The sequence below is a fragment of the Furipterus horrens genome, unplaced genomic scaffold (genome assembly GCF_987537825.1).
Source record: "Furipterus horrens unplaced genomic scaffold, mFurHor1.1.pri manual_scaffold_5, whole genome shotgun sequence".
NCBI lineage: Eukaryota > Metazoa > Chordata > Mammalia > Chiroptera > Furipteridae > Furipterus > Furipterus horrens.
This window is the reverse complement of record NW_028327175.1, coordinates 127,561,220-127,705,398: the sequence shown is the minus strand read 5'-3', so window position 1 is coordinate 127,705,398 and position 144,179 is coordinate 127,561,220. Positions and strand designations below refer to the sequence as shown.

At 41.5% G+C, this 144,179-nt stretch overlaps 1 protein-coding gene across 1 annotated transcript; it reads right to left on the bottom strand.

Moving 5' to 3' along the window:
• Positions 1-31,157: 31,157 nt before the first annotated feature.
• Positions 31,158-117,489, bottom strand: USP31 (ubiquitin specific peptidase 31). Its single transcript, XM_090277765.1, has 16 exons — positions 116,762-117,489; positions 76,626-76,763; positions 75,333-75,418; positions 75,150-75,242; positions 73,601-73,736; positions 66,425-66,569; positions 59,042-59,219; positions 52,829-52,940; positions 52,139-52,233; positions 50,679-50,756; positions 49,997-50,126; positions 43,745-43,864; positions 41,293-41,518; positions 38,495-38,653; positions 34,920-35,072; positions 31,158-32,865 (listed from the first exon to the last, which is right to left on the bottom strand). The coding sequence occupies exons 1-16, from the start codon at positions 117,365-117,367 to the stop codon at positions 31,304-31,306; spliced, it is 4,017 nt and encodes a 1,338-aa protein (XP_090133891.1). The 5' UTR covers positions 117,368-117,489; the 3' UTR covers positions 31,158-31,303.
• Positions 117,490-144,179: the final 26,690 nt, after the last annotated feature.

Below are 144,179 nucleotides of genomic sequence, written 5' to 3'. Positions count from 1 at the left end.
GTAAATATATACTTATATAGTTATTATACCCTCTTTATGTATCAATCCTTTTATCATTATAAAATGCTCCTCTGTTTTTTATTTGAAACTTTATTTTGTCTGTTATTAGAGTCGCCACTCCAGTTTTCATATGGTTACTGTTTACATGCTATTTCTTTTACATCCTTTTACTTCCAACATACTTCTATCTTTGAGTCTAGGATAAATAGCATATAGGGAGGCCAACTTTTTAAATCCAGTCTTACACTCTCTGCTTTTTGATTGGATTGTTTAATCCATTCACATTGAATGCTATGGATATATTTGGAACCACTGTTTCATGAATATCATGTTTGTTCAGTTCCTTATTTTAAATTTCTTCATTTTGCTGGAGAACTGCTTCAAGTATATTTCTTATAACTATACGTGGATGGTATCATTTGAGTTCTTGAATGTCTAAAAATACTTGTCTTTTATCTGTATGCAAAAACAATAGCTTGGGAGGGTATTAAATTCTAGGCCACAATCATTTTTCCTCAGAACTCTGTAAACTTCTAACCATTGCCTTATATTTATTGTTGCAGGGGAGCAATTTACTGCATGTATTTTTTTCCTTTTTAGTAATCACATTTTTACCTAAATAATTTTAATATTTTCTTTTTATACTCGAAATTTATAAAAATCCACAAAGTATATCCAAATACAGATCTTTTTTCAATTAATCCTGAGTTGTTTTGACATAAAGATTTAAGTATTCAGGTCAAGTAAACTTTCTTCTACTTCACTTACTTCATTATGTGTTTCTGAACTCACTTTACATAAATATTGAATTATTTGATTTCATTTCATATCTTTGGTCTTTTATGATTTTTACTTGTCTTCCTTAACCAAGTTCTAGGGAGTTTCTTTCTTTTTTCTTTCTTTTTAGATTAAAAAGTATTCATTTAAAATGAGAAAATAAAGCACAAATCACACATTTTGAAAAATTTGGGAAGATCCAAGATGACAGAGGAGTAAGTGGAAGCTACACTAACCTCCTCCCAGAACCAATCTGGAAATGCAACTTAATTGTGGAGAAATCATTTGGAATAATCAACTGAACACTAACTGGTGAGAAGCCTCATAACCATGGACAGACAGAAGAAACTGCTTCATCACATGACTGGTACGGAGTGTGGAGGAGACGTGAGAGGTCTGGCTGGGCTCACATGTCTGGCAACTGAAGGTATGGAGAAATATTTCAGTGCCCTGAGGGTTCCCCCTGAGAAGTGTGGAATCTAAACCCCAAGCTGGGCTCCCCAGCCTACAGCATCAGAGCAGACAATAAACCAGATAGCAGCCAGCTGTAAAAAGCAGCTTTTTTTTTTTGCCAGCCTGAGAGAGATGGCTGGAGACACAGTCTTAAAGAGAAAATGCACAAAATTTTATTAGTACTCACTTACCCTGGGCTCCAGAAAAGGTGGGAAGAGTGGACAATAGATGCTTGAGGCGAGTTTGAGGCAGTGGTATTGGGGAGAGAACTGAGGGAGCAGCCAACAGGACCCCAGTGCTGACTCATCCCCTATACTGCAGGAGCCATCTTACTCAGGCAGACCATCACCCTCCAAGAGGCATCAGCCTGAGGAGTAGCTATAGCTCTGCCTGCAGGAATTACTCTGCCCCAATGACTGGTGCTTAAGCCTGTCTACTGATTACAGATTGACTATATTAACTGAAGGAGACAGACACAGACTATGGATCCCTGGTAGTCTCCAACAGGCTGCCTAGGCCCAAACTGGCACACAATCTGATGTCACCAGGGGCAGATCCAGAAAGAAGATTAAGTGGTAAAAAACAGATATCACTATTACTAATTCCACCACAGTCTTCTTTATGAGTTATTTTATCTCCTGCATAGCTTTTTAGCATCCATTTTTTGTCCTCCCAGTTTGTGCATTTTAAGTCACTAGTTTTTATATTATACTTTATTTCAAATTTCATATTTCGCTCCTCCCTTATCTTGCTCCATTTTACCATCTCATTTCCTCTTATTTTTGTTTTAAAAATCTATCTTCTCTCTTGGTACGACATGTTTCCATTCTGCACTCTTATTATTTCTCCCCTCTCCAGCCTCTCAAAACTATTTTTCTTAGTTATCTCAGTTCTTTGTCCTGTTCATAAAATACACTTATTCTCTCGCCACCTTGATCAAGCTTTGCTCATTTGTTGTGGATATAGTGGTTGTTGTGGCATTTCTGCAATTTTCATTCATATCTTCGCTATTCTGGTATTTCAAATCTCAAATCTTATCGTCCCCCTCTCCTAATCCATTTTTACTTTCCTCCAGTCCTTTATTTTATTTTAAATTTGAATTTTCCCCTGCCTTATCCTGGTTTTCATTCCTCAATCTTAGTATTCCCTCTCCCTCTATCATCCAAAATCACTTCCCTTTCCTCTAGACATCTCTTAATCTTTTATTTATTTCTTTTTTCCCTCTTTTTCCCATCCCACCTACATTAATCTTAGCTCATTGTCTGTAGTGCTGTGGTGAAACTTTTTCTCTGATGTGGTTCTTAATTCTCTTTCTCCTTCTTCTCCTTTTCCTTCATCTTCTTCCTCTTCTTCTTCTTCTGTTTGTTCTTCTCTCCCATACTTATTTATATATATTTTATAACTTCTATTTAAACCTATTACTATATGATTCCCCTCTCTTACTTCATTCTGCCTTCTTCTCTCCATTTTTTATATACAATGTAAATTTTACTTTCATCCTCTCATTGCCTTGTCCCTACTCACTGCTTTTATTGATCTTCCCTCTCCCCTCTCAAAAGGATTTTTCTTTCATTTAGTAATCTCTTATCTGTGTTTCCTTTCTTATAATAGTCTTAATCTCTTTACATCTTTATTAATACTGGCTCATTTGCTGTTGATAGTGTGATTGTGGGTGAGGGTTATTTTTGGGTCAGAGTTCCTTGCCTGGGTTGTTTGGTTTTGTTTTGACAGCACTTCTACAACCCTATACAAGATGGGGTGGAAAGAGTGATTCTCAGTCAGCCAGAGGGAAGGAACCACCAAAGAACAATACAACAACAAAAACCCAAGTACAACCAGAGAGCCCAAATAAACAGCATAAAGGGCATCCCAAGAGCATCAAGTTCAGGAAATCAAGGAGTTGGCACCACTGAATCCCACAGTCTCCTACCACAGGTCACACCACAAAGACAGGAAGTCAAAACAGATCAATATAAGGAGCAGAAACAAACAATAACGGGCACCTAAAATGGGGAGACAAAGAAACAACACCCAAGCAAAAGGAAATGAGAAGTCCCCAGAAAGAGTGCTAAATGAAATAGAGGCAAGTAAACTATCAGACATGGAATTCAAAATGTGGATTATAGGGAAGCTCAATGAGCTCAGTAAGCTCAGAAAAAAACTAAAAAGAACTCCAAGGAAAATATAAAGAACTGCAGGGAAGCTATACGGAACTTAAGGAGAATTATACCAGCATTAAAAAGTACATAGAAACTATCAATAAGAGCCAGGATGAAATGAAGAATACAACTTATGACTTGAATAACATGGTAGAAGGAATTAAAAGCAGGCTAGATGAAGCACAGGATTGGATCAGTGAGCTAGACGATAAAGTAGAAAAAATTCCAACACTGCAACAAAATGAAAAAAGACTGAAAAAGATGAAGAGGATTTAAGAGAGCTGCAGGACAACACAAAACATAATAATATCCATATCATAGGGATACCAGAAGGAGAAGAAGAGCAAGGGATGGAACCTGTTTGAAAAAGTAATGACAGAAAACTTCCCTAACTTGAGGAATGAAAAAGTCATGTAAGTCCAGGAAGCATAATGAAGATGAACCCAAAGAGGCCTACTCCAAGACACTTCATAATTAAAATGGAAACATTCAAAGATAAAGAGAGAATACTAAAGGCAGCAAGAGAGAAACAGCTAATAACATACAAGTGAGCTCTGATAAGGATATAAACTGACTTCTCAATAGAAACACTACAAGCCAGAAAGGAATGGCAAAAATATTCCAAGTAATGAAAAACAAAGGCCTACAACCAAGACTACTATACCCGGCAAGGCTCTCATTCATTAGAAATTGAATAAGGAGTTTCCCAGACAAAGGCAAGCTAAAAGAATACATCTCCACCAAACCAACATTGCAAGAGATGCTACAGGGACTTCTTTAAGAAGATGAAGAAAATAGACAGAAAGGAACACAAGTACAAAGGGGAAAAAGGACAATGAATAAGTACCTATCAATAATCTTAAATGTAAATGGATTAAATGCTCCAGTCAAAAGACAAACGGAAGCAAAACAGATAAGAAAACAAGACTCATTATATGGTTTCTACAAGAGACCCACCTCAGAACAAAAGATCTACACAGACTGAAAGTGAAGGAATGAAAAAATAATACTCCAGGCAAATGGACATGAAAAAAAACGCTAGAGTAGCAATACTTCCATCATACAAAACAGATTTCACAACAAAGGCCATAAAAAGAGATAAGGAACATTTCATAATACTTAAGGGAACAATCTACCAAGAAGATATAACCCTTGTAAATATATATGCACCCAACATAGGAGGACCCAAATATATATGGAAGATCTTGAAGGACTTGAAGAAGGATATCAACAGCAACACACTCATAATAGAGGACTTTAACACACCATTGTCAACAATGGACACATCTTCCAAACAAAGAAACACCAGGATATTGTGGCATTGAACAACACTCTAGATCAAATGGAATTGATATATACTGAACTTTTCACCCCAAAGCAGCAAAATATACATTATTTTCAAGTGCACAGGGAACATTTTGAAAGATAGACCACATGGTGGGACATAAAACAAGCCTCAACAAATTCAAGAAAATTGAAATTATATCAAGCATCTTCTCAGATCACAGTGGCTTGAAACTAGAAACAAACCTCAAGGAAAAACTTAAAAAGTTTCATATTCATGGACTGAATAACATGTTATCAAATAATTAATGGATTAACAATGACATCAGGAAAGAAACCAAAAGGTTTCTGGAAATAAATGAAAATGAACACACAACAGACCAAACCCTAAAAGACACAGCGAAGGTAGTCCTGAGAGGGAAGTTCATAGTAATACAGGCCCACCTAAAAAAGATAGAAGAACCTCAAATAAACAATCTAACTCTACATCTACAAGAACTGAGGAACAAAAACAAAGCCCAGAGCAAGTACAAGGAAGGAAATAATCAAGATCAGAGCATAATTAAGTGACATAGAGACTAAAAGAACAATTCAAAGGATCAATAAAATCAGCAGGTGGTTCTTTGAAAAGATAAACAAAATTGACAAGTCGTTAACCAAATTCATCAAGAAAAAAAAAAGAGGACCCAAATAAATAAAATCAGAAACAAAAGAGAAGAAATTATAACCAATACCACAGAAATACAAAAGATTGTGAGAAAGTACTAGGAACAACTATATGACAAGAAATTTGACAACCTGGGTGAAATCGACAAATTTCTGGAAATATAGTCTTCCAAAACTTAATCAAGAAGAAGCAGGTAGCCTGAATAAACTAATAACAACTAGTAAAATTGAAGCAGTAATCAAAAACTTCCCAACACACAGAAGCCCTGGACTGAATGGCTTCACAGGTGAATTTTACCAAACGTTTAGGGAAGAACTAACTCCTATCCTTCTCAAACTATTCCAAAAAATCCAAGAAGAGGGAAGACTCCCAAACTCTTTCTATGAGCCCAGTATTATCCTATTTCCAAAACCAAGTCAAGATACAACAAAGAAAGAAAACTACAGGCCAATTTTACTGATGAACATAGATGCTAAAATCCTCAACAAAATATTGGCAAACCGGATCCAGCAATACATTTAAAAGATCATACACCACAATCAAGTGGGATTCATCCTGGGGATACAAGAATGGTATAAAATTTGCAAATCAATAAATGTAATACACCACATAAACAAAATGAAAGGCAAAAATCACATGATCATATCAATAGATTCTGAAAAAGCATTTGATAAAGTTCAGCACCCGTTTATGATAAAAATGCTCAGCAAAGTGGGATTAGTGGGAGCATACCTCAACATAATAAAGGCCATATATGAGAAACCTGCCACCGACATCATACTCAATGGGCAAACACTGAAAGCTTTCCCCCTAAGATCAGGAATAAGAGAAAGATGTCCACTCTCTCCGCTTCTATTCCACATAGTTTTGGAGGTTATTGCCACAATGATCAGACAAAAATAAAAAAAGAAGGAGAAATAAAGGGCATGCAAATTGGAAAGGAAGAAGTAAAACTGTCATTATTTGCAGATGAAATGATAGTGTACATAGAAACTCTAGAGAGTCCACCAAAAAACTACTTGACCTAATAAGTGAATGTGACAAAATAGCAGGGTACAAAATCAATATTCAGAAATCAAAGCCACTTCTGTACACCAAAAGTGAAATATCAGAACGAGAAACTAGAAAAAATCCCACTTACTAAAGCAACAGGAAAAATAAAGTACTTAGGAATAAACTTAACCAAGGACGTAAAAGACCTGTACTCAAAAAACTACAGAACACTGAAGAAAGAAATTAAGGAAGATACAAACAAATGGAAGCATATACTGTGTTCATGGATGGGAAGAATTAACATCATTAAAATGTCCATACTACTCAAAGCAATTTATAGATTCAATGCAATCCCTATCAAAACACCAACGACATATTTCACAGACCTAGAACAAATACTTCAAAAATTTATATGGAACCAAAAGACCCCGAATAGCCTCAGCAATCTTGAGAAAGAAGAACAAAGTAGGAGGAATCACAATGCCTGATATCAAACTATACTACAAGCCATTGTAATCAAAAGAGTCTGCTACTAGAACAATGAAAAGTTGAATAGAGAGCCCAGAAATAAACCCAGGTCTCTATGGTCAATTAATATTTGACAAAGGGGAAAGGAGCATAAAATGGAGTGAAAATAGCCTCTTCAGCAAATGGTGTTGGGAGAACTGGACACAGACGTGCAAAAAAAATGAAACTAGACCACCAACTTACACCATACATCAGAATAAACTCAAAATGGATAAGACTTAAATGTAAGCCATGACACCATAACAGGCATGGAGTAAAACATAGGCATTAAAAACTCAGATATCCCACACAGCAATATTTTTGTTGCTGTATTTCCTAAGGCAAGGGTAATAAAGGAAAGAATAAATGAATGGAACTACATCAAACTAAAATGTTTTTGCTCAGCTAAAGAAAACATCAGCAAAATGAAAAGGGAACCAACCGTATGGGAAAATGTATTTGCCAACGATATCTCAGACAGGGGTTTGATCTCTAAAATATATAAAGAACTCATAGGACTCAATATCAGGAAGACAAACAATCCCATTAAAAAATGGGCAAAGGACCTGAACAAACACTTCTCCAAGAAGGACATACAGAGGACCCATTGGCATATGAAAGATGCAAATTAAAACCACCATGGAATACCACTTCACACCTGTCAGAATGGCCATCATTAACAAATCAACAAACAACAAGTGCTGGTGAGGATGTGGAGAAAAGGGAAACCTATTGCACTGTTGGTGGGAATGCAGACTGGTGCAGCCACTGTGGAAAACAGTATGGAATTTCCTCAAAAAAATAAAAATGGTACTGCCTTTTGATCCAGTGATTCTACTGCTGGGATTATACTTGAAAAATCCTGAAACACCAATTCAAAAGAACCTATGCATCCCTGTGTTTATAGTAGCGCTATTTACAATAGCCAAGCACTAGAAGGTGGGCAGCCGCTCCTCGTGGTTTAGGGAAATGTAGCCCCAGCCTGAGCATGACTGTCTCTGGCATTCTGGCTCTGTGTGTCTTTAAGTCTCAACATAAGGCTTGTGTGTGGAACATAACCGAAGACCACTCAGAGGGCTGCTGTGGGAACTGGATTAAAGAATGCTTATTGTGTTCATTATGCTTTAGAACTTGCTCTGCTTTATCATTAATGTAACATAAACAATCTCTAGCAAGGAGTGTATGAAACCTTGTACCTGGTGCTGGTGCGGTGTCAAAATGCTTTTTAGATCTTGGCACAGACTGGTCATTGTGCTCCCTGTACTGATACATGTAATCTGTTACTGTCAAATGCCTAAAAGCTGTTGATGTTTTATGAATTCTGACCTTGTATCTCTCATGTGCATCCTCCTCAATAAAAGGCATGAGGGACGAAGGCTTGGCTGCTGATCTCCACTAGAGAGAGCAGTCACCTTCCTTCCCCCAGACATAATAAACTGCCCTGGGTAAGAGTTTGTTCCGCGTGGTCACGAAGTCTCTGCTGGACAGAACAACTTCCAACCAAGCCTAGGGTGTCTGAGGAACCTCCGCCTCACTAGAACCAGCCTAAATGCCCATCAGTGGGTGAGTGGACGAAAAATTTGCAGTACATTTACATAATGGAATACTACACAGCAGAAAAAAAGGAACTCCTACCTTTTGCGACAGCATGAATGGAACTGGAGAGTATTATGCTTAGTGAAATAAGCCAGGTGGCAAAAGACAAATACCATATGATCTAACCTAATACAGGAATCTAATGAACAAAACAAACAAATGAGCTAAATGGAACCAGAGGCATGGAAACAAGGAACAGACTGACAGTGACCAGAGGGGTGTGGAGAGAGGGAGAAAGGTGGAGAGAAGGAGAAGGGTCTCTTCAAGGAACAAATATAAATGACCCACAGACATGGACAACAGGGTGGGTATCAACTGTGGGAGAGGGGCGGTGGTGTGTGGGAGGGGAGAGCAGTGGTGGAAGAATAGGACAATTGTAATAGGACAATAATAAAAAAATAAATTAAAATAAAGTGCTAGTAAAACAAAAAAAAAACTAAAATAAATAAAAGAAAAAATGGTAGTTACCAAAAATATCCCAAATCCAGAAAAATAAGGTATTTTAATGAATTAACTGCCTGAGACACCTGTATAATATGTTTTCTACATTTTTTTGGCTGCAAATATTTTAGTAGTCTCTTTAACTGACAATGATTTTATAATATCATTCTCTATAGAGAGAATTCATAGGTTCAGCCATTCCTTTAGCATGGTAACTTTTGACTCTGTACTTCAAACCTGTTTTTCCCACAACCCTCATACTTCTGGCGCCAGGCACCATGGGCCATGTTCATAGTATGCTACTACCACTGGTCTGGGCCTTCATGTTGAGTGAGTTAGCACATGGTTAGGAAGGTCATTCCAGGCAACAACCTAAATTAAATGTCCATCAACTGATGAATGGAGAACAAAATGGAATATTTCAGCCATAAGAAGAAATCAAACACCAATTCATACAACATGAATGAACTCTGAAAACATTTTAAGTGAAAACAGCCAATACAAAAGGCACACATACTATATGATTCCATTTATATAAAATATCCAGAATAAACAAATTCATAGAGACAGAAAACTGATTAAGAAAGGATTACAGGATTAGGAGTTGGCTGTTGTGGTGATTGGGGAGGTGGGCGGAGGGTAGTGGAATTTCTTGATACAGCCTTTTAATTCACTCATTGGATTATGTGATCCAGTATTTTTTCAATTGTTTTACATCCCCCAAAATTCCTTCAGCTTCTCTGATAATATCTTCGCACAGCACCCCGCTTTTGCTCCTATCACTGCCTTATCCCTTTAAATCTCAATGTAGTGTTCTGGCTTCACACGTGTCACCTATTCTAAGCCCTCAGGGTAGTCCCCACTTTCACTCTGATGAATTTCCTCATGCGTCTAAAGACTCCTCTCAAAAATAGGTGAAGATATTTCAATGCCGGTAACTAAGAGTGGGTTTCATTAACAATACACCATATGGATAGATTGTGAGAAAAAGGAGAAGGAAATACTATGTTGTTTGATCATTAGATTATTTGTTCGTCTTACTGACCTCAGTTGCAGAGAATTGAGGTAAACACTGCACTCACTTTCTGGAGTATTATCATCTTCCGTCTGTAAAAGCCCTTCTTCTCCCATTTCACTTATGCATATATGTAGTTATTTCCTTCCCCCTTAATTTATAACCCCCTCTCCAATCAGCTGCCTAGCAGGTACTGATCAGAGCAGAATTCCCACTCGCTCCCGCTGTGTAGGTTGTGAATGCAGGCTTCAGGCAGCACTGTAGAGTCCCCACTCCCTAGAACCTCCATGCATGGTTGGAAGCTCAGGACTTGTCCCTTGGATTGTTCTGCACTCACTGGCCTTGTCTCAATCCTCTCACTGACTGCACAGATGTGATGGGGTCAGGGAGTTTGGAGGTGGGGGAGTCCTTGTACCACTTTTTGGCAAGTATCTTCTCAAGGCCATGGTCTCAGTGGGCTACTCCTACCCTCGACACTGAACTCTCCTTTTGAGGCTTCAGGTATGGAGGGACTCTACTTTTACTCCTCGTTGTGGCTTAGGGCTTTCCCTTTTGTTTCAGCTAGGACAGACACTGCAATGGAACATTGGAAGCAAAAGACCCACAGCTTTAAATTATCACCTGTCTATAAAAATCCTTTTCTCCAGCTTATTTATTTGCAGTCCTATCAGAGAGAAAACTCTAATTCATAGGAATCAAAATAGCACTTGAATTTTTCTGTTTCCAAGAGAAAAACTACTGATGGCTAATACTTCTCTTATTTTTCTGATAGACCTGACCAAAGTAGGCAAGTATAAATGTTTCTCTGCAAATAATGTGGGTCAATGAGGTAACTGAGTTAATATCTTTCTTCCCACTGTAAGCTACATAAAATCAAAGAGTGTGTCAGTCTTGATCAACACTCTATCTGCAGTGTCTAGCATACTGTAGCTGACACACAATAGGCATTCAATCTATATTTGCCCATTAAAGGAGCAAATATTCAACAAAACACTGGGCAGCCAAGTGATATCTACAGGGAAAATGTTTTCAGTCTGGCCACAGAATAATGGTAGTGGGACAAGGTGGTCAAGAAATAACAGCCCCTGCCCTTGCAGGCTTTGGACAACAAACCTAGAACCTGCGCCAGTTGAGAGCAAACCTAAAGGTGAGACAGGAACTAAAAGTGTGAAACTGCAATCATGATAAATGCTGTAAATCAGGGTTCATGGAACCAAGGAGGCTTTGATGGTGCTGTTGGAGGGGGATGGACCTGGTCACAGAGTCAGAGAACACTTTGAGAAGAGACGAATACAGACGAATGAGGTACCAGATGGAAGGAAGACTCCTGTTCTTTCCTTCTTCCCTTATTTTTGTTCCCCTGCTGTGCTACTTTCTCTGTCCTCTTCCCAGAATTCCGGAGTGTGCCAAAACGAGCGCCTGATGAATCACGTAGTAGTTAAAGTACAGGCTATGCTGCTGAAACAAAGACCTAACAATGCGATAAATAAAATAATAGGCTTTTATTTTCTCTCACACAATAGCCCAAGGCTGCAGGACTGCCTTGTCCTCCCCAACACTTGGCTTCTGTTTTTGGATCCAAGGCAGCTGCTGCGTTACTATTTCCCAGCAGCAAGAAGGGGCAAAGAGAGGAAATGGGGGGCAGCTTGCTTCCTTTTAAAAGATGTGGCCTAGAAGTTACACATACCACTTCCTCTTACACTATCCTGGCCAGAATTGACTCACATGACAATATACCTACCTGGAGGGAGGCTGGGAAATGCAGCCTCTGGCAGAACAGAGAGTGGATAATGGAGGCCAATTGCCAGTTTCCACTGCAGAGGACAGGATCATGAACCCAGAGAAGTAAGTTCATGTCTCAGTGCCTCTGAACACTTGCCCAACGTTGACAGAAGTTCCTACTTCATGAGCTAGATAGAGCAGGATACTTGATGGCCCTCTTAGCCCAATGCCACAGTGAATGATCTACCCCTGAGTTTTTCGGACTCCAGCTGTTTTAGAACCATCTTGACAATTGTTGTCTATTACCACGCATGTCCCCTGCAAAATCACACCACAGCCCTTAACCAGAGGTGCACACTCCCTTCCTGATCTTCATCAGCCTGCACTGCCCGCAGATTCTCAACTCAGGTCATCACCATCTCCCTTGTTTAACAGGGAAATGTGTTCCAGAAAATTTTTTACATTTTAAAGATGCTATTTTATTTTTCTTTTTATTATTTATTGTATTTTTTCCATTGCCATTAGTCCTTTTATGCTCCCTTCCCCCTTGCAATCACCACACTTTGTCCATGTCCATGAGTCTAGAATTAATACATAGGAAATCATAAAAATGCAGTTATCCAGTCCTCACCTTAGAGCAACTAGATCAGAATCTCTAAGCAAGGGTTCAAGACTTCAGTAATTTAAAGAAAAGAAAAAACTACCCAGGGGATTCTAATGTGCCATGAGGGATGCAAGCCAGTGCTTTAACATTCAGAAATACTACTTTATTTCCACAGATGGCATAATAGCTTTGCTACTTTCTATTTGCCCTGGCTTGGGTGGGGGTGGTTTATATCATAAACATTACGTTTATGTTCATTCTTGATAGGGAAGGAGGCAAGAGGGATTTCTTTTTTTCAGTAATCAACCAGACATTTGGCAAGTCTACCAGCTGCTAACTCCTGCTCCAAGGCTGCAGCCATATGATTTTTGTGATATGGCACAAAACTAGGTCCTGCTCCAAGGCTGCAGCCATATGGTTTTTGTGATATGGCGCTAAGTTAGGTCACTGCGTTCCTTGGGCTTTCCTCATCTACTCACCTGGGGTGAAGATCAGGAAAAGCCAATTGCTAATCCAGTTAACACCAAGCACCATATATTTTTCTAAGTACGTTATATATATGAAACTAGGGCACAAAAATGTTAACCAATTTGCCCAAGTTGACAAAGTGAGGAAGCGGTAAAGCTAGGGTTTGAACCCAGGCAGTCTAGCTTCTGAATCAATGATTTCAAAACCTCTACACTAGACCAGGAAAGAGGTTGCCATTCCCACCACTTTGGCCACAGGTCAGAAAGAAGCCAGCATGAAAGTCAGGTTGAACAAACATTTGATGAGCAATGACATTTGTGGAGAAACTTTCATTCTACCTCTCATGAAGTTTCTGAAGTAGCAGACCTCAAACCCACCACTCTTCACCTCCCTGTTCTCTAGCCTACCTGTTCCCCAGATAGCCCCAAACTGGGCCTCTCTTGAACACCTCTACCTGCTCCCTAAGAACCCTCTGGAGGGATGCCTTCCTCCTCCTTCTCTAAGCCCAGGATAGCTCAGCAATCACTGGTCAAACTGGTCATCCAGCTCTCTCCACAGCCACTTCTGCTCTCACTGGGGTGGGGAGGGGGCACAGCACTGTCCGGACACATGGCCCAAGCTGTCGCAGAGACAGTCTCTGCCCTCAATCCACAGAGAGATTGGCTGCTGCAGCCCCATTAGCCCTAACACTGGCTCAGGAGAAGACAGTCAGGGAACACGAAAGTGACTGTCAAGTAGAAAGTACCACACATGTTGCCCCTCTGTTGTTCCCTTCCTGCACTGTTACTCTGACAAGCTTTGTCTGACACAGAGGCATTCATTTTCCATGCTACCCTACCACAGACACAGAGATTTGTTTGGATCGGTGATAAATGAAATGCAAATATAGCTGGAGGCCCAGTGCTGAGACTCTGAGACTATAGGTCACACCATGCTCCTGCCTCAGCCTCCTGTTCCTGTGACACCTTCAGCCCTCCTTTACATCTGCGGCGTCCTCTGGCTCTGCTGAGCGCAAGGTGACTGGCAAGGTGAGCTGACACAATATTCTCAGTGCATAGTAGAAAGCTGATGGAGAAAAATTCACTCCCTCAATGAGCCTTCCGATCTCATGGGTTTTAATTGCAAGCCACTTCCATTCTTTTTCTGGAAGCAGGCAGGGCATACATTATAAAATAAATTAATGATTAATAAACATCTAATTATTGTTATTGGTTTCTTACTAGAAGGCCCGTCCTACCTTCTTCTTATCAAAGTCATTCATCAAGGCGCTGTGTGCCCTTTCCGCAGGCACTGTGCCCAGGACCAGCACAGGACTGGCTGTCTCACATAGCACGTGGTGCTTAGTAAACATGGGAGGGCTGATGGCTGGGAATCCCTCCTTCAGCCTTAACCCCGGCATGATGGATAGGTGCTTCCTGTGTGTGACAATGAGTGTCAGGCTGAGCACCCACCTGACCACAAACACAGATGTCAGCCTAAGCAGACCTCAGCCTCCAACTGTCCCTCCAGAGCACATGCAGAAAGAAATGCTCTCATTTCCCATTCAGGGACTGCATCAATTTTTCATGTGCTGCAGTCCTCTGGCTTATTAAATATTTATAACAATGTCATTATTTACCAAACAAGCTTCCAGGCTATGTCCGAAGCCTCAGAACAGGGACCTCCCTTCCTCTGGGAAACCTGTTCAGTAGAGGTGGTGACTGGAGCAGTCAGGTTTCTGCCTTCCTTCGCAACCACCTCTGTAGGTTCTCTCCAGGCTTTAGTGGAGGAAACTGTGGGGCCAGAGGAGACCAAAGCATGATGAAGATAAGCATCCTTGACTTGGGGCTTCTCCTATCAGGACCCACCCCAGCCTGCTGTGACCTTGCCATGCTGACCCCATGTTCCCCAATCCACCCTCCATATCACTCTCTTCTGATTCCACAGGTTACATCTCCAGGCACAAGACAAAAAACTCATTCATTCCATGAAGACTTACTGAACAGCTGCGCGGTGGGGGGGCGGAGGCGGCACTGCTTTGGGGGTTTGTACAACACAGTGTGGCAGACGTGGGGTTGCCTCCCCAGCACTCACTCCCTACATTTCTTCTCTACCAGAGCCCACCCCAAGCACTGGCCAGAAATGCCACACCTCACTTTCTTCACTTTCCTTGCCACTTGGTCACAGGTAGGTAACCACCATCCTTGCCAATGGAATGAATCTGAGGAAATGTTTTCAGAGAACAGGGGTGGGTCTGAGAAATATTTTCCTCCCTGATCCAGACACCCAGGCACAGAGAGGGCCTGCCTTTGAGATGGATGTTGTCACTAACAGCCAAATCTGAGGACAAAGGTTAACATGCTGAGAATGGTGGAGAGAAGAGCCTGGTCCTTCATGATACTGTGAAGCGCTGAGCCAACCCCTGTGCCTGTCCTGTGGCAAGACTTCTTGTTAAGTGAGATTTTCAAGACATCCTTCTTTCACCATGAGAATCCTGGAAGGATAAAATTGTTGCAGGCAAGATCCACTGGGGGATGCTACAGTCAGTGCCAAAATTTGAGGACAAACAGGATGTTTGCATGGTCTAACACAATCTCCCCAAGACAGTTATTAAGTACAAAGGGAAATACAGTACCTTTGCAGTGGGAAAACTCAGAAGACACCACCTTAACCACATGACCAAAGTTGTAGCCTGCTGGAAACAAGACATATCAATGTCATGTTCTCCCTATGATATACTGAGAGGACCACGTGGCTTTGGTAATATTTTTGTCCCCAAAATGGAAAACCTCCATATAATCATGTCAATGCTTGAGACGACCCAAACTATAGCACATTCTATTTATAACTGGCCAAAAGTCTTCAAAATCATCGAGGCCATGAAAGGAGAGTTGTCACAGGTTGGAGGGACCAACGACACATAACAATTAAATGTAATGTGGGAATCTGGGACTGGATTCTGAAACAGAAAAAAAGCTATTAGTGGGGGGAAAAAACTATGGTTTTTATCTGGATTTCACCAGTTTTTCCCTCTTCTAGTAATTGCATTATGTTGACCATTAAATCCCCTTATTTAAGATGGTGTAGGGTATTGGAGTCACACTGTGAACAAACACAAGCTTTGAAGTAATTGGCTTAGATTCATATCCAAGACCAAGACCTACTACTTATTACCTGTGTGATTTTTAGGTAGTTTATTTATTCTTTCTGAGCCTCAGTACACATTTGTACAAAGCTGAAATAATGGAGCAGACTTTGATTGGACATTCTGTTGCTCAAACAAATGAGATCATCCAAAATGATGGAGGAACAGAGCAAAGACAAAGACTCTGGGAACCACAGACTGGTGGGAAAGACAGGATAATCTAGTGAAGAAATAAATAAGAATTTCGGAGATGGAGTTCTGTGAAAATACAATGGGTAATGAGATGAAGGTGACTGCAGAGTGGGCAAGGAGGACTTTCCCACGGAGATAGAAAGGACTTGCCATGTGAACACCTGGGGGAAGGGCTTCCCAGCAGAGGGAACAACAAGTGCCAAGGCCTTGTGGTCAACACTCTACAAGGTGCCTGGAATGGAGGAAGAATGATATCAGATGGAGTTGGAGAAGTGGGCAGATTTAAGAGGCTCAGGCAGAAGCACCATCAAGACTATGGTGACTTGGACTGAGATGGAATCCATGGAAAAAGAAGTGGACAGATTTAGGACATGACTGGATCAAATGTAAGGAAGGGGTGAGCAATGGACCCCTGATCTGGACTGAGCAGCTGAAGTGGATGGATGGTGGTGCCATTTACTAAGTCCTAGAAGAGGATGGAAGAACAAATCAGAAGCAATTTATTTTTATTAATAAATTTATTATTTTTTTTATCCTCACCTAAGGACATTTTTCATTGCTTTTAGAGAGAGAAAGGGAGAGAGAGAAATATTGACCAGCTCTCTCCCACAAGTGCTCTGACCAGGGAAACTGACAACCTATGTTTGTGCCCTGACCAGGAATAGAACCCTCCACCTTTCGGTTATGGGACAATGCCCCATAACCAACTGAGCCACGTTGGCCAGGGCCAGGAGCAATATTTAAAGAGATAATGACTGAAATCCAAACATTTCATGAAAATGAAGGATAAAAACAAACAAAATATCCCACACCTAGGCCCAGCATAACAAAACTGAGAAAAAACCAAGAGTGACATCTTCAAAGCATTTAGAAAAAAAGACATCTTTAAAGGAACAGCTAGAAGACTAATAATGTTACTGAGCCAAAGTGGGAATTCGGCTGCCTACTGCGACCAATAGGCAAATTCTGGAGGCAGAGGTTTGTGAGAAAGAAAAGAGGTCTTTATTCAAATGCTGCACAATCTGGGAAAATGGTAAGACTCTTGTCTCAAAGCCCATCCCCTCTGGGAAACCCAGAGGAAAGCACAGCCACTCTCAGCCAGACCAAAAGCAAAGGGAATGTCCAGAGTTCTTTCTCCCATTTCAAGTACTGTCCCTTGGGAACCACAGGCAGCTGTCAAGTGGTCATCCAGACAGACTTCAGGCTCTCTCCTCAGCACCCACATGTGTGGCCAGTGCAGCCACTGACCACATGGCTTCTGGCCAGTACATTTGTGAGGTGTGTAAGGGACCCATCCCTTCCTTCCCATGGGTTTATTTTTGTTTTCCTGTGTGGGACAGATCAGGTGCTTTCTCAGCCTAAACCTGCAGGTGCTCTGGGAGGGTCCGTCACCCAATCCCTCTTGTCCTCAAGCTAGACTGACAGGTTTCTTTAGTACAGCACTTCCTCCTGCCACCAGTCTGACCTCTAAGGCACATGTGCCTGCCTTCCCCTGGTCCCACCCACAATCAGGTACTGGAGGGGGGTAGGTGGGCTTTCCCCCGATCCAACTGTCTTGCTAGCCTTGTGTGTGCTCAGTGCAGTACTTCCTCCTGTTGCCATCTTGCCCAGGGGTAGGGGATGTGCCACCAGCCCAACTTTCTTATCTATAGAAATAATAAAAGGCAGAAGACATAGAATGAAAAGGCAAGAAAATAACTTCCAACATGGAATTCTATTCCCAGTGAAAATATCCTAAAGTAAAGGCAAAATAAAGACATTTTCAATCAAATGAAAGAGAAGAGAAGGCATCATTACAACAGGCTTCAAAAAGAAACACTGAAGGGAATTCTTTAGGCAGAAGAAACACTGAAACGCAGGAAGGAGTGAGGGCAATGGGAAGTGAATATTGGTAAATCTCAGTAAATACTGACTTCCAGCACTAATAATAACGTTAGTTATAGGGCTTATGTATCTACAAATGTTAAACATGCATAGAGTTGAAAGCACAACAGCAAACAGTAAATAGTGGACTAAAGTGTCCCGAAGCCCTGAAGGTGTGAAATCGCTCATTTCTCTTAGACTCATAAATCAAGAATGTGTGTTAAAATCACAAGGGTAACCACTAGAAAAGAGGTAAAAGAATGAATAACTAACAGAGGAGAGAAACTGGAATTTCTTAAATGTTTGATTGATCTAAAAGAGAGGCTAGAAGAGAAAATGGAACATAAAACAGGTTGGACACATAATCAAAAGAGCAAGATAATGGATAAAACCAAATACATTAGTAATTATGTTAAATGTAAACAAACCACCACCCCAATTAAGCTTCCCAGTGACCAAATGGATACTATTAGTCACATTTTACAGGTGAAATATTTGAGGCACAGAGAAGTCAAATAACCTGCCCAAGGTTGTCTACCCAGGAAGTCATTGCTACCAGAATGTGAACTGAGCAGCCTGCCTCCGGGGCCTGAACATGTCACCCCTCCAGTTTTCCTCCTTTCTGTCTACCCAACACTGCTTTAGGACAGTCCTTCTGCAGACTGCACCCAGGCTCCCACAACAAGCTCCTAAGGGGACTTATTGGCACCACATTGTTGCCATGGTGACTGTGCTAAGGCACAAACTGGATCTTTGCTCTCCCTGAAATTAAAATGTCTTCCTGGATTCTCATTTGCTTCAAAACAAATGTACTCAGTCATAAAAGGTCCTTCTAGATGAGGGCTCTGCCAACCCACTACCCCCTGCACTCCATGTCCTGTGTTAACACTTCATGCCATCATTCCCACCTCAGCCTCACAACCTTGCAACGCAAGTGCTGTCATTCTTCATCTCCTAGATAGGAAGGCACACTCGGAATGTCTGATGACCCAAGCAAATACAGTAATCAAGATGGTAGATAATTATTAAGTAACTACCATGAGCCTGGCCCTCACTCAGGTGCTGGGAAAAAACCAGGGAATGGGTGAACATCCACAACCTCCTGTGGGCATACAGTCAGCCCGCTGGCCCTTGGCATCCACAGGTTCCACATATGTGGGTTCAGCCAACCACAAATCAAAAATATTTTTTGAAAGTTACTTTGTTGCTGACATGTATACAGTTAGACCTATGAAGAGGATTATGGTGCATCTATACTGAATAGGCACTTTTTTCTTGTCACTGTTCGCTAAGTAATTCAGCATAACAACCATTTACACAGCATTTACTTTGCATTAGGTGTAAGTTACCCAGAGATGATTTAAAGTATATAGGAGGATGTCTACCAGTTATATACAAATACTATGTCACTTTATACAAAGGACTTGAGCATTTGCAATTTTGGTATCTGTGAGGAGTCCTGGCCTCAATACCCTGTGGACACCGAGGGATGATTGTATTATATACATATACTGCATGTTGCATATATATTGTATAGATACTGTGGTAGCTGGTGAGAAGTGATATGAAGTACGGAGGAGGGAAAGTGAAGTGGATTGCAATGTTTAAAAGCGTGGCAGGGAAGGCCCATGAGACACTGGCATTTAAGTAAAGACATAGGAGAGAAGGGAATGAGCTACACAGGTGTCTCAGAGACAGACCCTCTGGGTGACACCAGGAAGTGAGCTGGAAATGGTGATGCCTTGAGGGCAAAGCAATGAGTAAGTGGCAGGGCAGTAGCTCTAAAACGTTAGTTACCTATTAACTAACCTGACCCCTGAATGGGCAGCAAGGTCCTCAGGGTGTGGTCATATCCCCAGCATTTGGGGACACAGAGGGCATTGCTAAATGAAGGAAGTTGGACTTCCAATTTTGAGTGGGACAGCCCCACTACCACCCATCCTCCCCCTTGCCATCCCCCTCTGACGTATGAGGGGTGTGACACCTGTCCGAGTCCCAGGAACTGAATGTGTATACCTTTGCCTCTACAAGTTCTTCCCACACAAAGAAAAGGCACAGGAGAGCCAGGTGTGGGGCAGGGAGACTGATTCTGACTACAACACTGGCTTCACTCACACCATCTCCCTACTTTCTTTAGGAAAAACCAAGCTATTAGTCAAATTGGTGTCATATCCCTGGGCGCTCTTAAAGAATGGCTTCCAGGCCACTGGGTTACATGGCATAATGCAACACCCTCACTCTGGGAGAGGCTAGCCCTTGCCCTCTGTGTGTAGAATATGTCAGGGGGTGAGAAACATGCCCAAGGCCAGACCAAGTCAAGACTGAATTCTAGAAGGTTCTATACATAAGGCAGACCCAATGCACCCAGAGATAGGAAACATACAATGACCCACACTGAGACACCTGAGACACGGCACAGCGCTGCGAAAAGGAAAACCAAACATCCAGCTGGGAGAACTCAGGTGCCAGCCTGGGAAAGACATTGGGGTGGGATTATAGTGGCCCAGAATCACTTAGGCAGAGGGCCTTTCTCACACCTTTGCTTTCTCCAGGAAACTGAGAGGAGGGTAAAGTGTTCAGGGAGGTATTTTCAGATATTTTAAAATAACCCTTCAAGGGCTAGACTGGTACATGATCTGACGCCACCAAGGGCAGATCCAGGAAGTGCAGATCATTCTAAGAAGCAGCAACAAAAATAGGAGTCACAAAAATGGGGAGACGGAAAAACAACTGCCCATCGAAAGGAAAGGCAGAATCCCCAGAAAAAGTGCTAAATAAAATAGAGGAGAGCAAACTATCAGATATGGAATTCAAAACATGGATTATGGAGAAGCTCAATGAACTCAGTGGAAACTACAAAGAACTCCAGGGAAACTACAAGGAACTCCAGAAAAACTACAAGGAACTCACTGAGAATTACACTAGCATGAAAAAGGACATAGAAGCTATCAATAAGAGCCAGGAAGAAATGAAGAATACGATCTCTGAATTGAAGAACACAGTAGAAGGAATTAAAAGCAGGCTCGAGGAAGCAGAAGATCGGATCAGCGAGCTGGAGGACAATGTAGACAGAAACTCCCAGACAGCGCAACAAAATGAAAAAAGACTGAACAAGACTGAAGAGGTTCTAAGACAGCTGCAGGACAACATGAAACGTAATAATATCCTTATCATAGGAATTCCAGAAGAAGAAGAAGAGCAAGGGATAGAAAATCTCTTTGAAAAACTAATGACAGAAAACTTCCCTAAGATGAGGAGAGAAAGAGTCAAGCAAGTCCAGGAAGCACAGGGGGTCCCAAAGAAGATGAACCCCAACAGGCTCACTTCAAGACACATCATAATTAAAATGGCAACATTCAAAGACAAAGAGAGAATCCTAAAAGCAACAAGAGAGAAACCACTAATAACATGCCAGTGAGCTCCAATAAGGCTATCCTCAGATTTCTCAGCAGAAACACTACAAGCCAGAAGGGAATGGCAGAAAATATTCCAAGCAATGAAAAACAAAGGCCTACAACCTAGAATACTCTACCCAGCAAGGCTCTCATTCAAAATGGAAGGCGAAATAAGGAGTTTCCAAGACAAAAGAAGGCTAAAAGAATACATCTCCACCAAACCAGCAATGCAAGAAATGCTAAAGGGTCTACTTTAAGAACATGAAGAAACAGAGAGAGACAGAGAGGAACACGAGTACAAAGGGGAAAAAGGACAATAAATAAGTACTTATCGGTAATAACCTTAAATGTAAATGGATTAAGTGCTCCAATCAAAAGACATAGGGTAGCTGAATGGATTAAAAAGCATGACCCACATATATGCTGTCTACAAGAGACCCACCTTAAAACAAAAGATCTACACAGACTGAGAGTGAAGGGATGGAAAAAAGTATTTCAAGCAAATGGACATGAAAAAGAAAGCTGGGGTAGCAATACTTATATCAAACAAAACAGATTTCACAGAAAAGGCCATAAAAAGAGACAAATAAAGACATTTCATAATACTTAAGGGAAAAATCCATCAAGAAGATATAACCCTTATAAATATATATGCACCCAACTTAGGAGCACCCAAATATGTAAGGAAAATTTTGAAAGACTCCAAGAAAAATATAGACAGCAACACAGTCACAGTAGGGGGCTTTAACACCCCATTGTCAACAATGGACAGATCTTCGAAGCAAAGAAACACCAAAGATATTGAGGCACTGAACAACACTCTAGATCAAATGGACTGTCGATTTATATAGAACTTTTCACCCCAAAGAACCAAAATATACATTCTTCTCAAGTGCACATGGAACATTTTCAAAGATAGACCACATGGTAGGACACAAAACAAGCCTTAACAAATTCAAGAAAACGGAAATTATATCAAGCATCTTCTCAGATCACAATGGCTTAAAACTGGAAATCAACTTCAAGGAAAAAACTCAAAAACATTCAAACTCATGGAGAATGAATAACATGCTATTAAATAATGAATGGGTTAACAATGACATCAAGGAAGAAATCAAAAAGTTTCTGGAAACTAATGATAATGAACACACAACCCAAAACCTATGGGATATATAGCAAAAGCAGTCCTGAGAGGAAAGTTCATAGCAATACAGGCCTACCTAAAAAAGCTAAAAGAATCTCTAATAAAAAATTTAACCCTACAGCTACGAGAACTAGAGGAAGAACAACGAGCAAAGCCCAGATCAAGTAGAAGGAAGGAAATCATCAAGATCAGAGCAGATTAAATGACATACAGACTAAATAAACAATTCAAAAAATCAATAAAACTAGGAGCTGATTCTTTGAAAAGATAAACTAAATTGACAAGCCTTTAACCAGGCTGACCAAAAAAAAAAAAAAAAGAGGACCCAAATAAATAAAAACAGAAACAAAAGAGGAGAAATCACAACTGATACCACAGGAATACAAAGGATTTTAAGAAATTATTATGAACAAGTGTATGGCAAGAAATTTGACAACCTAGAGGAAATGGACAAATTCCTGGAAACATATAGTCTTCCCAAACCAAATCAAGAAGAAGTAGAAAGCCTGAATAGACCAATAACAACTAGTGAAATTGAAGCAGTAGTCAAAAAACTCCCGGCACACAAAAGCCTTGGACTGGATGGCTTCACGGGTGAATTCTACAAAACATTTAGGAAAGAACTAACTCCTATCCTCCTCAGACTATTCCAAAAGATCCAAGAAGAGGGAAAAATCCTAAACTCGTTTTATGAAGCCAGTATTACCCTAATTCCAAAACCAGATCAAGACACAACAAAGAAAGAAAACTACAGGCCAATATCACTGATGAACATAGATGCTAAAATCCTCAACAAAATATTGGCAAACCAGATCCAGCAACACATTAGAAAGATCATACACCACGATCAAGTGGAATTCATCCCAGGGATGCAAGAATGGTTTAATATTTGCAAATCAATAAATGTAATACACCACATAAACAAAATGAAAGACAAAAACCACATGATCATATCAATAGATGCAGAAAAAGCATTTGATAAAGTACAACACCCGTTTAAAAATAGAAAATAACCCTTCAAATTCTAAGAAAACAGAATGTTCATTCCTCAACTATCTTAGCTATTAAATGGGTATCTGACACACAAACTTTCATGCATAATGAAGCCTCTTGTGTACTACGTGATTAAATTCTTTAATGTTACCCAAAGCAAAATTCTCCCATTTAAAATCTGAGGTTTATAAATGCTGAATGTTGGGTTTTCCAGCATGTGCTCCACACTCGTCCTTGGTTCGGAGGTCTCCCTGACCCAACCCTAAGCCATAATGCTGTTGTGACCTGCATTTCCCGTTTCTAGGAAAAATTATGGCTGTGACACTCATCTAAAGTGACACCCTACTGACAAACTGAATAAGCATTTCAACAGAGCCCAAGGATTCACATGCTGAACTGCCAAGGTATGTTTGATAATGACCTTTAGGGTCCCCATGTGGTCTTATGAGGTATGACATTCTCAACAGGTAGTCCTGTCCTGTATTGTCACCAAAGCTGCAAATTTCATCAGAACAGGACAGTTGAAAACAAAGCTGAGGGACAAAAGGGGACCCATTAAAGAATGCTACCTTTTGGATTGCTATCTCCTCTCATCATAGAAGAATGGGAGAAGGAAATAATATAAGCTGTTGAAAGTCCGTTGGAACTGAATTAAAATGTGAATTGTTATCCAGCTCTGGGACAAACTGCCTCGTGGAGAAAATGGGAATATTAATTCTTGATTGTGAAAATAAAATAAGCATGGATGTGACTTTTCGTTTTAAAATTTTACAGAGACTATATGTATCCTTCTGTAACTTGCTTTTTTCATTTAACGGTACAATTTTAAGACATGTGGTAATATACACTGGTGTAGTACCAATATCTGCTAAATTTTTCCATTGTTAATCAACACTGTAAATATAGTTTGGTAAAAGGGAGAAAGAGGAGTATGGATTGAAGGGAATCATGTAATAAATTTATTGTATTTTGTTACACATTCCACTTTTCTCTTAGTTCCAACTGTATGCTATATAATCAACTGCTGTTTCAGAAGTAAAATGTTTTAAACATAAAAATATAAATTCTGTATCTTAAAAGTGCATACACTTTGAATAACAAGACATACAAATAAATAACAGAAGTCAGTGAGTGACACAGCTCATGCACTTGTTCTAAAATAATTTAAAATGTATGATACACTCTTCTCCCAGCCTTGAGGGAAGACACCTGCCTTCCACATTACTACACAACTAAGGAAAATTACACAGACCCCTATGAACGGTGCATGGACAACAGCAAAGCCATTTTGTGTAGTGCTATAACATGCAGCTTTTAAGACAACTCTAGAAATTGCAGTGTGAAGACTGAAGCATTCCGTTGAGAAACCATTTCTGTGAAGGGACCGAGTTCAGTGTTAGCCAGTGGTTAGAGGCAGAGGGAAACTCACTGCCGATGGAAAGGTCAAAGAGCCTCAGCCTGTGGAAAAGTACCTTCCCCTCTGGTGTCATGACCTCTCACCAGTTGAGTAGCACCTAATATGCAATGTAATTTCATATTACCTTTTCTCCATATTTCATATTACCTGGTCTCATTGCCCTGGGGGCCTTTCTAAAGGAGCACTTCCAACCTGCACATGTCCTTGTATCTTTATGTCTTGAAATCTTAAACAACACGTAAATTGTGTCTCTTTTTTTGTAAGTAGCATAATGATCAGTGGGGTGAACCTGAGAAGCCCAGCAGATTGTTTTGAAGATGTAGTGCATTCAGCTCACCACAAATTAACCCTTTGAATGCCAATGTCGCTGTGAGCGACGCTGACAAATTTTCCCAAAAGTGCCAGCGTTGCTCCCAGTGACTCTTTTTTCGATGGCTATAAATGTAAATAACAATGGAATAATTCGAATTTTATGTTTTGTTCTCTTTTTTTGTACCTCAGGTTATATATTATCTTTTTCTCATGTTGATCCAAATTTTGAATTATGCTTGGCACTCAAAGGGTTAAAGCTAAATTTTGTTCTTCCATCGGTAGTTAACGTATATGGCCATATTTTTGGATGAATATTATGATTTTTTAAAAAAATTACATGAAAATACCAACAAGAGTTACAAAAAAAAGATAAAATTTAAATATACTTCCTGAAACTACATTCTGAATAAGTAGAGAAGGAGCTAAACAGGAAATTCTGAGGCAGCCTAGGGTTTGCTATTATAATTACTACAAAAAAAAAACAAAACATCATTCTATCAAGAGCACGGACAGGTTTTCCTAGGCCACAGAAGGCTTCACTTTAGCTTTTTCTAGCTCAGAGAGACTTCCCTACCCCAACCCCACCTTCAGGCCTGGCTCTGCTGTGACCCCCAGGGGTACTTTGCCTATCCCATAGACTAGAGCACCAATTTCCACCAGATTGGCAAGTGCTGGGACATTCACCAAATGCTCCAAGTTCACAAATTGGGCCTCAAATCAGAAAAGCCCCTGACTTCAAAGAGGAGGTTGATATCAATTTTCAGTGTTTTTTCTTCCCTCCCCAGGACAAAGAGCAGAGGAACCTGTCACTCCCAAGTGATTCTCGCCCTAGTTCTCAGCACAGTGATCCTCAATTCTGACTGCACATCAGAATCACATAGGAGCTTGAATATGTGTGGTTATTCCTGGGACCCAGCCCTACACTAATTATATGAAAAGCTTGCACGTGTGAGGGACCTAGGTATTTTTAAAAGTTCCCTAGACAAGTCTCTTAAATGCTGGGTATCAGAATCTCAGACAAGTCATTCAGAAGAAGCTTAACAGATCCTTGGAGACCGACTGTGTGAGATTTGAAAATGCCTCCCAAGTCCATTATGGATCTCACTTCTTCCCAAAATTGGGAACACTGGATTAAAATGAATGTGAGATAGATCTACAAACTAATCCACCCTGTGATGCCACCATAAATCCCACAAATTTAGTCTTCATGTGACCAGTCACTGGGAGCTCCAAAGCATTTCAAAATAGCTCTAAGTCTCTACAAAAGCATTTAAAAATTATTAGTACTACTAGAAGCCACATTCTCACCTTGTGACCATGACAGACCCTAGAAATTATAAAATATTAAAATCTATAGAAAATGGCAGGGTTTTTTTTTTTTTTTACATTTCTATACAATATGTAAACCAGTGTGTTCAACATACCCAGTTCCATTCCTGCTTGCAAATACTTATTTTACACACAGTCTTGCCAATGATTTAAAAAAAAAAAAAAAAAAAATCAACCAAGAGAAACATGTGCAAAGCAAAACAAGAAACCACATTCATGCTCCTCTATAGTAAGGATTAAACCACATTTAATAAATTACAAACTCAAACATGAAGTTCCATAATCTAAGAGATGCCTTTAAAAAACATATTTAGTGTAGTGGATATTGTTTATTAGCTTCTTTGCACAGGTAGTAAGAGCATGCTTTCTGGGTTAGATGGAGGCCATGCAAAATTGTCTTCATTACTTGGGTAAAAAATGATTCGTCATACTCAAAAGGCAGCTACAAAACACACACTCGGGAAGTTAACCAAACTGACTACTCACTAGGATTTTCCCCAAAATACTCAGCAGGTTTAGCAATAATGCACCCTTTAGAAATTAAAGACAGCCTGCACAGTCACAGCTAACTTTTGTGTTTATGTTAGGACATAAGGACTGGTTGGTAATCAAATTTCACTCTCTTCAATTCCAAATACTACAAAGTTCAACCCACCTCACAGAGTATGTGTTTTATTGAAACTATACTTATGATTTGCCAGCTATCTAAAAATTCCAACCAGAAACTCTAATTATCTTCGCATCCAATAATCATAATGCTCTCCATAGACAACAGTAACTTCTAAGCTGTTCAGTAATTTTGTCAGAATGGAATGTGACATCAGATGTCAATATATTTTAAAAACATGTTTATTTGAAATAAATGAGCTTTGTTCATGGCTCTTCTTTGTTCCATTTTCCTAAAGGCTGCCACTACTGTCCTTTACATGTTTCTATGATTTTCATGATAGTTATTTTAGAGGGCTGGCAGTTTTTCTCTCAACCCCACCCCACCCCTTCAAAATCCCCCACATCAATCTCATATCAATGGAGATGAGCAAATTCTAATGAGAAGTGACTTCATCAGGGATTTCCAACCTCAAATAGCTCAGTCTGAAACCGAATGTGGAGGAAAACATCTCCAGAAATAAAGGGCACTTTTGGTTTCTAGAACACACTTGCTCAGGAGAGCTGGCAGCCTTGGCCAATTCACCAGAATCTGCCTGCTGTTTTGTTCAAGAGGACTTTCACTCCATACAGGACATCACTGGCACCCAACTGTCCACCAACTGTGCAGTTTGCCTTCACAAGCACAGCAGGTCCTTCAGGAATGTTTGCAGAATGAACGAATGAATAATGAAAGAATGATTACACAGATAGTTACAATATTTGACCCCAACCATACTGCTGGTTCAGTGCAGCACTGCTTACTCTCAGTTAGGCTGCTTGAAGAGAGAGAAAATACAAAAGGAGTGGGAGATGGTCTTGACATAACATGAGCTTAACAGTTTCCTTGTGCTCACACATTATATAAAGGATTACAAAGGCAAAGCACAGGGCTGTCTTAAGGAATGATAGTCTCAGTGCACTGGATGTATACCAGAAAAGAAATCAAGAATGAAACTTTTTTAAAAAACCAGGCAAACTTTACAGATGCAGCTCTATGGTTGGTAATTATTTTTATGCCGACCAGAGAATGAATGCTCGATCAGGCCCACCTGGCTATCAACCAGAAACCCAGGCCCACCATTCTCCGCAGGTGATTTTTAACACCAAACACCTGTGTGCTCACTGCACCAAACATCACTGGGAAAACAAAACAAACACCAAGTCCCTAACCTAACAAAGGACTGAACTGAACCAAGTAACAATTTCCTATATTTTATTTTATTTTTTATTTTTTATTAATTACTTACTTATTTATTTTTTTAGAGAGAGGGGAAAGGAGAAAGAGAGGGAGAGAAACATCACTGTGTTGTTGCCTCTCACTCATGCTCCCAACTGGGGACCTGACTGGGAATCGAACCAGCGACACTTGGCTCGCAGGCCGACGCTCAATCCACTGAGCCACAGCAGCCAGGGCTACAATTTACTATATTTAATACCTCAAAGAGCACCTCCAAACTTTTGAGCAAAATATCCTTCTCAGTGGCTTAAAGGTTGGACCTGGTAGTTAGGGATAAAGATTTTCACTGCTTAAGTATAGAAATGCAATAGCACAAACATGCTTAGAAAATGCCATAATACTTCCTGATTTTTTCCATTAAATCTGAAACAAGGACTCAACTCCACAGACATACAATTTATAGATATTAATATTTTATTTCTAGATCTCATGAAAAATTAAAGGAGTTTGTAGTGGTTTTAAGACACTAAACCAAATGGAAAATCCATTCCTGGAGCATTCAAGAATAAAAATATATACCGCTGTGAAAATTAAACTGTAATACTTTCTATTAATGCTTAACTGATTATAGCCCCCCAAAAGTTAATAAAACCATTTATGTAGCCAAATTATTATTATAAGACTTTGCAGAGCTGCAAATAGATTTCAAATGTGATTTGACTGTGACAGAAGGATGAGAGGTTCAAGTTAGACAAATATTGAATTCCTAATACTGATAACCCCATATCTGGTGCATCTTTTCCAAGAAATAAGTGATACAGCCCTGGCCAGGTGGCACAGTTGGTTGAAGCGTCATCCTGTGCACTGTAAGGCTGCAGGTCTGAGCCCTGGTCAGGGCGCATACTGGAGGCAGCAATCAATGTCTCTGTCTCTTTCTCAAATCAATAAACATATCCTCAGGGGAGGATTTAAAAAAAATTTTTTTTATTTAAAAATGTGATAACAGGGAAACCAGCAGTAGCTACACAATGACTGCTGCCAATGTGCCGTCAGAAGGGACAATAACACTGCAGGCAGCCAGACATCATAAGTCACACTACTACAAAGGACAATAGTGCTGCTCTGGGGAGCCGCAGATACCTGGACACTAAGACAGTGACAGGACTGGTTGCAAGGGGCAGACTCATGTTCAGTGAGTTTCATGGAGCACTACAGTAACTCTCACAAAGCTGGAAAGGTGAGTCTTAGATATCACGAGCGTCTAAAATTCTACCTACCCTCAATAAAAATGGCCTCCAGACTTGCAAGTTATCTAATGCTCAAATTAGCAGCAAAATAAAGTTAAGTGACCTACTGGAAACATTCCCAAGAGGTATTCTTGAAAAAATAAAAGGCAGTGAAGCTTTTACAGCTGTGCATATATATTTGTTTAGTTACTTCATGCACAGCAATACTGAAAAGGGGGATTTACAAATGGATCTGTGCACCAGGAGTTGAGGAAGAACTTGAAGAGTCTATGATTTTTTTTTTTTAAGTTAATATTTAAGAGCATACATACAAAGCCTGCTGTACTTCGTGGTAAAGTGATAAATGTTCAAACAAAATCAGAACCATGACTCTCCTGAAATGTACAAAAAGGAGGGAAAAAAAACCCTAAAAATTGCCAAAATGCCTTCAGAAAGCTCAGGAATCCATGTGTTGCTTATCAATGAGATTTTTGTGAGGTTCTTTTTATCTAACCAAGAAATGCAATTTGCATGGCAGTGCCAGATAGAACATGCTCCAATCCAGCTGAGTTCAGGGTAAAAGATTAAATATTAAACACAGAAAAGAAATAAATGAATTACTGAAAAGCAGTCATACTGAGCTCTACAGGCAGGATCAGAAGTGTGTATATAATACTTTGTTACACATCACTTCAACCATTACTGACCTTTGGCCTTTTGCAACCTCTTTCCTCTCTGTAACTTATAACACTTTGTGGAAACATGGACATGCGTGTGGGGGCAGGGGGGTTGGGGGGGATGGAGCTTCCAACTTCTCACAGAAAAAAACACCACCAGAGAAGGAAAATGGTACAGACTCATGCATCCAGCTGAGAATCCATTCCCCTGGTCTCAACAAGGAACCTTTCTACTCTACTACATTTCAAAATCCCAATGGCTTTCACTGGAAAATTTAGAAGGAAAAAAATTTTACTACTAGTGACTGGCTGTCTGGATATCCAACTTGACATCTTCTTGGGACATATCCCAAGAGTCAAGATAGGCTATGGTACACACATCTTTGCAGATATGAAAGTAGTGAAAGACCACTTCTACCTCTGAAAACTTCCATGTGTGACAGTAGGGAAAATGAGTCACTGACAGGCCACCTTCCTCTTTTAATACTTTTACTAATACACATCCACCCTAGACTAGTTGAGTATATACCTGAGAAACATTAGTGTTAAAATATTGCCCTTTACAAAGACTGGTAAATGGGGCCAAAGTGCAGAAAGCAACAGTTTTCTCTTGGTTTGTTTCATTGTTAATGTCACAGTTTTTAGAACTCCTGGTGCCACATGACAATCCACAATAAGAACAAATCCTGCTCAGTTGAAACTCAAGTCAAATAATTCATCCTTTGACAGAGTACAGTAACATATAGTTTTAACTAGTTCACAGGTTCCAAAACCCTAGTGTCCAGCAAGTCATCAGAGTTCTCTAGAAAGAAATATATACAATTGGTAAAGGGACTGTCCCGGGTATCATCTATATTTCCAGTTAGCTCGGTATCAATGCTTTGCCTATGGCTGTTATTTGGTTCAATGGCAGAATAAGGCGACGCTTTTAACAATTTGCAATTGAATTCTGTGCGCACACACGCACACACACACTCACACATGCACACACACACACACACACACGTCAGGCACGTGACCCAAAAAATACAAAACGAAAGCACAGAAGGCTTTGGTGGGAAGGAAGGGGTTCTAAATAAATAAACATCTTCACAAGGAAAACACGGGGAGTGCAGCAGTGTCACTGAGGTTTCTGAGAAGGCCGTGCAGAGGCTGGCATGCGTGAAGGTAACTTTTGGGAGGATTTCTCAGTGGGCTGCCTGCCCCCAGGAGATGAGGGTGCTCCACAGTCTAGTTGGGAAGACTTGGATTTGCGACTGGGTAGCAGGGAATGTCTAGCAGAAGCAGGGTCCTTGGAGACGAGCTGCTCTTTTCCAATTGAACCGGCATGTGGCTGCTGGGAACCTGGAGGCTGGTGCCCCTTCTCTGCCTTGTCATCCCCAGCACTCTTACAGACTGACTTGACAGAGCTCCCACCTGCCTTCTTAGAGTGCAAGGTTGTCTTGCCAAGGTCAGTGGACCGTCGGGTTTCCTTCTGTCTCAAGGCCGACTTGAAGAAGGACAGCCCCTTTTCATCCGACTTGCTATCCCTCTTCAGAGCAGCTTTTGTGGTTGTGCTGGGAGAGCGCAAGCTGGCCATAGAGGAGCTCCTGACATGTTTCCCATCCACCCCGCCCTCCCCCGCCCTAGCCTGGCTCACCCTAGGGGAGCCGGGTTTGGAGCTACAGGTGACACTGGCTCGGTCAGAAACCAGGCTTTGTCTGGAGCCCTCCCTACTTAAGCTCTTATCTGAAGTCCTGCCCTTCCCAGGAGGGAAGGGGCTTCTTGTGGCAGGGCCTGAGGCTTTTTTGGCAGGTATGGAAGAAGTGATGTAAGTAAGGGAAGAAGATGACTTTGGCTTCTGGGTCGAATGAGTGAACACTGAGTCCTGGGCTTTGGGGGAGGACTCTTTTCTGGGATGGCCAGGGGCCAGGGAGGAATGCCGTCCACTGGCTCTGGAAGAATCTGCTTTGCTTCGGGAGCGGGAGGGTTTTACAGAATCTTTTACAGGAAAAGAAGAAGTGGATGTACTTGACAGAGATGATTCCTGATTTGCCAAGACTGATCTCCCCTTCCGCAAGCTTTTATCTGGCTCAGAAGCACCTTTGGAGCTGGGGGAGCTCTTGGTTGTGCTCTCTGGTTTCTTTGTAAGGGAGCCTGGGTGGCTTGGGGGTTTCATCTCTTTGACAGGAGAGCTGTCTACAGAATCGCTCTGATCCACATAAGCTATCTGGTTATTGTTATCAAATGGATCAGAGCTGGGGGGCAAGCAAGCCCCTTGTGCTGAGTTTTTGCTCTGTGCATCTACACCAGAGTTCAATTTGCGAGCATCTGACTCATCTTTGAACACACCTTCCATGACAGCAAGGGGGGCCCGGCCCACAGCTTTGTGCTCCCATTGACTGGAACAATTGCTTGGTTCCTGGTAACTGGTGGAAAGATTCCTCAAGCTACCAAAACAAGAGATGGAGACCTTGTCATCCACTGCCTCCCCAATCTTCTCCAAGGTGGAGGCAGAAGTGTGAATCGGAGAGTCCCCTGAGAACCGGGAAGGAGAGTTGGAGCGCATCTGCAGCTTAGCTGACAGGGACCAAGAAGGTCTAATGCAATTTTCATTGACGGCCAAGGGGCTGGTGACAGAAGACCTGGATGACAAGCTCTGACGCTGGACACTTCTTACGAATGGTCGAGTTGAGAAACCTCCTGAATGCAGCAAAGAGAGTATCGTTAAGCTAAGCGGAAGTAAGTCCCAGTAGCATCTAAAGTTGAAAGGAAGGCAAGTTTCATGGAATGACAGAAACATGACCCTCAAAGCCAGAATGTCTGGGGTCAAGGAGTAGCTGCATGACTTCAACTTTTCCAAGCCCAGTTATTCTACCTATAAAATAGGGACATTCTAACTTGCAAATCAGCAAACTATCTCTTTGCCTTCTTGCTCTGTATCAGACGTCAGCATACGTTTCCTGTACAGGCCCAGACAGTAAATATTTTAGAATTTGTCAGTCACCATCACATGAAAGCAGCCGTGGGTGACACATAAACAAATAGGCATGGTTCTGTTCCAACAAAACCTTATTTAAAATAAAGGCAGGGACTGCATTTGGCCTGTGGGCTGTAGTTTGCTGATCTCTGTTGAAACTCACAGGGCTACAATGAGAATTAAATAAAATCTTAAAAAGTCTGGTGCCCAGCTAGGCACCTGACAGGACCACAGATGCTCAATAAATGTGAACTACTGATCAAGCTTCTTCAACTTACTAAAGACATCTGGGGCTCACAGAAGGGAAGTTTTTGCCCAAGATAACACAAACATTTAGAGGCAGAGCTAAAACCATAACCACAGCCCCTAGCCCCACACTCAGTGCCACATGCAGGTTGACCTGTAATTATGGATTATAAAAGCAGATCCCTACAAAGAACTAAAGAGACAATATATCCCTATATTGAGAGACTTAAAACTTATTGAAAACATTTGTAATTAGAACAACACCTATGTTGAGTGACTTAAAACTTCCTAAGAAAACATTCTAAATAAATTCCATATACACTTGCTACTGTAGCTGCAGAACCTGTGAAAGTCTGTCTGGGGCAGATCCTAGGAGACGCGCCCTGCCCTGCGGGCACCATCAGCACCACCGGAAGATAATGCCACCTAAGAGGGTACCGATTCTCCAATCACACTGGTTAAAAATAGATCAGTGCAAACCACATCTCTATGCTTACTGTTAAAATGACAACGAATTCTAAGTTTAAAGGCTGCACTGGAAATAATCTCTACTTAAACAAGTGAAGATTCAATGGTCAGTCTTTTATATAATGTTAGGAGCTGGAAACGAGCTTAGCTTAACAGCCCAATACTCTTTTTTTACAAATAGAGAAGCAACAAGCCAGAGCTGGTAGAGCTGATGCTGTGAGGCAGATCTCCTAGTCTGTCATGCTTCTCCCAGCCTCAAGTTTTTTTCCTCCATTTTATGTCCTCAGACTTATCCATCATCACTAGAAGTAGAGTATAACTATCGAAACACTGGCCATAGAATGAGGCTTGTTGGAAGGTGAGTCACCGTTCTCACTGCAGAAGCTGAACTCACTCGCCTTTTCCATCTCTCAGAGTGCTGGCAGCCTGACCGCTCCAATACCACCTGGGGCCCTGTTGGAACTAAGGGCCATGTTGCCACTACTCAAGCAGCAGGGGAAGGTAAAATAAAACACAGTTCAATTTTTATCAGATTTCCAAAGTTTTTATATTGTGCCTATCTTCAGAATTCCCCAAAACTATCTATGGAGAGGCAACAGTTTTTATTCTAGATGCTTCTGTACTAAAAAAGAACATGCCACAGATTCCTCTCAGGGAAACAGCATGGTGGGAAGGTGAGAGGCTGAGCAGGTCAGGGAGCTCCCTGACAGGCCCTGCGTGGCGACTCATCACGAGGTGACCCTGGTCAAATCACAACTGCACTGAGTCCCCTTTCAGCTATTTTGAAGATTTTAAAAAGCACTTTGAAAAAAATGAATTCATTATCGTACAAAGTTAAGGCTCCAGCCTCCACTCCTTCCAAGTGGAAAATGATGAAAGAGAAGAAAAAAGTCCTAGGTCAGAGAGGAAAAGCTAATGCCCTGTTTATATCAAATGTTACTGATGATCTAACACTATGTAGCCCCACCCCACAACCTTCTTGACACTTGGTTCCTAAACATGAGGGACCCTCTGTGTCTGTGAGTTGCCATCTTGGAAGCCTGTCATCAAAACCTACACTCACCATCATCTTCACTCCTTTCTCCAGTCACCTCCACAGACTCCGACAGTGAGGCCAGGGAGGTGCGTCTGGAGGAAGCTGCCGAGGTCGCGCTGGCTGGTTTGCTCCCCGGGAGCCGGCTCACCCAGTGCTCACACAGGGAAGAACTTGTGGAGCCTGCAGAGAAGGAAAAGGGTACCCAGGTCAGGCCAGGACCTCAGGCTGGTGCCTGAGCTGGAGGCAGCTGATGTCCTCACTGCCAGGTCAGCACTAGCTCCCAGACCCCTGCTAAGATGGAAAGGAAAGAGGGCAAACTCCCACACACATCTGTGGTAATAAAATGCAAGTATAGGGATAGACACTTTAGAATGCAAATTCCAGTGTTAGGGCTGACAATAGAACAGAATATATAGACAATCGCTCATATCCATCCCTTCTACAAATATTAAGCACTACATACCAGGCAATGTTCTAAGTACTTGCCATAATATTTTTGAAACACAGAAAGAAAGAGAGAAGTGTGCTGTAATTTTCTTAAGATTGTTTGTTGAATTTAAAAATCATTTTCAAAATATTAATATATAAACACACAAATAGGACTTTATGTTAATCTGTCCTGTCTGTCCCAGGGATGTCCTTAAATACATGTTAAGAGCAACAGCAACTGCTCTTGAAATTGAGAAGATGAAGTAGCATGACAGTTTCAAGTAGCCCTCAAGAGATGTTATCTCTGAGCACATCCCAAACTCTGGAAAACCCTGAGGACAGGCCTTAGAGCACTGGGGTTCCCGATTTCTGTTAATGAAGTAAGCAGCAGACAGATCGGTGCACTAGGGTGTGTGACTCCAGTAAGGGACACTCTACTCCAGAGAGGCCTCCTTTTAGCAGCTTCTTAGCGCTCGCAAGCCTCAAGGGGAGCAAGGTCAAAATTCCCCAACCTGACCACATTCCCACATCCCAGTCCAATCATACTCTTTTAAATTCAAACCTTGCACTAAAAAGCACACATCCCTTGTTTAGGTTATGTGTGGCTGCACCCATATAAAGTATAGCCATTGAATCCTGCATTTATTAAAACAACAGACTAGGAGACTTCCAGCCAAGATGGGAGGCGTAGACACACACGCTGCATCTCCCTCCACAACTAAGAAGAAATACAACTACCTCAAAACTAGAAACAACCAGAAGTTCCAGAAAATCAAACTGCATAGAAGTCCAGCAAACAAAGATATAAAGAACTACTCATCCAGACAGGTAGGAGGGGCGGAGCAGGGGCGGAGAGGACACAATGTGGTGGTGGCAGCAGCGGCAGCAGTCACATGTTTTAAAAAGTCAGGAGGGACACTTGGGGAGTGTTCCCAACTCCTCACTGGACCTTGCAGCTCACAGTCCCAGCACCGCGGAAAATAAAGCCTCTTGCTTCTGACTGTGCAGACCAGTGGGGGTTGGGGTGGAGGAAGAAACTGCTGGTCTCTCAGCAGAGTCTGCTTGTTTAAAGGGCCCCCATGGTCCTAGAACATCCGCAGACACACCCAATCTGAAAACGATGGCCAGGGCAGCAGCCAGAGGGGCGCCAGTCCAGTGCAGAAATGCAAGAGGTGCCTGGAAAAGGGGCAAGTGCTGGGCAGGTGGCATTGTTTCCTCTCAGACCCCTCCTCCACATACAGCTCCACAACGTGGTGAAACAGGTCACCCTGTACTGACAAATTCCTAAGGCTCCACCCCTTACAACATGAAAGGAGCAACAGCTCTATCTGGGACACAGAGACAAACAAACACAGGAGCCTGTCAGAATGAGGAGACAAGAGAGGTATGGCCAAAAACGGGGAACGGATCAAGGTTCCAGTGGGAGAACTAAGTGACAAGGAGACAGCAAACCTAACAGACGCAGAATTCAAAACACTGGTGATAAAGATGCTCACAGGATTGACAAATATGCTTGAGTACAGCAAACGCAGAAGAGAAGAAATGAAGGCTATGCTAAGTGAAACTTAGGAAAATCCATACAAAACCAATGGTGAAGGGAAGGAAACTCGGGTTCAAATCAATGATTTGGAACATAAGAAAGGAAAAAACAGTCAACCAGTACAGGATGAGGAAGCAAGAATTGAAAAAAGTAAGGAAAACTTCCCAAATTTTGTGAAGGAGATGGACATACAGGTCCAGGAAGGACGGAGGGTCCCGGACGAGCTAGACGCAGAGGGGACCACACCAGGATGTATCATGATTGAGATGCCAAAGGTGAAAGGTAAAGACAGAGTCCTGGGGGCAGCAAGAGAGAGGCAAAGAGTTGCCTACAGGGGGGTGCCTATAGAACTATCAGCTGATTTCTCAGAGGACACTTTGCAGGCAGGAAGGGACTGGCAAGCAGTATTCAATGTGATGAAAGACAACCTGCAACCAGAATTACTCTATCCAACAAAGCTATCATTTGGAATGGAAGGGCAGGTGAAGTGCTTCCCAGATAAGGTGAAGCTAAAGGAGTTCATCATCACCAAGCCATTATTATATGAAATGTTAAAGGGACTTACTTAAGAAAAAGGAGATCAAAACTATGAACACTAAAATGACAACAAACTCACAACTATCAACAACTGAATCTAAAAGGTAAAAACAAAATCCAATTAAGCAAACCAGAATAGGAACAGAATCATAGGTATAGGGATCATTTGGAGGGTTATCAGCTGAGGGGGGGAGGGGGAGAAATGGGGAAATGGTTCAGAGACTAAGAAGCATAATCGGTTGGTAAAAAATAGACATGGGGAAGTTAAGAATAATATAGGAAAGGGTGAAGCCAAAGAACTTATATGCATGACCCATGGACATGAACTAAGGGGGGTGGGATTGCTGGAGGGAAGGGGGGTACTGGGTGGAGGGAAGCAAAGGGGGAAAAAATTTGAAACTACTGTAACAACATAATCAATAAAATATATTTTAAAAAAAGAAAGGGTTAAACAATAAACATTCTATATTTAAATACAAGAAGAAAAAAAAAAACAGACTAGACTCCATCAAGCTAAACCCAAGTCACATAACAATATTGTAGTCTTCAACTCTTCCCCTAACAGAATAGGCCAATCTTATGAGGGAGAGAGGAAATCTATTTCTAATCGTCCTTCACCTTTGACAAAAGGCTTTAAGACACATTTGCCTAACCTTATGCATACAATGACCCCATGGAGCAGGCAGTGTTATTATACTACAAATACACATGATAAATATGTGCCTTTAACAGAACGTGCTCCAGGTAACTCAACCAAAATGTGGCAAAGCCAAGTCTCTGTTCTATTTGCATACCCCTCATTCCCTCTACTTTCAGAAGTCCCATGGAAGTCCCCTGGCCATGCTGCTTTTTAGCTCATTTACCCCAAGAGTGAACCACCCAGGCACTACTCCACCTCCCTGTGAACTCTGCTGGTTCGCAGCTGCTTGTACACACCATCCTGATTTTCTTTACTGCAATCATTTTGGTTTCCAGATTAAATGCAAATGTGAGGATTAATCTGATCAAACTGACAGAGGCATGAGACCTTCTGGAGAATTTCCCTGGACCATTAACGACAACATTCTATTCTGGAAAAAAACTGGGTCAGCCTTACCTGCCACTGAGCTGTTGGCCGACCACGACGGTATCGCCGTCCGCCTCTGATAGAAAAGGATGTAGGCCGTCTGTGTGCAGACCTCATCTTCAGACAGCTGCTGCACATCACTGTCATCAAAGCAATACCAGAGACCGTCCACGGAGTTCTTACAGTAGGCTGCCAAAAAGAGTCACCATCAGCATGTGGGACAGCTGCACCAGCTGGTCCACTCTACACACAGAGACTGTTTCTTTGGATCATATAATTAATTCAAGACCTTTTTAAGGCTGCATGTAGTAACACAGAAAGAGGTGAAAAATCCAAATTCCATATCACACTCAGGCAAAATGTTTCAAGAAATTCCAAATGGAAAAAATTCTTTTAATCTTAAGAAATACAATGTATTCATTTATTTAAACCACTGGGTCTCAACCAGGGAAAATTCTACCTCCAGGGGACATCTGAAAAAGTCTGGAGACATTCTGATTGTCACAACCTGGGAGTAAGGGTGCTACTGGCATCTAGTGGGCAGAGGCCAGCAGTGCTGCTAAACATCCTACAATACCCAGGACAGGCTTTCACAGCACAGAATTATCCTGCCAAATTGTCAATACTACTAGGGTTGAGAAACCCTGATTTAAGTATGTTGTAAACATTTAGTGTTTATCAGAGATAGAATATCGTAGAACTAGAAATAATGATATCAATAATAGCAGCAGCTAACATTTGTTTAGCACTTACTATGTGCCAAACAGGGCACTTAATCCTGAGATCTGTTCTACGATGATCCCATTTTACAGAGGCTCAAAAAGATTAACCAGCTTGCCCAAGATCATGCTGCTGGTGAAGGGCAGGGCCCAGCTCATTTCAGACTTATCTAGTCCCCTGCCTGAATCTGCTTCCTTCAGGGGTATCACAAACAATGGCCCATGGAAGTCCCCAGGCAAATGGAGAACATGTGAGCTCATGAATGCATGTGGCCTTCTATCTAGTTCTAATTCCAAGTCTAAGAAAATAAAGAGCATTCAAGCACCAGCAAGAATGCACAACTTAGTGTTCATGAAGCCATGTCATCCTGTAGGGATATATCAAGGGGTCTGATAAGTTTGATACAGAAAAGTACATTCTTATCACACTCTCTAAAAATGCCCATTTATTGGGGTGGGAATAAAGAAAAGTAGTGCTAGAATATTTAGATGACTGCTGGAAAAGACTGAGCATGGCCCCCAGGGCAGGGCACACAAGGTCCTAAGAGGAGGCACCAGAAGTGACTTCCTCAATAGGCCATAACAACTTTCACAAGCACGGACCCCTAAAGGATGAAGGGGGTCAATGCAAGGAAGAGCTGTACCAGACAGGTCAGGAAAAGAAGAGCAGAGTAAGAATCTGTGAAAGTGGGGAAGGAAGTCATGTGCAGCTTAGACTCACTGAAACCAGAGGAGAAAGAAATGGAGCTATAAGCAGCAAATGGGGCCAGTGAGATGGCAGTGGTTTGGTCAGTGGCTGCTATTCTGGAGTGGAAGTGGGACTGTAAGGGGATACACCCAAGAGAAGGTGCTAGAGAAACCTTGCACTAGCTTCCATCTGTTTCCCTTCAGATGGTTTGCTCCCAGTCACAGCGTGGCAACTAAGGAGCATGGTAACTCATTAATGTGTAAACAATGCATTTACAAAATAATTCTATTTGCTTTTCTTTCTGGCACTATTACTGAAGTGTTTTCTATACCAGTGCTACTCAGACTGTGGTCTGCAGACTGGTGCCAGTCTACAAGATAAACACCAAAATTAAGAAAAACATTTGAAAACTTTTATAGCAATCTGATACTGCCATGATCATTCTCATTGTATTTTTGCAAAGGTATTGGTTTGTGAAGGATTGGAAATTTTTTAAAAGACAGGGTCTTCAGCACAGATAATTTGAGAAGCACTGTTTTAGAATCCTTTCACAAGTTAGTGATACACGTAACATGTTAAGTACAGCAAAATAAAGACAGCACAATAAACATTTCAAATGAAAACTTACAAGGTGTCTGTAATTCAACAATGTTGAGATATTTAAAGTTTTCTCTAATCTAAGACTTTAATCGTTTTATATACCAAGGTATGGCCTCAGCATAGGAAAGGCAAAAGGATATGGAAAATATCCGAGCTCCTCCTAAGATTAAAAAGCTCTGGAATGGACAATGATGATGATTGCATTAAGATGTGACTGTACTTAATGACATTAAACCATCCATCCACTAAGAAGGGTTAAAATGGTACATTTCGTTATGTGCACTTTATCACAATTTTAAACTGTAACTAGTGGTTATTTCTGAGTGCTAAGCCTATGAATGATGGCACTGTTCTCCCTCCTTCTAGTTTCTAAGATAAAAAAAAAGTAAATGTAACTTTAATACAAAAACAAACAAAAAAAGATCCTTCCAAGTCACTTTAAAGACACTATAAAAATGCTTCACAGTCACTCCAAAACAGGGAGAAGCTAGAAGCTCAAGGAAGTAGAGCGAAACCATAAATGGGGAGTGCAAGCGAGGTGAACAGAGTGAGTCCTCAGGGAAGCAGACAGTGCTGTCTATCTGCGTACACCACTCCCTCAGTCAGCCAGATCACCACTGATGGTCCAGCTCAGAAAAAGAAGGAAGAATTTTCACTTGTTTGCTCTTGGACAACGATCCAAAGGATGAAAACTGCCCTCACAGTTGGCACACTGCCTACTATATAAAGGGCAGTGAGGCTCTAAGCCAAAGTGACCCTGTCATAAGCAAACACGCCTGAAGGAATCGTCCACACAGACACCCGCCTCTCGCACTGCAGACCTGTGTAGTGCCCCCCTTGCATGGTGCCATGATGATTGCACACAGCATACAGGTCATAGATGTAGTCCTCAGGGTCCCTCCCGAGTCCATAGGGTCGTCGCCATGGAGACCAATGGGATGGCAAACTCCAGCTGCTCTGGCTTCTCTTAACCACATGAGGCGTCATGTCCAGGCCAGTCAAAGGGAACTTGACCATGTTCTGAAGTTTCATACGCCTGTCTCCTTCCTGTCGCAAGAAGAAAAACAAGTTCTGGTGATATTTTCATGCAAACAGATGGTGACTAGGTTCAGCATGGAATGTAGGCTCCAGCAGCTGAAGTGGCTTGAGTTACCTGTCTGATGTTTCCCAAGACACATACAGAACAGGGAAACAAACTAATTGAACTATCTGGAGGAACAGGTTTTAAGATCACTAAAAGTACAATGCACAATGACCTACATATAAGGGGTAATGAGCCTCCCTGAGTCTCCATTTCTTTATCTGATAAAGGGTTTTAAAGTTTTTGACTTACAAACTGACAATTTCTGGTCGTTCGTCTTGATACCTCTGTCAGAGGCATGAAAGGTAATGGAGTAGTAACACACAAGAAAGATAAAGCACTGTGCCTGGTACAGAACAGCCACTCAGTGAGCAGTGCTCCTTTCTTACCCACCCCCTCCAGCAATGATATGAAAAGTTAACACTGATTTAGCTTAATATATTCATTTAGCTGACAGTCTTGGATAATCTATATTTTCCTAAGTCCATAGGAAAATCCTATGAAATCAAACCGTCAGTTGAGTATTTGCTGAATATTTCCCGTCTGTGGGAGCTTTAAAAAATTAATTGGGAATGCATAATGGCTGCCCCAAGGAGATATGGATCCATTAGGGAAGAAATTTTTTCATAAGAGAAAGGTAGGATGGGTCCTAGGTGGTCAGGGAGGTCAGGCCAAAGAATCTGGACTTTGTTCTCAGTCAAGGGGAGAGAAGACAGGCTTTAAGGAGGTGATGTCATCAGAGTTGTGGGTAAAGAACTGTGTAGGTAGTGCATAAAACGTGGTAGAAAAAGTCGTCCAGGCTAAAAAATCAGTTAAAAGACACAGCAATTACAACCAGCTGAGAAGCCTCAAGAGTCTGAACTGACAGGGTGACAGCAAGAATGGGGAGAAGGGGACACATAGAGTAGGCAGTGGAGAGACATAACCAAGTGGAAGCGGTGACTGCCTAGATAAGAGGGACAAGAAAGAAGAGTCAAAAATGACTGTGCAGTTTTTAGTCCAAAATACTGGAAGGGTGATGATATGCCTTCGAGAGAAACGAAAAGCAAAGGAAATTAGTCTGTGGGTGTGGAAGGAGAAGAAAAGGCTGGGGTCCCAGCCCTCAACTAGCTACCCACCTGTAGACCCCAACTGGAGTATGCAGCTGGGACACACAGCTGGACCCCAAACCTCCGTGTGAAAGTCCCAGCCCTGGATTCTGACACCTCTACTTCATCAACAAGTCCTAAGCAACTCTTAAATGTATTCAGGTCTCTCCATCTCCTCTGCCACAACTGTAGTCCAAGCCATTATCACCCCTCCCCGACCCTGGATGACAGCAACGGCTGCCTTCAGATTTCCTGTCTTCATTCTTGTGGCTTCTAATTCTCCACACTGCAGCAGGAATAGTCTCTTCAAAACATAAATTTAGTGATATTGCTTCTCAGCTTAAAACTATCATCAGATTCCCACCCTGCCTGCAAGGTCTGCCTGCGCTAATGACCAGTCATTGGCCACCTCAGCTCACACTTTTCTCCCCACCCTCTGGCACTCCAGCCACACTGGCTGCTGCCAGCCTCTTGCAGAAGCCATACTCCCTTGGGCAGCAGGGCTTTGCACACCTGTTCTCACTAAATGCCTACCCAAATCTCAGATATGAAACTTCGCAAAGCCAGGTCTCAGAGATCCCCCCTACCATTTACCTCCCAGTTAGCCCTCTTACAATGGGGAGTCCCAGACCATCCTAACCTCAGGGAACAGACAGTTGTTTTGAAAAAACTAACTCACAGAGCAATATAACTCAAAGCAGATTTTCTTTGTACATATTTCTGACTCATTTCCCCACTATACAACTAGTCTTTAAGAGCAGGACGACACCTATTATTATTTTAGGTACAAATAATTCTATCTGCCCAGAAAGAAGCTCAGCTCTTTTTTTTTCCACTCCACAAAGTACACTCACCAAAATTTAAGCACAATATTTACAAATTTAAAGCAAATGCTCAAGGACAAAGTAAAATACCCACAGTAAGAACTAAAATGTGTAGGATTTAAAGGGTCATAAGATGCTCCAATTCTGCTTATAAAGAACAAAGGGTGATCCCCACAAAGGGGCAGATGTGTGTCTGTAACACATATAGGAGCAAAGGATCAAACAGGGACATCAGAGAACCCCACACAGCCCACCACGTGGTTAGGATCTCTGTCCTTACCTGTCGAAACCTCTTCAGGTGTACGATAAGCACATCAGGTAGGGTCCAGAGGCTCAGCGTGATGCTCCCCTGCTGCAGCTGCTTACAATGCGGGCAGCGCCAGGCATCATCGGGGGCCAGCTGAAAACAAGGGGCACAACTGCATTAAGTTCCTTAGGTAAGCAAGGCTTTCCAACAGATAGTAGCTGGACTCCCTTCTTGGCCAGGGCCTGGTTGCTACAACTCAGAATCTCTCTGGAAACTACATATGATGATATTCAATGGGAAAACCACCATTGAAAGTGGAACACAGGGACTTCCAGCCAAGATGGAGGTGTAGACAGACATGCTGCATCTCCCTCCACAATTAAGAAGAAAAACAACTACCTCAAAACTAGAGACAACCAGAAGTTCCAGAAAATCGAGCTGCATGGAAGTCCAACAAACAAACATATAAAGAAGAAATACTCATCCAGCAGGTAGGAGGGGCAGAGTCAGGGCGGGGAGGACACGGTGTGGTCGTGGCAGCAGCAGGCTGGCAGAAAGCGAAGTCACATGTTTTAAAAATCGGGAGGTACACCTGGGGAGCATTCCCAGCACCTGACCAGTGCTGGAAAAAATCAAGCCTCATTGCTTCTGACTGTGCAGGCCAGTGGGGGTTGGGGCGGAGGAAGAAACTGTTGGTCTCTCAGCAGAGTCTGCTTGTTTAAAGGGCTCCCACAGTCCTAAAACGTCCGCAGACCCGCTTACCCTGGGAACAACAGCCAGGGCAATAGCTAGAGAGGCGCCAGTCCCATACGAAAGTGGAAGAAGTGCCTGGAAAAGGGGCAAGTGCTGGGCAGGCAGCACTGTTTCCCCCCAGCCCCTCCCCCACACACAGTGCCACAATGTGGTGAAACAGGTTGCCCTGTACTGACGAATACCTAAGGCTCCGCCCCTTACAACATAACAGGTGCGACAGCTCTACCTAAGACACAGAGGCAAACAAACACAGAAGCCTGTCAAGTTGAGAAGACAGAATAGTATGGCCCAAAAGGGGAAACGGATCAAGGTTCCAGTGGGAGAACTAAGCGACAAGGAGGTAGCCAACCTAACAGACACAGAGTTCAAAAACACTGGTGATAAAGAACGTCACAGGCTTGACAGATCTCCTTAAGTATGGCAAACACATAAGAGAAGAAGTGAAAGCTATGCTAAATGAAACGAAGGAAAATCCACACAAAACCAGTGGTGAAGGGAAGGAAACTGGGGTTCAAATCAATGATTTGGAACATAAGGAAGAAAAAAACAGTCAATCAGTACAGAATGAGGAAACAAGAATTGAAAAATAGGAGGAGAGGCTTAGGAACCTCTGGGACAACTTTAATTGTGCCAACATCCAAACCATAGGGGTGCCAGAAGGAGAAGAGGAAGAGCAAGAAACTGAAAACTTACGTGAAAAAATAATGAAGGAAAACTCCCCAAATTTGGTGAAGGAAATAGACATACAGGTTCAGAAAGCACAGAGAATCCCAAACAAGCTAGATCCAAAAAGGACCACACCAAGACACACAATTAAAATGTCAAAGCTTAAAGATAAAGAGAGAATCTTAAGAGCAGCAAGAGAAAAGCAGAGCGCTATCAACAAAGAGGTGCTTATAAGACTTTCAGCTGTTTTCTCAAAAGAAACTTATAGGCAAGAAGGGACTGGCAAGAAGTATTGAATGTGATGAAAAGCAAGGACTTACAACCAAGATTAATCTATCCAGCAAAGCTTTCATTTGGAATGGAAGGGCAGATAAAGTGCTTCCCAGACAAGGGACTTACTTAAGAAAAAGAAGATCAAAACTATGATCATTAAAATGACAACAAACTTGCCACTATCAATAACTAAATCTAAAAATAAAAGTAAAATCCAACTAAGCAAACCAGAATAGGAAAAGAATCATAGGTATGGGAATCATCTAGAGAGTTATCAGCTGGGAGGGGGGAGGGCGAGAAATAGGGAAATGGTGCAGGACTAAGAAGCATAATTGGTTGATACAAAATAGACATAGGGAAGTTAAGAATAATATAGGAAAGGGTGAAGCCAAAGAACTTATATGCACGACCCATGGACATGAACTAAGGGGGACGGGATTGCTGGAGGAAAGGGCAGAGGGGAGCAAAGGGGAAAAAATTGCGATACTGTAACAACATAATCAATAAAATATACTTTAAAAGGTATTGCAATTTTTTCCTCTGCATTTTAATTATTTCCTTAGATTATATTCCCAGAAGAGGGATTATTGGATCAGTTTTTGATATTTAAATACATACTTCCAAATTGTTTTCCTGAATATTTGTATTAGTTTATATTCCCTCCAATGAGCAGGGAGTAACTCCAACTTTTTTTAGTCACTACTTTGATCAAATTAAGTGCTCTGTTTTAATTTAAAAACCAGCATTTTGGCACATTGCATTTGGATGTCTGTTTGTTGCCTGATAGCTTTAGAAGAAGATGACCAAATTTGGAGTGTTAACTAAAAAAAAAAAACTTGATATCTAGAGAGTTCCTGAAGCTCTGCTGATGGAGGGAGGTGGTCCAACTTGAATACAAATGATAGTCACACTCTTTTAATGTGCCAATCTTTTGTAATTTGAGTGTATTGCAATGAAAACTGACATGTGGGTAAAGGTTTTGTATATGACCACACTGAGTGAGCACGACAGTGACAGAATTTATCCCAGAGCACTGGTGGCTGGGGAAGTTAACCACTATGTTTATTACTAGATAAAGATCCCCCCTTTCCCATCTAGGTGGTAAATGGCTTGGGAGTGAGAAACGGGAGTGGGCGAGGGGGACGTATCCAAGATTGTGCCATTGCTTTTATTAATTAAAATTTTAAAACAAAAAGAAAGTGGCACCCAAATATTCACTAGATTATCTCTCAAAAAGGAATGATGAAATTGGTAAACACTGTCTAGAGGATATGGCCCTGAAGCACCTCAAACTCAGCATGCTCCCAAACTCATCACCTTGCCATCAGTATAGTCCCCATGCTCCTCCTGTTCTGTCTCAGCAAATACCCCAACCATCCACCAAAGGCAGATCATGGAGGTCAGCCCAAGCCTGCAAAACTTTCCCTCTTCCTCCCAATCCACGTCCACCCAAAGTTATTCTCTCTCTGCCATCTCTCATCCCTGTCTCCTCCTCTCTAACCTGACTAATACCACCACTTATTCTCTTACCTGGACTTCTCTAACTTCCTGACCATTTTCTCTCCAAATAATCCTGTCCTTCTGCTATCAACATGATCTTTGTAAATGTCACTCTAGGCCTCACATCTATGTATGTCATCTCTGCAGGCCAGGAATTCAGGATGAGGACATGTTAGGTGACAGGTGCCAATAGGTGAGAGATTTTTAAACCTGCTCTAGAAATCAGAAGCTGCATCAGATCTGGGACCACGTCACAGTGAAGTAAGGGAGGCCATGGGAATGGAAGGCAGTCAGAAAAACAGAGAAATTGGAAAGAACAATAAGGACAGGGCTATCAGTACCAACCCTGCAGAGAGGACAAGTGTAAACTGAGAATTTCAAAGAGCAGAGTGAGAAATGTGTCAGACAGATGATGAGAGAAAAGCAAGGAAATAACAATGGTGAAGTCAGGCAGAAGACAGGAGGAAGACTGGCATGCAATTTGAAAGGGAGCAGAACTAAGGGCATTTTTTTCATGACAGGAGACCCAGTCATGTTTGCAGGAGGGACAAAAGTTTGGGTGGGTGAAAGTGAATTTCTAAGAAAGTTAGACTGGAAGGGACCTAAACTATCATCTGGTAAGTCCACATTTGTGTTACATTAACAGTCTACATGCATGGCCATCCAGCCCAGTGCTCACAGTGAAAAACAGGTTGTTATTTGATTTTTTAATATCTGATACATTACAAATGATACTTCTGTAAGATACATTAAGAATGTTGTGATGTCTAGTAACCATGACAGTCTCTAAAACACCTGTCATAAACTGCTAGAGAGCTTCCCTGACCTGCAGACTGGACTGAGCATCACTGGTCTAGCTAACTGCCTAGCACATGAAGCTCAGCAAGAAGCAGTTCCATTTTCAGACAATATGTTACAAAGTTCTTCCAAATGTTAAGACAGAATCATTTTCCCTGTAATTTCCGATATTTAAATTCTGCTTTTTAGATAAATTAAGTCCAACCCCTCCCCAACAGGATGGACCTTGAAGTGCCTGAGTCCTTCAGACTCCTTCATCAAAATTGGATCAACCATGTCATGATTTCCAGATGCGCCATTCCTCTACTCTTTCTGGTTGTGCCCAGTTTGCCGGTGTCTTAACAGGGAACATTTAAGGTATGAAAAGAGCAGTGCCATCACCATCTGAGTTCTGGACAATTTCTAAAGCATCCTTAAGGCCGCTGACAGTGACTGATACGCACGTGACGCTGCCATTCAATACTGAGCTTGCAGACAACCAACCCCAACGTTACTGTCAGAGCCTGCTCCAGCCAAGTTGCACATTCTCCTCTCCTTACTTGTACTGTTGTTTTTGGACCCAACGACTGAACTCCCCAAGCAACACTCATTTATTCATTCATTCCAGTACATACTTACCAAATGCTTTCTATGTGTCAGGCACCATGGTAGATACTTAAGATTATTCAAAGACCAAGACAGAGTCTTTTATCTCTCCCCTTTACCCACTGTGCTCCAGTCACACTAGCTTCATTTCTGTTTCTCAACACATGCCACATTCCTTCCTACCACATGATCTCTGCTTCCTTTATTTCATTGTGCATACCCACTAGACTGTAAACAGGCTGAGGGTAGAAACATTGTCTGTCTCGGTCCCTGCCAAATCCCCAGGACCTAGTGCAGTACCTAGTACACAGTATATACTCAGTAAACAGTTACTAAATAAATGAATCCCTATTAAAGTGTATCTTGCTAGCCTGAACTCATCCCCCTGAATCAGTGAGATGTTCTGTAGAATACCAGTGTTACCTTCAAGTAGGTCTGCTCCCCTCTAAGCTTTGTGTCATTCTCAAACATCTCCCAAATCAATTCAAAACAAAAAACAAAGCTTAATAGGATAAGGTGTTACACAGAGCTTGCAATCAACAGGTTTCAAAGCCAACTATTTTATATAAGCCCCAGACTGAAAAAATATGTCCTATGAAACCTATTATTAAAGGAACCAGCTATGAGCAGCTTGGGGAAGAAAAGAGTCAGCAAAAAGATGAAAAACATTTCAAATATTTAAAGGATAGACAAATATTTGTCCTCAACTGTTATTAACAAACTCAGGAGAGAGAACACCTGTGGGTTATAGTAACTTGGGGATGTATGTCAGGTTGACTTCAGCCACCATCAGAGATATCCAAAGAGAAAATGTTGAGTCTCCTAACTAAGCAAATGCCTCATAACTAAAGATATACAAACAGTGGATGAACAATCACCTATTTGAAATTAGGTAGAACCCAACCATTAGAAAAAAGAAGCTTTAAACTCCTCTCTGACCCTGAAATTGCATAATTCCCTATATACTTAGAGTGAGCAGTAACAATCAGTAGTCAAAATTATGATTCTAAACATCAACTCCAAGCATTCTAGTCAAGATGTCTCAAGGTGCATCAACCTGGAGAACTTTAAAAAACACACAGGCCTGAGCCCCATCCACAGAGATTTGTTTATCCGTCTATCTGCCCATTCTTACATATAACTATTTACCAAGTCCCTACTATCTGCAAAGCACTGTGCTAAGTGGTCCAAAGTGCACTGCCCAACAGAACTTTCTGTCTATGTCTATAATGCCCAATACGAGAGCCACATGTGCCTACTGAGCACTTGAAATATGGCTAATGCAACTAAGAAACTGAACTTTTAAATTTTATTTCATTATAATTAATTTAAATTTAAATAGGTCCTGGCACCTATGTTCTTAATACCAAAGAGTTGAGAATTACTTTTTTAGTTACCAAGGAAAATGATTTAAAATTTGTAAATTAAAACAAAATATAAGTTTATCATTAACCATGAAAAGGAAAAAAAAAATAACTACAAAGGTTCATTTCTAGAGCATTTCAATTAAGTTTTTCTAAAACTTTAAACAATTTTTTGTGAAAGCCCTAGGGAAAAAAAGAAAATACTAAGATACCCAATTACATGTACAGAACCTATATAAATACAAAACTCCTGGGAGTTTTCTGGGACATAATTTGTTTCTCCACTGTCACCTTGCCATGACCCCCGCCCCTACCATCACACTACACAAGAATTGCTCTCTCTTACCCGCTCCTCTTTGGTGTAGAGTTGGAAACACTGGGATAAAGTGCAAGTTTGAGGATGATGATGATGCTCCCTTTGCAGACGTACACTTTCTGCATCAGGGATATATTCATCTTCAATATTTACAAACAAGCTGCCATTGGGGAGGGAAAGTATTTATCAGAGAATGTCTTATAAAACTGAAACAAAATACAATTGCAGCTTCACAGTGTGGATATAAATACATAACCAAGAAGATCAATATGTAAGAAGGCAATTTTCCATGTTCCAAACTTAAGTGTTCTTGAAAAATTCTCTACCTATCAAGTTATTTTCAAAAAATAATTCCAGTGATATATCTGGGACTGGCCACATGCTAATTCATATATTCTTGTCCTTTGTAACTAAGGACATGCATTTTGCATAAGTAACTAGAGTTAATGTGCCTGTAATACAAATCAAAGTAATTTAGACCTATAATGAATATACACATGAATATATATGAATACATATATAGCTTCTATCTCAGCAACAGGCAACAGAATGTATAGGAGAGAAATAATAAACTACTTAAATATAGGATTAGCAACACACTGGGACATGAAACAGCTGAAGAGAAGAGAGATTTGGGTTTCAGCTAATTTGAAATATCAAAGGTATGCTTTTAAAACAATGACTCTATAAACACTAAGTAAAAAATACTCACAAATCTTTTGTCTCCTTGTCCCATTCTACCACTAATTTCACATGAGCAGTGCCACCTGGTCCACAAGACTTTAAAGCCCTATAGGACAGGGAAGGTAGAAGGGGAGGGGAACCACATATTATTTTCTAAATAAATGATTTTACTTAATATGATCATCCAATCTGAAATCATGTGATTTCTGAAAATCTTCATCATTGTTCCCCAGTAGAAAGTTTCTAGTGAGACCATTATAATAACCTCATATTAAATAAGTAGGTTACAACTGGATTTTTTTTTAAAACCTTAGACTAAAATGTCCAGTACAGAAATAAAGAGTGGAAGAAATTTAGAATCCTGTTATAACACTGTCCACAATCACTCTTAGATTCTTTATGATCTTTCCAGCTTTTTGTCCAGTTTCTCACCAACCCAAATAAGAGGTTGGACAACAGTCTCTCTGGGGAGAAAGTCTGCACCTGCACCCCTCCCGCCCCTCATAAACAATGCCTGGTCCTAAGACTCTGTCCGCGCCAATCTAAACTTCTGCAAGGTACTAGTTGAGTTCTATCTACTTCTTTCATAAAGCCCCAGGTTCCTTAGCTCGTCCCACCTCATGAGAAACTTAGTATTAATAGTCAGTATCACTCATCTAATGTTTCTTATGTCTTACAATGTTTCAAAGCATTATCTAATCTATTAACTCTCATCTCTAAAACCAAACAGTAACCTGCTTTCGAACAGAACCATGTTAAAGACATTTTTGGAATCCCGAAATTCAGGGACTATGACATTTGTTGAAAAAATCATTATCATAAAAACAGTCACGTGAGTTTTTCTATTTATGTATCATATGTGTAGTACACATATGTGCATCTCCCTTATTTTAATACAGTGGACTATTGTCATATAAGTATGTAGAAGGACAGTGAAGTGAATACTTTGACCATGGGGGAAGGATGGACAGTATGAAGAAAGGCTCAGAGGAAAGATACTGTCAACAAATGCAAAGTGCGTCCAAATACTCCTCAGTACATTGACACTGCTGAAGGCTGAGAGTGGTGGGGAAAAGAGTGAGGCCTGACAGAGTGAAGTAATCAGGGTCCAAACTGCAACACGTCATGCACTGTGGAACCTGGACTTTGTCTCTTACAAAACAGATTACCATGCAAGGATTTCAAGGAGGAAAGTGGTATGCTTAGAATTCTACTTTGGAAAACATCCATCTTGGTGAATAAGCAAATGTCATTCATTGTAGTCCTAGGACACACAGTATTTGCTTCATAACATAAGTACTCCAGGCTTTTCTAATTTCAAAAAGGATCCAAAACATATCATACTCTAACATGAATCAAAAGTAAAATAAATACTTAATTTCTAAATGAGTCTAAAGAACCCAACACATTTGTGTGGAAATTTTACCAGACATCATAGAAATTACACATCAGCACATGAGAAGTTCTAGAAGGTGAATTTTTTTTTACCTTTCTACTGTTGGGTGACACAGTGGCTGCTCCTCCTGGGGTAGCAAGTATGTGATTCCCACCACACTGACCACACGCAAACTGAACGGACACACCTGCATCAAACAGTGAAGGAGAATTAGGCTGAATTTCTCTTCAAGGGCATCTGTTAGTCAGTGATGTTTCCAAAACAGACTAAAGACAAAGCAAACTGTTCTACAAAATGCTCTTCCATAATGTTCTGTTAGGTTACTGAGTCATTCTCATACATTTTAAATATGATTTACCCAAATGCAATTTACACATAAAATATTTTATGCAAGACAGGTAATATGTGGTTTTAGTGGAGCATTAACCTAATGTAAGTTTCCCTTAGATACCTTAACATTGTAACCCTAATCTTGAAAATATACAGAGAGGTGTTCCACAAAGTCAGTCCAAGTTGATCATGTGGTAAACATTATTAGACAAATAATGGAAAGGGAAACCTTGCAGTATCCAGCTTGCTTCAAACATTGAGGGTTAAATCCTCAGTCAAAAATCTGAACACAGCTGATTCTACTGAACAGCTTTGCCCCAAGGCTTCCAAACACTCCAGCTCGGTGTCCATCTTCCCTAATGCAGAGGTCTGACTTCAAACTTGCCTGCAAGGGCTATTTCTTCACTGCATACACATGCATGCTGGGCTGGAGCATCAGAGCATATACATACCTGAATGCACACTGTGGGCTTCAGGAAATACTTCATCTTCTCCAAGATCTCCTTCTGCAGCAGGTCCCAGGCTACTGTCTTCTCCAAGTGCAGCACAAATGGCAACCCAAACCTAACACACACACACATCTCAATCACCTCAAATTACAGCAATTCCTTTAACACTGGAATTCCTTATTCCTGACATTCTTACAGGGAATCACTATATAATTGATTTTAGGACTGTTCTCAAAATAAAACAAACAGGAAATTTAATAGTAACTTACAAGTGGATGAGAAAGTCAGAAGAGAAGCCAAAATTTCTAAGTGAAATTTAATAGCTCATACACCAAAATGGCTTCTGGGGGAACATGATTCTAGGATATTAAGCAGCAAGAGGACAAGAACAATGCAGAAGGTGAGGAAAGAAGTGAGGATCAAACAGCACAGGTCAAACATATGAGGGGTTAATGCCAGAGCAGTAGACAGGACTGGAAGGTCCAGCAGGCAGGCAGCCACATCCTGATAATCTGACAACAAGGAAGGCACTGGCAAGCAAGTGAAGCTGAAAGTCAACTTCTAACCTCAGGGAGAAGCCACATGGCCCTCTCCAGCGCTGGGCTGTCAGATGTTGGAGAACTGAAGACAGTGCCGTGGTTCTCAGTGTGGCTGCAGGCTGACATCACCAAGGGAGCTTTAAACAAGGATGCCCAGGTGCAACCCTTGAGATCCAGCTGCAGTCATTCTGGTGGGTGGCTCAAATATTGAATTTTTTAGAAGCTCCCCAGATGGTTCTAAAATGCAGCCAAGGAGGAGGACCACTGGCCTGGCCTCATTCTCCCCAGTCCCCAGCCATTTAGACCTACTTGATATATGCCCTGTATTTGTCCTACTTGTGAGTAGATCTTTTTCAACCAATTCCTTCAGCCTGGAACAGGCTTCCCAGCATTATTCTAGGTTAGGTCCTACTCACCCCATCGAGACCCAGTGGAACTATCCTTCTGTAGGAAGCACCCTGTTGGTTTGTTCCCTGTGCTTTCTGTACCATAGCACTAACACTGCCTGATTACTTTTCTGCCTCCATCAATGCACTGTGAGTTACTGAGAGCAAGAACTGTGATTTACACATCTTAGTAGCCCAAAGAGCAATGCCCAGAAAATGGTAGGTGCTCAGTGAGTGAATGAGTGAATCACTGAATGAAGAATCAGATAAACCCTGACTCAAGCTGAAGCAGAGATGCTAAAATCACCAAGAAACCCAACTCCTATTAAAAAACACTTTACTCACAGTAGCACTCAACAGCGATATAAAGTAGGTTAAAGCATGTGTAAACTATGTCTTCACTTCAAAGAGACTAAACATCCCTTCCCATCTGTCCCTTAAACATGCCAAGCTTCTTCTAGGTTCAGTGTCTTTCTACTCGATGTCCCCTTTTTATGGGATTCTGTTCCCCAAAGGCTCACACATCTCACCCCCTAACCTCACTGGGGCTCAGCTGCTGCCTCCTCAAAAGCCCTCCCTCACCTCCCTCTCTGACACAGCTTCACAATGTCCCCCAGCCCCAGCACACCCAATCATCCCAGTCAGTTTTAAAATCTTCAAAATGGAAGTGACTGAAGTTAAATGTGTTCTTTATAGTGATTCTGTCCTAATTAGGATGTAAGTTCCATGAGTGCAGATCCTGTCTGTGTGTTGCTATGACCCCAGTGTTTACAGCAGTGCCCAACACACTGTAAACACTCCAGTATTTGTTAATAAACATCATAAACACACAAATAAACACACTTTGCATTGTTATTTATCATCTTTTAAAAAGGAACTTATGTCAAAGCAACATTTTAAAAGGCTAATATAAATACTACCCTGACAAATATTAAGAACACAAAATCCTTCTTCCCTAAAACAGGTCCACATGTTAAGTGTTATTACTCAGGTTACAGTACTATTATGATAAGGCTAATTTAAAAGACAGTCTAAACTCCCACAGATTCTTACAGGGGGAAACAGATTTGAGAGCTCTTCAGGCCCCAACTTCCTGGCTCATGCCACTGAATGAAGAATGGTACCATTGCCGAGACAGGAAGCACAGGAAAGCCAGGTATACAGGGAAAAAGAATGAGCTCAGTTTGGAACAGAAGACTGAAGTGTACTAGACATCTAAGTAGATTTGTTAAGATTTTTTTTTTTAAGCTGTTAAGAAAGTAGCTGGATTGATGTGTAAGTCTGGAGCCCTAAAAGGCCCCAAGAGGAGCCTGAGCTGAAAATATAAGATATGAAAGGAGTCTTTAAAAAACTACATGGGCTCGATATCCAGTCAAGATGGAGGCATAGGTAAACATGCTTTGCCACCCTCTACAACAATAAGAAGAAATACAACTACATGAAAACTAAAAAAAACCAGAATTAGCAGAAAACTAAATAGCATGAAAGTCTGAAAAACAAAGATATAAAGAAGCAATACTCATACAAACAGGTAGGAGGTGTGGAGAAGACGCAGTGTGGTGGTGGCGCTGGCAGCAGCAGCAAAGCAGTGGCTACAGCTGGCCAGCAGAGAGAGCAGTCTCACATTATAAAAGTTGTGAGAGACACCTGGTGCACAATCCCAGCCCCAGACCAGGCCATAAAGCTCATGACTACAGTGCCAGGGAAAATAAAGCTTCTGACTGTGAAAATCAGTGGGAGCTGGGGCGGAAGAAGAAATTGCTAGTCTCTCAGCAGAGCCCATTTCTTTAGAGAGCTCCCCCACAGTCCTAAATCATCCGCAAACCCATCCACACTGGGAACAACAAAGAGGGCAACCGCTAGAGGAGTGCCAGTTCCATATAGGAAGTGGGAAAAGTACCTGGAAAAGGGATGAGTGCTGAGCAAGCAGCATTGTTACCTCTCTGACCCCTCATACACACACAGTGCCACAACATGGTGAAATGGGTCGTCCGCACTGACAAATACCTAGGGCTCCGCCCCATACAATGTAACAAGTGCAACAGCTCTACCTAAGACAAAGAGGCAAACACAGGACACTGTCAACTTAAGGAGACAGAGAAGTATGGCCCAAAGAGGGAATGGATCAAGGTTCCAGTGGGAGAACTGAGCAATGAAGAGATAGCCAACCTAATAGCCACAGAGTTCAAAACACTGGTGATAACAATACTCACAGACTAGGACTTCGGGCCAAAATGGAGGCACAAACATGCTGCGTCTCCCTCCACAACTAAGAAGGAATACAACTACCTAAAATCTAGAAAACAACCAGAAGTTCCAGAAATCAAACTGCACGGAAGTCTAACAAACAAAGATATAAACAAGAAATACTCATCTAGACAAGTAGGAGGGATGGAGCCAGGGCGGAGAGGACGCAGTGTGGTGGTGGCAGCAGCAGGCTGGTGGAAAGCACAGTTACACGTTTCAAAAAGTCAGGATGGAGGGACACCTGAGGAGCGTTCCAGCTCCTCATGAGACTGCTCAGCTCACGGTCCAAGCACCGAGGAAAATCAAGCGTCATTGCTTCTGACTGTGCAAACCAGGGGGTGTTGGGGCGGAGGCAGAATCTGCCGGTCTCTCAGCAGAGTCCGCTTGTTTAAAGGGCCCCACAGCCCTAGAACATCCACAGACCCATCACTCTGGGAACGACAGCCAGGGCAACAGCTAGAAAGGCACCAGTCCCATACGGAAGTGGGAAAAGTGCCTAGAAAAAGGGGAGAGTGCTGGGCAAACAGCATTGTTCCCTCAGACCCCTCCCCCACTTACAGTGCCACAACATGGGGAAATAGGTTGTCCTCTACTGGCAAATCCCTAAGGCTCTGCCCCTTATAACCTAACAGGAGCAACAGCTCTACCTAAGACACAGGCAAACAAACACAGGAGCTTGTCAAGATGAGGAGACAGAGAAGTATGGCCCAAAAGGGGGAATGGATCAAGGTTCCAGTGGGAGAACTAACCTAACAAATGCAGAATTCTAAACACTGGTGATAAAGATGCTCACAGGCTTTACAGGTATGCTTGAGAACAGCAAATGCATAAGAGAAGAAGTGAAGGCTATGCTAAGTAAAATGAAGGAAAATCCACACGAAACCAATGGTGAAGGGAAGAAAACTGGGGTTCAAATCAATGATTTGAAACATAAGGAAGAAAAAAACAGTCAACCGGTACAGAATGAGGAAACAAGAACTGAACAAAATGAGGAGAGGCTTCGGAACTTCTGGGACAACTTTAAACATACCAACATCCAATCATGGGAGTGCCAGAAGGAGAAGAGGAAGAGCAAGAAACTGAAAACTTATGTGAAAATATAATGGAGGAAAACTCCCCAAATTTTGTAAAGGAAATAGACAAAGACATACAAGTCCAGGAAGCACAGAGTCCCGGGTGAGCTGGACCCAGAGGGGACCACACCAAGACACATCGTGATTAAAATGCCAAAGGTGAAAGATAAAGAGAGAATCCTAAAAGCAGCAAGAGAGAAGCGGAGAGTTGCCTACAAAGGGGTGCCTATAAGACTATCAGCTTGTTTCACAAAAGACACTTTGCAGGCAAGAAGGGACTGGCAAGAAGTATTCAATGTGATGAAAAGCAAGGACCCATAATCAAAATTACTCTATCCAGCAAAGCTATCACTTAGAATAGAAGGGCAAATGAAGTGCTTCCCAGACAAGGTAAAGCTAAAAGAGTTCATCATCACCAACCCATTATTATATGAAATGTCAAAGGGACTTACTTAAGAAAAAGGAGATCAAAACTATGAACACTAAAATGACAACAAACTCACAAATACCGACAACTGACTCTAAAAATTAAAAACAAAATCCAACTAAGCAAACTAGAATAGAAACAGAATCATAGGTATGGGGAACATTTGGAGGATTATGAGCTGGTATGGGTAATAGGGAGAAATGGAGAAATTGTGCAAGGATTAAGAAGCATAATCGATTGGTACAAAATAGACAGGGGGAAGTTAAGACTAACATAGGAAAGGGTGAAGCCAAAGAACTTATATGCACGACCCATGGACATGAACTAAGCGGGGTGGGATTGCGAGAGGGAAGGGGGTACTGGGCAGAGGGAAGCAAAGGGGAAAAAACTGGAACTACTGTAACAACATAATCAATAACTACACTTTAAAAAAATGACAATAAACTCACAACTATCAACAACAGAATCTAAAAAAATAACAAAAACAAACTAAGCAAACAACCAGAATAGGAACAGAATCATAGGTATGGGGATTATTTGGAGTGTTATCAGCTGGGAGGGGAAGGGGGAGAAAGGGGGAGATGTTGCAGGGATTAAGAAGCATACTTGGTTGGTACAAAATAGACAGGGGGATGTTAAGAATTGTATAGGAAAGGGTGGAGCCAAAAAACATACAGGCACGACCAATGGACATGAACTAAGAGGGGTGGGACTGCTGGAGGGAGGGGGGTACTGGGTGGAGGGGAGCAAAGGGAAAAAAACTGGGACAACTGTAACAGCATAATCGATAAAATATACTTAAAAAGAATAATTAAAAAAAACTACATGGGCTCAATATCTGGAAACAGCTCAAGTGCCCTTCAGTAGATGAGTGAATAAAAAAGCTGTGGTATTGTACATTTACACAATGGAATACTATGCATCCTTAAAAAAGAAGAAAATCTTACCTTCTGCATCAGCATGGATGGACCTGAAGATTATAATGCTAAGCAAAATAAGCCAATCAGAGAAAGACAAATACTATATGATCTCACTTACATGTAGAATCTAATGACAAAATAAATGTCCGAATAAAATAGAAACAGAGGCATGGAAACATGGAACAGACTGACAGCTGCCAGAGGGAATGGGGTGGTGAACTAGATGGGAAACAGTGAATAAATTAGCCAAAGAACATACATATATAACCCACAGACACAGACAGCAGTGAGGTGATGGCCAGAGGGAAGGGGCTGTGGAGGAATGGTGGAGGTAGACAAAAGGGGGGAAATGGGGACATCTGTAATAGTTTCAACAATAAAAATAAAGTCTTAAAAAAATGAAAACTACATGGCGTTGAAGAGCCTTTCTCACTCAGATTCATCCTAATTTTATATTCTCCCCCTCCCAACCCCTCAAATCAGGTCAACTTATACATATATTCTTTCTAAATATCAGAATCAAAATTAACTATATACTAAAAGTAAGAATGTCTTTATTCTTCCTTTTGAAAATATTAGACTTTTAAAAACCTCAGTAGTTATTGGAAAATAAGTTAGTTTCACCTTTTCCCTTGCTGCCCTGTGCAGGCTCGGTTACACACTAACAGAACAATCTTGTCGCTCCCTGCTCTTGTCATGGGTAAGTCCACTTTCCCTTGCTTTGCTGCTGCTTGTGTAGAAGATAATCTTTGATGATCCAAGCCAAATTTTACATGGTTTAGATTGTTGTTTAAGTGGATTCCTGAAATAGATTTAAAAACAACTTACTTTATCTCTTCAAAAATCTTTTCATTCATTCATCACAAATTTACCCAACAGAATTAAGAAGTTGCCATCATATAATTTAAACTGCAATTGAAAAGGGAACAAATGATCTATTTTGAGATGACTCATCTAGACATTACTTAAACTAGCCTTACCTTTCTTAAAAACTTAAAATTAAAACTCTTCAGTGAATATTAGATACAGCATTAAAAGAGCAAGTCTGCAGAAATGATTCACCACAACAAATTTAAATGTGGTCATATAACCAGAAACCAAGTAAATTTCTTTTTTAATTAAAAATAAAGGCTAGTACAAATGGAATGATCTTCACTATTCCAATACCATTTCTTCTTCCTGATTTAAGAGCCAGACTTATAAGAAACTACACTTAACTAGATTCACAGCCATTACAGAACTTGAATATAATCACCTAAACTACATCAACCCATATTAAACAAAAATATGTATCCGACAGGCACTGTACTGACTGCTGAAAGCAAGGTCTTCAGAACTACCCCCAATGAGAGGAACTCAGAAATTCAGCATGGAGCAACAGGCCCTATACTCAGCAGGAACTCAATAAATGCTTCACTAAATGATTGTTAATTTCTTTAGTCCTTTGAAAGTACAACCTAAGGAAATGACACTCTAACTGGAGAATAGAAAAATGAAGCCCTCCATCACCCACCACCATCACCACCCAAAATATAATAATAATAACACCAGGAAGAGAATGAAGTGTCTATTCAAAAGTATTCATAGCATAAATCTGGCAATAACCTAAATATCCTGCAATACGAGACTTGCTAAACCTGTTAAAGCACAACAGCATTACAGAAATTTAAAATGATGAATACATAGCTAATACCAAAATAAAGTCCAGATAAGTTAGCATTTTGATAAAAGAACACAGAAACTAAAAATAAGAAAACAGTTTTCATCAAGCTATTAGAAGGAAGAAAACTTTTTTTAAAAAATATTTTTATGTATGTATTTATTTATTTATAGAGAGACGGGGAAAGGGAGGAGAAAGAGGGGGAGAGAAACATCAATGTGTGGTTGCCTCTTACATGCCCTCAATTGGGGACCTGGCCTGCAACCCAGGCATGTGCCCTGACTGGGAATCAAACCAGTGACCCTTTGGTTCGCAGGCCAGCTCTCAGTCCACTGAGCCACCCAGTCAGGGCAGAGGAAAGAAAACTTTTTAAGCTTGAACACCATGAAAAAAATCAGAGAAGAGTAGCAGATTTCAGTTCCTAACCATTTTAAACTTTGGTATGAGAAAATAAAAATAACTTAAGTCTGAATCTGAGACAGTGAATGACCTCATTACCCAGGTTCTCAGCAGGTAAAGCTGGGAAGACCTGTTCTGCTAAAAGTGATTAGGATTCCTAATAAGATAAGAGGAGACCCAGCACCTGCAGAGAGGTCAGCCTCTCATTCAAAGTGCAGGCCCAGTAACCACCAGCTTGTGTGGCCCCTTAAACCTAAGTCTGCTCCCTCATTTGCAAACTGGGGAAAGTAGGAGCCTCATACGAACTGAACCAATTATAAGACCTTCACAACAAACATTAATTGAGCTCTTGTTATGTATTAGGAACTAATGGGTACAGAAAGATGAAGCAAAATGTAGTCCCAACTGTAGAGAATTCAGTGTGGTGGGACAGATGAAGGAGAAAAAAGATCATCTACACACAGCATTCTAGTCCAGAGATTAGCAGAAGCTACAGCTGAAGCGCTGAAGGGCAGGAGTCAGTCAGCTAGCGAGGGAGTGGGGGAAATGAAGAAAGGCTTCTGGACAAGGTGATGATTGGGTATTTTTACTGTGATGCAGTTAAAATTGGAAAGCAATTTAAATAAACAAAAGCACACACATGAAAAACAAACAATAGAGCTCCTGGGTCAAAGAACATTAAAAACTGAAATAACAGACTGTCTACAAAATGATGTTAATGGGAGAAGACCAGAGAAAACTGAATCCTAAACTGAGAGCAGAGAAAGCTGCCCAACCCAATATACACAATTACCAAAGGTTAAAGGCACCAGTGACCTCTGGAAGTAGGAGATAAAAAAAAAGAGGTACTACTAAAATAAGGACTTTTGACAAGGGCACCCAGACTATCCAAGGAGGAAAGAACAGTGCTGGGATAACTACACGCAAAAGAATGAAACTAGACCCCTACCTCATGCCACGCATAAAAATTAACTCAAAATAGATCAGACATAAATATTAGCTAAAATTACAAAAATTCTAGAAGAAAACACAGAGGTAAATCCTCATGGACTTGAATATGGCAATGGATTCTTACATATGACACCAAAAGTATAAACAACTACAATAACAAGATAAATCATACTTCATCAAGAACCTTTATGTATAAAAAGACACTCTTCATTCAGAATGCCTGAAATCAAGCTGAATAGAAGTCCTACAACTAAGGAAAACACATGGAGACTGGTAGAGACTGATAGGAAGGGCACCAGCAGGAGAAATATTTTGGCTGTGGATCCCTAAGGAGGGAGGGCTCCCACCCAGCCCCATATCAGAACCCACAGCCCAGGGTTCCAGTGCCAGGAAGAGAAGTCCCATAACTTCTGGCTGTAAAAACCAGACTGTGGCTGAGTGAAATGGAGGGCTCCCGGAGTCCTGGGCATGCCTCTTAAAGGGCCCCTGCACAGACTTAAGACTCATTTGTTCTGAGCTTGAGCTGCGGCAGCAGCTTGAAAAACGCCAGGGACACAAGGGGAGGAATAGAAGTTTCTGGCTTCAGGGCGAGGGCTAGCAGGGCAGCTTTCAGAAACCACTGTTCTTTTTCTGAGCCTTCCCCCAGAGAGTGCTATATTTGAGTCTCCATCAACCTGGCTCACAGTGTTTGCCCTACCCTTGTGATTCCCTGTGACCCTGCCCCGCCCAACTTGGCAGCCCACCCAAGCCGCTCCCACTGGCTTTTCCATACAAACAACCTCTCTTGGTTCATACTTCAGACTTTCCTAAAATCTCTCAATAAGCAGCATGCGTACCACGCCATACCTCTTGTCAAGTGACCCCAGGCCTAGCACTAGTGGCAGCTGGCCTTGGTTGGTAGCTTGGCCTTTTCTGGGCACTTCGAAGCCCAGCACAAGGAGCAGCTATCTGCAGATCACTCTGTAATGCGAGCCGGGTGGCCCGAAGCAGTGCACAGGCAGTGGCTAACTTTGCACCTCCCAGGAGGCCCCAGAGACAGTGCACTCTGTGGTCAGCTTCATACTACTCTGGATTACAACCCAGCCATCTCCATGAACAACACACTCAAGGGAGGAACTCAGTGAGCACTAAATCCCCATTGAAGCAGTACTACTCCATGAGGTCAGCCCCTGCACAGCAGCTACTCCACTGTAGTCACAGCCAGTCCTCACACCTGATTAACCTGGGGTCAATCTTTTCCAGTGACATGCCAACAGTAATCAAGGCTCAACAGTAATCAAGGCTCAACTGCTATAGGAGGGTGCCCACAGCCCACCCAGGGGGGACAACTGGAGTGCCCAATTATGGCTGCACCACTAGGCCCTATAGGAACATCGACTACATAAGGCCACTCTACCAAGATGAGGAAATGTAGCAGCTTTATCTAATTCATAGAAACAAACACAGAGAAGCAGCCAAAATGAGGAGATAAAGAAACATCGCCCAAATGAAAGAGCAGGAGAAATCTCCAGAAAAAACTAAATGAAATGGAGTCAAGCAAACTACCAAATAGAGTTCAAAACAATGGCTATAGGGAAGTTCAAGGAATTCAGTAAGAATTTCAACAGCATAAAAAAGGACATGGAAACTTTAAAAAAGAACACATCAAAAATAGAGGATACAATAACTGAAATGAAGAATAAGTTACAGGGAATCAACAGTATAGTAGATGAAGCAGAGAATCATTTCAGCAATTTGGAATATAAGGAAACAAAAAACATCCAATCAGAAGAGCAAAAAAAGAAAAAAGAATCCCCAGCAAATGAGGATAATGTTAAGGAGCCTCTGGGACAGCTTCAAGTGTACCAATAGCTGCATCATGAAGGTGCTAGAGTGGGGAGAGAGAGCAAAAAACTGAAAACCCTGAAAACCTATTTGAAAAAATAATGAAAGAGAACGTCCCTAATTTGGCTAAGGAACTACACATACTAGTCCAGGAAGCACAGAATATTCCAGACAAGATGAACCCGAAGAGGATCACACCAAAACACATCATAATGAAAATGCAAAAGGTTAAAGGGAAAGAAAGGATCTTAAAAAGCAGTTACTTACTTACACAAGAGCTCCCATTAGACTATCAGCTGATTTTGCAAAAGAAACTTTACAGACAAGAAGGGACTGGCAAGAAGTATTCAAAGTGGTGAAAAGCGAGGACCTACAACCAAGATTACTCTATCCAGCAAAGCTATCGTTTAGAATGAAAGGGCATATAAAGTGCTTCCCAGACAAGAAAAAAATAAAGAAACTCAACACTACCAAACCAGTATTAAAATAAATGTTAAAGGGTCTTAAAAGAAGAAAAAAAATCAAATATACGAATAATAAAATGGCAATAAAGACATATCAACAATTATGTTAAATGTGGCTCACTTAATTTAGTGTCAGCCTTCAAACTGAAAGGTCACTGGTTTGATTCCCAGTCAGGGCACATGCCTGGGTTGTGGGCCAGGTCCCTGCCAGTTGGGGGCATGCAAGAGGCAGCCCATCAATGTTTCTCTCACACATTGATGTTTCTCCCTCTCCTCCCTCATTCCCCTCTCTGTAAAAATAAATAAATAAAATCTTAAAAAAAAACAATTACTTTAAATGCAAATGGATTAAATGCTTCAATCAAAAGACATACGTTGACTGAAGGGATAACAAAGCAAGACACATCGGCTGTCTACAAGAGACTCACTTCAGATTGAAAGATACACACAAAATAAAGGGATGAAAAGAGGTAGTTCATAAAAATGGAAATGAAACAGAACAAAAAAGCTGAGCTAACAATATTTATATCAGACAAAATAAGACTTTAAAACAAAGGCTATAACAAGAGACAAAGAAGGATCCAGCAACTCCACTTCTGGGTATCTATCCAAAGGAACCCAAAACAAGGCCAAAAAACATATACATCCATAAGTTTACTGCAGCATTATTTACAATAGCCAAGATATGGAAGCAGCTTAAGTGTCCATAAATAGATGAATGGATAATGGGTAGTAGATATATACAATGGAATATGACTCAGCCATAAAAAAGAATGAAATCTTCTCATTTCAACAACACAAATGGACACAGAGGGAATTGTGCTGAGTGAAATAAGTCAAACAGAGAAAGACAAATGCCAGATGATTTCACTTATATGTTAAACTTAAAAAACAAAATAAACGAGCAGAACAGGAAAAGACTCATAGATGCAGAGAACATTGTGACGACTGCCAGATGAGAAAGGGGTTGGGAGGCGGGGCGATGCATGAAAAAAGTGAAAAGACCAGTAGGTACAGAATAGTGATGGGGATGTAAATCATAGCATAGAATATAGTCAATAATACTGTAATAACTATGTATGGTGTCAGATGGGGACTAGATTTATCAAGGTGATCACTTTGTAAGTTATATAAATGTCTAATCATGGTGTTGTATGCCTGAAACTAATATAATATTGTACATCAATTGTAACTTAAAAATAAAAAGGAAAAAGATAATCCACCAAATGGAAGAAAATGTTTATAATTGTTTATCTGTAAGGGTCTAGCCAGCATATGTAAAGAACTCTTACAACTCAACAACAAAAAGACAAACAATCCAATTTAAAAATAGAGAAAGGACTTGAATAGTCATTCCTCTGAGGAGGATATATAAATGGCCAACAACCACATGAAAAAATGATCAGCATCATGTATCATTAGATAAATTTAAATAAAAACCACAATGAGATACCACTTCACACCCATTACATGGCCATGATAAAAACATTAAAAATAAAAAATGTTGGCAAGAATGGGGCGAAATTGTAGCTCTCATATATTGTTAGTAGAAATGAAAATAAATGCAGCTATTGTAGAAAACAGTTTGGCAGTTCCTCAGAAAGTTAAACAGAAAATAACCCAGCATTTCCACTCCTAGGTATATACCCCCCAAAAAATGAAAACAAGTTATTCGAACAAATATTTACACATGAATGGTCACAGGAGCACTACTTCATAGTGACCCAAAGGTGAAAAAAACCCAAATGTCTATCAATGGATAAATGGATACACAAAATGTGGTATATACATATAATAAAATAATTTTTAGCCATTAAAAAAAAAAAAAGATTGTGGGAGAAGGGGTGGGCTGGGTAGGGGGGAGCAATGGGGGAAAAAGTGGAACAACTGTGATAGAAAAATAAAAATAAATTTTAAAAAATAAATAATCAGAAAAAGTATGTTTGAATGAAAAAAATACTGAATAAAAAATAAAAAATAATAAAAAAAAAATGAAGAACTGATACACACTCCAACATGGATAACCTTGAAACATTACACTAAGGGAAAGAAGCCCACACAAAAGGCCACATGCTATATGACTCCATTCATATCTAGATAAGGGAAATCTACAGAGAAAGAAAGTGATTGCTTAAGACTGGGCTGGGGGTACAGCAGGGCATGTGAGGGGAAAGGGTCAGGGGTGGGGGGAGGTTCTTGGGGAGACAAAAGGGGAGCTAAAGAGACAGGGATGGGGAAATACATTCTCAGCAAACAATAGGGAAAGTTAAAAGCATGCAACATGTTTGTGGTAGATTTCTTAAAAGCAAGTATCAAGAAAACATTTCTACACTAAAGATTTTAAAGTTTAGAAATTGAGCATCAGAGCTGGTAAGCAAAATACCAAAAGAAAAATGTTTATAACATTAAATAAGCACATGAATAAATAAATAAATAAATTGATCAAGTGTTGTCAGAAGGGAGGACATAGTCAGTCCTGGAAATGTTAGAAATTAACGAAATATCTTTGCCTTAGAGTAGTAAGAACTGCCTTCTCACAGGAAAATATGTTACCATAAAACTTATACCATTATAAAAAAATGTGTTATGTGTATTTTTACCATAATTTTAAAAAGCATACCATCATATATATTAGACATCTACAAGGGCAGACAGTTGTTGACCCACAAACCTAATTATGTGGCATTAAGGAAACAGATGCTCATTTACCTCTCTGACTGAGAATTCCTTCAGGCCTGAATATTTCTGGAGTCTCAAAGGCAAAAATGCAATCACTTTCGTGGACTGTTTCCAGGTCGTCTGTGTCACAAAAGGAACGATGGAATCCATCATAGTACATTTCTGTTAATACAATCTAAAAATGGTAAAAATGTAAATAGTAGGATAAGCAGGAAGTCAATATAAATGGATCTCCTAATTCTCCATGAACTTCCCCAGAACATCAGGACCTGACCTGTGAGGACTCTAACACATGTCACGGGGCCCGCATTATTTGCCTTTCACACAGAAACTTGGAAGCACAACATACTTTGTAATTGTAGAATACACTCTGTTCTCAGAATGTTATGGCACTAAATCCAGAGTTCCTCTAAATTCTGGTGACGAGACCCAGGAGATCATAGTCTATACCTCTGTTTCACAGAGGAAAAAACTAAAGAGAAGGTCAAGTGACCTGCCTGAGGAGATACAACTATTCAGTTTCATGGTGAGGAAAGAGTTTACATCTGACTCTGAGACTTTCTCCTACATCATTAAACTTTCTTCTTTCCAGCTTAAAAAATGTCAAATAACCATCAACAGTTCCATTAGGAAAAAATGAAATCAAGTCAAATGTCCAGTAACAGTCCAACAATAGAAACTAATTAAATTATTATAACGCTAATGGAATTATGAAGCTATTACAAAGAATGAACTACTAATAGTTGCAATAACATGGAAAAACCCCCTAAATAAAAAGAAGGCAAGAAACAATGTGAGGTAAGTTTTATAAAATAATAAATGAAATATATGCACCAAAAAAAAATAGGAATGAATTTACAGCATAGTATTAAAGTTAGTCACCCCTAGTTCCAAGATACTTAATATGAGATACTTGCTAAGTTTTGTTTCTGAAATGGTACAGTATTTCACAGTAAAACATAAAAGCAAAAGATGGGTTAAAAACAATGGAGACACTTAGAAACTTCATTACATGCTCAGCAGCACCGTCTAGCAGAAAAGCACCGGACTGGGCATGAGGAGGCCCCAGCCCCGGCCTGCCACAAAACCTGCCCCGTGACCTGGGACAAGTCACTTGGTTTCTCTAGGCCTCCTTCAAATGAGAGTTTTGGACTGTCCCCTAAGTTCCCTTTACTAACACAAACATACTATGAGTCTATAAGGTGAAAGAGGCTGGTGGCCTAGACCACAAATAGCCCAAGGAAAATACTCCTGGTACACTTTCTATCTAATGATTTTAGTGCCCACATTGTTTTTCTGCAGGTGAACATGCAAATATACAGTGATCCCTCACTTATCGTGGGTATTACGTTCTAGACCCCCCCACAATAGGTCAAAATCCGCGAAATAGGAACCTTACATTTATTTTAGTATTTATATATTTTAAATATATATGCTGCGGCTGACTCCGCTCTCGCTTCTGTGGCCGCGACCTCCGGCGGCGGGGGTCCCGGGGAAGAACCTAGGTGTCAGAAAGGCTGCCTCTGGCGTCACTTCCCCGGGCAGCGCCTCGCCCAGAGCCCTGAATATCTTCGACCGGGATTTGAAGAGGAAACAGAAGAACTGGGCGGCCCGGCAGCCCGATCCTATGAAGTTTGACTACCTGAAGGAGGAGTTCCCCATCCTTCGCCACCCTCCCAGCTCCTACCCTCTCCCAGCCTCATCCTGGAACTAAGTCTTTGCAAAAGTACAGGATAAATGTCACGGCGGAAAGTGCCTGGCTTGATCTTTTGCGATTTTCCCTAATTGCAAAATTGCTACACATGGTGTCTCCCAGAAGGGGAGAGGGCCTGGAGGTTGAATCAGTCATCAGTGGCCAATGATTTAATCAATCCTGCCTTTGTAATAAAGCCTCCATCAAACCCAAATGGACTGGATTCCAAGAGCTCTCAGGTTTATTTACTGACTACTCTACTCCTGGGACCTGTGTTCCACAGCCAGCCCTGTTCTAGACCTACAGCCTCTCTAGACTCTAGACCAGCGATTTTCCATCAGTGTGCTACTCTACTCCTGTAAAGAAGGAAAGAGGAAGGACATCTCTAAAATCAGAGAAGGAAAACTCTGACTCCAAAAAACCTCCGCTGCCTTGCGGCATACCTCTTCAGGGGAAAGGCTAAGGGAGTAAACCCCGACAGAAAATCCGGAGCCGGAGTCCCTAAGGCGGTTTGACGTTGTAGTCAACACCGGCAACTCCTGCGGCGCACCTGAAGCCAAGCTGTATTGACTCCGTCTTTCCCTTGGACCCTTCAGCTGCGAAGAGAGGGGGGGTCTGCTGCATGGGCAACAGCAGACCCTCCATATCACCCTGCCCAGGCTCTGTAGCTTCAGCTTCACTGGAGAGGACACTCCAGCGTCATCGCAAGATGTCGACTCAACACGGGAGGAGACAGATACCGGTTATAAGCTCATCCGATTGGCGAAGGAAACGAGCGCCAGGGGTCTCCTCTGACGGTGGGAGAGGTCATCGCACCTCACTGGACAGCTACCGTCTCGCCATGGCTCGCCTGCCCCACTGGGTGCGTGGGGATCAGAGAGGCGCCTCTCGAAAAGTGGGCCACAAAACACCCGCACCAGTTAATTCCAAGCAAACAACAAGAAAGAAGCCTCCGGCTCTTCGCCTCGCTAGCTGGAACATCAGGACCATGTGCCCTGGACTTACTGCAGACCTTCCGTGGATCAATGGTGCCAGGAAAACCGCAGTCATCGATAGGGAACTGGCACGACTAAACATCGACATTGCGGCTCTACAGGAGACCCGGTTGGCCGACAACGGAACTATCAGAGAAACCAACTACACCTTCTACTGGCAAGGGAAGTCTCCGGACCAACCAAGACAGCACGGTGTTGGGTTCGCTGTGAAGAACACGCTTGTTAACTCCATAGAGCCACCCACAGGAGGCACAGAGAGATTACTTACCCTCCGATTGTCAACAACTTTCGGCCCAGTCAGCATTCTTAGCGCGTACGCCCCAACCCTCTGCGCCACCACCAAAGAGAAAGAACAGTTCTACCATGCACTGGACGAAGCGTTATCCAAGATCCCCAGAAGTAACGCTCTTTATCTCCTTGGAGACTTCAACGCAAGAGTAGGAGCCGACCACATGGCCTGGCCCACCTGCCTCGGAAACTTTGGGAGAGGAAAGATCAATGAGAATGGTCAGCGACTGCTTGAGCTTTCGTGTCACCACGGCCTGTGCGTGACAAACACATTCTTCAAGTGCAAAGAGATCCACCAGGTGTCATGGAGGCATCCCCGCTCCCGCCACTGGCACCAGCTTGACCTCGTCATCACCAGAAGAACGGATATTGGCAGCACCCTCCTCACCCGCAGCTACCACAGTGCAGACTGCGACACGGACCATGCCCTCGTGGTAAGCAAGGTGCGCATAATGCCGAAGAGGTTGCACCACTCCAAGATGAAGGGTCACCCACGCATCAACACCAGTTGTGCCAGCAACCCAGTTAAGACCCAGCAATTCATCAACAAGATGGAAGATGCACTCGGCGAGGGAATGGCGGCAGACGACATTATCGAATCCAATTGGTCACGTCTCCGCGACGCCATATACAACTCCGCCATTATTGCTTACGGGAAGAAAGAGCGGAAGAACGCTGACTGGTACGAGGCTCACTGGGAAGAAATGGAACCCGTGATCGAGGCTAAGAGGAAGGCCCTACTGGCTTACAAGGCCACGCCCACTCCCAGTACACTTCAAGCTCTACGGGCTGCCAGGAACAAAGTCCAGAAGACCGCCCGCCACTGTGCCAATACCTATTGGCTAAACCTGTGCAGAAGCATTCAGGAAGCCGCCGATACAGGCAACGCACGAGGAATGTATGAGGGTATCAAGAAGGCAACAGGCCCAATCCCCTCCAAGATCGCCCCCCTTAAGTCCAAGACAGGTGAGGTCATCACTGACCAGGAACAGCAAATGCGGCGGTGGACCGAGCACTACCTCGAGCTGTACGCAACGAAGAACACCGTAACAGACACTGCTCTTAACGCCATCCCAGACCTACCAGTCATGGAGGAGCTAGACACCCCACCTACTGCGGCAGAGCTCGGCAAAGCCATCGACCGCCTCGCTTGCGGGAAAGCACCAGGAAGCGACGGAATCCCTCCAGAAATCCTAAAGAGCGGGAAACCAGTCCTGCTACAGCCGCTCCACCATCTACTCTGTCTCTGCTGGAAGGAGGGTTACATCCCCCAGAATATGAGAGACGCCAACATTATCACCATGTACAAGAACAAAGGAGACCGCAGCGACTGCAACAACTACCGGGGCATCTCTCTCCTCAGCGTCGTCGGCAAAGTATTCGCCCGGGTCGCTCTTGCCCGCCTGCAGACCCTTGCTTCCCGCGTCTACCCAGAGTCCCAGTGTGGCTTCAGAGCTGGCCGATCAACAGTGGACATGATCTTCTCCCTACGCCAGCTGCAGGAGAAGTGTCACGAGCAGCATAAACCACTCTACCTCGCCTTTATCGACCTCACGAAGGCGTTTGATCTGGTCAGTCGAAGCGGACTCTTCAGCTTGCTACGGAAGATTGGCTGTCCACCACATCTGCTTGCTGTGGTCATGTCCTTTCACGACAACATGCACAGCACGGTGTCCTACAACGGCGCAACCTCTGAGGCCTTCCCAGTCAGCAGCGGAGTAAAGCAGGGCTGCGTCCTCGCGCCTACGCTGTTCGGAATCTTCTTCTCCATGCTCCTCCAATACGCCTTTAAGGACTGCAGCGAGGGTGTCTTCATTCACACCAGATCCGATGGCAAGCTCTACAACCTGGCCCGTCTACGAGCCAAGACCAAAGTCAAAGAGGTGCTCATCCGTGAGATGCTCTTCGCCGACGACGCAGCTTTGACATCACACTCCGAAGAGGGACTCCAGCAGCTAGTCACTTGCCTTTCCCACGCATGCAAGGAGTTCGGACTAGCCATCAGCCTGACGAAGACGAATGTTATGGCTCAAGGCACGGGGACTCCCCCATGCATCACCATCGACGGGTACACCCTGGAGGTTGTCAACGACTTCACTTACCTCAGGTCCACCATCTTGAGCTCTCTGTCAGTCGACTTGGAGGTCAACCGGAGAATCGCCAGGGCAGCCACAGTTATGGCCAGACTGAACCGGCGAGCGTGGAACAATTCCAGCCTCACTGAGAAAACCAGACTGCGCATCTACCAAGCCTGCGTACTCAGCACTCTCCTCTATGGCAGCGAGACGTGGACCACCTACGCAAGGCACGAAAGGAAACTCAACAGCTTCCACATGAGGTGCCTGCGACGCGTCCTGCATGTCACCTGGCAGGATAAGGTTCCCAACACCGAGGTGCTGAAGCGAGCCAATATGAGCAGTTTGCATGCAGTTCTTAGTGAGAGACGCCTCAGGTGGCTCGGCCATGTCAAAAGAATGGATGCAGGCCGTATCCCCAAAGACCTCCTCTACGGCGAGCTAGCAGAAGGCAAGAGGATGACAGGGCGCCCAAAACTGCGGTTCAAAGACATCTGCAAAAAGGACATGACACAATGCTCCATCAATCTCAACACATGGGAAGTTCAAGCAGATGACCGCCTAGCCTGGAGGCTCGCGGTCAGGCAAGGTACGTCACGCGCTGAGGCTGCGCGCAACGAGGAGGCGGCCCAGAAAAGATCGAGGCGGAAGCAGCGTCAACAGCAGCAACAACAGCCATCTGCCTTCACCTGTAACAAGTGCGGCAGGGATTGTCACTCCCGAGTCGGACTGCACAGCCATTCTCGGCGGTGCAGATAGACTCTCAGGAAGCTACGCCATCGTCTCTCGAGACGGACGGCTGCCGACGACGACGACGGTATATTTTTTAAGGCTTTATAAACCCTTCCCACACACGTATAAACCGTTCCCAGTCCCTTATTAACCTTTCCCACTCCCTTATTAACCTTTTCCACACTTTTATAAATGCTACTTATGTTCTTAAACATATTCTACACTCCTAAACCTACATAACTTTAACGTATGTATACAGTACCGCAAAATCCCGCGATATAGTGAAAAATCCACGATAAATAATTAAATATAATATTTTTTAAAATCCCACAATACAGTGAGGCTGCAATAAGTGAACCGCAATATAGAGAGGGACTACTGTAATTCACTTTCTCCAACAAGTTGAGGTCAAAACGAACTTATAATTATATCACTTGGTTAAACTGCGTGCAAAAAGAGGAGACAGTACTAAAAGCTTTAAAGAGACAACCAGATTTTCCTTGGACACACACCTAAGCCTCCCTTCCTCCCTCTCTGTCTTTCCCCCATCCTGAAGGAAAAAAATGAATCAATAAGCTCTTAAGAGTAAGGAAGAATGTGAACATTTTATGAATGTGCCAGTATTGGGCCTATGAAAATGTACATTTGCTTCTGAGCACAACACTGCTGGTGGTATTTGTTTTACTGTGGTAACTTCCTAAATGAGGGCAGCCTCCAGAAGCTATCCAGGGAGAAGATACTCAGCCACTAAATCATCCTTTCTCAGTAAATCCTAAGTAGGGAATTTTTTCCAAATAAAATCATAACAGTGAATTGAGTAAAAAAAAAGTATGCAAAAAAATGTCAAGTCACCAATGCCAAAGGATTTGGGGCCAATTTAAATACCAAAAATTTACCCACAAGAAAAGGGGGATGGTGGTGCACAACTTCCTTTCTCTTATCTAAACAAGGTAAGAGACTGGTCTAGTTTTCACCAGAAAACAAACAGAACTGAGTATCTATGTGCAAGAACTAGCCAGATGCCTATTCTTATCACCATGATGGGAAGGTTTTTCAAGAGCCACTGCTCAGGTTCTATAAGCTTCTGTGACTTTCAAATACCACAGGAATGCTCTTCCCACATAAGCCTCCATAAGTATAACTTAAAGGGGCTAAGTAATCATACTTTACAAACAAAGCTAAACGAAGACCTTGGGTTAAAGTCACAGCTTTCCTTTTAAAAATGTACACACAATTAAATGAAACACAAAAAGGTTTTGTGGACATTTTTCTCTGGGTCTTAACTTCCCTTTTCTTCAACACAGAAGCAACTCATTCGACATTTCTATCTAACCATATTTGGCAGAGAACTGTTAAAAAATTCCACAGAACAGAAAGCCACTTTTGTGGTTCCTAGCATAATCAGCATTAGCAGGTTTATTACCTGATCGGTGGGGATCTTTGTTTCCATAGACACTGCTTCCCGAAGTCTGGCGACAGTCCCAGACAGAGGCACGGCCACACCAATCCTCATGCAGTGAGAACACTTCCCTTGATACACTACGGTAACATAGAGAGGCCTGTACAGATCAAAGTCAGATCTTTTCATTAGTTGTTTATTTCAACTAAACTATAGAAGCAAGACACACCTGATTGGAAATCAATGTAAAACTGAAGCTAACCCACAACCTTAGTTGGAAGACAAATAGAAAAACTCATTTTGTTACAGAAACAGGGGAGTCCAAAAACAAACCCCAGAGTTTGCGCTGGGAGATAGGCAGCAGGAAGAAGCTTTCAGGATGCCCTTGCATGCCTGGAGCTAGTGGCTGGAAACATTGTTGCAAAGATCCGCTTTACTTCCAAGACTCAGGAAGATGGGAAGGATCTTGGACTGTGGGCTGGTAGGGAAGAAGCAGACAGAGACTACGTAGGTTTCTGTGAATGGTCAGAACTGTTTGCAACACCCACTGCGTGAGAGGACACAGGGAGAGAGAGGAGGCAGGGGAGAAGAGAGAAGGAGCTGCGGACATTTTTGGGCTGGCTCTGGCTCTAGGAGGCTCTCTCTCTCAGGCTCTCTCTGGCCCTCACGCCCTCACTCTCTGGCTCTTGTGGGCTCCCTCCATCTGGCTTGGAGCAGGGGTCTCCAGGCGGCTTTAAGAAGAGGCTCTTGCCAGGCTGCTTTGAGAAGGAGAGGAGATCCATGCGGTTTGCAGGAAGAAGGCAGTTTACAAGGAGGCTGAGAATCCAGGCGGTCCTGCATTGAGAGCTGGAGGGCACCACAGCACAGAAAGGACCTCCCCAATCAGAACTGAGTGATTGGCAGCTACTGGTAAAGCTGAACTGTGCCTAGGAAGTGGGGAAACGGTGTTTCTGACCTTCCTAAGTCTGGCCAGGTCTGGGAGGGGGAGGCAGGACTTTGTGTAAATAAACAATTCTTTTCCTTTTCACCAAACTCTGGTATTCAGAGTTATGATTCTGGCAGCGGGCAATCGGACCCCTAACTAAACAGCCCGTGGGTTCTGTTTCAATCGGAGCAGCCCAGGGGTTCTGTTACAATTTGGACCTAAGTATAACTATCAAACAATAATCAACAGATGTCTGGAAAAGGTAAGATTCAAAAAACAAAAATATAACACATCTGCTTTGTATTTTCCTTAAAAGTATTATTCCTGGAAATTTTGATAAAATGTTCAAAGAACACAATTAACTAAAAGTACAATGTGAGGCCTCTAGAGAATCTAGAACGCACTCAACAATCTTTCCCCTCCCCCCATGCTTGGATGTATAACCAACTGAATATACACACCTGTGCCAAGAACCCTGCAGCTTCAGAGAAGCATTCATAAACTTCTGTAAGGTTTTAACAATGCTTGTATTCAATTTATCACTAATCTCATTACTTGTCTAAATAAGTTAAGAATGCATATTAGGTGCCTAGAGAAAAAGGAACACATAGGAATGCACCACCTCAATTTCATTAAATCTGTTCTTACCTTGTGTGGGGTAGAGGAATTGGCAAAGAAATGCAAAGGAAAGGGTCAAAAGTGTTGCTCTGCTTCTGACAGTGAGGGCATGTCAAAGAAGATCTTCAAAAACAAAAATGTAAGAAATGCATATTATGATCACTTACAGCCATATGAACAGACAACACAAGAGGAAATTTAGTTTGCTCATACCTGTATTGGGCTTGAAAAAGTTCCTGTACAAAAGTGCTACAGATAGGAAAAGATGGTCCCTCAGGGATATCGGTTTCTGACGGCGGCTTAAAAGAAGAAAGTACAATTTTACAGACCATAAGTATCAACTGTTGACTAAAGATGATCTAGAAAGTGTCACAAATGTCCTTGACTTCTTATACAAGCTATGCATCAGGTCCAGCTGTTTCAATGAAAGGTATCTGCTAAAGGAACCAGAACACAGTGGCCAGGATGTAGGTTACAGAACTGTCCTCACAGGCTCTTCTACATATCCCATCTCTACACCCTAGCCAAGCAGTTCTTCTCCAGGACACTCCAATCTCCCTCCAGCTTTCAAAGTCCTACTCTAACCTCTTTCAGGAAATAATCCCAACCACTGATTCCTACCATGCCTAAATTTTCTAGCACCTATTAGCTGCTGATTTGGTGCCTAATCACTCCATATTTCACTTAACTTTTTCATGTCCCTCCACCTAATATTTAATTACTGAGCACCTGCTACTAAATGCAGAGAGCACTGTAGAGGGCTTCAGGGTACAAAAATAAGACACAGTGCCTGACCTTGAATTCATCTCAATATGGTGGTAGAGTCAGTCACAAGCATAGTCATATGACAGTACAGAGTGTTCAGGCACAAAAGAACCTTAAATCAAAAATGTAACAACTTACCAAAACTAGAAATTTAAAATTTGAGGTACAGAGCTGAATTATCCAAAACTTTAAAAGCTACAAGAGAAAAGCAACTCTTTATCTTAATAATTTCCATTACAAAAATCATCTTACCAATCATAGTAAGGCTATATGCACAGAAGTTGAGAATAAATCACTCTTTCTCAGTAAGAATATTCTGAGGGTTCAGTTCCCACTCGAGTCGAATCCTAACAATGAGACATCCATACATTTACTTTTTGATTGTGTATTCATTCTAGTGATCTATAGGCTATGGGTCTCACTGGACTAGAAAGCAAATGTCTGCTTTAAAAACAGTTTAATGAGACAGAACCACTTAATTTTAGTCTAAAGATAGTCATACGGCAAATGTCCCTTCAAATAGACTGTAAGCTCCTAGGAGACAGCGCTTCTGGTATCTTACGCTGCCAACACAGTAGTAAACATGGAGAAATCCTCTAAGTATCCATGAACTTTGTAGTCACCTAGAGCTTATTAAATGTCACTACATTAACTAAGTGCAAACTACAACAGCTCCTCAGATTTTTGGAAAAATGAGTCCTGGGCGCCCTGCTCCTTGACTACAGAGCGGGGTGCTCTCACCTTCACAGGAGGCTGGCTGCTCTGCTTCTCAGCATGATTGAGGTCTTCATGAACTCGGTCCAAAAGCCACAACAGAAACTCTTGGGCATCATGCTGGGCATTTCCACGGTACTGCAGTGCATTCTTTGACACAATACTCTAGATAGGTAAATAAATCAGCATGAATTAGTTGTGAGCCCTGGCTTTATGATAAACTGTTCGTAATCCCAAAGAGGAATGAAAGCTCTCAAGGATGTTAAGAGGACTTCCTGGAAACAACAACGCAAAAACAGGTGCTCAGTGTAAAACCCACTCCCAGGAACATGCACCAAAGACTTAAATGTGCCTACCCAGAAATCCTACTTATAGGAATTTAACTAAAGGAAACCCTCAAAACAGCCAACACTTCTAAGAACATATTTATTTGTCAGGCTTTTTTTTTTTTAATCCTCACCGAAGAACATGCTTATTTGTTTTAGAGAGAAGGGAAGAGAAAGAGAGAGACAGGGAGAGAAACGTCGATGTGAGAGAGAAACATTGACCAGTTGCCTCTCACATGCACCCTGACCAGGGACTGAACCTGCTCCCTAGGTGTGTGTCCTGATCGGGAACCAAACCCACAACCTTTCGATGTACGGGACAAAAATCCAACCAAACCACACCGGCCATGGCTCATCAGGCTTTTATATAGCAAAACAAAAACTAAAACAAAAACAAACAGGTGATAACTTGAACATCTTAAAAATGAGAACTGTTACAAATATTACATTACTTTGTACACCTGAAACTAATACGTTACATGTCAATTATACCTCAACAGAAAGGGAAAAAAAGAATTGGTTAAATAAGTAATGTAGTACTGGATTATAAATAGAAGTATAAAATATGCAAGGCTATATTACATAAATGATTAGTAAATAAGTGGAAGGAAGAGACAAATTTTTCTTACAGAAGAAATCCAAATAATTTACAGCACTAAGGTCCCTCCAGGAACTGGACCTGAACCTCCCACCTTGAGTATAGGCTATGATACTGACTTGCTTTCAGAGATTAGGCAATGGTCCCCAACTTTTTTGGCACCAGGGACTGATTTGTGGAAGACAACTTTCCCATAGACCAAGGATGGGGGGGGGGGGGGAGTTCAGAATGATTCAAATACATTACATTGAAGCTCACTTCCTGCTATGCAGCCCAGTTCCTACAGTCCCAAAATGGTACAGATCCCCAGCCCAGAGGTTGAGGACTTCTGGACTAGAGTATGGAAGAGGGGTGGCCAGTGAAAGAATGCAGGTTAACTGAATTAGGATCATGGGATCTGGAGCATGTAGCCTCAGTTCAAATCTCTGTCCCGCCTCTTACTATGTGTGCGGTCTGGGCAAACTCTCCTCCAAAATGAAAAGGGCAATAATGATTTAGTGTGATGATTAAGTGAGAATGCATGCAAAACATTTCACAAGTAAATGAGGAATAAATAAGCACTCGAATTTTAACTATGAGTATTTGACTTGGAAACAGAGAGAAAGGAGGGAAGACACACAAAGCAAGACCAGTTTGGAGACAAATGAAATGATGAGGCAAGAGATAATGAGGGTCTAAATTTAGGCAGACAGAGCAAATCTGAGAGATTCAGGAATTGAGGCAGTAGAATAAATGGAATTTGTAGCTTATGAATCTGGGAAGTGAGGAAGAAGGCTTTAGTGTCACCCAGGTGTCTTATGTGGATGATGGGCAGCTGGTGGTATCTTCATCAAAACAAAATAAAAAAGAAGTCTGGGAAAGAGGGTAATGAGTTCCCTTTTGAATCCACTTCATTTGAAGTTCTTCAGAACCTCCAAGTAGAAGTATCTGGTAAACAGTGAAACATGGGCCTGTAAGTTGGGTAGGATGGAGATCTCCAGGACAGGACACACAGTGTTAGCCAGATTGTTGGAATCTCAGATACGGCACCTGCCTATTGGCTCTGTGGCTCTGTAGGGGGATGGTTCAGAAAAGGGTACTGGCCTCTGCCTGCCTTGTCTGGGAGAAAACTGTTCAAACACTTCAATTCCTCCCTGTATGCCACCGGTGCCTTTCAAGCTGCTACCCTGGGCTGGATCTCAGAGGGAGTGCAGACTCAGAGAGTAATGATAATTACTGGACCAAACACGGGTGGAAAGAGCTCCTACATAAAACAAGCTGCACTGATTACTATCATGGCTCAGACTGGCTCCTATGTTCCTGCAGAGGAAGCAACGATTGGAATTATGGATGGCATTTTCACAAGGATGTGTTGGTGGAAATCAAGTCTCTGGGTAGTGGCATATCTTCACGCCCCTCAGTCCAGGTGTCCTGTGACTCAGATAAGCAAGCTGGACTTGCTGACCCCAGCAGCTGCAAGCTGTTCCAGGCCACTGAGCTATGGTATCCTGAGAATAGACTTTGCTGAGTACTCCATTAATCTTGTTTGAAGCTTAGCCTTAAGGACTTAGTTTTGTTGTTGTCTCCAAGCTAGTTAATGTTTGAACCCTGGTATCCTGTTTTTGTGGTATGTATCCTGTAATTGCTACCCTCAGATTTCAATAAAAGGACGGTGCTTGCTCTGCTCAGGGCTGACTTGCCTGAGCGTACAGCAGCCCCCCCGTTCGTCCACATTCTGCCTGTTGGAATTACCTCAGTGTCCTCGGTCATCTCACATTTAATACAACAAGGATGGGTGCTGCAGATAATATATATAAAGGACAGAGTACATTTATGGAGGAACTGACGGACACAGCAGAAATAATAAGAAAAGCAACATCACAGTCCTTGGTTATCATGGATGAGTTGGGAAGAGGGACGAGCACCCATGATAGAACTGCCATTGCTTATGTTACACTTGAGCATTTTATTAGAGATATGAAATCCTTAACCCTGTTTGTCACCCATTATCTGCCAGTGTGTGAATTAGAGAAGAATTATTCACAACAGGTGGGGAATTATCACATGGGATTCTTGGTCAGTGAGGATTAAAGTAGACAAGATCCAGGCAAAGAAGCTCCTGACTTTGTCACTTTTCTTTATCAAATAACCAAAGGAATTGCAGCAAGTAGTTATGGACTAAAGGTGGCTAGACTAGCAAATGTTCCAAGAGAAATTTTAAAGAAAGCAGCTAGCAAGTCAAAAGAGCTGGAAGGATTAGTAAATATGAAAAGGAAAAAGCTGAAGTGTTTTACAAAATTATGGATGATAAATGATACAAAAGACCTGCAAAAGTGGACAGCGAGTTTGAAATGGAAGAAATTACAGACTTCTCTTCCTGATTAAAATGAAGGATATGTTTTGAACAAAAACTAGAGAATGAAAAACACCAACCATACAAAACAACTCTCCAGTAACAGCCATATCTATGTGAGCATAAAGCGTAACCATGGGATATTCCTATTAGAAACAGAGCTTTTGTGTAGAAAGTCTGTTTCATCCTGACTTAAAATATAAACACTTTTGAATATGAAGACTTGTGCTATGTAATTCGAACATTTCAGGGATGATAAGCTTCACATAAAATCCAAACCTAAATAAAGCCTAAAGTGGTAGAATATTGTCTAAGAGTTTTAATTTAAGAGTGATATATTTTAATTTATATTTGCATTTGTTTCAGTTTAAATCATTTGCACCTGGGTGAAATGTCTGGCAAGAACTTACCTTTTCATCTGAACTAAAATAATTTTATAAGGCCACCAGTTTATTCACTCCGAGCATAAAAATTTTTGATAAGAACTAGACTTATCGGGCTTTTAGAAACTAGAGCACAGAAGGAATAAGATAATATGAAATTTGAAAAGTTAAATGTCATTTTTAAGCAATTTAAGGATTGTTGGATGAAATTATTTGTCATTCATTCAAGTAATAAACATTTAATGAATAAAAAATAAAAAAGAAGTATCTGGTAAACAAGATAAAAATACAGATCTAGGCTCCACTGAAGAGTCTGTGCTAAGGACAAAGATTTGGAAATCAACAGATGGGTGGTAGTTGAAACCATGAGTATGTCTGAGATCGCCCAGACACAATCATGAGATGCAGCCAGAGGACAGAACCCAGAGCACAGCTATATTTACGGGACACCCAAAGGAGACCAAAAAATGCCATCAAAGATGGCCTTTCAGGAAAATAGAGTCCCAAGAGTCAAGTGAAAAGAGTTATGCAAAAAGTGATCAGTAGTGTTAAAAGTTGAAGAATAATAAAGGCAAAGAAATAAAAATTGTCCACTGTAATTTTCCAATTAAAATAATAATAACAGAGATGAAAAGACAGAATAGATTTGTATTTCAATTATGAAAAAGAACCATCAAAAATTGATGTTCAGTCAATCAAGATGTCAATGAAACATAAAGATGACTTACAAAGATTCAAAATTAGGGGAAAAAGTCAAAGGGACAAAAATGAGAGCGAACTGAGGTATCACTGGCAAAACTTATTAACTGAATGAAATGAGCAAGGAGGAAGAAGGACTCTGATGACAAACAAGTATGCCACCTGTATGCTATTTCAGAAACAGGTACACCAAAGGAGGGGGGTCTGTGGGAGAAAGCCTTTACCACACAATAGAACTTCCCCCAGAGGTCAGATTCCACCCAAACCCCAAATCCAATTTCTTCTTTCTCAGCCTTCACCTTCTTCAATCTCCCTGTACAGTTTATATACTTGATGTCTTCCTTAATCTTGAAATGGTTTGGTTTGTGGCCTTACATCTTCATTTAGGAGAATCAAAACCGGAGCCATTGGTATGGACCATGGGAGAATATGAGCTACAAAAGTAAGAGAATGGATCAAGGAAACTAATGAACAACACAAACAAATGAGCTAAGTTGAACCAGAGGCATGTAAACAAGGAGCAGACTAACAGTGACAGGGAAGAGAAGGTAGGGAGAGAAGGGGGTTAAGAAGGGGAAAGGTCTAGTTGAGGAACTAGTATAAATGACCCATGGACATGGACAGTGGGGTGGGGACTGACTGTGGGAGAAGGGGTGGGCGGGGAGGGGCAGCAATGGGGGAAAAGTGGGACAACTGTAATAGAAAAACAATTTTAAAAAATTTTTTTGAGGAGAAGTATTTAGAGATCAATGATGGCAGAATGAGGGGACCCTGCACTTGCTTGCTCTCAAGACCTGTCTGTAGTTTAGGCTAATCGTAGACAGAGCACCTTAGTTAACATCTGGATACTGGCAGGAGTTGAGCCTTGGCACTGCTGGCTCAGAGAAGACTGTCTGGGAGCAACCTGTCTGGTGAGGATAGCAGAGGAGAAAAGGGCAAGATGGAATTTCTGGTTGGCCTGGCTCCCCCAGCTGCGGCTGGCAGTGCGCAAAGATTTTTTAGTGACCCTAGGTTTCCCTTGAGAGGAGTCAGGGGTGGAGGGCAAGGCTCTGCCTGCTGCCAAAGCCAGGAGTGGGCCAGGTGGCACCTGGCTCTGAGAGGCAAGGAACAGAAGTGGGGGGTTGGGGGGGGTGGCGGCGTGTGTGTGTGTGTGTCTCTCTCTCTCTCTCTCTCTCTCTCTCTCTCTCTCTCTCTCTCTCTCTCTCTCTCTTTCTCCAGTGCATAATCGGTCAGCCCACCCCTGGCCTGCGTAAGGGAGCGCACTCATCCCGGGCTGAGGCCAAAGGAGGGTGAGGGTGAAGTGAAGTAGAGGCACTTTGTAAAAGTTTTGGGCCCTGGCTCTGCAGAAAGATCTGGGAGAACAGCAGACTAGATCCCAGTGCAGAATCATCCCCAGTGCTGCGGGAGAAATCTCTTAACTAGACTACTCCCCTCCATCCAAGTGGCACCAGCTGGAGGCAGCAGCTCAATAACTGTATACAAGAAGGTCACACCACAAAGGCAGGAAATAAAAGCAAGTAAATCTAAGAACAGAAACAAGAAGAGCCACCTAACATGGGAGAAGGAGACATAACACCCCAACTAAAGGAAAGGAAGAATTCCCAGAAGGAAGGATAGATGACATAGAGGCAAGCAAACTATCAGACATGGAATTCAAAAAAATGGTAATGAGAAACCTCAATGAACTCAAAAAACTCAGAAAAAACTACAATAAACTCCAGGGGAACTACAAAGAACTCCAGGGAAGCTACAAGGAACTTGCTAGAACTACACCAGCATGAAAAAGGACATAGAAGCCATCAATAAGAACCAGGAGAAAATGAAGAATACAATTTCTGAACTGAAGACATGGTAGAAGGAATCAAAAGCAGGCAAAACGAAGCAGAGGACTGCATCAGTGAGCTAGAGGACAACACAGAAAAAAATTCATGGACACTGCAACAAAATGAAAAAAGGCTGAAAAAGAATGAAGAGGATTTAAGAGAGCTTCAGAACAATTTGAAATGCAACAATATCGATATCATAGGCATACCAGAAGAAGAGGAGGAGCAAGGAATAGAACACCTGATTGAAAAAGTAATGAAAGAAAACTTCCCAAACATGAGAAGATAAAAAGTCTCACAAGTACAGGAAGCACAGAGGGTCCCAATGAAAATGAACCCAAGGAGGCCCACTCCAAGGCACATCATAATTAAAATGGCAACATTCAAAGACAAAGAGAGAATCCTAAAGGCAGCAAGAGAAAAACAGCAATAACATACGAGGGAGCTCTGATAAGGCTATCAGCTGATTTCTCAACAGAAACGCTACAAGCTAGAAGGTAATGGCAAAAAATATTTCAAGCAATGAAAAACAAAGGCCTACAACCAAGACTACTATATCCAGCAAGGCTCTCCTTCAAAATGGAAGGTGAAATAAGGAGTTTCCCAGACAACGGAAGACTAAAAGAATACATCTCCACCAAACCAGCATTACAAGAGATGCTAAAGGGAATGCTTTATGAAAAAGAAGAAAAAGAGACAGGTAGAGGAACACAGGTACAAAAGGAAATGAATAAATAACTGTCGAAAATAACCTTAAATGTAAATGGATTAAATGCTCCACTCAAAAGACATAGGGTCGTGGAACAAATACAAAAACATGACCCACATATATGCTGTCTACAAGAGACACACCTCAAAACAAGATATACACAGACTGAAAGTGAAGGGATGGAAAAAAGCATTCCAAGCAAATGGGTATGAAAAAAAAGCTGGGGCAGCAATACTTATATCAGACAAAACAGATTACACAGCAAAGGCCATAAAAAGAGAAAAAGAATGGCATTTCATAATACTTAAGGGAACAATCCATAGTGAAGATATAACCCTGGCAAACATATATGCACCCAACATAGGAGCACCTAAATATATAAGGAAAATCTTGGAAGATACAGGAAGGATATCAACAGCAACACACTCATAGTAGTAGACTTTAACACCCCATTGTCAACAATGGACAGATCTTCAAAGCAAAGAAATACCAAGGATGTTGAGGCATTCAACAACACTAGATCAAATGGACTTAGTTGATATATATAAAACGTTCACACCAAAGCAGCAAAATATACATTCTTTTCAACTGCACATGGAACATTTTCAAAGATAGACCACATGGTAGGACGTAAAACAAACCTCAACAAATTCAAGAAAATTGAAATTATATCAAGCATCTTCTCAGATCACAAAGCCTTGAAACTGTAAATGAACCTCAAGAAAAAAACTCAAAGACATTCAAACTCATGGACAATGAATAACATGCTATTAAATAATGAATGGGTTAACAACGACATCAATGAAGAAATCAAGCAGTTTCTTGAAACAAATGATAACAAACACACAACAGCCCTAAACGTATGGGACACAGTAAAAGCAGCCCTGAGAGGAAAGTTCATAGCAATATAACCTACCTAAAAGGAGAATCCCAAATAAAAAATCCAACCCTACAGTTACAAAAACTGGAAGAACAACAAAGACCAGAATAAGTAGAAGGAAGGAAATCATCAAGATCAGAGCAGGATAACATGACATAGAGACTAAATAAATAATTCAAAACATCAATAAAACTAGAAGCTGGTTCTTTGAAAATATAAACAAAGTTGACAACCATTTAGCCAGGCTAATCAAGAAAAAAAGAGGACTCAAATAAACAAAATCAGAAATGAAAGAGGTGAAATCACAACCAATATCACAGAAATACAAAGGATTGTAAGAAATTATTACAAACAACTGTATGGCAAGAAACTTGACAACCTAGATGAAATGGACAAATTTCCAGAAACATATAATCTTCCAAAATTGAATCAAGAAGAAAAAGAAAGCCTAAATAGACCAGTAACAAAGAGAGAAATTAAGGCAGTAATCAAAAAACTCCCGGCACACAAAAGCCCTGGACTGGATGGCTTCACAGGTGAATTTTACAAAACATTTAGGGAAGAATTAATGCCTACTCTTCTCAAACTATTCCAAAAAATCCAAGGAGAGGGAAGACTCCCAAACTCTTTCTATGAAGCCAGTATTACCCTAATTCCAAAACCAGGTCAAGACACAACAAAGAAAGAAAACTACAGGCCAATATTGCTGATGAACATAGATGCTAAAATCTTCATCAAAATATTGGCAAACCAGACTTCCGGCCAAGATGGAGGCCTAGACTGACATGCTCCATCTCCCTCCACAACTAAGAAGGAATACAACTATCGCAAAACCAGAAATAACCAGAAGTTCCAGAAAATAAAGCTACATGGAAGTTCAACGTATGAAGTTATAAAGAAGTGGTGCTTGTCCGGATGGGGAGAAGCAAAACTGGGATGGAGAGCTCAAGCTGGGCTGGTAGCGACAGTTGCAGTACGGCGGTAAGCAAAGACACTCATATTTAAGGGGAGGTGAGAAGAACCTGGGGAGCACCCCCAGCTACAGACCACACCCATCAGCTTGCCATCCCAACATTGGGAAGGCAGATCCCCATTGCCTCGGACTGTGAGGGCCGGAGGGAGTGGAGATGGAGGAGGAGGCTCCCGGTCTCTCAGCAGAGAGTGAATGGAAGGAATCCATCTTGGACCCCCGCCAGCACACAAAACGCCACAGGGTTGCCCGGTAGTGAAAAGTGCATGGGGCTCCACCCCCTATAGCGTAGGAGGTGTGACAGCCCTGCCCAGGAAGCAAAGGTAAACACAAAACTGTCAGGATGGCATAGATCATGATAGAGATCCCAGTAATGCAGCTGACCAGACAGTAAACATAATCTAACGAAGCAGCAGACAGGAAATCTTTCTGAGGCACAGTTCAGAGCTTTGGTTATACGAATGCTTACAAACCTAACAGCAGATCTTAAATAAGACAGGGAAGAAATAAAGGCTACAAAACTATTGGTGAGGGAAAGGAAACCAGGGATCAAATCAATAAATCAGAACATAACAAAGGAACAAATAGTCAACTAGTGCAGAAAGAGGAAAGGAAAAGTGAGGAAAATGAGGAGGCTCAGAAACCTATGGGACAGCTATAAGCAGGCAAACATCCGAAAAATAGGGTTGCCAAAAGGTAAAGAAGAAGAACCAGAAATTGAAAAACTATGTGAAAAAATAATGAAGCAGAACTTCTCTACCTTGGGGAAGGAAACAGACTTATAGGCCCAGGAAACATAGAGAGTTCCAAAAAAACTGGACCCAAAGAGAACCACAGAAAGACAGATTATAATCAAAATGTCAAAAATTAAGGACAAAGAGAGAATCTTAAAAGCAGCAAGAGAGAAAAAAAAAAAAAAAGCAGCAAGAGAGAAGAAGAGAATTACGTACAAAGGGGCCCCAATAAGACTCTTAGCTAAAACTTGTGGCCAAGATGGAGGCGTAGACAGACATGCTGCATCTCCTTCCACAAATAAGGAGAAATACAACTACCGCAAAAATAGAAACAACCAAAGCTCTGGCTGCTCTGGCTCAGTGGATTGAGTGTCGGCCTGCGAACCAAGTGTCGCTGGTTCGATTCCCAGTAAGGGCACATGACTAGGTTGCACAACAGATCCCCAGTTGGAGGCGCGTTAGAGGCAACTGCACATTGATGTTTCGCTCCCTCTCTTTCTCCTTTCCCCTCACTCTAAAAACAAATAAATAAAATAAAATAAAGTAACCTTGTTAAAAAATTTAAAAAAAAAAAGAAAGTTCCAGAAAATCCAACTGCATGGAAGTCCAGCAAACAAAGCTATAAAGAAGAAATACTCATCCAGACAGGTAGGAGGGGCGGAGGCAGGGTGGAGAGGACATGGTGGGGCGGCAGCAGTAGCGGTGGCAGCAGCAGCCTAGCAGACAGCGCAGTCTCACCTTTTAAAGTCAGGGGGGACACCTGGGGAGTGTTCCAAGCTCCTCACCAGACCTAGCAACTCAATAGTCCCAGCACCGAGGAAAATGAAGCCTCATTGCTTCTGACTGTGCAGACCAGTGGGGGTTGGGGTGGAGGCAGAAACTGCCAGTCTCTCAGCAGAGTCTGCTTGTTTAAAGAGCCACCTAATATGGGAGAAGGAGAAATAACACCCCAACTAGAGGACACCCACAGTCCTAGAACTTCCGCAGACCCACCCACTCTGGGAACGATAGCCAGGGCAGCAGCTAGAGGGGTGCCAGGTGCCAGTCCAATGCTGAAGCGGGAGAGGTACCTAGAAAAGGGGTGAAGCTAGGCAGGCGGCATTGTCCCCTCTCGGACCCATCCCCCACATACAGCGCCACAACGTGGTGAAACAGGTCGCCTTATTCTGACAAATCCCTAAGGCTCCACCCCTTACAACATAACAGGAGCGACAGCTCTACCTGGGACGTGGAGGCAAACAAACACAGGAACCTGTCAGGATGAGGAGACAGAGAAGTATGGCCCAAAAGGGGGAACGGATCAAGGTTCCAGTGGGAGAACTAAGCGATGAGGAGATAACCAACATCACAGATGAGGAGATAATTAACCTAAGAGATGCAGAATTCAAAACACTGGTAATAAAGATGCTCACAGGCTTGACAGATAAGCTTGAGTACGGCAAACACATAGGAGAAGAAGTGAAGCCTATGCTAAGTGAAACGAAGGAAAATCCACACAAAACCAATGGTAAAGGGAAGAAAACCAGGGTTCAAATCAATGATTTGGAACATAAGGATAAAAAAACAGTCAACCAGTACAGAATGAGAAAGCAAGAATTGAAAAAAAAGGGAGAACTTCCCAAATTTTGCGAAGGAGATGGACATACAGGTCTGGGAAGCACAGAGGGTCCCGAGCTAGCTGGATGCAGAGGGGACCACACCAGGACGTATCATGATTGAGATGCCAAAGGTGAAAGATAAAGCCACAGTCCTGGGGGCAGCAAGAGAGAGGCAAAGAGTTGCCTACAGGGGGGTGCCTATAGGACTGTCAGCTATTTCTCAGAGGACACTTTGCAGGCAGGAAGGGACTCAAACCAGATCCAGTAACACATTAAAAAGATCATACACCACAATCAAGTGGGATTCATCCCAGGGATGCAAGGATGGTTTAATATTTGCAAATCAATAAATATAATACACCATAATAAAATGAAAGATAAAAATCACATGATCATATCAATAGATGCTGAAAAAGCATTTGATGAAGTACAACCACCATTTATGATGAAAACACTCAGCAAAATGGGAATAGAGGGAGCATACCTCTACATAATAAAGGCCATATATGAGAAACCTGAAACCAACATCATACTCAATGGACAAAAACTGAAAGCATTTCCCTGAGATCAGGAACAAGACAAGGATGTCCACTCTCTCCACTCCTGTTCAACATAGTCTTGGAAGTTCTAGCCACAGTAATCAGACAAGAAAGAGAAATAAAAGGCATCCAAATTGGAAAAGAGGAATTAAAACTGTCATTATTTGCAGATGACATGATAGGGTACATAGAAAACCCTAGAGGCTTCACTAAAAAACTGCTCGACCTAATAAGTGAATTTGGAAAAATAGAAGGGTACAAAGTTAATATTCAGAAATCAAAGGCATTTCAGTACACCTAAAATAAAATATCAGAGATAGAATCTGGAAAAATATATCCCATTTACTATAGCAACAAGAAAAATAAAGTACCTAGGAATAAACTTAACCAAAGAAATAAAAGAACTGTACTTGGAAAACTACACAACATTGAAGAAAGAGATTGAGGAAGATACAAATAAATGGAAGCATATACCATGTTCATGGATGGGAAGAATCAACATCCTTATAATGTCCATACTACCCAAAGCAATTCAGAGATTCAATGCAATCCTTCTTAAAATACCAATGACATATTTCACAGACCTAGAACAAATACTTCAAGAATTTATATGACAAAAAAAGACCCCAAATAGCAACAGCAATCTTGAGAAAGAAGAACACAATAGGAGGAATCACAATACCTGACATCAAACTATACTACAAGGCCACTGTAATCAAAACAGTCTGGTACTTGCATAAAAACAAACATATAGAACAATGGAACAGAATAAAGAGCCCAGAAATAAACACAGGTCTATACGGTCAACTAACATTTGACAAAGGGGGAAGGAACATAAGATGGAGTGAGAAGAGCCTCTTCAACAAATGGTGCTGGGAGAATTGGACAGGGACGTGCAAAAAAATGAAACTAGACCACCAACTTACACCATGAACCAGAATAAACTCAAGATGGATCAAAGACTTAGATGTAAGTTGTAACACCATAAAAGTCCTAGAGGAAAACATAAAAAAAATTTTTCATATATCCCACATAGCAATATTTTCACCGATATATCTCCTAAGTCAAGGGAAATAAAAGAAAGTTAAACAAATGGGACTACATCAAATTAAAGAGTTTCTAATCAGCAAAAGAAAACATCAGCAAGAAGAAAAGGGAACCAACAATATGGGAAAATATGTTTGTCAGTGATACCTCAGACAAGGGATTGATCTCCAAAATATATAAAGAACTTATATGACTCACCAAGTAGACAACCCAATTAAAAAATGGGCGAAGGACCTGAACAAACACTTCTCCAAATAGGACATACAGAAGGTCCATAGGCATATGAAAGAATGCTCAATATCACTAGCCATCAGAGAGATGCAAATTAAAACCACAATGAGATACCACCTCATACCAGTCAGAATGGCCATCATCAACAAATCAACAAACAACAAGTGCTGGTGAGGATGTGGAGAAAAGGGAACCCTACTGCACTGTTGGTGGGAATGCAGACTGGTGTAGCCACTATGGAAAACAGTATGGAATTTCCTCAAAAAACTAACAATGAAACTGCCTTTTGAACCAGCGATTCCATTGCTAGGATTATACCTGAAGAATAATACTGAAACACCAATTCAAAAGAACCTATGCACCCCTATGTTCATAGTAGCACTGTTTACAATAGCCAAGTGCTGGAAACAGCCTAAGTGCCCATCTGTAGATGAGTGGATCAAAAAACTGTGGTACATTTACACAATGGAATACTATGCTGTAGAAAAAAAGAAAAAGGAACTCCTACTGTTACAGAAACAAAGGAGTCCAAAAACAAACCCCAGAGTTTGCGTCTGGGAGATAGGGAGCCGGAAGCAGCTTTCAGGATGCCCTTGCATGCCTGGGGCTAGTGGCTGGAAACATTGTTGCTAAGATCCGCTTTACTTCTAAGACTCAGGAAGATGGGAGGGATCTTGGACGGTGGGCTGGTAGGAAGAAGCAGACAGAGACTACGTAGGGTTCTGTGAATGGTCAGAACTGTTTGCAACACCCACTGCGTGAGAGGACGCAGGGAGAGAGAGGAGGCAAGGGAGGAAGAGAAGCAGCTGCGGACATATTTTGGGCTGGCTCTGGCTCTAGGAGGCTCTCTCTCTCAGGCTCTCTCTGGCCCTCACGCCCTCACTCTCTGGTTCTCGTGGGCTCCCTCCATGTGGCTTGGAGAAGGGGTCTCCAGGTGGCTTTAAGAAGAGGCTCTTGCCAGGCTGCTTTGAGAAGGAGAGGAGATCCATGCGGTTTACAGGAAGAAGGCAGTTTACAAGGAGGCTGAGAATCCAGGCGGTTCTGCATTGAGAGCTGGAGGGCACCACAGCACAGAAAGGACCTCCCTAATCAGAACTGAGTGATTGGCAGCTACTGGTAAAGCTGAACTGTGCCTCGCAAGTGGGGAAACGGTGTTTCTGACTTTCCTAAGTCTGGCCAGGTCTGGGAGGGGGAGGCAGGACTATGTGTAAATAAACAATTCCTTTCCTTTTCACCAAACTCTGGTATTCAGAGTTATGATTCTGGCAGCGGGCAATCGGACCCCTAACTAAACAGCCCGTGGGTTCTGTTTCAATCGAAGCAGCCCCAGGGTTCTTTTACACTACCATTTGTGTAACATGGATGGAACTAGAGAGAATTATGCTTAGCAAAATAAGCCAGACAACGAAAGACAAATACCATATGATATTAGCTAATACAGGAAACTAATGAACAACACAAACAAACAAGCAAAATTGAACCAAAGGCATGTAAACAAGTAACAGACTAATAGTTACTGAGTGAAGGGTAGTGGGTGAAGGGGGGTAAGTAGGGGAAGGGTTTAGTAAAGGAACTAGTATAAATAACCCATGAACTTGTACGAGGTAGGGATTGACTGTGGGAGAAGGAGTGAGCTGCCAGGGCTGGGGGGAGAAATGGGGGAAAAAGTGGAACAACTGTAATAGAAAAACAGTAATAAACCAAAAAAAATTTTTTTTTAAGTTTATATAGAGAGGCTGGCACATCTGCCTCTCTTTGCTCCTCTCTCCAGAGAGAGAGAGAGAGAGAGAGAGAGATCAAGAGAGTGAGCTTCTCTCTGAAATGTATTTAACGTTTCTCTGGGGAATAGAGGGGAAGTGTTTTACCCTGGAATGTAAGCAAACTGCTCTAGGGAGATATGCCTCTAAATCCTTCTGGAGCAATACACAATTTTCATTTTTCAGCATGTTTGCTATTCAGTTGTAAAGCCTGAATTATGCAAAAATATAAAAATATTCATGGAGAATTATCTCCCAAGAAAAATGTACACAGAATTTTTTTTTAGATAATTTGCAATAGACCAACATCCTTAAGAGAAAAAAAAATGGATTGAGAAAACACATCAGCACTAGCAGCACTGCTGATGACATGCTGACTCAGGATGAAAGAGAAACAGGTGGTTGGTTACACTACACTCAGAGATGACTCCAGCAGTGTATGACTTAGGCGGGTAATGAAGTAAACAGAAGATTGCGGAATGTTGAACATGGTGAGTTTGAGGTACCTACAGGATCCCAAGTGAGGTTAAGTCTGGTGCCCAGTAAAAACATCTGGCTGGGAAGTTTAATCAGAGCAGCATATACTTATCATGTGCGCATAGAGGAAGTAACCCAGGGGACAACTAATGATGAAAGGAGGCAGCTGGGACAGAATCTTGAAGAATGCTAGCACAGAAGAGGCAAGTCACAGAAAAGAAGCCCAAGATGGTAAGAGGAAGCAACCAGGAAAAAGTAGGTAACACAAGCAGAGGGAGAAGGAACCTCTCAGGTAATGAGAGCTACAGTAGCAGCTCTGCAGAAAAGTCAGACAGGCATGAGACAGGATCTCTGGAATGGCAAATGAAGAGGGCAACTGCTAGTGCAATTTCAGTGAGGCAGATCAGAAAGGGTGACAGAGAAAAAGGAGAGTAATGCTTGCAAGAAGATCACTCTTCGCATCCAAGAAACTCAGTTATAAAAGGAAGGAGAAAAGGTGCTATGGCTACCTAGAGGGGGACTGACTTGCATGGTGAGGGAAGAAGCTAACAGAAAGGAGACATCTGAAGAAAGACGATTCTTCAGTAAAGGGAGGAGGAGGGATTCAGAAAAGGCAGAGGAACTAACTGCCTTCAAAAGGAGGTGGGAGAGACAGAAGAGGAGGTAAGGATAGTAATGGGTTCAGAGAAGTTACAGACAGGAGCAGGGAAATTTGTTTTTGTCTGTTTGGTATTGCCTGTTCTGTGGAGGAAGCACAGGCCAAATGCTGAGAGGAAGTCTTAGGTACAGCAAGGAGAGACACAAATACCACGGCATACAGCTGGGTACACAAGTTGCCAGAAGCACAACAAGCTTCTGTTCAGGACACTCATTTACTTCCAATGGAGGCGTTCTCAGTATCTGCGTTCTAAGAAATAGATTAGCTGAAATCAACTGCTTCATTATGGGTCAAAGCAAATATTTTATGGACAGTGTCCATCAAATTTCAGGGTGGAGACAAGTTCTTTATCAGGCTTGTATTTCAATTTGATTTATGCTTCCTGCCACCGTTACTTCAACTCGTCCAGCATTTATCCACCAATCACTATGTTCCAGCACTGTGCTAAAGCCACTCAACAATATTTTTGCTAGGCCCAATTAAACAGGCCACAGAGACTTCCACAACCCTGTGCAACTGGGGCAAAAACTGCCCTGGGTCAACCTTGCCCTAAATCACTACATCATAAACTGAAGGAAAGTTTACAGAAGACCTCACTGAACATACACAAATACAAAGGCTTCTCTTTCTGCCCCTTCAAAATGGTGACATCTTCCTGCTGAGATACCCAAGGGACTATTGATCTTCCTTCAGCTCCTGACAAAACAAAGCATAGGATAATTTAATAGCCATCCTTAGTATATGTTACAGGAGAAAGAAAAGTAGTGGGAGTCAAGAAACCACAGGGAAAAATAAGTTATTTCTGATACAGAGCTCCTTGACCCTTACAGAAACAAATAGAGGTGCTCCTATATCCAAGTTCTCATGAACCAAACTCAAGAACTAAGCATATGTAGATACAAGGGTTATCTGCACTGCTGTAAAACTAACTTTAGACACAAAGATTTGGGGGCAGAAATTCATTGCTTGAAATATAGACTAGGAAAGGGCATAAAGGGTTAAGAAAGAGTTACTGCATTTCAAGAAATTGTAATTAAGGGTGGAAGTGTGGTCAAGAGCATTAGAGCCAGGAAAAAAGCATAAATTATAAAAAGGAATATACAACAAGTGGTTCAGCAATATGAACAATGAGCAAAGATTTCCCAAAAGATCATAAAGCTATACGGAAAACAGAGCAAAAAGGGAAGGCCTCCAAGTATGTAACAGTTGTTGGAAGTTTCCACTAGAAATGCAATAGAAACAAAGACTGGATTCTAAACAACTGAGTTCAAGTCTTCCCACCACCTTTACTTTGTATTTCTCTGAGCCTAGGCTATCTTTTTTGCAAAATGGTGATAATATTTTTCTAAAAAGATTATTGTGGGGGCTTCAAAAATATCATAAAAGCATTTCATAAATTCTAAAATTCTATATGGCTGCTGTTAAGTAACTTTCAAAAAATCAAGAATAAAGAAAGGAATTACCCTATGGTCCTATATAATCCTGGAAAATCCCAAAGGAAAAAATATCTAAGGCTTTGTCTCATGACCCTTGGCTACACATGAGAATCACCTGGAAAATTAAAAAAATAAATAAAAACCATGTCCTGGCAGCATAGCCTGGTCTGTGTGGGATCTGATTATTGCTAATCTTTTTTCAAGTGTGATTCTTCTTTCTAACAACTCTGATTCTAACATGAAGCCAAGACTGAGAAAAAAATATAGTTTCACGTCCAAAAGGACTAAAACTTGTGGGAGGCTCTTTTGTTCTCACTGGATTACCATCACTTATTACAATGTATTTTATTTATATCATCAGGAAGTATTATCTCATATACGCCTCCACCACTAGACAGCGATCAGGAATATTTTATTCAATATTATCCACCACCCCATACCTGGCAAATATAATGCTTGACACAAAGAGTAACAATAAAAGTTAATATGTGAGTGCCAGCAATATCAGGCATTGTAATAATTGTTTATAGGTGTTATTTCCTGTAAAACCAACCCCTTGAAAATTCCCTATGCTTTAAGTATCATTATTATTAGCTATTTACAAATGAAAAACTTAAGGCTTAGAGAAATGAAGTAATTTGTTCAAAGTTACTATTATTCTTCAACCTCATCTTATTGAAACAGCCTTAAAACCATTTTGCCAATAATCCCTTTGCAACAAATGATTCCCTTCCTTTATACAACTCAGGATCACACAGGATTTGAGTTTATTCTGAGTGTCAATTCTCAATACAGACATAAAACGTGTAGGAGACTGAATACAGTTGCACTAAGCCTGTGGCTTCTGGGAGGTTATTTACTTTTAAATAAATCCTTGTTAATCAGTGTTTGTTTTGTTGTAATTTGCATTTTTTCCTATGACTGAAATATGGCCCAGAAACAAAAATGCAGTTTATCTAATTGAGATGTTACCTGAGAAATAAGGAGGAATTCAGACTATGCCAGAAGATCAAGTTGCGGCTTGTGAAGAATACTATCCTGCGCTATCCTATATGAATGTCCCTGGTTGCGACAGACAGCAAACAAGTGAGGGACAAGGCTTTGAAGAACTTCGCTTGTCTCTGATCAGCTAATGTCAAGGGGAGTGTTCTTCACTTTCTGATTCTCACACCACTCTGATGGGGATGAAGTCTGATCTGCCCACCCTTCCCAGCACATTTTACGTGGCTAAGCCTAGCTGACTCCAAACTTAAAGTCAGACTGAGTCACCACAATGTGTTTACATAGCTGATCAAGTAACTCAAGTAATCCAAGAGTGTATTTTTTGGGGACTCCTTATCATTTCCAACACAATCTAAGATTCTTTCCAATAGAGTAAATTTTTTGGCTAACAAGCAACAGAATCTAAAAAGCAAATGCCCGGTCCTGATGTAACTAAAAGTTTGCCATATGTCAAGTGTAATGATATTCAACAGCTCAAAGTCAAACCAGAAAAACTAGAAAAGCCATCTAAATATCTAAGAAATTATTATATATTCCTACTATGCAATGTTAGAGATGTGTCAGAATTTAGAAAACATGGAGAAATTAATACACTATACAATTAAGTAAAAAAGATACAAAACTACATATGAACATGATTTCAAACTTTTTAAATAATTTTAAAGACCTTTTGTCTTTTATCCTTCTTAATATACACCAAAACATCAACTGTTATTATCTTAGAGTGGCAAGTTTTAGGTGACTTATCTTCTTCTTCTTTACATGTTTCTATATTTTCCACATTTTCTAAAATGAATTTGTTGATAACAATAACTAGGTGGTAGTAGTCAAGAATGATCTTAAGATAGCACAACCTGATATTTTTGCCAGGGAACCCAAATCTTGTGCACAGAAGATGGGGCTGGCAAAAATAAATATATCTTATTTCTAGCTGAGACTTTTGCCCCAAATCTCAGTGAAACTGGCTGCACGACACTGAAAATTTTTCTTCTCTGCTAGGCAGACCTAGGGAACCTTACACCAAAGTTTTATGCCTATGTTAATCCTAAACCCAAAGCCAGAAAACAAGCTTTGGGTCTTATCACTGGAGAAAAAACATGACAGCAGCCAGCATAAAAGAAAAATGAGGGAAAGACAGAAGGAAAAAGGAGAGTTTATGCCTTTAGATACTCATCAGGGGCTTTTTTAGGCTACCCTGGCTTGCCAGGTGGCAAGTGAAAGTTTAGCCCTAGGAAAAGAAAAAAAGAACATCAGAGTCTTCCTGATCAAGAGGAGGGAAGAAGAGGGGAAACACGGGCTTGGCTTAGGAACTCAGCACATGGTCCTGCCAATGTTCTTGAGCAAGTGGCACTCCTCTTTGGAGTGAAGTGATCTACACATCCTTGGAGGTGGAATAGGGTGGGGAAGACAAGGCGTGAAGGAGGCATGAGGTCATGCCTTGAACTATCCCAAGGCCAAACATTCAAGTATTTATTCTATAATCAGTGTGTTGCATATGTGTAGGAATCTGAATATATTGGCATTTGATGATAAATAAATCTAAAATGTTTTTGATCAACAGCTAATTATATAAAAGGATCCAAAATATTCTGCAAATAATCTTAAAGTGTATATAACTTATGAGTTCATAGCGCCATAAACCCAGAGTACTCCCAATAAAATTTAACTGGCTAGAGATGACTTCAAGTCACAGGCCTGTCATATCACTCTTCTCCATACCCAATGTCATGAACTCCTGAGAGTAAGCCAGGCTGACTCCTAAGCCATACATGGGGCAGTCTCCAAATCAACCCTGGCCTCCTCCAGTTTTTCCAACCCTCACAAGAATCAGATCACATAAAAACAGGTGCAAGCCTCCAGCTCACCATGGCTTTAGGCTTTTCCTAGTGAAGTACAATTTAGAACCTTCCCAGCCTTGGCATGGTCTGGTCTGCCCCAATTTTGACCAATCCTAGCTGGTTCAGGACTTGGTTATCTGCCTGTAAAATGTGAAGGCTAAATGGAAGGGTGTGTGAATACATAGAGAGCAAACAAGGAGAATTCCGTGAAATTACTGAACTATTACCATTATATAGATGTACTTCCACTTTAAAGAACAGATAAAGCTGTCCTGCCTCACTATCAACAAGAAAATGCAATTTAAAACAATAAAATGCTATTTTCCACTTATCAACTTAAAGATTTCTATTCTGCAACAAAGGGTACAATAGACATTCTTACACGCTGTTCAAGGCACAGTCCTTCTGTAAAATAAGGTAACAATACAACTTAACAACCTTCAAATATTGCTTGGCCAAAATAGATTGAAGAACCTTCGAAATAGATAAACACTGACCCAGGAATTTCACTTCTATATATCCTAAAAAACAGTCAGAAGTAACTGTAGTTTTCTTACTGATTTTAATAACTCATATGTTATGAGTAATAACCATTTTCTGCTCATGAAAAAATGAAAGATTGATGTAAAAAATACATGCATCACAACCAGAAACAATCAAAAACAGGTTATCATGAGATCATAACAATGATCTGAAAAGCTTCTGTGACAAAAATTACTCATACCATATGAAATGAAATCATATAATGTAAAACTATATAGAGTTTGATGCCAATTATGGTAAATCCCACAGAGAAGGGGAAGAAAGGCAAGAAAGTAATATGCCAAACAACTTTCATACATTTTCAATTTTCCTCTTTCAACTTTCACATATTTTCCAAGTTTTTTTTAATAATTTATATTATTCTTATCAAAATAGATATAATGAATTTTAGCAAGGGAAACCAGCCAGACAACTACATATACTTAATACAAATAAAAACCATACTTCACACCCACTAGGGTATAAAAAAAGATAGACAATAACAAGTATTGGCATGAACACAGAGACACTAGAAACCCTTATACACTGCTGGTGGGAATGTGAAATGATGCAGGCACTATAAAAAATGGTCGGGCAGTTGCTCAAAAAAGTTAAAACATGGAGTTACCATATGACCCAACAATTCCACTCCTAGGCACAGACTCTCAAAGAGAAATCAAAACACATGGCCACACAAAAAATCTGTACCTGAATCTTTACAGCAGCATTATTCATAATAGCCATAAAGTGGAAACAAACCCAAAATTTATCAACACATAAATGAATAAACAAACTGTGGTGTATTCATATAATGGAATATTTTTCAGACCTGAAAACATCATGCTAAGCGGAAGAAGCCAGATGCAAAAGGCCACATGTCCCATGATTCTATTTATATGAAATGTCAAGATAGGTCAATCTGCAGAGATAGAAAAGATTAACAACATGTAGGGCTTGGAGCTTTGGGAGGAATGAGGAGTGACTGCAAATAGGTATGGGTTTCTTTTGGGGATGACAAAAATGCTCTAAAACTGATGGTTGCTAATTCTAAATATACTAAAAACCATTGAATTGTATACTTTAAATGGGTGCATTACAGTATTCCCTCACATCACGGTATTACATTCTAGAACCACCCCCCCCTGTGGTAGGAACCTTACATTTATTCTACACTCTTAAACCTACGTAACTTTAACAATATACATATACAGTACCGCAAAATCCCAGGATATAGCAAAAAACCCATGATAAATAATTAACTATAGTATTTTTAAAAATCCCGCAATACAGTGAGGCCACAATAAGTGAACTGTGATTGAGAGAGGGACTACTCTATAAGAAATGTAAACTATACCTCAATAAAGCTTTTAAAATATATATATACTTTATTATTTTACTCATAATAAAATTCAATAACAGGCAAAATGAATCAATGGTGTCAGAAGCCAGAAGAGTGGTAACCTTTTGGAGGAAGGGGTAGGTGGTTTGGGAGGGAGCACAAGAGGGAACTTCTGGAGGCTGACAATGTCCCATTTCCTGATCGGGTTGATGCGTTATCACTTTAGGAAAATTCATCAAGCTCACATTGATGAAGTATGCATTTTCTTTACGTGTCCATACTTCCTTTAAAGGTTTTCAAAACTTAGTTGACTTCAGAAAGAAAAAACACTAAAGTTTCTTAACTTAGCCAGAGTCTCAGGCCTTCGGTTTACTTAGTCTTACTTACAGTTGATTCTATTTATCTGGTTACTTAACTAAAAAACTATTCGAAACTGAAAAACAGGAACAAGGAAGTAGAAGGTATAGGCTCCCAGGATAAAACAAGAGAAAAACAAAGGAAGGACCATAAAGAAAAATGATGAATGAGAGGGAACATTAACAAGAGCAGAAATAAGAATTCAACAATAGAGCTTCCAGCCAAAATGGAGGCATAGGAGGACATGCATCACCTCCTTCCACAACTTTTAAGGATTACAACTACCTCAAAACAAAGAAAACAACCAGAACTGATAGAAAACTGAAATGTATAGAAGCCTAACAACCAAAGATTTAAAGAGGTGTGTTCATCCAGACGGATAGGAGGGGCAGAGCAGGGAGCAGAAGCAGAGAAGACATGGTGCTGGCGGCAGCAGCCACGAATGGCAGTGGCAAGGCAGAAGAGGCTGTGGTGGCCAGCTGAACAAGTGGTCACACATTATAAAAGCCAGGAGAGACACCTGGGGAGCAATCCCTGCCACAGGCTAGACCACAAAGTTCATGGTTCCAGTACCAGGAAAGCAGAGCCTCATTGCTCCTGGCTATAAAAACCAGGGGGGGTTGGGAGCGCAGAAGAAACTGCCCATCTCTCAGGAAAGTATGTTTAGAGGGCCCCTCCCCCCAGTCCTACACAAACCTGCCCAATTTGGAATCCAGCACCAGGGCAGCAGCTAGAGGGGCGCCAGTCCCCATATGGGAAATGGGTGAAGTGACTGGAAACAGGTCAAGTACCAAGCAAGTGGCATTGTTCCCTCCCTAACCCCTCCCCCACATATACAGTCCCATAAAGCAGGGAACCAGGTCACCCAGCACTGATGAATACCTAAGACTCTGCGCCTTACAACATAATAGGTGCAACAGCTCTACCTAAGACACAGAGACAAACACAGGAGCCTGTCAAGTACAGACAGGTAAGTATGGTCCAAATGAAAGAACAGACCAAAATTCCAGAAAAAGAACTAAGTGAAAAGGAGCTAGCAAACCTGTCAGATGCAGAATTCGAAACCCTGGCAATAAAGATGCTCAGAGAAATGATTAAGTATGGCCACAAAATGAAGGAAGAAGTGAAGGTTATGCAAAGTGAAATAAAGAAAAATATACAGGGAACCAACAGTAATGGGAAGGAAGTCAGGATTCAAATCAACTATTTGGAACAAAAGAAGAAATAAACATTCAACCTGAACAAAATGCAGAAACAAGAATTCAGAAAAACGAGAAGAGTTTAAGAAGACTCTGAGACATCCAAATCATAGGGGTGCCAGAAGGAGAAGAGGAAGAGCAAGAAACTGAAAGCTTACGTGAATATATAATGGGAGGAAAACTTCTCTTATTTGGCAAAGGAAATCAACATGTAAGTCCAGGAAGCACAGAGTCCGAAACAAGCTAGACCCAAAGAGGACCACACCAAGACACATCATAATTAAAATGCCAAAGGTTCAAGATAAGGAGAGAATCTTAAAAGCAGCAAGAGAAAATAAGAGAGTTACCTACAAAGAAGTACCCATAAGACTATCAGTGGATTTCTCCAAAGAAACTTTGCAGGCAAGAAGGGACTGGCAAGAATTCAAAGTGATGAAAAGAAAGGAACAATAATCAAGATTATTCTACCCAGCAAAGCTCTCATTTAGAATGAAAGGGCAGATAAAATGCTTCCTACACAAGGTAAAGCTAAAGGAGTTCATCATCACCAAGCCCTTGTTATACAAAATGTTAAAAAGGAACATATTTAAGAAAAAGAAGGTCAAAATTATGAACATGAAAATGACAACAAACTCACAACTATCAACAACTGAACCTGAAAAATAAAAACAAAAACAAACTAAGCAAACAACCAGAATAGAAACAGGATCACAGGTATGGGGATCATTTGGAGGGTTATCAGCTGGGAGGGGGAAATGGGAGAAAGGGAGAAATGGTACAGGGACCAAGAAGCATAATTGGTAGGAACAAAATAGACAAGAGGGACGTCAAGAATAGTATAAGAAAAGGTGAAGCCAAAGAACTTACATGCACGACCCATGGACATGAACTAAGAGGAGGGGACTGCTGTAGGGAATGGGGGTACTGGGTAGAGAGGGGAAAGGGGGTAAAATTCCGACAACTATAATAGCATAATCAATAAAATATACCTTAAAAAAAGAATTCAACAATATAGCAATCCAGAACTATTCATCAAGTCCTATAAAGCCCCACTTGCCCCCAAAGAAACCACCAAGTTACAGACCAAGAGCACATTATTAGATGATGCTCAATATACCATAAATCACCAAGAAAACACTAAAGTGTGTCCAGGATTCTCTCCTGGGAAAGTGAGTGTGTAAATTATGCTATCAAGCCATCAATCCAAAAGAAGTTCAAATTTTAAAGACTTGATGTTCAAATAAACAATTATCTGGGAAGTAACTTATATTCCCCCACAAAGACCAGATGAATGGGTTATTGCTGTTACTCAAAAAGATCACACAATGACTGCACAATGACACAGAATATATCATACTGAGAAGTTCCCAGGGAGTCATCTAGCACTGTAACACTGGAGATTTAAATACCACCCCTTCAAAAATAATCTACAATTCAAGGGGTCAAAACCAAGAACACACATGCATCAAAAGTGAGCTACACAGAGTTGCAAGGCCAGATCCAGAGAAAATTTTAAGGTGGAACACATTTCTCTTCCACACATAACTACAGTAGCCTTTTGTAGGACCTTCCAGCTCTTCCTCCCGGGGTCCCTTCCTCTCCTGTGTCCCAGCTTGCTCTTACAGGCTGGGTGGGTGGGTGGGTTAGTGAGTGGGCTGGCTCACTAGGTTTTCCTGCTAAAATGTTCCTGTCACTCAGGTGTAAAGGAACCAATGGTTGTTGAACACCACAATCATGAGGCTGATGTTATATGGCAATGAAAAGGGGAAAAAGGAAACCAAGACTGTAACTAACTCAAGATCTCAGCTGCACCAGGATTCTGACTAAATTCCAAATTCATGGGTTCACAAATTTTCAAAAGGAAAGGGGTAGACCTGGATGCTGGCTGCCCTCACCCTTCTCGGACGCTGACAGCCTGAGGCCCTGAGAGAGAATCAGGAGTATCATTGGGAAGGGGTGGGGAACAGTTACAACAGCCCAACACTGCCCGACATCACAATAAAGCCTCTAGGGCAGTGGTTCTTAACCTTCCTAATGCCTCCACCCTTTAATACAGTTCCTCATGTTGTGGTGACCCCCAACCATAAAATTATTTTCATTGCTACTTCATAACTGAAATTTTGCTACTGTTATGAATTGTAATGTAAATATCTGATATGCAGGATGTATTTTCATTGTTCGATCTTCCAGTCAGGGCACATCAGAGAAGGAAAACTCTGATTCCAAAAAACCTCCGCTGCCTTGCGGCATACCTCTTCAGGGGAAAGGCTAAGGGAGTAAACCCCGACAGAAAATCCGGAGCCGGAGTCCCCAAGGCGGTTTGACGTTGTAGTCAACACCGGCAACTCCTGCGGCGCACCTGAAGCCAAGCTGTATTGACTCCGTCTTTCCCTTGGATCCTTCAGCTGCGAAGAGAGGGGGGGTCTGCTGCATGGGCAACAGCAGACCCTCCATATCACCCTGCCCAGGCTCTGTACCTTCAGCTTCACTGGAGAGGACACTCCAGCGTCATCGCAAGATGTCGATTCAACACGGGAGGAGACAGATACCGTGTCACTCCCGAGTTGGACTGCACAACCATTCTCGGCGGTGCAGATAGACTCTTAAGAAGCTACACCATCGTCTCTCGAGACAGACGGCTGCCGACGATTTTCATTGTTACAAATTGAACATAATTAAAGCATAGTGATTAATCAGAAAAATATGTAATTTTATGTTTTCTGATGATCTTAGGCGACCCCTTGTGAAAGGGTTGTTTGACCCCCAAAGGGGTCGCAACCCACAGGTTGAGAACCGCTGTTCTAGGGGAAGGACCAAGAGGTCCCCAACCTAACTAACCCTTTTTCTCATTGCATATAAGATAAAGAGTTGCCAGTGCTCTTAAGCTCCTGCCAGCAGGAAAACAAGGCTACTCTCCTCTTCCCCCACTTCCTGTCACTATTGAAGTCCTGAAATCACTGACTAGTACCTATTTCCCATACACTGCTGCTTTTAAAGGCATGGTCTTTTCTTTAGCTATCCTAGTTCATGATAAGTTCCATGGAATCAAGGCTCTAAAATAAGGGACAGTCACCAAGCTGAAACTCACTGGGAAAGGGACTGTGATGTTAGGATAAGATTAAGAACATTAAGATAATATATCTTTTTAATTACTTGGAGCACCTCTGGTCAGGAAAGGGATTCTTACTCTTAGTCTTCTCCAGCTGCAGAGAGCTATGGACCTAATGAAAAGATTGAATCTCCTTCCTTTACAGTTTGAAAACAGCTTTTCTCTGTCCCTGTCATTGCTCAAAGTAAAGCAATGCAAAAGTTCCTTCCCTGCTCAAGAGCATGCAGAGGACAGAACCAGTTACTATGGGAACTGAAGAAAACCACAGAACTAAAGTTCTATAGAAACATCTGTGTCTCCATCTGCAAAATAGAAAGAATGTGTCTGCCTTACTCTGTTATCAGTTGTAAATAAACTAATCCACTGTCTAGGGCATATGGTAAGCACTCATGTTAGCTAAATGAAAAAAGCAAGATGGAGAAAATTAAGTATAGTATGCTAGCATTTATCTAAATAGGAGGGAAATATGAAAATATACAAAATTAGTGTATCTTTTAAAGAACTTACAAATTTCCTAGCTCTATCTACTTAGAAAAAATAGAAACCATGTGTACCCCTCAAGCTCAGCTGTGGCCTTTCAGCACCATTTGCCACCAAACGGAACCAGGGCTCCTTAAAGAAAAGCTGGTCCCAGATCTGTGGCAGGAGACATTTAAGATAAGCATGAAACATTTTAACTTCCTTACATTCTGGTCTGATATCACAGACTACTAGCATCATGACAAATGGACTTGGGAGCCAATTGTTCCACTGGTCTAAAAAGGGACAATTTTAGCAACAAACAGGTTAAAGTCTCTATAGAAGTGTTCTAGCTGCTAAGTGAAGAAGGAATGTTAAAGTTATATCACCACTTTTGACCCTTACTGATATAGAAATAATGACTATTACTAACATTACAAGAGACACAACAAGACAGTACAGGCTTCCTGGTGGAGGTGTGTAACAGTACCCACAAATTAGTTTTACCAAAAAAAGGAGGAAGTTAAAACACAAACACACACACACACACACCCCTCAACCCAAAACCTTATTAAACTTCTCTATTTAACTACCAGTTTACAGGAAACACAGGGATAGAAGAACGGTTTGACTTAAACTACAGTAACACAAAGGCAAAATCAGACTACAGGAAGTACCTCAGCAGTGCTCTTCAAGGTACGATCCACAGACAAGACAACCATCATGAACTTTCTGTCACCAGTGCATGACAATATTAAGTAGAGAATTGACAGTAAGCATTTAGAAACATTAAGAGCAACAGAACAATAATGTTATGTCTAATTAAATCATAAGTCTTTTTTTAATGGGGCTGGTCTCATGTATGCCTTTTTTCATTTTTCTGGAAAAGATGAAATGCCAAGAAGGAAACTTATACAATTTTGAATATAAAAGAAAAATAAAGGCATTTTTTTTTTTGAGAAGAGAAATAATGTAATTTCATGTAAACTTTAAGATTATCTGGCAACAATAAAACCTATCAGCTGGAAGAAACAGACCTTGGAAATAGGAGAGTACTTGGTGGCCACAGACTTAAAATGAGCAGATTCATTATCACCACCTACCATTTCTTGAATACTTATTACAGGTGGATTTTTATACTAAATTCTTACTTCTAGCTTTTCATTTAATCTTCATAAAAACCATGCAAAGTTGGAATTCTGGCTCTGATACTTACTAGAACTGAATCCCAACATCTTAGTTTTAAAGATGGAATAATAATGCCTCTTTCACAGCGTCATTGTGAAGACTAAATGAAAAACTGCATATGAATGTACATTTTAAATGACCTGGCTCCAGGACTTCTGGCCAAGATGAAGGCATAGGTAGACACGCTGCATCCCCTTCCACCACTAAGAAGGAATACAACTACCTCAAAACTGGAGACAACCAGAAGTTCCAGAAAATCAAGCTGCATGGAAGTCCAACAAAGATATAAAGAAGAAATACTCATCTAGACAGGTAGGAGGGGTGGAGCTGGGGCACAGAGAATGCAGTGTGGAGGTGGCAGCAGCAACAGTGGCTGTGGCCGGCTGGAGGAAAGCACAGTCACCCATTAAAATAAAGTAGTGAGGGACAGCTGGGGAGCAATCCTAGCCCCAGACCAGACTGCACAGCTCACGATTCCAGCGCCGAGGAAAATAAAGCCCCATTGCTTCTGACTGTGAAAACCAGTGGGGGTTGGAGCAGTGGAAGAAACTGCTGATCTCTCAGCAGAGTCTATTTGTTTAGAAGGCCTCCAGGGACCTAGAAGGTCCACAGACCCAAACACTCTGGGAACCACAACCAGGGCAATAGCTAGAGAGGCACCAGTCCCATATGGGAAGCCAGAGAAGTACCTGGAAAAGGGGCGAGTGCTGAGCAAGCAGCATTGTTTCCTTTAGACCCCACCCCTACATACAGCGCCACAACATGGTGAAATGGGTCGCTCCCTACTAACAAATATCTAAGGCTCCATCCCTTACAACGTAACAGGTGTGACAGCTCTACCTCAGACACAGAGGCAAACACAGGAGACTGTCAAGTTGAGGAGACAGAGAAGTATGGTCCAAAAGAGGGAACAGGTTAAGGTTCCAGTGGGAGAACTAAGCAATGAGGAGATAGCCAACCTAACAAGCACAGAGTTCAAAACACTGGTGATAAAGATGCTCACAGATTTGACAGATATGCTTGAGTATGGCAAATGCAGAAGGGAACAAGTGAAATGAAGAATAATCCACATGAAACCAATGTTGAAGGGAAGGAAACCGGGATTCAAATCAATGATTTGGAACATAAGGAAGAAATAAACTGTCAACCAGTACAGAATGAAGAAACAATTGAAAAAAATGAGGAGAGGCTTAAAAACCTCTGGGACAACTTTAGACATGGAATCATAGGGGTGCCAGAAGATGAGGAAGAGCAAGAAATTGAAAAGTTATGTGAGAAAATAATGAAGAAAAACCTTCCTAATTTGGCAAAGTAAGCAGACATACAAGTCCAGGAAGCACAGAGGATCTCAAACAAGTTAAACCCAAAGAGGACCACACCAAGACACATCATAATTAAAATGCCAAAGGTTCACGATAAAGAGAGAATCTTAAAAGCAGCATGAGAAAAGAAGAGAGTTGCCTACAAAAGGGTACCTATAAGACTATCAGCTGATTTCTCAAAATAAACTTTGCAGGCAAGAAGGGACTGGTACGAAGTATTCAAAGTGATGAAAAGCAAGGATCTACAAGCAAGATTATTCTAACAGCAAAGCTATCATTTGGAATGGAAGGGCAGATAAAGAGCTACCCATACAAAGTAAAGCTAAAGGAATTCATCATCACCAAGGCATTATTATATGAAATGTTAAAGGGACTTACTTAAGAAATAGGGGATCAAAACTATGAACACTAAAATGACAACAAACTCACAACTATCAAAAACTGAATCTAAAAAATAAAAACAAAATCCAACTAAACAAACCAGAAAAGGAACAGAATCATAGATACGGGGATCATTCGGAGAGTTATCATCTGGGAGGAGGCAGGGCAAGAAATGGGGAAGTGGTGCAGGGATTAAGAAGCATAATTGGTTGGTATAAAATAGGGGGAAGATAAGAACAATATAGGAATGGGTGAAGTCAAAGAAGTTACATGCATGACCCATGGACATGAACGAAGGGGGTGAAATTGCTGTAGGGAAGGGGGGTACTGGGCAGAGGGAAGCAAAGGGGAAAAAATTGGGACTACTGTAACAACGTAATAAATAAAATATACTTTAAAAAAATGACAACTCACAACTATCAACAGCAGAAGCTAAAAATAAAAAATAAAACAAACTAAGCAAACAACCAGAATAGGAACAGAATCATAGGTATGAGAGTCATTGGGATGGTTATCCTTGGGAGGGGGAAGAGGGAGAAATGGGGGAGTGGTGCAGGGATTAAGAAGCATAATTGGCAGGTACAAAATAAACAGGGGGATGTTAAGAAAGGGTGAAGCCAAAGAACTTAAATGCACGATCCATGGACATGAACTAAAGGGGTGGGGGTTGATGGGTGGAGGGGACAAAGGGGAAAAAATTGGGACAACTGTAATAGTATAATCAATAAAATATACTTAAAAAATAATAATGGAATTGAGTTGCTCAAGCATGTCACAAAAATAAAAATCAGGTGAAATACATAATGTAAAAACTCAGTGTCTGGCATATAACAGGTGTTCAATAAATGTTTGCTGAATGACATCTAAAAAAAAAAGTGACCTGGCTCCACACAAATGGTATCTTCATGATTATGACTGTTATTGTTTCTTAAATCTCTTCTCAGAATCAGACAACTCAACCTTGCTCTTAAAAGACTAAAATCCAAGAACAAAATCAAAGAATTTATGGAGCTGGTAATGAGTTTACAAAGGTTCCTGAGCAGTTGTATGCAATCTCCTAAAGCACGAACAGTGGGTTTGTGGGCACACTCTTTGCTGCCTTCCAAGCCCAACAACTGAGAGGAAAAAGCAACAGATGTTCGGTGACTGGCCAGTTCCTCTTGGAGCTACAACAGTTCAAGGCATAAAACAATGATTTTCAAATACAGAAAGATCGCAGTCAAATGAAAGACAAGACAGCCAATGTGCTCCACTGCAACTGCAAAGATGTTGTTTGTTAAACATAAAGGACCATTTGAGGAACACCCAGTGAACAATTAATTAGTAGAGCAAACAAGAATAATTTTTAAGGAAAAAGCTACAGAGGACACAACTTGAAATTACTCATTTTTGAATGATTTCTTTTCCACTACTATATATAAAAGGTTTACTTGTGGAAACCATGAGGTCACTGTTTTCCAGTCTTTACTATAGGAAACAGCTGTGGGGAACAGCACAGAGAACACTGCCCTATTTAATAGCCCCTCATTGTGACAAGTGGATAGATGGGGACAGGAAAAATCCATCAAACCACACACCAATAACAAAACAAAAGTAGTAGAGTCAAACTAAAAAGTTTAAGCCACACAAAGGAAGGTGTAAAACTACTAAGTCAGGACAAGCATCTGTATTACATCTCTGTATCTGAAGAGATATTTCTGTGTTTAGACCACACCAGCTCCTTTCTAGTGACTCACCAAAACTTAAATGATGCACTTTGCTCAGTTCCTGATATATGACAAACATTCAACAAATGTAACAAAAAGTCATCCTTGGGCTCTTATGTTAAAATACTAGGTGATCTGTCTAAAACTGAACTTACCCACCCACCTCCAGAACTGTAGTCCTTTATGTGCTTCCAATTTTGAAGAGCACCATCCCAAGAAACCCTGTTTTAAAAGCTGTTACTTTCATCTTCTCCTTCAAATCAAAACCACAATGAGGTTTCACTTCACACACACCAGAATGGCTGTTATCAAACAAATAGAAGGTAATAAGCACTGGCAAGGATGTAGAAAAATTGGAGCCTTTTCATGCATACCTGGTGGGGATATAAAATGGTGCAGCCACTGTGGAAAATAATTGGACAGTTTCTCAAAAAGTTAAACATAGAAGTAGCACATGATCCAAAAGAACTGAGAACAGAGACTTCAGATACTTGCACACCTATGTTCATAGCATCATTATTCCCAATAACCAAAAAGCAGAAACCACCTCTCAAATCCTCCAAATCTTCAAGACACAGTCCAGGCATCACTTCTTCAGTTCCCCCACAACCCTACCACTTTTTCCTGAAGTGCTCTTCCCCCTGGATTTGCACAGTGCTTTGTAAACAATCTATCATAGCACCCTACCCAGTGCAACTATTTCTTTTCCCATCTGTCTTCCCTTCTAGTCCCTGAGCTCCTTAAGGGCACGAATGATCTCACCCATCATATCACCAGAGCTTTCCAATACAAGATCAGCACAGGAATCAATCAATATGCTCAATAAATCTGTGCACTTAATAAATCCGAATCATGTCTACAAAATAACCTGAATTTGATGTTTCTGCTGCTCTACATGGTAACGTAAACCAGGTTCAGCACTGCCTTCCTGGCTTTCCCCAACCTCTCAGACTTCTACTTTAACAGATCCTCTCCCTCTCCTGTCCTCCTATTTTTAGTTTCCCCCAAGGGCCTGGCCTTAGGCTTCTGTCCTTTATCACCTCTTTGCAGCTGAATCCCAATCTGAACAGCTAGTTCTAACTCAGACCATATTTCCAACAGTCTATTAAGACCTTAGATATCCCATGGCCCCACCCCACACGCTTGGATTAAATGCAGGATCTTCTATGCTCCACAAACCATGCCACTTCCAACAGCTCCATTTCTATCCGAGACCCCATTATTCTCCCCATCTCCCAGGTCTGATACCTCAGTGTTTCCTTACCACCCCATCTCTTGGATTCTCCTTAATAATGTCATGATGTCCTCCAAATGTCTCCTGGATTCACCTTTTTTTCTTGCTTTTCCTCACATCATACCCATGGTTGCCCTTTCCCTGCATTTACTTTCTCCTCCTTTCAGTTTGCTCCCTGTTTCTCTTTTATTTCAGTTCCTGTTTTCATTCTATCACTACTTTTGAATGTGATTCTGTCACAGCCTGCATAACATTTCTCCTCCCCAGTGACAGCAGTATATACTACAAGTAATAGTTGATTCCAATTTGCAGACTGTCTAAATTTTGCAGAATAAGTCCCACCACACTCCCTCAAAGACACACATGCCTGCCAGCCCTTTCTGCAAGAATCCAGACTGCAGCCTCAGAAGGCTTCTGCTCAGAAGTTCACATTAGCTTTGCAGGGGCCCCCCAAACACCTTCAGGTTTAGCCTCCCAGTCTCCCTCTACTGCCCTCTGTAGGCAGAGTTTATAGTGGTTTGCTAAGCCAAAATGTGGTTTTCAGACCTTAATGTCACAAAATGCTATAAAGAAAAATGGACTGGAAGTGAAGTCTATAGGTTAATACTGGTTCCTGATTAGTCTTTAAAGACTAAAGTTTTTAGTCTTTGCTTTAAAGATACAATTGAAATGATATTTAAGAAACCTTTATATTTTGTATAGTACATTATGGTCTGAGCCCTGGTTTGGCTCAGTGGATTGAGCGTCGGCCTGCGAGCTAAGTGTCGCTGGTTCGATCTTCCAGTCAGGGCACATCAGAGAAGGAAAACTCTGACTCCAAAAAACCTCCGCTGCCTTGCGGCATACCTCTTCAGGGGAAAGGCTAAGGGAGTAAACCCCGACAGAAAATCCGGAGCCGGAGTCTCTAAGGCGGTTTGACGTTGTAGTCAACACCGGCAACTCCTGCGGCGCACCTGAAACCAAGCTGTATTGACTCCGTCTTTCCCTTGGACCCTTCAGCTGCGAAGAGAGGGGGGGTCTGCTGCATGGGCAACAGCAGACCCTCCATATCACCCTGCCCAGGCTCTGTAGCTTCAGCTTCACTGGAGAGGACACTCCAGCGTCATCGCAAGATGTCGATTCAACACGGGAGGAGACAGATACCGTGTCACTCCCGAGTTGGACTGCACAACCATTCTCGGTGGTGCAGATAGACTCTTAAGAAGCTACACCATCGTCTCTCGAGACGGACGGCTGCCGACGACGACTTTCTCCTCCATCTGATTGATTTTTTGCTCATCATCCAGCCCTTTTTTTCTATCTTTTTAATCCCATCAATGACTACACAGCTCCAAAGCCTCAACTGAATCACTACTGATGGCAGTCTCAAGGCCTTCCAAGTTGTGACAGACTTTCAAGGCCACCCATATTTGCCTCCTCTCATCTCCTCAGCCATCTACATTTCTCTCCAAATCAACTCTTCTCAAACAGGGGCGATTCTGCCCCACAGGAGACATTTGGAAATGTCGAGACATTTTTGATTGTCATGATGTGATGTGGAGAGGGGAGTACTACCAGCACCTAGTGGGTAGAGGACAGGGATACTGCTAAACATCCTACAATGCCAGGACAGCCCCTCACAACAAACAAGTATCCAGCCAATAATGCCAGATTTGTTAATAGGGCCAAGGCTGGGACAACTGTTTGAAATCAAGCCTCCATGGCAGACAGCCCAGTCACTTACTTCCATGATCATGTGCCATCTCTATGCCTTTGCTCAGAATATTTCCCCATCAATTTGAGATGACATCCCTTTTCTCCTTTACTATCGAAGAACTATTTATCATCAAATCCCATTCTAAGCCATATCCCATGGCTTTAAACACCATCTAAAGGCTTATGACTCCCTAATCTTTCTCTCTAGCCAGTCTCAATCTTTTGAACTCCAGACTCCATTGCCCAGCTGCCTATTAGACATTTCATGAATATCCTATTTAACATATGTGAAAATGAACTCCTGATCCCCCAAAACTGCTGCTCCTCAAGTGAGCACCAGTAACCATGCAGTTGCTCAAGAGTTATTCTGGATGTACCCCTCTGCCTCAAGTGTCCTTCCACCTCCAGAATTAATCCACTAACAAGCCTTGTGGGGTCCACCTGCAGATATATCTCAAATCCATCCACCCCCACTTTTACCTAATCTATCACAAAAGCTTCCTACCTGGTCTTCTTGCTTCTGTTCTATTCACTGTTCAGCACTATGAGTGATCACTCCACATTTTAATGAGATCAGAACAGAACTGTAAGTCCTGCAGCTGCTCCCTACTTCCCTTAGAATAGAATCTAAACCCCCTACCTGCCCCCGCAAGGCCCTGCATGAGCCAGCCTCTGCCCACCTTCCATCCCTTCCCAGCCTCATCTAATCCTCCTTTCCTCCCAGATGTACCAGGGGAGGGAACATAGAAAAGCAAGTCACTAGATAGAGTACATATGCAGAACTACTTGTGGAAAATGAGCCTATCCTATACTCATAAATATGTCCATATATACATTTAATCAGTCCGAAAGAATGGTTTTTAAGGAAGACTTCTAGAGTGCCTAAGTAGGAGCAGCAACGGCACATGCACGAAGCAGCTTGGCTGACCTTACGCTCACTACAATCCAGCACGACCTCAGAGAGAAAAATGCTACATGTTTCAGCATGTCCACCTGCCAGTTAACATTTTATGTTGAGACCTGTCCTTTTAGTGGTTATACTAATAAGACAACCACAGACGCAGGACTCAGTATGAGCGTCAGCAATGCAGGGTGACTGAGTGGAAGTCAAAATTCTGGTTCTGCTCCCTCAGCCTCTAGCCAGCAGGAGTACCTCGGTCCCCTCATCCAAAAATGCCAGGGACTGCTCACATCCACCCAAGTCTTTTTCCAAGTCAAAATGTAATGACTCTTTCACCTTCTTTGTCCCTTAGACTTGGAGCTTCACTAAGACGAAAGTGACAGCTTTTCACAGACAAGGGAACTGACCAGGAAGAGACATACTTTCTATTTTATACTGTCACAATTTCATGTTTTTTCTATTTTTCAAATGAATTCAAGGGACACCCTGAATTCAGAGTGCTTCTTGGGAAACACTGTGAAATATCAGTGTACTACATGGCTTCATGCAAGCCAGGAAAGTGTCTATTAAAGGCCTGCAGCATGAGTCCATGAAAAAGTAAGGTGTTAACACTGAGCCACTGTCAGCTCCTGATTGCTAACTTGTCTGTCATTATTCATTCTGTAACCTGAGAACTCTCACTAATAAATAAGCACCATCTAGTCACCAAATTTCCAGGAAACCACCATGGGAGAAAAAATCTATTCATCAATTATTTTTTGTTTTACTGCAAATTTGGATGGAGTTCCCACAGTTCTTTTATCAGATCACTATGTATTAGCTGTTCTTTGGGAACATGATCTGAGAACTGCTGCTATAAAACTTATCTTTCTTTTTGAAAGATGAACATCCATCTTCCTCTCATTGCAAAGGGGTACTGAGAACTAGAACCTGGAGCATTCATGCCAGCACCCAATTAAAGTTGTGACAATCAAAGTATGTCTCCAGATATCATCAAATGTCCCCAGGAGTGAGAGGTGGAAGCAGGCAAAAGCACCCTGGTTGAGAACCACAGCTCTAAGAGCAGGAGAATGATGTCTGTGTAAAAAGAAAAAGGGAGCTAAATGGCAGCAATAGAAGTTTCTTAAGGCACACTCAGGTTGGGCCAGTCAACCATTTCTTTCTGGAAAATGAAAATCCAGCCTTAACCATCAGCTAGCTCTTCCAAAACCAAAAATCCAATTACCTAGCAAGCTTCTAAAGCTCCAAATGATATAGTTAGAAAGCAATAAATAATTATAATTGAAAAGCTTACAAAGAAAATCATTAGTAACTTAAGGAAGTTTGAAGATGATAAAAGCTCATTCAAAGACAGACTACGTGCTTTTTGAGACCTCAAGACACACTATCTCAAGATGGCAAACTGGTTTTAACTCCTCTGCCAACTCCAATCAACTGGCAGTGGCTGCCTGGAACCCCGAACTGAGTAGGATTCTGAGGCTGAACGTGAGTTCAAGAGAAGAGGATGAGCATCAAATATTGTTGTCTACCACAAACAGGCCAGCGGGGCATGGTGACAAGTATGCCTCACATCCATCTCCTTTCGTGTTCAACTTCCTTCATGCTCAAAATCACAGCCATCAAATGTGGCTGTAATAAAAATTTTGGAAAAAAGAAAGTGATCTTTTTTAGTTATCCACCAAACTTACCAAATTGGGGAGTGGCGGGGGGGGAGATAAAAAAAGAAATCTGATCCTATCATTCTCCTGCTTATAAGTTGGCACTGAATTCTCAATTTCCAGAGGATAAAGTCCCAACCAGTGTAGCCTACAAAGCCCTTCACAATCAATTCACAACATACTTCTCCCAAACTTTCTGCACCCCCTCGCTCTCCACGATGTAACCAGCCTCTAGCATCACCTGTAACCTTGTTAGAAATGAAGTGTCTCAGGCCCTGCCCGGCTCTACCAAATCCAAATCTGCTTTGTAACAGAAGCCCAAGTGAATCATTAGGCACATTCAAGTGTGGAAACAGTACCTGGGGGAATTTACCAGGTTTCATCAAACTCAGTTCTTCTTAGGCAGAAACAGTGTCTTCCCCAAATGAAAGTGCCTGGCACATGATAGGCAAGCACTTTGGTGGGCTGCCTCTACTCATCTCTTCTATAAAGGTAGGAAAGCCCAAATGTCTACCTTACAGCCTCCATGGCAGCCAGGGATGCAAGTGGTGGCATGGTTCAAGTCAATGAGAAGACTGCTGAGGGGGCTTCTGGGGAAACTTTTATTTCCCTGATGAATTCCTGCCTTGACTGAGTAAAATGCCATGAGGTGACAAACATTAAGGACAAAAAGCTAATAACAGTTAAGGACAACAGAGTGGAAACCAGAAATGGTCAGGGTCCTTACTGGGCCCATCAAGCCACTGTGCCAGCTGAGAGCCACCTACATCTTAAGGTGCCATCATTAGAGCTTCCTCTTTCTTGTGCTGAACACATTCCTAACAGGTTGGGTAAACCTTCAATAAATGGGAGGTGAATGAACAAATGCAAAATGAAATCTACTAAAGGTTCAGAAGATTAAATTTTTTAAAAAATAGTGCCTCTAAGAATATGTTTAATATTTACAAAGCATGCCTATAAATCAGTCTCTGCATTTCCAGAATTATTGACCCATTTCTGATCCAACTTCTTATTGGATAAAAGAATGAACACAATCTCTTAAAAAACAAGGGAAATGTTCTCATACCAAAATACTATAGAAGTTGATTTTCACATTTGGAAAAGAGGAGAAAATGAAACTTAAAACACTGGGCTCTGACTTCGAAAAGAATGTACTTGGTGTGGCTATTTACAGGTAACTATAAGCAAAAAGTAAAAATGTACAAGTTGGTTGCCATCCTCTCCTACTTTCTTATTTTAAGATCTCTGACATGGACCTCATTTTTTCCAGTCCCTATACCTGTCAAGTATTTCTATTCAAATTTCCAAGATCAAACAGCAACCATTTATTCTCTTTGAGAAAAACAGAGAATAATATAAATAAAATATAAGTGTAATAAAAAAAGAGGGGTGCAACTGGCACTGCTGTTCCTCAGCAAGAAGCTTAAGTCCTCAACCAGGTGCTGACTCCTCAGATAGATTACCATTTTATATTTTAATCAAGTTATTTACTTTTACTTAAAAAATTTTTGAAAACAAACTTCATAGAATGGATGAAAAGCCAGTACCACTTGCCATAAATATAAGACAAATGTAAAATAAGTCCAATGAAAACTCTAAACTTGAGGTTTGTTCTCTCTTTAAAAAAGAAAAAAGGTGGGGAGTGCGCAAGCAGTGTTAAGAGTCAGGCTACCACCAAGCTGAGACTTTCTTGCACATGATTAGGACAGAAAAGAAGGAAAAAGGAATGAACTCTCTCACTGTGTAGTTTCATTCTAACCAATTTAATTCTATTGATATTATCTATTTTCCACCTAAAAGTAATCCTCTTACAATCTCAAACCATCTTCCCCTTTTGCTGAGAATAAGAGCCCATTTCCACATACATTATGGGGCTCAGCCCTCAGCTCCAACTCGCTCACTACAAGGACCCGAGGGTCATACCTAGCCTGCTGCCTGTATTTGTATGGCCCGTGGGCCAAGAATGGTTTGTAGAAATGAATATTTGTAAGAAATCTGATGATAGACAACATTAATTTTGAACTGCAATTAAGCTAAAAGTTATCCCTTCCAAAAAAAAAAATTCCATTCTTCTCATTAGTAGACCTGTATTACAAAATATTACTCAATTATCATTGCAGTTTTATTTTAGTCAATAAAACTTTGTGGGTTTTTTTGTTATATAGGTACCTAGAAAATACCCTCAATTTTGCATCTCGACCAGCAAAGCCTAAAATATTTACTCTGCAGCCCTTCACAGACAGCTTCTGGATCCCAGAACTCTACTGTTCCTCAAGTGTACCACTTCCCTTACACCTGGAAAGAACTTCCCTGACCTCCTCCAAGGCAGGTTCTCTAGTCACTCAAGTCTGAGTTCCTGTGTCACCTCCTCCAAGTGGTCACCCTTACTACCCCCCCCACCTGAAGTGGTCTAGCAGCACATCAATGGCATCACCAGGTTTTACTTTCTTCAAGCCACTTATTATTACCCTTAACTTAAAGTCTTTAACAAAGAAAAAAAAATCAGAGCAGCAATACACATGGTGCTGTGCACAAGTGAAGCTTTTCTGAGGCTGAACCCTGTAAAAATGCCACTCTCTAGGTCAAAAAGGGTCAAAATGAGTAGTACCACAGCACTCGATCGATCGAACAAACAGATTCGCAGCTTACAACCACTTATGAGGTCGGCAGCAGGGGAAGCTGTGGCACAGAGCTGTTGTATAACTTGCCCAAGTTCATACTGCTACCAAGTGACAAAACCGAGATCTGAATCCGGCTCAACAGTCCCCCCACTAAGAATGCAGGTTCCCCGAAGGCGGCCGGTCTTGTTCATTGCCGCGTCCCAGCACAGCGACTGGCACGTGTAAGCTCTTACTAAATGTATAATATATTAATGAATCCACCAGTCAATCGACAGATCTCCCCTGCAATCAGCGGTGCCTGCTCCGGCCTCAGAGCCCACCCACAGCTCTCCAACAAGGCGCACTTCGGGGGCTCGGAGGGGGGAGGGCGCGGGCGGGAGGCGCCCCGGAGGCTCAGGTGCGAGGGCCCTTCCGGAAGGAGGTGAGGGCGCCCACCTTGAAGTCGCGGCTGTGCTGCGGCGTGTACTCCAGCGTCCAGAGGGCGCGCACCAGGTGCGCCAGCTGCTCGGTGACCTCGCCGGAGGTCCGGCCGGCGGGCGGCTCGGGCTCGGGCTCCGGCCGGCGGGCGCGGTACTGGCCAAGAGCCAGGTACTCCGCGAAGAGCTCGGTGTTGCTGAGGCACTGCAGCGTGGCGTTCATGAAGCACGTGTTGCCGTGGTTCCGCAGCCCTGCCACCCCGGGCACAGGTTCGTAGGCGGGCGACGCGGGCTCGGACGCAGCGGGCGGCGGGCAGGGCGGTGGCGCGGGCGGCGCGGGCGGCCCGGCCGGGAAGCAGCCGCGGAGGCCGCCGCGGTCCGGGCTGCCGCCCTCGGAGCTCAGGTGCGAGAGCGTGGACAGCGTCTTGAGGACGCGACTCATGAAGCTGCCCACCGAGCGCGCCGACGACGGCGACGAGGGCGCAGCTGGCCCGGGCGCCCCGGGGCCCCCAGCGCCGCCGCCGCTCGCGCGGCCGCTCCGGAACAGCCGCTTGCTGAAGGAGCGCTTCTCCTTCCCGCCCGCCGCCGCCGCCGGCCCGGACCCGGGCGCCGTTACCTTGGACATGGCGGCAGCCACCCGCACTCATCCCCGCGCCCGCCGTCCCGGCCCGCGGCCCCGCCACGGCCGCCACCGCATCCCACCGAGCCTGAGGCTGGGCGCCCCGGACACCTCAGAGCGCTGCCCAACGAGCCAGCAAGCAGGGCGGGGGACGCGCGCTGTCCGCCCAGCTGAGCAGCTCACGTGACCGCCTCCGGTGCGGCCCGCCCCGCGCTGAAGTCGCCGGGGCCGCCATGTTGACTGCGGGAACGGAGTCTCTTGCCCCGCGAGCCGACGTGATAACAGCTGCTCCCGGCGCAGTCCTACTGTGTGAAGCCTGAAAGAAGCCATGTCTAGTGTGGGCGCGGTCAAGTGCCGAGTGAGGCGCTGGGCGGGCGCAAGGTCGTGCACCCGCAGGGCTGGCTGAGTCTCCGGCTGTTCTGATCTGATGGCGGAGGCCTGGGCTAGTGCAGGACCCTGGGCTCTGGAACAGGTGATAGGCAGGACCCTGACTTGCCCTGCCTTTCTTCTTAGGAAGCCCGAACGCCATCACAGAGCCAGGCATGTCCTCGCCCGGTAGTCGTCTAGGCGACACTTTGAGATCTCAGTGAAAAGTATAGTAAGAATTACCTTATTTTACAGACCAGCCTTTAAAATCCCGTTGACGTCAATCATCATTCACTAAACAAAGAGTTACTGCTGTGTACCAGGCACAGTGCTGCGTGCTAGACATGCGACGAAGTATGAAGCCGACACCATTTCTGCCCGCTCTCCTACAGTTTACACTCCTAAAGGATGCTTATAATAGCTGCTAAGTTTCAAGCATTGTGCTAAGCATGTTGTGTCTCCTTTAATCTTCGATTCAGTGCCTTCCAAATTGGTACGATTCTGACCATTTCAAACCCAAGTTTGTTTCAAAGCCCCTAGACTTGACCTCTAAACGAAATGTCACAGACCCACAAATATCACAGGGACCAAAATGAGCCATATCAGTGAATGAAGATCCTGGTATTTCAGTCATCATTTTGACCTATTAATACTTAAAGTGACTGGGCTCTCAGTGTTGGGGAGACTATCAGAAATCGTGAGGACTATGCCAAACTGATAGTGAATGTCCTTCTAAAGTAAATGGCTGCCACTCAGCTTCACCCAATTGTCCCTATATGTGGAAATGAGAGCTCAGATCATCTGATTTTTTTTAAAGAGGTGAAAATCCTATTTTTAAATGTTGGTTCAATTAAAAAAGAAAAACTAGAGCAGGAAAAAAAAATACATCTTTGAGCTGCCTTCAGCCCCAAATCCACTGGTTTGTGACCTCTTCTGTGTAGATTCTCCTCTTTGCTAACCCTTTGCCTGAGTCTCAGTTACTACAGAGGGGAGAAATGTCAGGGAAAGGCTCTCTTCCCCTTTTTAAAACATAAATCCCAACTTACACCATATTTCAAAGTAATTGGCTTTTGCCTCTGCCTTCCATCCCATGGTAAGTAGGACTCTTATAGTGACACCCACAGGGTACTCTGCAGTAGCCTTCAAATCACCTTCATTTTCACCTCCTAATCAAAATATCCGTGCCTTACTGCATATTGAACTCACTCATCTGGATATCAGGAAAAAAGAATAGCTTTGGGGGAATTTCAAGCAGTTTGACAACATTTTACCACAATTCCAGCCGCTGTGTTAACAGAGTTTGTTTGCTTGCTTGTTTTACAGAGGTGCGAAAGGTCTTGGAGTCGCCCTAGGTGTCAAACCCACTTGGAAGTTAGCCCCTAAGGTTAGCTTGCCTACACTGTTTTGTTTTGTTTTGTTTTTTCTTGTTTCTTTGTTTGTTTTAGCATGTCTCTACTTTGGACTCAGATGTTCATAGTACCCATCACGTTTGCTCAAAATCTGCAAAAAGCAGAGACCAGATCTGTTTTGCTGATCATAGATGCCTAGTACTGACGATGGTTCTAATGAACATTTAGTTGAAAGAGTAAACCACTTCAAAAGGAAACGGAGCATAGCTAAAGCTTTTCATTCCCCATGTCCCATGCTGGGAGACCATCACTAATTTCAGCCACAACAATAAAATGTGTAAGCTATTGCATTGCAACAGCGCACCCTCCTTCAAAACCCTCTGTTTATCTTTATCTCAAACTCTAATTTAAGGTGAACCCAAACTCAGATGCTGAAAAACTTTAATTAGGGTTGGAGAATTCAAGCCCCAGGCGGATCTGGAATGGGTCAAGATGGGTTTTTCTCCTAACCACTGTGAGCAATCCTCAGCCTCCTCCAACAGGCTTTGTCCAGGTGACTGTCCTCCTGCTGCTTTTCAGAACACCCTACCTTTCCTGGCATGTATGCCTGGCATGTGTGTGCTAAGAGTAGGTGCTAACAAATGTTCTTTTTTTAGTTTATTAAACTGGGAGCCAAAAACCAGGAGAAGTTTACCACCCTGCTTCTTTCTTCTTTATACTGAAGCCATAGCCTGAATATGACCCCATTGCCTGGGCCCTCCTCTCCAGTCTAAGCAAGCCACTTGGAATCCCACTGCTGTCATATGCTGCAAAGAAATTAGAGATGAGCCTGTCTGACTCCCTTAATTTACAGCAACCAGACAGGGGCGAGCTAGGATTCACCACACCCATTTTAACACTTACCCCTTCCCTAGCCCAGTACTACTGAGTGGCCACATCCACCTTTTCTCACCAGCATGTAGCCTTAATCCAAAATGTAATTAGTATATTTTAGCAAAAATCTGGAGGGTGCTTACCTCTGTCACCAGAGTCCAGTAAAATATGATTCTGTCTGACCTTCCTCGGGTGAGAATTGCTCTCTAGTACCCACTTACAACACAGTGTTATGGTATATCTTGTTCTTTCCTCCAAACCATCAGGCAACTTGATCCAGACAAAAGGGCCTTTGCTCAGGCTGTCCCCTCTCTCCCCAACACCTATCCTGAGGCCCTTCACTTAGCTAACCTCTCCTCAACCTTAAGGTCTCACCTTAGGTATCGCCTGCTCATGAGGCATCCCTTCAGTTTAAAGTATAGGCTTCAACACAGCAGCAGAAGCTCCCCTTACTCATTGCTGGATACCCAGTAAGGTAGCCTTCACATAGCATATTGATTATTTGGTAGCAATGTATCTAAACAACATCCAAATTCCTTAGTGGGACATGTGAACCCCCTTCCCAGTCTGCCACCTCAGGCTTATTGGTCCCCATGGGACCTCGAAATTGTCTTGTTCCAGCTTGGCCAGAACAGGCTTGGGAGAGAATCTTTGATTGGAGCTCTCAGGTGGCCATCTTTAAGACCCATCCAAATAACAGTTCATAGGAAATCTTCCACCATCCCTCTCTGTAGTCACCCCTTCTCCGCGAGGTAGGGAAACACAAGTTAAAAATAACAGTGCAGTTAATATCATCATTATCTAAACTTGCTCCATCCCAGCAACTATGTCCTTGGGTTGACACCTTGGATCAAAGGGTATACACATTTCACACTTTGACACCTATTGTCAAGCAGACCTCAAGAAAGGTTTGATCCTTTCAACAATGAATAATGGGAAGCACACCTTTCCCAAACCCAATATGGTGTTGAGTTTTTCACTCATTTTCACATTGGTAAATTTGAAGAACACAAGAGGGCATACTGATGTGCTTTTTGTAGGAGTAAAGTTGAACATCATGGGCTGGACTTCAGCTATTCAACATCTAAACAGACTTCCTGTTTGGAAGGGATACCAAATTAGGCAAAACAACTCTAGTTCTCATTCTGAAAACTCAGCAGGGGGTGGGGAGCAGGTATTCCCCTTCCCAACTCTGAAAGCTGGAGCCTAGGAAGGTAACCTAAGAAAGACCAGTCGAATGTTCCTACCTGGACCTTGGCTCTGGAAGTATTGATACAAGGTTAGCTGGAGATAATGCAGTGAATTAGTTAATCTAGCGGTTCTATATTCAGCACTGTGACAGTGAGGTTACAATGGTGGCAGTGCCAGGAATGTGGCAACAAGTAAGTGTCCAGCTGGCTGCTCTAGTGGCAAGTTCTTACTGGTGTCTGCCTCTCTGGGTTACTGACCAGTCTTGTTTCTCCAGCTCTGTTCATTCAGTGAACTAAACAGACAGTCTTCCTATAAATTCCATTATTGCTGAAACTCATCAGTGTCAGTTTCTGTTGTTTGCAATCAAGAAAATGACTAGTAATCTCTTTATATTAGCAACTTGTATTTTTCACTGATGTGACTTACTTGCATACATCATTTGTTTGTTTTCCTTTTGGCACATTCTTTTCATAAATATTGGCTAGTAAAAGTTCTTGGTATATAAATTGTTATTCCTTGGTCTATACCATTCCATTTAATTATTTACCTTTTACCATACTTACAGTGTTTTCTCTATTAACATTCTCTATTTGAATGTTAATTATTTTATATACTCATATGAATCCATTTTTTCATAAAGTTTTCTGATTTTGGTTTCTGATTTTTTTTTTTTTTACATGATTAGGTAAACAAACTTCCCCCATTTCAAAATAAGGATACTCATATATGTTTTCATTTCATGCTGTTATAGTTTCTATTTCTTTTTTTCTTACTTTTAATGTTGGTTCCACCTGGAACTTATTTTTGTGTAAGAAATCAGGTAGGGATCTTGGCTTTTCCCCACCCTACATGGCTACCCAGTTGTTTGAACACCAATATTTAAAAATAATCTAACTTTAAACTTCTGCTTTAAAAGGCCATTTTTTTAAATCATGTATTAAACTCCACATATATTTATGGTTTTAAAAAATTCTGTTCTACCTCGTTGCTGTGTGTATTTTCTACAATAACACAGATTTAGAATATATTGAAATATTTGGAAGCGCTAGAACTCCAAATATTTTATTCACTATTTGGTTATTCTCTCAAAAGTATTTACTCCTTTAGGGGGATTAATTTATACAAATTAATTTAGGGGAAATTAACATCATCATAATGTTTTATCTTCTCTGAAAATAAAGTGTGTCTCTTTAAAGTTACACAAGTTTTTCACATTCCTCAGAGTACTATAGTTTCCTTCCATAGGTCTGTGTAACAATAAATTGATTCCTATTGGTTGCTGCTAGGAATGGGATATTTTTATGCCATTCTATTTTCTGTTGTTTGTCTCTAGGGCAAAATTATTTTGTAACCAGCCACTTGATGTACTTTAGTTCTTTCTCCTAATTTCCAGTTGGCTCTCTTGGATTTTTTCAGGCTTCAGGTCCCCAGCTGGGGGTGCACGAGAGGCAACCAAACATTGATGTTTCTCTCCTTCTTTTTCTCCCTCCCTTCCTCTCTCTCTAAGATAAATAAATAATAAAAATAAGTAAATAAATAAAACCACTTAAAAAATAACCTGGCCTCTCTCTTTATAATATTTGTACTTCATCTTTTTTTCTCTCTCTTGTCTAATTGTCTTTCCAGAACTCAGTAAAGTAATAGTAATGAGAGTGGGAAAGCTTGCATTGTTTCTGGCATTAATAGCAGTGCTTCCAGGGCTTCACCATTAAGCATGATGCCTGCTTTTGCTTTGAGATATATATTATTTATTGCATTAAAGTGGCATTCATTTATTCCTACTTCAGAAAGGGTTCTTATCAGGAATGGATCTTGAATTGTATCAAACAGGCATCAACAGAGATGAGCATGTGCTTTTTTTTTTTTTCCTTTGACCTGTAATATCCATTATAGGTTCTTCGTAGTTAAAGGCATGGACTTCTATTAACTAGCTGAAACAGAAAATTAATGTATTGGACTTCCGGCCAAGATGGAGGCTTAGACGGACGCGCTAGGTCTCCCTCTACAACTAGAGAGGAATACAACTACTTCAAAACAAAGGATAACTAGAAATTCCAGAAAATAAAACTACACGGAAGCCCAACATATGAAGTTATAAACCAGCGGCGCCCTTTGGGCAGGTAAGAGCGAAAGTAGGCAGTGCTGTTTGTGGTCGCACCTGGGACAGCAGCAGGGAGAACAATCCCAGCGGCAGGGAGGACAATCCTGGCTGCAGTCGAACCCCCGGCAGCTGGCGACCCCAACGCTGGGGAAAGCAGCCACCACATCGCCTTGAACAGTGAGGCCCAGGGGGGCGGGAGGACGGATCCCGGTCTTCTAGCGGAATAACTGTGTGAATCCATCTTGGACCCCCGTCCCCAAAGAAAGCGCCACAGGGCTGCGAAATAGGTCGCGGACAGGCACCGGTCGCTGGATTGTGACGACAAAGCACCACGGCACAGCAAGAAAGGCTGCCGAACGGCACCAGTCGCTGGGTCATTACGAGTACACAGGCACTGCCCCCTACAGCCGGCCCAAGAAAACAAAACGCATCTGTCAAAATGAGGCAGACAACTATAGAAATCCCGGTGGCACAGCTCACCAGGCAACAGATGGAGAACCTGACAGATGAACAGATAAGAAACCTGTCAGATGCTCAGTTCTGGGCCATTGTTATCAGGTGGCTTACAGAATTCACAAAAGATCTGGAAAAAGATGAGAAAGAAGCGAAAAACACTCATAACGAAAGGAACAAAACCACATACGAGACAGATGGTGAGGAAAAAAAAATCTAGAGTTCATTTCAACAAACTGGAATATGGAGAAGGAACAAGCAGTCAACCAATGCAGAGAGAGGAAATGGGAAGCAACGATGAGAGGATCAGAAACCTCTGGGACAGCTATAAAAGGCCCAACATAAGAATCATTGGTTTGCCAGAGAGCGAGGAAGATGAACTAGAACTTGAAAAATTGAGTGAAAATATAATAAAGGAGAACTTCCCAGACCTGGGGAAGGAAATAGACTTACAGGTCCAGGAAGCACAGAGAGTTCCAAAAAAACTGGACCCAGGGAGAACCACTCCAAGACACATTATAATCAAAATGTCAAAAATTAAAGATAAAGAGAGAATCTTAAAAGCAGCAAGAGAGAAGAAAAGAATTATGTACAAAGGGGTCCCAATTAGACTATCAGCTGACTTCTCAAGGGAGACCCTGCAGGCAAGAAGGGACTGGCAAGAAATATTCAAAGTAATGAAAATCCAAAACCTACAACCATGAATACTCTATCCAGCGAAATTGTCATTCAGAATAGAAGGACAGAGAAAGTGTTTCCAGGACAAAATAAAACTGAAAGAGTTCATTAGATCCAAACCACTGTTATATGAGATGTTAAAGGGACTGGTTTAGAAAAAGGAGGATCAAGACTATCAAATCTAAAATGAAAACTGCATCACAAGAGACAACAGAAGCTAGGGAATTGAAACAAAGGCAAACTAAACAGGCAACGAGAGTGGCAAAAGAACTATAGGTACGGGGAACATATTGGGGGGAGGTCAACAGGGAGGGGGAATGGGGAGAGGGAGGGAGATGATATAGGAATTAAGGATCATGGTAGGAGGGAATGGAATAGACAGAGGTTGAGAAGAACTGTATGCACAACTAATGGACATGATCTAAAAGGGGGGGACAACTGGAGGGAGGGGGGCCACCGGTTGGAGGGGAGCAGAGGGAAGGGAAATTGGCACAAATGTAATATTATAATCAATAAAACACATTAAAAAAAAAGAAAATTAATGTATTGGAAGTATGGATGTCAAGCAGCTCACAGAAATGTCAGAAAAACTTCAGGATCAGTGCACAGCCAGGCACCCCCACCAGAAAATGGTGCATAAGAGGTCATTGTTGGCACCATCAGTGAAACTGGGCACTTTCTGCTGTCACCAAGGCTGGCACCATGTTTGGACAGTGGCAGCCACACTGTTGGGCTCTTAGTTCTACTATAGCCACTATGAATAATCTTGAATAACTTCTGATTGTTCCAACCTCTTGCTACCACACCTTCCAAATTCTATGGCCAAAGTGGAAGTACATATTTGTTTTGTCAGGCTAGGTCCTTACTCTAGTCACTAGCTACTGGAAAGAAGAGAAGGGACCATATCTCCCACAGTTTCCATGGTGAGAACAGAGTGGTCCCACCTACCTTGAGATTCCCTAAAAAAAAAAAAAAAAAAAGACTATATTTAGTGCTGGGTAGTCAAAAAATGACATATATCCATTACAAACTATTCATGTGGTGTATGTCATATTGATAGCATTAAATGCAATGCTTTATCTATTTGCTAATATATCATATAAAAATGTATGGCTACTTTTATAAGAAATCCAGGTTGCACTCTGTGTGTGTGCTAACTGTTCTTGTGAGTTTCCAGTTTTGCAGCTTTTTAAAAATAACGGTGAAGGGTCCCTATGATTTTTAGGCTCTGGAACAACTTAAGTGAGTTTTCAAAAGTTCTAAGATTTCACACAATGTACTCTCTTGAGCAGGCCATTCTTTGAGGTACTTTGCAACTTTCACCCATTAATGTTAGTCTGTTTAAATGTTCTTTTTCTTCTTGAATTAATTTCAGTCATTTTATTTTGCTAGAAAATCATCCATGTTTTCCAGTTCACTAAAAATCTTACAGACATCTGGCCAAGATGGAGGCATAGACAGACGCATTGCATCTCCCTCCACAACTAAGAAGGAATACAGCTACTTCAAAACTAGAAACAACCAGAAGTTCCAGAAAATCAGACTGCATGGAAGTCCAGCAAACAAAGATATAAAGAAGAAATACTCATCCAGACAGGTAGGAGGGGCAGAGCCGGTGCAGAGAGGATGCGGTGTGGTGGGGGCAGCAGAGGTGGCAGTGGCAGCGGCAGCGGCAGCAGCAGGCTGGCAGAAAGCGCAGTCACACATTTTAAAAAGTCAGGAGGGACACCTGGGGAGTGTTCCCAGTTCCTCACTAGACCTCGCAGCTCACAGTCCCAGCAACGGGGAAAATCAAGCCTCATTCTTTCTGACTATGCAGACCAGTGGGGGTTGAGAAGGAGGAAGAAACTGCTGGTCTTTCAGCAGAGCCTGCTTGTATAAAGGGACCCCACAGTCCCAGAACATCTGCAGACCCACCGACTCTGGGAACGACGGCCAGGAGAGCAGTTAGAGAGGCGCCAGTCGGGTGTGGAAGTGGGAGAGGTGCCTGGAAAAGGGGCGGCTGATGGGCAGGTGGCATTGTTCCCTCTTGGACCCCTCCCCCACATACAGCGCCACAACGTGGTGTAACAGGTTGCCCTGTACTTATGAATGACTAAGGCTGCACCCCTTAAATGTAACAGGAGCAACAGCTCTACCTGGGACACGGAGGCAAACCAACAGAGGAGCCTGTCAGGATGAGGAGACAGAGAAGTATGGCCCAAAAGGGGGAATGGATCAAGGATCCAGTGGCAGAACTAAGCGACAAGAAGATAGCCAACCTAACAGATGAGGAGATAGACAACCTAACAGATGCAGAATTCAAAACACTGGTGATTAAGATGCTCACAGGCTTCAGACCAGACCCGTCAGCTTGTAATTTGAGTGCCGGAGAAGGAAGACTCCAATTGCCTTGGACTGTGAGGCCTGGTGGGAATGGGGACGGAGGAGGACGCTCCTGGTCTCTCAGCGGAGATTGAATGGCAGGAATCCATCTTGGACCCCCACCTCCAGCAGAAAACACCACAGCGTGATGAGACAGGTGACCCCATTGTGAGGAGTGCACAGGAATCCACCTCCTATAGGTAGAAGGTGTAACAGCCCCGCCCAGGAAGCAAAGGTAAACACAAAATTGTCAGGATGGCACAGATCATGATAGAGAGCCCTGCGATGAAGCTGACCAGACAGCAAATTTCTAATCTAATGAAGCAGCAGACAGGAAGTCTTTCTGAGGCACAGTTCAGAGCTTTGCTTATAAAAGTGCTTACAGACCTAATAGCAGATTTCAAACAAGACAGGGAAGGAATTAAGGCTAGTCCTGCCTAAATGAATGAAAACACATATGAAACTAGTGGTGAGGGAAAGAAAACCAGGGATCAAATCAACAAATCAGAACGTAGGGAAGGAACAAACAGTCAGCCAGTGCAGAAAGAGGAAACAAAAAGTGAGGAAAATGAGGAGAGGTTCAGAAACTTATCAGACATCTATAAGCCGGCCAACATCTGAATCATAAGGTTGCCAGAAGGTGAAGAAGAATAACTATAAATGGAAAAATTATGTGAAAAAATAATGAAGCAGAACTTCCCTAACTTGGGGAAGGAAATAGACTTACAGGTCTAGGAAGCACAGAGAGTTCCAAAACAACTGAACCCAGGGAGAACTACACCAAGACACAGTATAATCAAAATATCAAAAATTAAGGATAAAAAGAGAATCTTAAAAGCAGCAAGAGAGAAGAAGAGAATTACATACAAAGGCATCCCAATAAGACTGTCAGCTGATTTCTCAAAAGAAAGTCTGCAGGCAAGAAGAGACTGGCAAGAAATATTCAAAGTAATGAAAAGCAAAAAAGTAAAACCACGATTACTCTATCCAGAGAAGCTGTCATTCAGAATAGAAAGGCAGAAAAAGTTCTTCCAGGATAAAGTAAAACTGAAGGAGTGTATCACACCCAAACCATTGTTATAGGAAATGTTAAAGGCACTTGTTTAGGAGAAAGAGGATCAAAACTATGAACATTAAAATGAAAACTGTATCGCAACAAACAACAGAAGCTAGGGAATCAAAACAAAGGCAAACTAAGTAGGCAACAAGAGTGGGAAAAGAATTATAGGTCTGGGGAACATTATGGGGGGAGGTCAGCAGGGAGGGGGAAGGGGTAAAGGGAAGGATTTGGTACAGGAATTAAGAAAAGTAGTAGGAGGGAGTGAAGTAGATAGGAAGAGGTTGAGAAGAACTATATGCACAACCAATGAGGATGGACTAAGGGTGGGGGGCAACGGGAGGAAAGGATGTCACTGGGTGGAAGGGAACGAAGGGAAAATAAATTGGGACAACTGTAACAGCGTAATCAATAAAGCATGTTTTTTTTTTTAAAGGTGCTCACAGGCTTGACAGCTATGCTTGAGTATGGCAAAAGCATAAGAGAAGTGAAGGCTATGCTAAGTGAATTGAAGGACACACAAAACCACACAAAGTCCACACAAAACCAATGGTAAAAGGAAGGAAACGGGGGTTAAAATCAATGGTTTGGAACATAAGGAGGAAAAAAACAGTCAACCAGTACAGAATGAGAAAGCAAGAATTGAAAAAAATTAGGAAAACTTCCCAAATTTTGTGAAGGAGATGGACATACAGGTCCGGGAACCACGGCGAGTCCCGGGCGAGGTGGACCCATAGGGGACCACACCAGGACACATCATGACTGAGATACCCAAGGTGAGAGATAAAGACAGAGTTCTGGGGGCAGCAAGAGAGAGACAGAGAGTTGCCTACAGGGGGGGTGCCTATAGGACTATCAGCTGATTTCTCAGAGAACACTTTGCAGGCAGGGAGGGACTGGGAAGCAGTATTCAATGTGATGAAAGGCAACCTGCAACCAGGACTACTGTATCCAGCAAGGCTATCATTTGGAATGGAAGGGCAGATGAAGTGCTTCCCAGACAAGGTTAAACTAAAGGAGTTCATCATCACCAAGCCATTGTCATATTAAATGTCAAAGGGACTTACTTAAGAAATAGAAGATCAAAACTATGAACACTAAAATGACAACAAACTCACAAATATGAACAACTGAATCTAAAAAAATAAAAACAAAATCCAACTAAGCAAACCAGAATAGGAACAGAATCATAGGTATGGGGATCATTTGGAGGGTTATCATCTGGGAGGGCGGAGGGGGAGAATGGGGAAATGGTTCAGAGACTAAAAAGCGTAATCGGTTGGTACAAAATAGACAGGGGGCTGTTAAGGATAATATAGGGAAGGGTAAAGACAAACAACTGTATACATAACCCATGGACATGAACTAAGAGGGGTGGGATTGCTGGAGGGAAGGGTGGTACTGGGCAGAGGGGAGCAAAGGGGAAAAAATTGGAACTACTGTAACAACATAATCAATAAAATATACTTAAAAAATATTATAAACCCCCCCTTGGGTAGCGCGGGCACGCACAGGGAAGTGCCCTCATACACTGACCCAGGCACGAAGCCAGGTCTCCGAACGCGCATCCGGGTGCCCCTCGGACACACCCCAACAGGCATAAGATCAGTGTCCCAACAGGCACAGGGAGGGCCTACTAAACACACAGAGGACCGTGCACAGAAACCCCTTGCCGGCCCCTGTGACCACCAGGCTGGAGCACAGCCCGCCTGCTCAAGCTCTGCTCGTGCCTGCCCAGGCAGGTGCAGGAATGGCAGGCGGTGGTGACTCACAGACGCTCACTTCCACTGTACACAAGTGTCTGGAACCCAAGCGGCGAGAGACTGACTCTCAGGGCCCCGCTTGGCAGGCCTGAGGCCAGCGTTAGCGTGCAGGCCAATTTGCGCGCGCAAATGCGCGCGCACTCAAGCACCCCGGCCAGATCCAAACAGGCACCAAATGAATGCACCGGCCACCATGGGCATGCAGGGGTAACACGGGCACGCGACCAAGACCGCAAGCAGGCACACACCACTGCTGCAAGGATCAGGAACCTCTGGCCCGCCTCATTAGACCACTTGTGGATCTAGAAAAAGAAGACGACATACAAAGGCTGAACTGAGTAAAAACTTTCATTTTGTATATATATATTTTTAAATTTTTTATTTCTATTTTAGTTTTTTATTTGTATTTTATTTTATTTTAATTTTTTAAATTTCTTGTTTTTATTTTTATTTTTACCTTCATTTAAAAAAAATTTTTTAAATTATCTCTTTAATTTGTTTCATACCATCTCTCCTTCTCATCATTCCTCCTTAATTTTTGTTTATTTGTTTGTCTGTTTTGTTTAGCCTCCCTTTCACACTAAATAAATAGAATATAACTATTATATAAACCTAATACTATAAAATTCCACTTTCTTACTATATCCTGCATTCTTCCCTCTTTTTCTTTTATTATTATTAACATAAAATGTAAATATTACCTACTGTCTTACATATTCTCGACACTACTTGCTACTGTTACTAATCTATCATCCCTTCTCTCAAAAATCATATTTTTCCTCTTTAAAAACAACTCTTATCTAGTCTTCCTATAGTATAAAAGCCCTAACATCTCTACATTTATACTAATACTGGCTCATTTGCTGATGATAGTGGGATAGAGGGTAGGGGATATTTTTGAGGGTGTGTGTTTCCTGCCTGGGCTGTGTGTTTTTGTTTTTAACAGCATCTCCACAAAAGAACTCAAGACAAAGTGGACAGAGTGACTCTCTCAATCAACTAGCCAGAAGGAAGATCCTACCAAAGAGCATCTGAAATATAACCAGACAGCATAAACAAACGACATAAAGGGTAACCCAAGAACATCAGGCTCAGGAGATCAAAGAGACTGCACCACTGAAACCCCCAGATCTTCTATAAAGAATCTCATATGACAAAGGCGGGAAGTCAAAGCAGACAAATACAAAAAACAAAAACAAACAAGAAGATTCCAACATGGTCAGATGTAGAAACGACCTCTCAATGAAAAGAAAAGAGGACTCCCCAGAAAGAGAGGTAGATGGAACAGACATAGCCCAAATGTCAGCCACGGAATTCAAAACAATGGTGGTGAAGAAGCTCAATATACTCGACAACCTTAAAAACAACTATGACAACCTCCAAGGAAGTTACCAGCAGCTTCAAGAAAATTATAGGGAATTTATGGAGAACTACACCAGCATTAAAAAGGACATAGAAACGATTAACAAGAACCAAGAAGAAATGAAGAATACAATCTCTGAACAGAAAAACACAGTAGAATTAATCAAAAGCAGGCAAAATGAAGCAGAGGATCAGATCAGTGAGTTAGAGGACCATGTAAAAAAAAATTCCCAGACAATACAACAGAATGAAAAAAGATTTAAAAAGTACGAAGAAGATATAAGGGAATTACAGGATAGCATGAGGAAAAATAACACTCAAGTCATCGGAGTAAAAGAGGGAGAAGAAGGGGAACAAGGAATAGAAAAGCTGATAGGAGAAACAATGACAAAAAATTTTCCCAACCTGATGAGAGATAGTTATGCAAGTTCAGGAAGCACAGAGAGTCCCAATAAAGAGGAACCCCCCAAAACCCACTTCAAGGCACATCGTAATTAAAATGGCGACATTCAAAGACAAAGAGAGAATCCTAAAAGCAGCAAGAGAAAAACAGCAAATAATATACAAGGGAGCTCCGATAAGGCTATCGACCAATTTCTCAACAGAAACACTACAAGCCAGAAGGGAATGCTCAAAAATATTTCAAGCAATGAAAAACAAAGGCCTACAACCAAGAATACTCTACCCAGCAGGGCTCTCATTCAAAATAGAAGGGGAAATAAGGAGTTTCTCAGACAAAGGAAGACTAAAAGAATACATCTCCAACAAACCAGCATTGCAAGACATGCTAAAGGGAATGCTTTAAGAAAAAAAAAAAAAAGAGGAGAGAAACATAGGTACAAAGGGAAATGAATAAATACCTGTCGATAATAACCTTAAATGTAAATGGATTAAATGCTCCAATTAAAAGACATAGGGTAACTGAATGGATAAGAAAACAGGACCCACATATTTGCTGTCTATAAGAAACACACCTCAAAACAAAAGATTTACACAGACTGAAAGTAAAGGGATACAAAAAAGTATTCCAAGCAAATGGACATGAAAAAAAAGCTGGGGTAGCAGTCCTCATATCAGACAAAACGGATTTCAAAGCAAGGGCAATAAAAAGAGACAAAGAAAGACATTTCATAATACTTAAAGGAACAATACATCAAGAAGATATAACACTAATAAACATATATGCACCCAGCATAGGAGCACCCAAATACATAAAGCAAATACTAGAAGACCACAAGAAGGATATTAACAACAACATACTCATAGTAGGGGACTTCAACACTCCATTATCAACAATAGACAGATCATCAAAGCAAAGAAACACCAAGGATATACAGGCATTGAACAACACACTAAACCACATGGACTTAACTCATATATATAGAACTTTCCACCCCAAAGAAGCAAAATATACATTCTTTTCAAATGCACATGGGACATTTTCAAAGATAGACCACATGATAGAACACAAAACAAGCCTCAACAAATTCAAAAAAATTGAAATCACATCAAGCACCTTTTCAGACCACAATGCTTTGAAACTAAAAATCAACCTCAGAGAAAAAAATCAAATACATCAAAACTCATGGAGAATGAATAACATGCTATTAAATAATGAATGGGTTAACAATGACATCAAAGAAGAAATCAAGAAATTTCTAGAAACTAATGATAATGAACACACAACAGCCCAAAACCTATGGGACACAGCAAAGCAGTACTAAGAGGGAAGTTCATAGCAATACAGGCATATCTGAAAAGGAAAGAAGAAGCTCAAATAAAAGATCTAACCCTAAAGCTACAAGAAGTAGGACAACAACAACAAACAAAGCCTCGGGCAAGAAGAAGGAACAAAATCATCAAGATCAGAGAAGAATTAAATGACATAGAGACTAAACAAACAATCCAAAAGATCAACAAAACTAGGAGCTGGTTCTTCGAAAAAATAAACAAAATCGACAAGCCTCTAGCCAGGCTCATCAAGAAAAAAAGAGAGAAGACCCAAATAAACAAAATCAGAAATGAAAGAGGAGAAATCACGACTGATACCACAGAAATGCAAAAGATTGTAAGAAATTACTACAAACAACTGTATGGCAAGAAATTTGACAACCTAGAAGAAATGGACAAATTTCTAGAAACATATAACCTTCCAAAACTGAACCAAGAAGAAGTAGAAAGTCTCAACAGACCAATAACAAAGAAGGAAATTGAAACAGTAATCAAAAATCTCCCTGCACACAAAAGCCCTGAACCGGATGGCTTCACAGGCGAATTTTACAAAACATTTAGGGAAGAACTAACTGCTATCCACCTCAAATTATTACAAAAAATCCAAGAAGAGGGAAAAATCCCAAACTCTTTCTATGAAGCCAGTATTACCCTAATCCCAAAACCAGGTCAAGCCACAAGAAAGAAAGAAAATTACAGGCCAATATCACTAATGAACAGAGATGCTAAAATCCTCAATAAATTATTAACAAACAGGATCCAGCAATACATCAAAAAGATCATACACCACAATCAAGTGGGATTCATCCCAGGGATGCAAGAACGGTTTAATATTCACAAATCAATAAATATAATAAATCACCTGAACAAAATGAAAGACAAAAATTACATGATCATATCAATAGATGCAGAAAAAGCATTTGATAAAGTACAACACCCATTTATGATGAAAACACTCAGTAAAATGGGTATAGAGGGAGCATACCTTAACATAATTAAGGCTATATATGAGAAGCCTGAGGCCAACATCATACGCAATGGACAAAAACTGAAAGCATTCCCCCTGAAATCAGGAACTAGACAAGGCTGTCCACTCTCTCCACTCCTATTCAACATAGTGTTGGAAGTCCTAACCACAGCAATCAGACAAGAAAAAGAAATAAAAGGCATCCAAATTGGGAAAGAAGAAGTAAAACTATCATTATATGCAAATGACATGATAGTATACCTAGAAAACCCTATAAACTCCACTAAAGGACTACTCGATATAATAAGTGAATTTGGCAAAATAGCAGGGTACAAAATAAATATACAGAAATCTAAGGCATTTCTGTACACCAACAATAAAATATTGGAGACAGAGACAAAAAAGAAAATACCATTTACTATAGCAACAAGAAAAATAAAGAACCTAGGAGTAAACTTAACCAAAGAAATAAAAGACCTGTACTCTGAAAATTATGTAACATTGAAAAAAGAAATTAAGGAAGATACAAATAAATGGAAGCAAATACCATATCCTTGAATGGGAAGAATCAACATCATCAAAATGGCCATACTACCCAAAGCAATTTACAAATTCAATGCAATCCCTATTAAAATACCAATGATATATTTCACTGACCTAGAACAAATACTCCAAAAATTCATATGGAACCAAAAAAGACCCCGAATAGCAAAAGCAATCTTGAGACAGAAGAGCACAGCAGGAGGAATCACAATACCAGACATCAAAAATTACTACAAAGCCACTGTGATCAAAACAGTCCGGTACTGGCATAAGAACAGACATATAGATCAGTGGAACAGAATAGAGAGCCCAGAAATAAACCCAGGCCTCTATGGTCAAATAATCTTTGATAAAGGAGGAAGGAACATAAAATGGAGTGAGAAGAGCCTCTTTAACAAATGGTGCTGGGAGAACTGGACAGGGATGTGCGAAAAAATGAAAGTAGACCACCAACTTACACCACACACAAGAATAAACTCAAGATGGATTAAAGATTTAAATGTAAGCTGTGATACCATAAAAGTCCTAGAAGAAAACATAGGCAGGAAAATTTCAGATATCCCATGTAACAATATCTTCATGGATACATCTCCTAAGGCAAGAGAAATAAAGGAAAAAATAAGTAAATGGGACTACCTCAAACTAAAAACTTTCTGCTCAGCAAAAGAAAACATCAGCAAGATGAAAAGGAAACCAATCATATGGGAAAACATATTTGCCAATGATATCACAGACAGGGGACTGATCTCCAAAGTATATAAAGAACTTATACGACTCAACATCAAGAAAACAGACAACCCAATTAAAAAATGGGCAAAGTACCTGAACAAACAGTTCTCCAAAGAGGACATACAGAAGGTCCATAGGCACATGAAAAATTGCTCAACATCATTGGCCATCAGAGATGCAAGTAAAAACCACAATGAGATACCACTTTACACCTGTCAGAATGGCCATCATCAACAAATCAACAAACAACAAATGCTGGTGAGGATGTGGAGAAACAGGAACCTTACTGCACTGTAAGTGGGAATGCAGACTGGTGCAGCCACTATGAAAAACAGTATGGAACTACCTCAAAAAACTAAAAATGTAACTGCCTTTTGAACCAGCGATTCCACTGCTAGGATTATACCCGAAAAATCCTAAAACCCTAATTCAAAAAAACCTATGCAGCCCTATGTTCATAGCAGCCCTGTTTACAATAGCTAAGTGCTGGAAACAGCCTAAGTGCCCATCTGTAGATGAGTGGATCAAAAAACTGTGGTACATTTACACAATGGAATACTATGTAACAGAAAGAAAGAAGGAACTCCTGCCATTTGCAACAACATGGATGGAACTAGAAAGAATTATGCTTAGTGAAATAAGCCAGGCAAAGAAAGCAAAATACCATATGATATCACCTAATATAGGAAACTAAAGAGCAACACAAACAAACTAAATAGGCAAAGACTAGAATAGTAGTCAGTAGGGGTGTGGGGGGAGGGAGAGAAGGGGGATAAGTAAGGGAAAGGTCTAGTCAAGGAATGTGTATGAATAACTCATGGACATGGACAACGGGGAGGGATATGATTGTGGGAGAAGAGATGGGCTGGGTGGGGGGAGCAATGGGAGAAAAATGGGACAACTGTAATTGAAAAACCAAAAAATAAAAGAAAAAAAAAATAAAGAACTAAAAGCAGGGAGAAACAAAAAAAGAAGTAGTCATAGAATGAAGATGGGTCTGGGAAATTAAGAAAATAAGAACACAGTTTTAGTGGAGGTGAGGAAAGGAGACTAGGGAATACTTCCAAGAACAAAGACTTAAAAGTGAAGTAGGACAGAAAAGCAGAGAACATTAGAGAACACAACTAGTAAAATGGGAGAAATCAAATAGGAGAAAATTATCAAAGAAATTATAAAACATTCTGTAGAAGAGAAGAACTTGGGTCTCCAGTTCTCAAGGACCCACTGAGGGCCCTGCAAAATGGAAGTGAAAAGACCTTCCCTAAAACAAAGCACTGAGACCAAGAATGACCCGGGCATCTTATAGTGAGGAAAGGAAGGTCTCAGGCTCAACAACATAAGGGATCATAGGTGGTGAAGGAATGACTCCTGAGACTGTATGGAGGCCACATCCAGCTGAAATCTTAGATCCAGAAAGGTAAGCAGTTAAGAGGAGGGTGGAAAATGACATTTCAGTCCTTAAAGTTTTGGAGGAGCTTTCTAGGCAGGTAGCCTTTTTCAGGAAGCTACTGCAGGATATGCTCCAGTAAAATAAGGAAATAAATCAGAAGGAAGTAAGAAAGGTAAAAGAATGCCCATGATGACTTGTTACTTGATGTTCTAAGTTACTGCAGGGAGCAGCAGGAGGAGGATTCCAAAACTGACTCTAAAAAAAAACACCACACATACACACACAGGAAAAAAAAAAAAAAAAAAAGAGAAAGAGACAGAATACATTATTTTTCTGAATACATTAAGAAGAGATTTATATTTCTGGTGAAAGATTTTGGAATAAATTTATAATAGGCACAACAATTTGATAATCTGCAATACCTCACGATATTTTTCTGGCATGAAATATTTGCTAATTTTGCCCTGGCTGGCATGGCTCATTGGTTGAGCATTGTCCCACAAAGCCAAAGGCTGTCAGTTCAGTTCCTGGTCAGGACACATGCCTGGGTTGCGGGCCTGATCCCCAGTTGGGGTGCATGCAACCAATCAACATTTCTACTGCACATTGATATTTCTCTTCTTCTTTCTCCCTACCTTCCCCTCTCTCTAAAATAAATAAATAAAATCTTCAAAAATAGAAATAATTAAAAAAAAGAACATAAGGAAGAAATAAACAGTCAACCAATACACAACGAGGAAACAAGAATTGAAAAAAAATGAGGAGATGCTTAGGAACCTCTGGGACAACTTTAAACATACCAATATCTGAATCATAGGGGTACCAGAAGGAGAAAAGTAAGAGTAAGAAATTGAAAGCTTATTTGAAAAAATAATGAGAGAAAACTTCCCAAATTCGGTGAAGGAAATAGACATACAAGTTCAAGAAGCAAAGAGAGTCCCAAACAAGCTAGACCCAAAGAGGACCACACCAAGACATATCATAACTAAATGCCAAAGGTTAAAGATAAAGAGAGAATATTAAAAGCAGTGAGTGAAAAGAAGAGCATTACCTACAAAGGCGTTCCTATAAAACTATTGGCTGATTTCTGAAAAGAAACTTTGCAAACAAGAAGGGACTGGTAAGAAGTATTCAATGTGATGAAAAGCAAGGACCTACAACCAAGATTACTCTATTCAGCAAAGCTATCATTTAGAAAGGAAGAGCTGATGGAGTGCTTCCCAGACAAAGTAGAGCTAAAGGAGTTCATCATCACCAAGCCATTATTTATGAAATGTTAAAGGAGATCAAAACTATGAACATTAAAATGACAACAAACTCACAACTATCAACAACTGAATCTAAAAAATAAAAACATAAATAAACTAAGCAAACAACCAGAATAGGAACAGAATCATAGATATGGGGATCATTCGGAGAGTTATCAGCTGGGAGGGGGAAGGGCAAGAAATGGGGAAGTGGTGCAGGGATTAAGAAGCATAATTGGTAGGTACAAAATAAACAGGGGGGTGTTAAGAATTATACAGGAAAGGGAGAAGCCAAAGAACATACAGGCACAATCCATGGACATTAACTAAGAGGGGTGGGACTGCTCGATGGAAGGGGGTTACTGAGCAGAGGGCAGCAAAAGGAAAAAAGATCAGGACAACAATAACAGCATAATTAATAAAATATAATTTTATCAAAAACATGAAAAAATAGAGAATAAGTTACAGTGAATCAACAGTAGAGTAAATGAAGCTGAGAATCAGTGACTTGGAAGGTACAGGAGCAGAAAACCATCAGAATAGCAAAACAAAAGAATCTAAAAAAAACAACAACAGTATAAGGAGCCTCTGAGACAACCTCAAGTGTACCAACATTTGCATCATGTGTGTACCAGAAGGAGAAGAGAGAGAGCAAGAAATTGAAAACCTATTTCAAAAAATAATGATGGAAAACTTCCCCAACTTGGTGAAGGAAATAAACATACAAGCCCAGGAAGTGAAAGAGAGTCCCAAACATGTGGAACACAAAGAGGCCCACACCAAGACATATCATAATGAAAATGCAAAAGTTTAAAGACAAAAAGAGAATCTTAAAAGCAGCAAGAGAAAAGCAGTTATCTATAAGGGAGCTCCCATAAGTCTGTCAGCTGATTTCTCAGCAGAAACTTTGCAGGCTTGAGACAGGATTGTAAGAAGTTAGGAAAATTCCTGCATAAGTGGAATGGGGAAATTGAGACAAGAAAATAAAACAAGGCCAAGCACTTCAAGCAATTTAGAGCCAAATGGTGAATCACAAGAACTAATCTCCCCTAACCAAGGACACTTGAGAGTGAATGGTTTATATCTCTCCTTCCTGAACAAGCAATACATGGTTTAAATCTCCCTGGCCTTACAGATAGAAAACAGAGACTCAATTAATGTCATTTGTGCCAGCTAAACCCAAGGACAGATGAAGTCAGGGGAACAAATAACAAAACCCCCCTTAGAAGCCAGACAGACTCAAGATAAAAGTAATACAGTATAGCAGATCAAAGAATATTTCCTAAAGCCTTCCTATGCATTCATTTTAACATATCAGCATATTAAAAATGTACCTGAAAAACCTAATGAATATTCTGTTGAAACCCTCCTCTAAGATTATCACCCACAGGGGGAAAAAAAAGATAAAACCCCCAAGAACAAAGACACAACATGGGCTTGCTCTAAAGCACAGCCAAGCCACTTCTTGGGCATGAACTTTTTATTTCCTCCTAAACTCTAAGGTTCCCAAGGAGACTTTCAGCCAGAGCAGCAGCAGCTCAACCCAGCTTACCCCTTGATCCCATCTCCAGGGCCCCCTTTTTCTCTGACTTCCAGGAGAGCTAACAGCAACCCCGCCTTGGCTCACTCCTTTCCTATAACTTTTCTAGAGAGCTGAAGCAGCCCCGCCTAGGCTCTTTCCTGTTACTCCTTCCACTATCTTTATTTCACTATCTCCAGCCTCAATAAACATATTCTCAAAATCACCTGAACTTGTATTGTGAAATCTTTCCAACATGAAGTCAAGAACCCACACTACAGGCTGGCCTGAAGCAGACTCACTCTGGGCTGGTTCCTGTCCAATAAAAGCCAGAAGGGATTGGTAAGAAATATTCAAAGTGATGAAAAGCAAGGACCTACAACCTATATTACTCTACCCAGCAAAGCTATCATTTAGAATCAAAGGACAGATAAAGAGCTTCTCAGACAAGAAAAAGCTAAAGGAGTTCATCATCACAAAATCAGCATTACATGAAATGTTAAATAGTCTTCTTTTGTTTAAGATTTTATTTATTTATTTTTAGAGAGAGGGAAAGGGAAAGAGAAAAAGAGGGAAAGAAACATTGATCAGTTGCCTCTCACACACCCCCAACTGGGGACCTGACCAGCAACACAATCATGTGCCCTGACTGGGAATCAAACTGATGACCTTTAGGTTCACAGGCCACCGCTCAATCCACTGAGTCACACCAGCCAGGGCTAAAGGGTCTTCTTTAAGAAGAAGAAGAAAAGATCAAAAATAAGAATAAGAAAAGAGCAATAAATACACACCTATCAACAATTGAATCTAAAAAACAAAAATGAACAAGCAGAACAGAAACAGACTCATAAATATAGAGAACATTTTGACAGTTGCCAGATGGAAGAGGGTTAGGGGGATGGATGGAAAAGGTGAAGGGATTAATATGTACAAATTTGCAGTTACAGAATAGTCACAGGGAGGTAAAGTACAGAATAGTCACAGGGAGGTAAAGTACAGCATAGGGAATATAGGCAATAATATTCTAATAACTACATATGGTGTCACATGGGTACAAGATTCATCAGGATGATCACTTAGTAAGTTAAATAATGTCTAATCTTTGGGTTGCACAACTGAAACTAATATAATGTTGTATGTCAACTGTAATTAAAAAATAAAAAGTGATTTTAAGAAAAGAAAAAAGAGAAAGAAGGAGGAAAAGGAGAAGAAGAAAGAAGAACGTAGAGGAAGAAGAAAAGAAGGCTGAGGCAAAGACTCAAAGACAGAAAGAGAGAAGAAAGTCACACTTCCACAGGCACAATTCTTCCTGCAATCAAAGGTATATAAAGTCATCTTTACCTTCTTTATTCTAGCCAACCTTCTTTGAAAAATAGAAAATCCATTTTAGTTTCATGAGACTATTTTATCATTCAAGCATTAGAACCACAAAAATATTTTTATGCTTTTACAAGAGAATTAATTTGCTTTTAAAATTAAATATAAGCCCTGGCTCTGGCTGGTGTGGCTCCATGGATTGAGTGCTGGCCTGCAAACTGAAAGGTTGCTGGTTCAATTCCCAATCGGGACACATGCCTAGGTTGCAGGCCAGGTCTCCAGTTGGGGATGTGCAAGAGGCAACCAATTGCTATTTCTCTTGGACATTGATGTTTCTCTCGCTCTCTTTCTCCCTTCTCCTCTCTCTAAAAATAAATAAATAAAAACCTTTAAATAAAAACAAAAAACAAAACAAAACAAAAAACATAAGCCTTAGCCAGGTAGCTCATTTGGTTAGAGCAGTGGTTCCCCAACATTTGTGGCAACAAGAACCAGTTTCATGGAAGACAGTTTTTCAATGGACAGTGGGGTTGAGGGAGGTATGGCTTTATAGCCTGCCCGCAGATGCAGCTTAATTGTTACTTCCCACTCACTGATAGGGTTTTGATATGAGTCTGCAAGCAATTGGTTTATTATGATCTTGTTGCAGTCAAACCTGTCTGCTAATGATAATCTGTTTTGGCAGCTGCTCCCCAGAGCTAGCATCACCACCTCAGCTCCACCTCAGATCATCAGGCATTAGATTCTCGTAAGAAGCACACAACCTAAATCCCTCTCATGTGCAAGTTTACAGTAGGGTTTGCACTCCTATGAGAATCTAATGCTGCCACTCATCTGACAGGAGGTAGAACTCAGGTGGTTATGTGAGTGATGGTGAGCAGTTATGAATACAGATGAAGCTTTGCTCATTTACCTGCCACTCACCTCCTGCTTTGCGGCCTGGTTCCTAACAAGCCACAGACAAGTACTGGCCCATGGCCCAGGGATTGGGGACACCTGGGTTAGAGAGTTGTCCCAATGAGACAAGGTTGCGAGTTAAATCCCTGGTCAGGGCACATACAAGAATCTACCAATGCATGCATAAACATGTGAAACAACAAAACAATGCATCTCTCTCTCTCCCTCCCTCCCTCCTTTCCACTGTCTCTAAAAGTTAATAAAAATAACATATAAAACAATATAAAAGAAAAAGCTCTTCAAAGCTCCTTTTTTTCTGCAAATGGGATGCTGCCTGCTTCATGAATTGTTAAATTAATCCAATTAGATCTTCAAAATGTACCCAGAACAATGTTTGACCAAATATATGGGCTCCCTGTGACCCTGTCAAGTTAACAAATAAAATTTAACATCAAACCTTAATATAATATGATGAAGAGGGCACTTTGTATCTATGGTATTCTTTGCAAAACCCGTAACCCCAGTCTAATCATGAAGATAAACATCATATAAACCCAAATATAGAGACATTCTACCAAGTGGTCAGTACATACTCTTCAAAACTACATGGTCAGAAAAATCAAAGAAAGACTGAGAAACTGTCACAAACCAGAGAAAACTAAGATGTGATGACTAAATGCAATATGGCATCCAAGATTTGATCCTGGCACATAAAAGGATATTACTAGAAAATCTGATAAAATACAAATAAAGCTAGGACTTTCATGTATTATACCAATGTTAGTTTCTTAGTTTTAACAAATGTACCATAGCTGTGCAAGGTGTTAACATTAGGGGAAACTGGGTGAAGATTACACAGAAACTTTGTACTATCTTTACAACTTTTTTGTAAATCTAAAATTATTCCAACATTAAAAGTTTATTTTAAATGAACTTAAATTAAAAAGAAGGGTGGATTTTAAAATAATATTGAGTAATCATTAGGTCAATTTTTTTTCATTAAGTCAAATTTATAAGAATGCCTTCAGAATGACTGAGGAAATAATGATTTCTTACAGGGATGGTTCACAACTGAGCACTTTCAGCAGAAACTGATTCAAGGGGCACACATTGCGGGCCTCAGCTTCTGGGTGTCTGAGATTGGGCAAGCCAGAATGGAGGGGTGGTCTGGTGACCCTGACATACCTGACAAAGGGCAGAGGGCAGAGTCCTCCTGGGAATCCTGAGACCATCTCAGATAAAAGTTAGGGACAATGGAACAGAGAAACCTTGGTCCTGCCCAAGAAGTCTTCCAAAGACCCAGAGGAAGTGCAGATGCCTGAATGATGTTAGAGCTCAATAAAAAGAAAAAAGTAAAACCTCTAAATTTTTTTTTTGCCAAAATAAAAGAATTTGAGATTTATTCCAATGTAAACATTCAACAAATATTGGAGTGCTCACTACATGCCTGGCACCTGTTCAAGTTTCTGAGAATGAGAATCCTCAGCAGTGAGACTGCAAAATGTTCGCAATTCTAGAGGGAAACGGCAGAAAATAAGCAAGTAAACAAGTATATAATATTATTTCAACTACTCATAATTGCTTTGAAGAAAGCAATTTGCACAGAGAACTGAATGAAATGAGGGGACTACTGGAAAATCGGGAGAACACATTCCAGGCTGAGGGAGAGGCATTACCAAAGCCCGGAGATGGCAATGAGTTTGGTGTGTCCACAGGAGTGCATGAAGGTCAGGTGGCTTCAGTGAAGTTAGCAAAGCAAAAATTGGCCAGAGATGAGGTCGAGGGGATGGACAGAGGTTAGACAACATAGGACCTTGTGACTATGGTGAAGAGTGCTGACAGTAAAAATTTGCACTAAAATTCAGAAGATGCTATTAGTTATCACATGGATATGATGCAATGGGTGATGTGTAATAGTCCAAATGAATCAAAACTTTGGAAGTGTGAGGATAGGCGGATTTCTTTTAAAATGTGCAGATTAAACATGCAAATTTTCCTCTACTCCATATCAAATGTTACTAAGATGAGAATAAAAGAATAAAATGACGTAAATCCATAAAAAAAAGAGATCAGAGAGATTGTGTAAGTCAAGGTTCTATCAGGAAAACAGAAGTCGCTAGTATTTCAAGTAGGAAAGGCTTTAATACAGGGAAAATGAAGTTTACCCCACCATTGGAAGGCTGGGGAAGTTGGGGCAGGCAAGCCACGTTCACCAACCTCAGTCTGTAGCACCAAAGTGAGTGAATCTTAGGAGTAACCCAAAAGCTCTGTTGCAACCCACGGGCAGGGCAAGGTATAAGGTGAAGCTAGTGAGGTAGTCACCTTGGACACAAATTATAAGAGAGCACAAGAACACTCATGTATGAGTATTCTCCAGGGAAACAGAGCCAATACAAGATATGTATATGTATGGAGATTTGCTATAGGAATTCGCTCACACAGCTACAGGGGCTGGGAAGTCCCACAGTCTGTGGTCTGCAAGCTAGAGAACCAGGGAAGCTAGTGGAGTAAGTCTCAGTCAGAATCTGAAGGCCCAAGAACCAGATACCCATGTCTAAGGGTAGAAATATGTGGGTGTCTTAGCTATAGTAAAAAAATTAAATTCATTCTTTCTCCACCTTTTTTTCTACTCAAGCCCTCGACAAATTGGATGATGCCCACCCACACTGGTGAGGGGAATTTTCTTTACTCAGTCTACTGAATCAGATGCTCATCTCTTCCAAAAATACTTTCACAGACACACCAAGAAATAATGTTTTACCAGCTTTCTGAACATCCCTTCACCCAGACAAGTTGATATATAAAATAAAGAGTCACAATTCACTTATCAAAATAAAGAATTTTTAAAGCAATGTTTAAAAAAAAACAACGCAGAAGAAATCCATAATGAACAAAATGTCAACATTTTCAATGAAAACAAT

What these genes read in the sequence shown, in the direction of transcription:
- USP31 (XM_090277765.1), bottom strand. Translation starts at nt 117,367, where the DNA reads ATGTCCAAGGTAACGGCGCCCGGGTCCGGGCCGGCGGCGGCGGCGGGC. An exon ending in TGTCACCCAACAGTAGAAAG is followed by an intron (nt 50,757 to 52,138) that starts GTAAAAAAAAAT and finishes CCTGTCCTATAG; the next exon opens with GGCTTTAAAGTCTTGTGGAC. An exon ending in GACAAGGAGACAAAAGATTT is followed by an intron (nt 50,127 to 50,678) that starts GTGAGTATTTTT and finishes CCCCAATGGCAG; the next exon opens with CTTGTTTGTAAATATTGAAG.